This window comes from Tamandua tetradactyla, chromosome 6, assembly GCF_023851605.1.
Source record: "Tamandua tetradactyla isolate mTamTet1 chromosome 6, mTamTet1.pri, whole genome shotgun sequence".
In the NCBI taxonomy this organism is placed as follows: Eukaryota; Metazoa; Chordata; class Mammalia; order Pilosa; family Myrmecophagidae; genus Tamandua; species Tamandua tetradactyla.
The window spans coordinates 101,846,249-101,990,427 of NC_135332.1; the positions used below are offsets into that span (position 1 = coordinate 101,846,249).

The following is a 144,179-nucleotide window of genomic DNA, read 5'->3' on the forward strand; positions in this document are numbered from 1 at the left end:
GTTTGTTTTCCTTTCTTATTAGAGGCTTCCATTAATTCTTAGGGATCTTTGGGCATCTGCACATTTTTAAGTGGGCTTAAAAATTTTTAATGGGCTAAGGATGGGGATTTCAGTTGGGCAACTTCATTATAGGCTAAGTCAAGTGTCAGCACCTGTGTATTTAGACCTTTTCTCTGAATTTGCTCAGTGTCTCTAGAGAGATGTCTTTCACTCTCTTGCCTGGGTGGGGACAGGGGATGGTAATATATCTGATTGTTAGCATCTTTGAAGCCAATAGATGGATAGATACACTATTCAATATACAGATTTTCACTTAACCTTCCTTTCATACACTAGTGTAAGACTTCAATTTTCCTGAGACACAGGAGAGAGTAGGTTGCCCAGATGTGTTGCCTCGGGTGAAAAGGAGATGGGGCAAGGTTCTACTGCTTTTTATACAGACTTTCAGACAATCATTTTTCTTCCAGTTCCAATCTCAGAGATAGCTCGTGCTTCTAGCTCCTCAGATTTTAGGGGATTCAGGGACGATAATGTGCTTGCTTTTTGAGCTTCTCTACTCTTGAATTGGGTTTCAGTTTTCTCAAGCCTGCTGATTCAGGTAATTACTACTTGTACATCTGTTTTCCAAGTTCCAAATTTTTTTGTTACTGTTGTCTTCTCTTGTTGGGGGCCCATGTCTTTTACTCTCCCCCTAATGCATTTATAGTCATTTGGTATTAACTATGAATGTTAAATATGACATGACTTATAAATAGAAATTTGAACATAGTTATTCAAATAAACATACCAAGCACTGTTTATTCATTTCCTATTGCTGCTATAAAATTATCACACACCTGGTGACCTGAAACAGAGCCAATTTATCCTCTTTCAGTTCTTGAGGTTGAAGTCCAAAGTGAATTTTACAGGGCTAAAATCAAGATGTAGGCAGGGCTGGTTTATTTTGGAGGCTCCAAGGGCAAATCTGTTCCATGAGTCTTCCAATTTTAGAGGCTGCTGGCATCCCTTGGCTCATGGCCAAATCACTCTGATCTCTGTTTGCATCCTTACATCTTCTCCTACCAATTTCTGCTCCTCTCTTGTAAGGAGCCTTGTGATTTTATTTAGCCCATCTGGCTAATCCAGGATAATGTTCTTATCTCAAGATGCTTGAATTAATCACAACTGCAAATTCCCTTTTATCATGCAAGATAATATATTCACGAGTTCCAAGGATTAGGACATGGACATCTTTGGGAGGGGGGCATTATTTAGCCTATCACAACTGGTAGCTTATATTTAATAAATTAAAATTTAATAAATCCAAAACCAATCCTCTAATCTTCTCACCTCCTATATCTGTTCCTCAACAAATGTGCCACCATCTGCTGATTTGCTTCTGCCAGAAATCTGGTAGTTATCTTATATACCTTCCTCTATTTAACTCACATTCCATCCAAGACCAAACCTTATTGACTCTTTATTCTAATAGTTCCTGAATTTGTCCAGTTTTCCCCAATGACAAATTGTCACATCTGGACTACTACAATAATCTTCTAGTGGGTCTCCCCATATCCCAGATGTCCTCATGTCCAATCCATTCTCCTAGCAGTAGCCAGAGTAATCTTTGAAAAAGGCAAATTTAATCACATTATGTTTTCAGTAGCTTCAATTGCCTACTTCTCCAGTTTCATCTTAAACCATTCCCTCTCTTAGCTTTTTGTTCTGGCCCCAATACCTTTCACCTTCTGGAATGCACCAAGTTTCATTTAAACTCTTTGCCAGAGCTATTCCCTTGCCTGAAACACTTTTCCTCCCTTCGCTATTTGGCTAATTCTTACTCATCAGTTTAAAAGCCACATATTTAAGCCTCCCTTGAACTCCTAGACTAATTTTGGCTTCCGTGTAATATCTTTCCATAGTCTCCTGCACTTTTTCTTCAAGCACCCATTTCAACTGTTAGTATACATATTTTTAAATGTCTGTTTCATCAGCTAGATGGGAGGCTCCACGAAAACAAATTTTTCCTCTTATTTCCATTTGAGCTATTTTATCCTCAGACTTGTATTATTTTACCCCGGAAGACAATTCTGGCATTGAATAATTTAAATAGGCAAAAAAAAAAAAATCCTGTTTGTTAAAGGTATTATGTCACGTAGTCTATGGAATTCTCTGCTAAGTACGTTTATATACTCTTAGGTGACCTGGACCTCAGTTTCTTTGTCTGTAAAGTGGGGATGTCGTAGCTACCTTACAGATTAATGTAAGGTAAGGTACAAATAAGACCGTATACATCAAGTTCTTAGAGCTTCCAGGAGAGTTGCAAAAATCTCAAGGTGATAGTTGTATTAGGATCCGGCTATTGCTTTTGTGCCACACCAGACATGCCTTCAACAGCCAACCAACGTTCGCTCTGACATTGCCCAGAGTAATAAAAGAGAAAAAAGCAATAGAGAAACAGGACAGGAGTTGCGAAACGGCGTGGGAGGCAGCGCGGAGTTAGTGACACAGACCGCAGTGGGGAAGTCACAGGCTGGGGGAGGAGGCCCGGGACCTCGGGACTCTCTTTCTTTGAAGGCGACGTGAGGGGGGCGGGGACCCCAGCAGCGGGGCAGCTAGTGCCGCCCCCACCCCGCCCCCAATCCGGTTGCCCAGCGACCGGGTCAGCTGATGGCGGTGGCGCGCACGCGCGGACGGAAGGCGGGGGCGGCGCCGTGACGCTCCGGGCTGGCGGGTGGCTCCCCCGGCGCGCGTCGCTTTCCTGCCCTCAGGTTTCTAAGTCTTGCGAGGAGAGGGTGTCGGCGAGCGGTCCTGCGGTCCTGCGGTCCTGCGGCCCAGGTGAGCGGCTCGGGGCTCGGGGCGGTCCGGGCGCGGATACGAGAGGACTCCGGGTCCCTTGGAGAGAGCGTCCTGGGTCAGGGGCTTTCGGGGGGCGGCGGCGGCGCCCTCTGCTCTACGGGCCCTGCGCCCAGCCCGCGCCCTCCCCTCGCCTTGCCGGGCCCGGGGCGGAAGTTTGCGGCCGGGGCCCTCTGCCAGCAGGGTTCCTGCGGGTTGGGGTCCCGGTCCGGCTGGGCACAGCAGCTGGCTGTGGGACCCTCGGACCGCCCCTGGCGAGCCTTTTTGTTCCTCCGGGGTAAGATCACGGGAGAGCGGGTGCTTGCGGTCGGTCACGGGTTCCGCGTTCTCGGGGCTGTACTTAATTCCCCTCCTCGGCGGCTGGTCGGCGGGAGCGTCCCAGCTTTGCTAGGAGGAAGGAGGTGTTTGCTTAGTGGGCGAAGCCTCGACTTTCTGGAAGGGGGAGGGGGTGGGGTTGTACACTCCGCGCTTCTTTCTGGAGAAGTTGGAAATGGAGAAACATTTCCAGCAGGGTGTGTTCAGGAGGAAATATCCCTTGAGAGCTGGTGACTCAGAGCTTTCGTTTCAGGATTTCATTGGAATAGTGGGAAAGTGAAGGCACAGGGATGTGGAAAGTTTTTATTCGCATCCAGGTGGAATTACTGAACTGGGGAGTTTTCTAATGTACTGGTTTTTTGAAAGGAATTTTAGGTATATCTAGTCCGTATGGATTGTCTGCATGCACATTTTCTATCTTTGATTTGTTTATGTTTTGTATTATATAAGGACGTTACTTAGAAAGTGCCCTTGGTTTACCAGACTCCAACATTCACTTGATCCAAAGAGAAGACAGCTGATTAAAAAGAAACATTGCGTTGAGAATATGTTGCAGTTCTTGTTCATTTGATTTTCCTGAAATGTATATAAGTGATAGATTAAGACTCAAGTTTGCCTCATTCTTTCCTTTTTTAAATTTCAGGTTGAGGGCAAACAGTAAAAAAAAAAAAGTCTCAATTTCGTTACCGTCTTAGTTCTCTAAGCGTTTGAGCAGCAAATAGTGTATATATATATTATAGATCAAGTGATATGTGCCACAGAATAAAACTAAGGAAGTGGAATAACTAAGGAAGTAGTTACTCCATTGTAATCCAAATTAAACTTTTGCAGAAAAACTTTTTACGTATGTTTTGGACATTGTAAGAAAGGATATTAAAAGCCATGCCCCAAAGGGGAAAAATTTACTAATAGTTAAATATACTGTTTAGTAAAACAGTTCCCTAAAATGAGGGTGAATGACTTTTTCCCTGTCTTTGCTAAACTGAGGTACCTTTTTGGGCCAGTAAATGCCTAAATTTCCTAAAATGAAAACGACTGTCCCTAACAACCTTACAGTACTTTCTCATGTCTAGTAATAGTTATAGTAACATTTATTAATTTCTTTCCAAGTGCTGTTAACAGTTTTCGGTAACCTTATTTCATTTTTGGTAAGATAATACAGTCGTATGGGTCAAAATTTAGCAAGTAAAGAAGTCTTTAGTATGAAATTCACCCAGTCTATGCCTCCATTCAACTGTTTTCCCTTACTGTGGGCAACCAACTGTTAAAACATGTCTTAAGTATTCATTCAGGGGTATTTATACGTATACAAATATCACATAAATATTCTTTTCCCATCCTCTTATCTCAAATATAAGCTTACTGCTCTACATAGAACCTTTCGTTTTTTCGGGTACTGATGGTATTTTGGTGCTCTTTCAATGTCAGCACATAGAGAACTTCTCATTTGTTTCCATTGTTCTGCTGTTAAAATCAGTATGGCAGTGAGTAAACATCTATTTGTCACTTCCTACAGGCACAACTTTATTTGTAGCTTAACATGTAGAGGTATTGCTGGGTCAGAGAATATCTACATTTATAATTTTGGTAGATATTGCAGATTCATGAGGGTTGTATGAGTTTAGCCTCCCACTAGTATGGGAAGGGAGTGTTTCCCAAGGCTAAATTCCCAAGGCTAAATTCAAGAGTGTGTTGTCAAATTTTGGATTTTTGCCAGTCCAATCCAGTAGGTGAGAAATGGAATCTTATGGATAAGAAGAAATATTCTACAAAGAGTAGATTTCATATGGCCATATTTCTCAGTGGCTAATCATCAGAATTTCCCTGGATATCTTAAAAAATTGCTCTTTGAACATAATAGTCTCATGTACATTTCCTAAGATCAAGGCTATTCGCTTGTGATCACTGTAAGTACAGTTATATAAGTTCAAGAACTTTAACATTTATTAAGTTTCCAGTCTATGTTACATTTTTTTCACATGTCCCAGTAATGTTCTTTTGGGCCTTTTCTTCTCCATTATTAGAGCCAGTCCAGAATCATGTATTCATTTGTCATTGTCTCCTTAGTTCTTTTTTGAAAATTGTGGGAACAAAAATACAACATAAACTTTCCCATTTCAGCCACTTCCAAGCATACCATTTCACAGGTATTGTGCTACCCTCACCACCATCTAACTTTCTCATCATCCTGGACAGAAATCCTACACCCATTAACTCCTGCTCCTATTCAGTCCCTGCCCCCCCCCATACCTTATTTTCTGTCTCTATGCATTTGCATGTTCTGGTTATTTCATGTAAGTGGGATCATGTAGTGTGTTCTTTTGTGTCTAACTTACTTCACTCTATTATTTCAGGGTTCATCCATGTAGTGGCATATATCAGGACTTCATTCCTTTTTTAAAATTAAAAAAAATTTATTTTTATTTTTTATTGTGAAAAATAACATATGCAAAAAAAGCAATAAATTTCAAAGCATACTGCACCAAGTAGTTATAGAACAGATTTCAGGGTTTGATATGGATTACAGTTCCACAGGTTTAGGTTTTTTCTTCTAGCTGCTCCAAGACACTGGAGACTAAAAGAAATATATAATGATTCAACATTCTTACTCATTAAATCCTATCTTCTCTGTTATAACTCCACCTTCTGCTTTAATTGTTCTTCCATTCTTTAGGGGTGTTTGGGCTATATCCATTCTGACTTTTTCATGTTAAGGGCTTTCAATAATATGGAATAGAGGTATGGAACTAGTTGAGGTTCTGGAAAGGCTGGCCCTTCATTCCTTTTTAAGGCTGAGTAGTACTCTATTGTGTGTATATACCACATTTTGTTTATCCATGTGCTGCTTCCAATCATTTTTGAATACAGACCTGCTTTCCTTTGGCCACTTGCGAACTGTACTGAGTAAATTTTTTTTTTTTTTTTTTAAAGAGAGAGGGAGGAAGGGAAGGAAAGACAGAGAGAAGGAAGGAAGGAAGGAAGAAAGGGAAACATCTTTAAACATTTTCTTGTTTTATTGTATTTTGTTTGTTTGTTTGTTTTTTTTTTTTACATGGGCTGGGGCCGGGAATCGAACCGAGGTCCTCCGGCATGGCAGGCAAGCACTTTGCCCGCTGAGCCACCGCGGCCCGCCCTGTACTGAGTAAATTTTGATGTTATAAAAATTTGATGATATAATAGAAGGTGAAAGAAAATGGTAATGTCAAGACCATATTTTTTTTATTAGAGATAATATTTACTTATCTCTTAAGTTTGAGAGATTCCAATTTTGTATATTTTCATCTAAAAACTCATAGTCTTGAGATATTGCATATGTTATTAATTTCCTCATCATCTTCAGAATCTAGAGTGTGGCTCTTTGTCTCTGGAAATTCATTTTCTGATTTGTTTAATAAATGTCAACCTTAGTTTTCTTTTTGCTGTCATGGGTAGAAAATTAAAAATTTCAAAATTTTTACAGTTCTCATGAAAGCTAAAAAAAAAAGCTACAAAAATGGTGTCTCCAATTTGAAAGTAGGTGCAATAATTTGGGTGATGGAATGAAGGATGGTGACCTATTTCATTTTTGCATCGTTTTAGGTGATTGTATTTTTTTGTTGTTATCTTAGCCATTTTGATCATGGTTGGGAATATCATGTGAATATTGATTAAATAATTCCTGGATTTGTAAAATATCAAAAAGTTCTAAGATGTATGAAAAGTAAGCTGACCAAGATCTCATAATAATACTTAGGTTTATAAAAGCGTTCAGTGAAACCATATGGTGTTTGTAAGAAAGGATGAATTTTGTTCCATTTTTGAAGAAAAAAAGTTCTCTGTTCTTTGGGAGGCCTCTAAGTTACTAAAAGACAATGAAATAGAGCTTCTCAAAAAAGAAACGAAAAAAATTAAAATTGGGTCCAATGGGACAGTTATGGAATGAAAAGGAATAAAGGGTGAATTCCTAGACCCCGCCTGAGGCCTGCTGTTATAGTTTTTAGGACTAGGACTTAGGAATGTATTTGATTAACAAGCTTTCCAGACTGTTATGTACTTTAAAGTTGAAGAACCACTGTTTTAGAACCTTAAGATGGTTTTTACTTTGCATTCAATCCTTTTGTAACATTTTTCGTTATAGTTGAAAATGACTGGATTATCTTTAGATAAGGGAATGGTTTATTGTCCCAGCCCGCAGGGACTTTTCCAGCCCAGAGACCAAAGGAAGGATATGGAATGGACTGAGACATAAACTTTATTTTAGGAATTGACTTACAGGAGTAAAGAAGGAAACTAATCAGGAAATCAAGTTGCTCCGAAGATGCGTAGATTCAGAGCTCAGGTGCACTTATTCGGGTATCAACAGGGCCAGTTATAGGGGCCTGAGATAAAGACTCCACTGAGTATGAGAACATGGATGCAGCAGAGGGGTCTTGTGACACAAGGGTAGGATTGATTAGAGTTCATATGCACAGGGGAAGGATTATAGGTTGCTTTGTAGATAATAGTAAACATGAAAACATCACAAGGACTTCAGGAAGGAGGTAGGGTATAGATTAACATCCTACAGAGAATGGTCTGGTCTTTTACATATATTGACCATCTGCACAGTCCTCCTTCCTTAGTGAGATTAGCTAAAATACTGAATGACCCAGGTCATGCAAGAAGCTGGGTGTTTTGTGTATATGTATATAAATATGAGAATTATAGGAATTGACTTTTTCAGTTTTGGGGATTGGCAAGCCCATATTCTGTGTGGCAGACAGCAAGTTGGGAACTCTGATGAAGGTTTTGATGAATTCCCCAGGAGAAGCTGGCTGGCTGAAGTAGAGATAGAAATTATTTCACTGTTGAAGTCATCAGTTCTCCCTTTAAGAACTACAACTGATTGAATGAAACTTTTGTCATTGCTGCAGGCAGTCTCCTTTGTTGATTGTAGATGTAATTAGCCATAGATGCAATCAGCTGACTCATGATTTAAATCCAGAAAATACCGTAAGAGTAACAGGCCATTGCTTGGTTGACCAAACAACTGGACACCTGAACTTAACCATCACAGTCCACCCCTTGTCAACTTGGTAGCCATACATATCTTCTTTTTTTTTTTTTTTTTTTACCTTTTTTTAAAATGCAATTTTATTGAGATATATTCACATACCATATAATCACCCAAAATGTGCAATCTGTCATTCACAGTATCATCATGTGGTTGCACGTTTATCACCAGCAGTCAGTTTTTGAACATTTTCATTACTCCAAAAAAAAAATGAAGATAAGAATAAAAATAAACAATACCCATACACTTTTCCCCCCTATTATTTATTTTTTGTCTTTATTTTCTTACTCCTCTGTCCATACACCGGACAAAGGGATGTCAGTCACAGGTTTTCACAATCACACAGCCCTCCTGTGCAATTCATATAGTTATGCAGTCATTTTCAAGAATCAGTGGTTCAGCAGTTTCAGGTATTTCCTTCTAGCTCTTCTAAAACACTAAAAACTGAAAAGCAGTATCTGTATAGTGCATGAGAATGATTTCCAGAATGACCTTATGACTCTATTTGAAATCTCTCAGCCACTGAAACTTTATTTTGTTTCATTTTTCTTCTTCCTTTTGGTCAAGAAGACTTTCTCAGTCCCATAGTGCTGGGCCCTGGGTCATCCCTGAGATTCATGTTCCACATTGCCAGGGAGATTTATGGCCCTGGGAGTCATGTCTCATATAGAAGGAGGATAGTGAGTTTACCGGCAGAGTGGGCTTTAAGAGAGAAGCCACATCTGGGCAACAAAAAGAGGTTCTCTGGAGATGACACTTAGGCATGATTGTAAGTAGGCTTAGCTTCTCCTTTGCAGGAATAAGTTTCACAAGGGCAAGCCCCAAGATCAAAGGCTCAGCCTATTAAATTGATAGTTCCCAATGCTTGCAAGAATATCAGGAATTCCTCATGTGGGAAAGTTTAATATTTCCACCTTTTCTCTCAGTCCCTCAAGGGGACTTTGCAAAAACTTTTTTATTTTCTGCCCAGATTACTCTGTAATATATTTGGGCATCACATTAACCTGTACAAACTAACAAGATCTCATTCCCTATTCAAGGTTCCACGCCATTATGGTGTTCAAATAAACTGACTGTATTAGTTAAATTAGATAGTGTGCTATAGAAAATACAACGTCTCTGCCTTTGGTCTCACACAGAAGTTGAAGTCTTAAAGTATACTCAGTATCATCCTTTACCTTTTAAATTGATTTACCTTAGTCCTAACCAGGTCTTGTTCATTCATATCTGTAATTGAAGTCTGATCTCTTTTTCAACTTTTTGAACAGTTGCTGTAAGGGGTAATGCTGACTTGCATAGCTGCAGGACTCTAGCACTGAGTCTCAGGTGTTACAACAGATACCTGAAAGTTGGAGGGAATGACCAGGTTATACAAAAAGAGCTTATCATCTTAGAATGTAGAGATGACCATTACAACTCAGAAAGAGATGTGGCTGCTGTTAAGAGTTCACAATCTAGGAACCTTTGCAATAAGCCTTCCCCTGGTAACCTGCACTCTTGAATTCAGTTCTCTCACAGAGTTTGCACATAGTAGTTAGTTCTTATTAGTGAAGCATTATATTTGTCTTTTTGTTCTTGGCTTATTTCACTCAACATACTGTCCTCAAGGTTCACCTAGTTGCAGGCCCCACAACTTCATTCCTTTTGGAGCTGCTCAATATTCTATTGTATGTATATGCTACAGTTCTCCCTTCCATCCATCAGTCGATGTATCCTTAGGCCACCTCTATCTGTTGTGAATTATCAGTACTGCTGCCATAAGCACCAGTGTGCAAGTGTCCATTTGTGCCCGTGCTTTCAGTTCTTCCACGTGTTAAAAAGAATGCTATACCTGAAGGACAACAAACGCTTATCCAATTGTGGAGGAGAAAAGAATTTATTCACTATCTTGCAATAATGGGTGCCTAGCCAAACACAAAATGGTGGCTGGTGTGCCAAACAATAAACACCGAGACGGTTATACCTGTGCCTTACCCACAGACCCTCCCCTGTTTCTCCACTGATTGGATACTCCAGAGGTTACAGCCTATCCTGGAACTCTAACTAATTTGAACTTCCTGCTGAAGTTTCCCCCTTTAATTATATTTTACATTTTTAACAATGCTGGACAAGGATTTGGCATCAGTTCTAAGCTTGCGTCAGAGGCCCTCCTGTTTCCCCGCATGTGTCACCTTTGTGAGAGCTAAACTTAGTTTTATTCTTACTCAAGTATATACCTAATAACGGGTTTGCAGGATCATATGGCAACGCTATGCTTAGCCTCCTGTGGAATCACTTACCCTCCAGAGTGGCTGCACCATTCTGCTTCCCTAGCCACAGTGAGTAGGTATATCTCTCTACATTTTCTCCAACACGTCTTTCTGTTTATTATTTAAATGTTTTTACTCACACACCATATGATACATCCTAAGTCAGCAGTCAGTGGGGTTCCCTGTATAATCACATAGTTATGCGTTCACCACCACAATCTATATGAGGACATTTCCATTTCTTCTGCAACGAAAAGAAAAAAAAAAAAGGAAAATAAAAAAAAAAAGAAGAAACACTGCCACCACCCCAAAATTTCATACCCCACCCTCATGTTCCCCTTCTATTGATATGTAGCTTTTGTATATCAACTTTGTTATATTTAATGGAAGCATATTACAATGTTACTGTTAACCATAGACCCTAGTTTGCATTCATTGTGTTTTTGCCATATACTATCCCATTTTCAATGCCTTGTAGTGTTGATAAACATTTGTTCTCCCCCAAGTAAAAGCGTTCTTATATTTGTACAATTTAATCACCATCATTGCCCACTCTAGGATTTGCTAAGTTATACAGTCCCGGTCTTTATTTTCTATCTTTTCTTCTAGTGTTTTTCATAAGAATTGCAAAATTTTTGGTGATTATTTCCTTTATTATTCTTTCTACCCCTTTTCCCTTTTCTTCTTCTGGGACACACATAACATGTATATTTATTGTCATTCAATTCCCAGAGGCCCTGCTCATGTATTTCCATTCTTTTCCTTATCTGTTTTTTCGTGTGTAGGATTTCAGATGTTCTGTCCCTTAGTTCACTAATCCTTTCTTCTGCCTCTTCAGATCTGTTTTGTCTCTGTTGTGTGCCTTTCATTCCCATAAATTCTTCCATTTGTTTTTTCAAACTTTCGAGTTCTTTGTGGTCACCCAGTGTTGTCTTTATACTTTTATCTCTTTTGCTGTATCTTACCTCAACTCATATATTTGATTTAACATGTTTGTTTGACATATTTAACGAGTTGTTTCAACTCCAGTAGGCTGTATCTTTGTTTTTCTTAGTATGACTTGGAATTTTTTGCTGTTGTTTAGGCATCTGCTTTCCTTAATTGGTTTATTCTGGAGGTCGTTTTCACATTGGTTGACTTTGTTCTCTGTCTGGTCTTTGGCATTCGGTTTAAATTATTCTAGGTCTCTAAAATGCTTCTGTTTAACTAGTCAGAAATTTTCAGCTCTTGTTTTTTGGTTCTTACCCTGTCTATATGGAATTTTTTTTGAGGAGGATCTCCCCAGATATGACTGACTCCAATCAGATTTTCCCAGACCCCACAGGCCCAGGTCTCAGGAGGAAGGGGTGATCAGTAAATTCCCCTGAGGATAAGACCAGCAGGTTGTCAGAATTTCCCGTGAGGCCTCCAAATTGTGTGCTTTCCTATCCTGTCGAGCAGGTGGTGCGTGTCAGCCCACAGCTCCCCACTGGTGTACAGTGGTGCAGTGCTTTTAATTCTCAGCAGACCTTGGCCCTAATGAGAGCATGCTGGAGACAGAGGCCAGGGCATGATGGAGACAGACACTGAGGTAGAAGGTAAGCTTAAGCTGTTTCTGTTTATTAGTCCCTGGGGTCTGTATTCTCTGAATGAGGGCTGCCTCTTGAGCTGAGTCCAGGAAAGATAGGCCCTTTAGGGAATTATCTCCTTCACTTGACTAGCTACTTTGTCCTCAGACCTGTCTAAACCCTGCCCTTGCCTGGGTGAGTGCTGACAATTGAAAATGCCTGAGGCTTTCTCTAATGCGCTGCTTAGTATAGTTAAAAAAAAAAAATCCCTTTTCAGAGCTCCCCAAGGTTCACCAGTCAACAACTGACTCCAAAATCCTCTATTACCTGCTCCCACCTCAGCCCCAGGAGAGATCTCAGGGTTCCTTTCCTGCTTGCCCTGGGTTTATTTGTGCTTGGAGCTGGTATTTAGCAGTCTGGTTTTTAAATTAAAGCCACAGTTGGGATTGGTTGAGCTACTTTCCCTTGCTCCCAGTAGAGATTGCTTATTTTTCCCACTGGGGAGTCTCCAACACAACCTGCTCTGCCAGTGGGGAGGGGCACCAACCTCTGTAATTTGGGGGTTATACCTACAGTTCTGTGCTGTGGTCTTGTCCCTTTCACCCATTCCAGAATGGTGTATATTGTATGTCCAGTTCCTGAATAGTTGTTGCATACAGTTCCTGGCTATTTACCAGCTGCTGTAGAGGACTACCTAAATTCCACACCTCCCTATGCCACCATCTTGCCCTGCCTACCAGAGCAGTTATGCATACATATCTTCTTAAACCACACTTTATTTCTAATAAAAACAGTAGTCATGCTTTCCTCTAAGTTAATTCCACTGCTCATATACAAACTAGAAACATACTAATTCTTTCCCCAGAAGAGGATGCAAATCCTAGGGTAATATTCTTAAAATTGATGTAACTTAAATACTATGACATAATGTTAATATGAATATGATGAGGGAATAAGATAGAGAAGAAAACAAATGTATTTGCCTTATGTATATATTCAAACACATTGCAAAACAAGGAGGAAATATTCATAACGTAATAGTCTTTGTTTCTACAAGTGGTCACATGGATATAGCTCATATCTGTTACCCATTCCATATTCCCTTTTCCCTTAGCAAGCACCTAGCTGGTCTTGGTTCTTTCCTTGGTGGGATGACCCAAACCTTCATTCCTGAGGTGCCTGGGCCATTAGTAGTTCTGCCTGGATTGGGTTGTTGCAGATTTGTATTGACTTTAATCACAGGGTGTGGTAGTACTAAGAGATGCCTTAAGAGGTCTCATGTGTTTCATGCAAACTCTTCTTTACCTCCATTGTGTAGTACAATCCTATTTCCCCTTTATAATCAGGATCAGTCACCCTTGCCAGTACATTAATTCTGTTCTTTGTTTGCTGATTCAGTGTTATAAGAAGCCTAGAGTGGTCAGGTGGTAGTCTTAACTTTGAGCTCAGTGAAATCATTGTTTTATCTCCTAGTGAAAGCATTCCTCCTTTTGATACTAAGACCTGTAGTTTAAGCTTTTGGGGAAAGGAAACAAAAGTTTTTTAGTGGTTCACTACAGGCAATAGAGTGGTGACACTCCCATTTCCATCCCTTGATTCCTGGACCTGTGAATTCTGGCTATGGGAGAAAAAGCACCATAGAGCGGATGCTGATTTTTAGAGCCTGTATAGCCTCCTGGAGTACATGACTCCAGCCCTGCGAAGTGTTGCCATCCAGTGTGGCACCAACATTAGTTTTCAAAAGGCCATTCCCATTCAGTGGTAGAATTCTTAGCTTCTACACGGGAGACCCGGGTTTGATTCCCATACCATGCCCCCCCCCAAAAAAGGCCTTTCCACCATTCCGTCAGTCCAGTTGCTTCAGGATTATGGGGAACATGGTACGAACAGTTCGTTCCATGACCATTTGCCCACTCCTGCACTTCATTTGCTGTAAAATGTATGGTCCTTGATTAGAAGCAGTGCTGTGTGGAATACTGTGATGGTGCAGAAGGCATTTTGTAAGCTTATGGGTGGTAGTTTTGACAGAAGCATTGAGTGTAGGGAAGGCAAATCCACATCTGGAGTTTGTGTCTGTTCCAGTAAGAAAACTCTTCCCCTTCCATGATGAAAGTGGGCCAGTGTAATCCTGCCACCAGGTAGCAGGCTGATCACTTCAGAGAATGGTGTCATACTGGGGACTGTTGGTCACTGCTGCTGGCACATTGGACACTCTGCAGTTGTTATAGCCAGGTCAGTGTCAATGAGTATAAGGCCATGTTGCTAAACCCGTGCATAATCTCCATCCCTGCCATCCTGGCTACATTTTTTTTGGTATGCTGTGTGGTGTCATATTTCAACCACATGTGAGTATCCCGTTATTGCAGCACCATTTATTGGGTTTTCGTTTGTTTTTCTTGCTTGTTTTTTGGGGAAGTGCATGGACTGGGACTCGAACTCAGGTCTCCCACGTGGCAGGCAAGAATTCTACCACTGAACTACCCTTACACACCCTTCAATGGCTACTCTCTTCATGAGTCCATTGGACATTGGCAGGAGTGGCTGGCGAAAGATGTCAGCTGGTATCACAGAATGGGTTATTGATCATTAAACTCCTTCTCTGGTGAACAGCCACGTGGGACAGAAATATCCTTATGTTTTTTTGCCCATTCAGAAAGGTCTGTCCACATACCTCTCTCTCAGACCTCTTTGTCAGCAATTTTCCAGTCATATTTCTTCCAGGTCCCTGACTATTCAGCCAAATCATTGGCCACAGCCAATGAATTATTATACAAATGCACCTCCAGTCATTTTTCCTTCTAAGAAAAATGAACAACCAGTTGTACTTGAAGTCCTGTCCACTGGGCCCTTTGCCTATAATGCTTCAACTATCCACTTTCATGTAGTCCCTATGTATCATTTAGAGCCATCTGTAAACTAGACTTGAGTTTTCTTTTCTTCAGTTACCTGATCATAGAGCACTCTCTAAGAGGCCATAGCTATTGGGGCTGGGAAAGAGAAGGTAGTATGACAGGAGTGGAGGCTAAGGACACTGTGGCCACTTTCTTGTGTAACTTGTGCCTTTAGGGCCTACTTATTTGCCTGATTGTGTATATTCCATTTCCATTTGATGATGAAGTGCTATTGTGCACACCCAACTTTATAGTTTGGAGGGTCAGACAACATCCAGTTCATGATAGGCAACTCAGGTCTTATGGTACCATGATGGCTCATGATTAAGTGTTTGGTGTTTACTATGCCCTGGTAGCAGGTCAAAAGCTGTTTCTCCAAAGTAAAGTAGTAATCTGTAGAAAGTATCAGGGCTTTGCTTCGAAATCCTAAGGGTTTATATTGTGATGCCAAATTCTCCAAACAGCATTGCTATTTGCTGCTGAAATTTCATTGGGTATTTCTAGTATCATTGGATGCACTGGATCTTTGGACTCAAGAGATAGAGCATCTTTCACAGCTGCCTGAAACTGTTGCAGCGCCTCTTCTTCTTCTGGTCCCCACATAAAACTATTTGCCTTTTGGATCATTCAGTAAATGGGCTGGAATATGGAGTAATATGTTGCCTCCATAATTCAAAGAGGCCAACTAGGCATTATCCCTCTTTTTTTTCATGGTAGGAGGGACCTGATATAACAGCTTATCCTTCATCTTACAAGGGATATCTTGACATGTCCTATATCACTGGACACCTAGAAATTTCACTGAGGTGAAAGGCCCCTGAATTTTTTTATGAATTTCTCTCTCACTCATGGAACATGCAAATACCTTAACACTAAGTCTAGAGTAGCTACTACTTGTTGTTTACTAGATCCAGTCAGGTTAAGGGATCAATATAATGGGCTAGAATGATTTTTTGTGGAAGGGCAAGGTGATCAAGGTCCCTGCAGACTAGATTATATTATATGGCGGGAACAATTGATATACCCCCGAGTAGGATAGTGAAAATGTATTGCTGGCTTTGCCAGTTGAAAACTTTTTATGATCTTTGCTAAGAGGTAAAGAAAGAATCATTTGTCAAATCAGCAACTGCATATCCCGTACCAGGGAATGTGTTGATTTGCTCAGGCAGTGATACCTATTACACAGCAGGAGCTGCACTCAGTCACCACCTGGTTAACTTTATGGTATATCCACTGTCATCCTCCAAAAGCAGCCTGTTTTCTGCACAAGCCAGATAGAAGAGTTTAAATGGGGTGGGAATCAACACCACTGCATCCTTCAGTTCCCTGATGGTGTTACTAATCTCTGGAGAGATGCATTAATTGCTTTTGCTTTACTGTTTTGCTAGGTAGGGGCAGTTCTAGTGGCTTCCGCTTGGTCTTTCTTACCATAGTAGCCCTCACATCAAAAAGTCAAAAAACTAATGTAGGGATTCTACCAGTTGCTAAGTATGTCTCTTCTAATTACAAATTACTGAACTGGCGAAATAACCATAGAGTGGGTTCAGAGACCCAGTCTGAGAAGCAGCTGAGCTAAAACTCCATTAGTCATCTGACCTCCATAAGCTTGTTCTGACTGGTGGACCACAATGATGGTTTGGATCTTCTGAAATTAATGTCACTTCAGAGTCAGTGTCTAATAATCCCTAGAACGTTTCAATGTTTTGTTTTCCCCAGTGCACAGTCACCCTGGTAAATGATCATAGGCCACTTTGGGGAAGGCTAGGGAGAAGATTAAGAGTATAAATTTTTGGCACTGTAGCAGGGTCCTTCTCCAGGGGAACCTAGCCTTCCCTTCATTCAAGGGATTCTAGGTCTGTAAACTGACTCACGTATAGGAATTGACTGAGGGACTATGACTCTGTTTTTTAATTCAAGTTCGATTTAGTTCACTTGACCCAGAACTCTCCTGTTTATACAGATCAAGTAAGAATTTAGTAGACTGCCCATTTTTTATCACTTCTAGCCAATGCCATAGGCCTGTGAGTCCGACTGTTCTGATTACTGCTTTGACTCTGCCCTCCAGTTATAGTAGCCATGCCCACCCTGTCTTTGGCAATTAGGTAAGGTCATGTGGCTCCTTCCAACATAGGATCCAGTAATCCTCACTGTGTTTAAGGGTCCAAATTTAGTGGCAGCATTTTCCATGGTAATCTCTGACCTACAGAAAAGAGCAACCATGGAGCTCTTCAGGGATGATGGTACAGCTGTCACAAATATATGCCTCACAGTCTTGGTGAAAGGTGTGCCCTTTGGACATTACTGGGGTGGGTGAGCAGATCTTACATGATAAACCCACTCTTAACATTCCAGTCTCTCTGAGGCTTTGATCTCCTCATTTACATTATGGCAGGGCAGTTTTGGCATTTCCTCTTCAGGCAGTGTAGGCCACCTTTTGTTCCGTACTTCAGACAATCATCCAAACAAACTGTTAGAGCACTTTTTAATTTTTAAAAATTTTTTTTGGCAAATCTTCACACACATATATTCCATGGTGTAAAATCAGTGGCTCCCATATTGTTTAGTTGTGTATTCATCACCATGATCATTTTTTGGAACGTTTGCATCACTCCAGAAAAAAGAAAAAATTCGTATATACAATATCCCTTACTTCTCCCTCTCATTGATCACTAGTATTTCCATCTACCCAATTTATTTCACCCCTTATCCCCTCTGTTATTTATGTCTTTTTAACCCATATTTTTTACTTATCTGTCTATACCCAGTATAAAAGGAACATCAGACACAAGGTTTTCACAATCACACAGTCACATTGTAGAAGTTATGTCTTTATACAGTCATTTTCAAGGATCAAGTCTACCGAACACAGTGTTAGAGCACTTTCTAACCCCTCGAGTGACCACATTGAATACAGAATCTCTGTTTGGTGGACACATATCATTACATTCAGCCTGATCGAACCATTATATTCCTTCCACCTTTATCCCAGACCTTAAATTTCCATCCCTCCTTATATTCTCCTGATCTATGTCTATATAAATTGGGAAAAACATGCAGTTCTGTTTTAATGTGGTGTACCTCCTCATGGGTTGCACTTTGTACCTTACCTTTGGGGCATGTTGGAACTTCAGTCTAGTTGGACTGAAAGTAAAGAGGGGAAATGGGGATGGGTCATGAGAGGAATTAGCAGTGACTTGCAAGCCAGCTATCTCGGTATTCTGCTACACTTTCATCTGGTGAAACAAGATTACTTTTTTTTGGACAGAGGTGTTAGGGCTCTTAGGAGAGAGGCAGTAAGAGCTTTATCAGGTATAGCACAGTTAATCTCTTCAGGTAAGTCAAGATGGCTGATTCCTCAGGGCAGACCATTAAAGGTTTATCTAGCAAGAAATACTAGAATCTGAGGTTTTAATGTCCCCTCCCTCATCATTGTCATCCCATATTTCTGTATTTCAGTATTTAGGATCCTATTGTTATTTATACCTTCACTTTAACAGGAAACACTGTGCAAGTTTGAGAATTCAATTTATGTTGTAATTCAGCCACTCACACATTGAGATCCTAGATCTGGTTTTTAGAAATCTCAAGTCTATGGCTACAAGAAATAAGAATTTCTTTCAGGGTGCATGTGGAAACTTTTGTATCTCAACCTAAGCTGAGAATTTCAAGCCTTGAGCTCATGCCTTTCTTTAACAGTTGTATCCAGCATGTCAAGGAACAACGAGCCAACATAATTAAACTTTTTAACTCTACAAAGCTCTGGTGAGATATCAAATAAACTGTTGCCCATAGGCTTGCCTCTTTACAGCAATATTCAGTGGTAATATTTTGTGCCATGAGTAGCATGGCTTAGTGTCAGGACTGAAGGGAGGTGATGGGGAATTAAGAAAAAAAGACAAGAGACAAAGATATAGCTAAAGCTGGGACCAGGTGGGACTCTGCGCTCTGATGGAGACTCAAAGACCCCCAAGAGGTTTGCACTGTTTATTTTATAGGGACTAAAGAACGGGGAAGGAGGAAGCACCGCCTGAACCATCTGCTTCTCTGTGCCCTGATGAGTCAAAAGTTATACGTTTCCCTTAATCCCGCAAAGGATAGGCTAAACCAATTTAAAATTAGGCCTAAGTGTCACCCCAAGAGAACCTCTTCTGCTCAGATATGGCCTCTCTCAGCGGACACAGCAAGCAAACTCACTGCCCTCCCCCTCTCTACGTGAAACATGACTCCCAGGGGTGTGGACCTTCCTGGCAGTGTGGGACAGAAATCCCAGGGGTGTGGGCCTTCCTTCCCACTTCCTGGTAGTGTGGGACAGAAATCCTAGAATGAGCTGGAACTCAACATCAAGGGATTGAGAAAACCTTCTCGACCAAAAGGGGAAAGAGCGAAATGAGCCAAAAAAAGTGTCAATGGCTGAGAGATTCCAAACAGAGTTGAGAGGTTATCATGGAGGTTATTCTTACACATTAAATAGATATCACCAGTTTAGTTAAGGTATAATGGAGAGGCTGGAGGGAACTGCCTAAAAATGTGGAGTTATGTTCTGGTGGCCATGTTTCTTGAAGATGATTAAATGATGATATGGCTGTCGCAGTGTGACTGTGTGGTTGTGAGAGCCCTGTTTCTGATGATCCTTTTGTCTACCTTATGGACAGATAAGTAAAACATATGGATTAAAAATAAATAAATAATGGGGGAACAAATGTTAAAATAAATTTAGTAGATTGAAATGTTGGTGAACAGTGAAGGGAAGGGGTAAGGGGTACATATGAATTTTTTTCTGTTTACTTTTTGTTGCTTTTTCTGAATTAATGTAGATGTTCAGAGAAGTGATCATGATGATGAATATACAACTATATGATGATAGTGTGAGTTATTATGTAGCAAGAACGGAATGATCATATGATATGAATGTTTGTGTTTGTATGTGATTATGTGTCATAAATAAAAAATAAGTAAATTAAAAAAAAAAGTTTTACATGTTTCCCAAGGCCTTCTTCTGCCCCAGGCTCAAGGAACTTTGGAACATTTTAGTCTTTTTAGAACATCAGGTTCCTGTCCTACAGAGACAGCTTTGCTATATATCTGCAGCAAGCATATGATCTCGGCTTCATCTGCACCCGACAATTTTGCGTATCTCTATTGTCAGCTTATACCAGAGACTATCGGTGCCATCTTGATCATTTGAAGTAATCATTGGTGGCTTTTAATTCAATTAGATTAGAGAACCAATTCCAAAAACCCCAGAACCAACTCAGAAATCTCATCCTTAAGATTCTGTTTCTCAGGAACACACCTGGTCCTAAAAATCATTGTTTGTCGTGTACATGTGTATGTTTGTTACAGGAATTGGTTGATGTGACAAGTCCACATTCTGTAGGGTAGCCACATGTTGGGAACTCCAATAAGGTTTCAATGAATTCCCCAAGAGAAACTGGCAGGTTGAATTAGAATAGAAATTATTGTTTCTGACTGCTAAAATCCTGATGGGATGAGTCTTCTCATCACTGAAGGCAATCTCCTTTGCTGATTGTAGATATAATCCTTGACTAATGATTTAAAACTACAAAATACTCTAATAACAATAGATAGGCCAGTGCTTGTGTAACTAAACAGTTGGATACTGTAACCTAGCCAAGTTGGCACATGAACTTAACACTGTGTCCACTTTTTTTTTTGGCGTCATAGAACATATTTTGTTCACTTGTTATTGGTTGTTAAGGGAGCCCTGGAAAACAACTTCAGGTGGTGGCAGAATTGGGACTAGAACCCACCGTATTTTTTTTTTTAATCACTGATTCTGAAAATCAGTTTCATCACTGCAAGTTAGTTTTTTGTAACAACTCATATTAACAAACAAACATTATTTCAACTTAAACGTACTTTTTAAGGGAACCCAAAATGTATTAAGTAGTTTGAGAGATGAGGTGATGTGATGGCAACTCAGAAAATGATATCATTTCAAGTGATAAAATCTGGGCAAAATCTTTACCAGTATGTTCCCTCCTTTGTTATTTAGAGTGTTGTAGCTAAAAAACTAACAGTTGTTCCAAGATATCATACACAGTATAGGAATTGGGGAAGCCTTTGTTCTGTGTGCATATTTAATAATTTTAGGGAAATTAGCATGACATTGCCCTGAGAGGGTAGAGAGGTAGAAGGGTTAAGTGGAAAACTTGATTCTAAGGCAGACTAGTTAGGTATTTTTTACCTTTAGATGTTCTGAACAAACCCTGAAGCCACTCTAAGCATCATGATGCTTCCATGAAAACGAATGTGGAGTTTGTTTTCTAAGACCCAGGGATGCACTGAGCCCATTGCCCGTAAATAAGGCATAAAAAAAGTTGAGGTTCCAAAGGGTGTAGAGTGTGCCAGACCTGATTTGTGAGTAGATGGAGATTCCAGTTCCTCCCAGGGAATTAGACCATGAAACAGCTATTACAGTCAGGAAAGGTTGTGATCAGCCTTTGCTAGAGTACTAGATAGCAAATCTCTTGCCTGCTGATCTCAGGAGCACTGGGAGCCATACCTTATTAGTAGGCCTGGAAACAGAATTCTGTAAGTTGTTTGGGAGGTTTCAGTGAGAATAAAGTGAGAATCTTTATTGACATAATGTAACTATTTTCAGAATCCTCTAAATCTCATTATTTATTAGTCATTCTGAAGTTCCAAGCAAAATTGAAAGGATTACCTGAGAGTAGCTTAGTATTTTTCGAAATGCTTGGTATTTTTGACACTTAGCACTAGTTCAGAAATTTAAATATGACACACTAGTGAGTCAACACAGGCCTTCAGAAAAATAAATACAAGCATTTGTTATTTCCTGGAAGGGTTTTGAACAATTGTACACTTGAGAGATAGGAATGTCTTAATCTTTTCAATGAATGTTTTCAAGGTACATTGTGTACTGTATGATAAAATTGGTCAAAGCATTTAGCAAACAAGTCAGTTCTTTGAGTATAAAGCATGTGTGCTACATAAATAAGAAATTGAATGTGGGCCCTGCCCTTCAGTAGCAGAAATAAACATACTCTACGTAGCTATAACATACTGGGCGAAACTACCAAAGTGAGAGGAACAGATTATAGGATCATGGAGGCATCCTCTCAGAATAAATGCATGTGAGCTCATCCTCAAGGTTGACTAAGATTTTGATGGATGGAGAAGTCCTGGAAAGGGCATTCCAAGAAGAGGAAGCAGCTTAGCAAAGATATGGAGGCACAGAAGCCCACCACCTGGCTGGAGAGAAACTGAATAAATTAAGGCCAGGTTTGAAGTAAAGTGATTGAGGTTTTTGTGTTTTAGAAGACTGATAATAGTCAGTGAAGGTTAATGCATTTTCAACAAACCTGAAACTAAGCCTTGTTAAAAAAAAGTACTTGCATAGGAAATAAATTGGAGTGTAACTTTGTTATTTAGAAAAAAATTCCAAAAAGCCCTTTTGTTTTCAGTGGCTAGAGTTAGTAGGTACAGTAGCTTGGAATTATTTTCAGACAACGTTACTTAATTTTTGAAGAAAAAGGCCTCTGTGGAAAAAAAAAGTTATAAAACCACTGATTGGTTTTATCCAGTTCATTTTTCATGAGAAAAATGTGGTCCTGTAGTTGGCCAGTGGCTGAACTAAAAAAGAAACCAGTACTAGACTAGCAGTCTACATTCTTTCCAGTGCATTTAAAATGATTTGTTTATAAAAGCCTGGTTTACATTAGCGGAGTTTAAAGGAGCCTATCATGTTAAATTCAGAGAAAGAAAGACTGTTGCATCAATGGAATTTATGTAATTCATGTGCTTGTTAGCCATTTGTGTGTCTTTGGAAAAATGTTTGTCATATGTCCATTTTTTTTAATTGGATTGTTTGTCTTTCTGTTGCTGAGTTGGAAGAGCTCTTTTTTTGTTCTGTATAGTAAACCGTAATTGAATATATGATTTGTAACTATTTTAGCCCATTCTGTAGGTTGTATTTTTACTTTCTTGATAATGTTCTTTGATGCACAGAAACTTTTAATTTTGATGAGGGTGAACTGATCTTTGTTGCTTTTGTTGTCTCTGCTTTGGTGTCATATCTAAGAATCCGTTACCAAAACCAAGGTCATGAAGATTTGGTCTGTGTAAAGAATTTTGTGGTTTTAGCTCTTATATTTAGATCTTTGATCCATTTTGAGTTAATTTTTGCATATGTTGTGACAAGGATCAACTTGTCAAGATGTGCCTTTTATTGTACATATTGACAAGCTGATCCTAAACTTAACTTGAAAATTCAGGGAAGCAAGAGTTACCAAAACAGTCTTGAAAGGGAACAAAATTGCAGGACTCACTTCCTGATTTCGAAACTTAATACAAGACTTTGCAGTATCAGTATAAGGACAGGCACATAGATCAGTGGATTAGATTGAGAGTCCAGAAATAAACCCTTATATTTATGGTCAGTTGATGTTAAACAAGGATACAAGAACTTGTTCAGTAGGGGATAGAAGTTTTTTCGACAAATGATGCTCAGACACCTACATATCTTCACACAGAAGTATGAAGCTGAAGCCCTACCTCATACCAATACCAAAATTACACAAAATAAATAACCAGACAAAATGTAAGAGCTGAAATGATAAATGTCTTAGAAGAAAACATAGGTATAATCTTTGTGATCTCTGAGTAGTAGTTTTCAAAACGCTCTTCAAAAGTGGTTTCAGGATAGATCCCAGAGTTTGCCATGGGCTATCATACGATCCTCTCATATTTTTCCTTCCAGCTGCTTCAGGATATAGGAGGCTAAAGGACTTAAATACTTTTTTATCATCACAATCAACTTTTTTTCCTTCTTTTTTTTGTGAACAATAACTTATATACAAAAAAGCCATAAATTTCCAAGCCACAGCACCACAATTAGTTATAGAACATATTTCAGACTTTGACATGGGTTACAGTTTTACAATTTTAGGTTTTACTTCTAGCTGCTCTAAAATACTAGACTAATAATCAGTTTAATGATTCAGCATTCATATTCATTTGTTAAGTCCTATCTTCTATGTATAATTCCACCATCACCTTTGATCTTTCCCTGCCTTTCTTTGGGGTTCTTTGGGCTATGGCCATTCTAAATTTTTGATATTGTAAGGCTCTGTCACTAATATAGGGTAGGGAGACGAAACTATCTGATGTTCTGGAGAGGCTGGGCTAGGTTTCAGGATTTATCTGGACCAGCAACCCATCTGGAGATTGTAGGTTTCTGGAAAATTACTCTAGTGCTTGGAACCCTTTTCGAATCTTTTATATTGCCCTAGGTGTTCTTTAGGATTGGCTGGAATGGACCTGGTTGGGAGTTGGCAGGTTATGATAGGTAGCAAAGTCTACCTGAAGCTTGCATAAGAGCAACCTCCAGAGTAGCCTCTGGACTCTTTTTGAACTCTCTCTGCCACTAATACTTTATTAATTACACTTCTTTCTCCCCATTTGGTCAGGATGTAACTGTTGATCCCCGGTGCTAGGTCTGGATTCATCTCTGGGTGTACCTTAATTTTTAAAAGAACTCCACCAGTTAAGGTTAGACCAAGAGACAGACCATATAGTGATTTAAACAGGGAAAGTTTAACAGTGATTATTAACTGTAACTGAAACAGCTGAATGTATATATATATAATATATATATGGAAGTATATATATAGCTAATATATATGTAACAACTTGAATATGGACGGGTATAATGGGATTGGATGGTAAGGAATAAAGGAAGTTTCAAGTACATAGGAATAGCAGATTTAATAAGCATTTATAATTGCTAGGGCTGAGATAGAGTACCTAAGGAAGAGGTTGTCTTCCTCCTGGGGCTGAGATCTTGACCGTGTTTGAGAGAGCATAACCATGACCTGTAGAAGGTGGTGAAGACACTGAGAAGCTGTATGGATGGAACTTACCAGAAAGCATCCCTGTAAGATGCTGGGGAGAATCATCCATAGGAGCTGTTGCACCTTGCGCCTTGGAACTCACTGCAAAGCCACATGAAGGGGTGCAGGGAAAGCTATTCATGGGCATTGCCTTGCTGGTGGCAGTCTGTTGTGAAGCTGCTGGGATGAACTACTCGGTTGAGCTGTTCAGTTATGTTGGCTGCTGTGCATTACAGGAGCCTGGTGAGACTAGTATGCTAGACCCAGGAAGAGCAAACCCCTTCCTCCTCTTTTGTATTTCCAGTGCCCACTACTGACAGATTTTGACATCATACCAGCTGGCAAAATAAATATTTTAGACGGAGGCCGGCCAAGATGGCGGCTTAGTAAGGTGCGTGCATCTTAGTTCCTCCTCCAGAAAACTACTAAATAACCAGAAACAGTACAGAACAGCTCCCGGAGCAACAACAGAGACCGGACACACAGCGCACCCCAGTCTGTACTGGCTAGACCGACTGCGAGACTCTGCTGCAGTGAGATCCCCGAGTGATGCGCGTTTCCCTGGGCCGCGGCGGCTGGTGGCCGGAGCCCCTCCCTCCCTCCTTCCCGGGCCGGCTGAGAGTCTCAGAGAGGCAAGTTTCCCAAGCCGCGGTGGCCGGCGCCCCTCTTTCGCGGGCGGCTTCCCGGACCAGCTACAAGTCTTGGATCAGTGGGCTCCCCAAGCCGCGGCAGCCGGCAACCGGCGGCCCTCTCCTGTGGGCGGCTTCCCGGTCCAGTGGCAGGTCTCGGATCAGTAAGATCCCCAAACTGCGGCGGCCAGCGCCTCTCCCCCACAGGCGGCTACCCGGAGGGAAAGGAAAGAGTCTCCAACAGTAGCAGGGACTGAATCCAACCAAACACGAATAGTGGCATTAATAAACAAATTCTGACTACTAAAAAAAGGCCCTCAGCTCAGGCGAAACTGATCAAGGTGGAAGTCGCCTATTGGGCTAACTGAGAAAGAGGAAAGGGAGCAAAACAGAGCCTTCTGTGGCTGTTTCTATGGAGGCTTGGTGCCTCTGGGCTCAGCGTCGGGATTACACAGGTTGCAACTGCTTTCAAAACCTATGGGATGCAGCAAAGGCAGTGCTAAGAGGGAAATTTATTGCCCTAAATGCCTATATCAGAAAAGAAGAAAGGGCAAAAATTCGGGAATTAACTGTCCAGTTGGAAGAACTGGAGAAAGAACAGCAAACTAACCCCAAAGCAAGCAAAAGGAAAGAAATAACAAAGATTAGAGCAGAAATAAATGAAATTGAGAACATGAGAACAATAGAGAAAATCAACAAGACCAGAAGTTGGTTCTATGAGAAAATCAACAAGATTGATGGGCCCTTAGCAAGATTGAGAAAAAGAAGAAGAGAGAAGATGCAAATAAATAAGATCAGAAATAGAAGAGGAGACATAACCACTGACCTCACAGAAATAAAGGAGGTAATAACAGGATAATATGAACAAGTTTATGCTAATAAATACAACAATGTAGATGAAATGGACAAGTTCCTAGAAAGGCATGAACAACCAACTTTGACTCAAGAAGAAATAGACGACCTCAACAAACCAGTCACAAGTAAAGAAATTGAATCAGTCATTCAAAAGCTTCCCCAAAAGAAAAGTCCAGGACCAGACGGCTTCACATGTGAATTCTACCAAACATTCCAGAAAGAATTAGTACCAACCCTGCTCAAATTCTTCAAAAAAATTGAAGTGGAGGGAAAGCTACTTAATTCATTCTATGAAGCCAACATCACCCTCATACCAAAACCAGGCAAAGATATTACAAAAAAAGAAAACTACAGACCAATCTCCGTAATGAATATAGATGCAAAAATCCTCAACAAAATTCTAGCAAATTGAATCCAGCAATACATTGAAAGAATGATACATCATGACCAAGTAGGATTCATCCCAGGTATGCAAGGATGGTTCAACATAAGAAAATCAATTAATGTAATGCACCATATCAACAAATCAAAGCAGAAAAATCACATGATCATCTCAGTTGATGCAGAGAAGGCATTTGAGAAGATTCAACATCCTTTCCTGTTGAAAACACTTAAAAGAATAGGAATACAAGGGAACCTCCTTAAAATGATAGAGGGAATATATGAAAAACCCACAGCTAATATCATCCTCAATGGGGAAAAATGGAAAACTTTCCCCCTAAGATCAGGAACAAGACAAGGATGTCCATTATCACCACTGTTATTCAACGTCGTGTTGGAGGTTCTAGCCAGAGCAGTTAGACAAGAAACAGAAAAACAAGGCATCAAAATTGGAAAGGAAGAAGTAAAGCTATCACTGTTTGCAGATGATATGATACTATACGTCGAAAACCCTGAAAAATCCACAGCAAAACTACTAGAGCTAATAAATGAGTATAGCAAAGTAGCAGGTTACAAGATCAGCATTCAAAAATCTGTAGTGTTTCTATACACTAGTAATGAACAAACTGAGGGGGAAATCAAGAAACGAATCCCATTTAGAATTGCAACTAAAAGAATAAAATACCTAGGAATAAATTTAACTAAAGAGACAAAAGACCTATACAAAGAAAACTACAAAAAACTGTTAAAAGAAATCACAGAAGACCTAAATAGATGGAAGGGCATACCGTGTTCATGGATTGGAAGACTAAATATAGTTAAGATTTCAGTTCTACCTAAATTGATTTACAGATTCAACGCAATACCTATCAAAATCCCAACAACTTATTTTTCAGAAATAGAAAAACCAATAAACAAATTTATCTGGAAGGGCAGGGTGCCCCGAATTGCTAAAAGTATCTTGAGGAAAAAAAACGAAGCTGGAGGTCTCACGCTGCCTGACTTTAAGGCATATTATGAAGCCACAGTGGTCAAAACAGCATGGTACTGGCATAAAGATAGATATATCGACCAATGGAATCGAATAGAGTGCTCAGATATAGACCCTCTCATCTATGGACATTTGATCTTTGATAAGGCAGTCAAGCCAACTCACCTGGGACAGAACAGTCTCTTCAATAAATGGTGCCTAGAGAACTGGATATCCCTATGCAAAAGAATGAAAGAGGACCCATATCTCACACCGTATACAAAAGTTAACTCAAAATGGATCAAAGATCTAAACATTAGATCTAAGACCATAAAACAGAGGAAAATGTAGGGAGATATCTTATGAATCTTACAATTGGAGGCGGTTTTATGGACCTTAAACCTAAAGCAAAAGCACTGGAAAAAGAAATAAATAAATGGGAGCTCCTCAAAATCAAACACTTTCGTGCATCAAAGAACTTCATCAAGAAAGTAGAAAGACAGCCTACACAATGGGAGACAATATTTGGACACGACATATCAGATAAAGGTCTAGTATCCAGAATTTATGAAGAGATTGTTCAACTCAACAACAAAAAGACAGCCAATCCAATTACAAAATGGGAAAAAGACTTGAACAGACACTTCTCAGAAGTGGAAATACAAATGGCCAAAAGGCACATGAAGAGATGCTCAATGTCCCTGGCCATTAGAGAAATGCAAATCAAAACCACAATGAGATATCATCTCACACCCACCAGAATGGCCATTATCAACAAAACAGAAAATGACAAGTGCTGGAGAGGATGTGGAGAAAGAGGCACACTTATCCACTGTTGGTGGGAATGTCAAATGGTGCAACCACTGTGGAAGGCAGTTTGGCGGTTCCTCAAAAAGCTGAATATAGAATTGCCATACGACCCAGCAATACCATTGCTAGGTATCTATTCAGAGGACTTAAGGGCAAAGACACAAACGGACATTTGCACACCAATGTTTATAGCAGCATTATTTACAATTGCAAAGAAATGGAAATGGCCAAAATGTCCATCAACAGACGAGTGGCTAAACAAACTGTGGTATATACATACGATGGAATATTATGCAGCTTTAAGACAGGATAAATTTATGAAGCATGTAATAACATGGATGGACCTAGAGAACATTATGCTGAGTGAGTCTAGCCAATAACTAAAGGACAAATACTGTATGATTCCACTGATGTGAACCGACATTAGAGAATAAACTTGGAATATGTCATTGGTAACAGAGACCATCAGGAGATAGAAATAGGGTAAGATAATGGGTAATTAGAGCTGAAGGGATACAGACTGTGCAACAGGGCTGGATACTAAAACTCAGAAATGGACAGCACAATAATACCTAATTGTAATGTAATTATGTTAAAACACTGAATGAAGCTGCATCTGAGGTATAGTTTTTTTATTATTTTATTTTATTTTATTTTTTTATTTTTTCTCTCTATTATCGTTTTATTTCTTTTTCTGTTGTCTTTCTATTTCTTTTTCTGAATCGATGCAAATGTACTAAGAAATGATGAATATGCATCTATGTGATGATATTAAGAATTACTGATTGTATATGTAGAATGGAATGACTTCTAAATGTTGTATTAGTTAATTTTTTTAATTAATTAAAAAATAATAAGTAAATATTTTAAAGGGCCCAGCTACATTTTAGCAGAGTAGGCAATGAAGTGTTGATTTAGAACAAGGAGGCAATACATTGATAGCTGGCTCAAGAGCCTATGTCATGGATCCCAGCTGGCAATGTGGGACCTGAATCCTGGGATGAGCAGGGACCTGGTATCATGGGATTGAGAAAGCCTTCTTGAACAGAATAGTAAGAGAGGAGTGAGACAAAATAGTTTTTGTCTGAGAGATTTCAGACAGAGTCAAGGTTATTCTTAGGCATTATGTAGAGAGCTGTTTTTAGTTTATGGTGTTTTGGCTGAACAGAATTACCTGAAGCTGTTGAAATATATTCCAGTAGCCTTGACTTTTGAAGTTGATAGTGTATTACATAACTTTTACAACGTGACTGTGAAAACCTTTTGTGATGCTTCTTTAACCAGGATATGGACAGATGAATAAAAAGATAAGGGGAAAAATAATGGGGATAAGGTGTAAAAAAAAAAAGGGTAGATTAAAATACTAGTAGTCAATGAGAAGGAGGGGTAAGGGGTATGGGATATATGAATTTTTTCTTTTTTTCTGAAATGATGCAGATGTCCTAAAAATGATCATAGTAATGAATAGCAACTATGTAATGATACTGTGAGCCATTGTTTGTATACTGTGAATGGACTGTGTGAAGATTTTTCAATAAAACTGTTTTTTTTTAAAAAAAGAACGTATATCAAACCCTCTACCGATTTGGGATATATTTTGTTTTGTTGGATTTATTGAGAGTAATCATCATGCATTCATGTTACAATAATTAAACAAACTTTCAAAGTAAGTTTTTAACGTGTCCTTGTAATACTTCTAGAGAATTAAAAAAAATACAGAAAGCAATTCATAATATAAAACCGAATAATACAGAAGTTTTAAGTGAAAATTTCCCTCTTAACTTTTCCTTACCCAGTTGTGTCTTCTGAAGATAAAACTATTATAATGGTTGGTGTGTATTATTGTGTGTGTGTGTATCTGTGTGTGTGTATACATACATCTTTACTGATGGGATTTCCTATGTAAATACTGTACATGAGTTGCTTTTAGGTTTTTGTTTCTCAAGGGAAGTGTTTCTGTAGTGCTGAAAGCGCATTGCACTAAGAGTAGTCTTGTAATCCTGGCTAAGCACTTTTATAAGCTAAGACAGGGTACACACCTGTTCACTTTTATTTTCTAAACTTCTGAAATGAAGGGAGTTTTGCTTGAAGGGAAGTTTAAAATATATTACTGATATAGTTCAACAGTGGTAGTAGCATAGAGAGAATTTAGTAGCCCTAAAAGGTCATTTAGAACTTGGGATATGATCTGGAAGTTCCTATTTTTTCATGAGTACTACAGTATATATGTTCCTTATTGTGTTAAACATTTGCTATAACATATTAATGAATATGTTGCTGGCTACTCATATTTAAATTTCAGTGATATTTGAATCATATAATTTCTTTCTTTCTTTTTTTTTTTCCTTTAGAAAAATCCTGCAAAAATGTCTTTGTATCCATCTCTTGAAGACCTGAAAGTAGACAAAGTAATTCAGGTATGTTTAAGTATATTTTTATTATTGCTTGAATACTGTGCCATACGCTTTCATTATAGAATTGAAGTGAGAAGCTTAAATAGCAAATCTATTTGTTAATTTTTATACTCATAAACCTTTTGTTCAATTTCATTGATTACAGACTAAAATGTTATAGAAAAGCTAATAATTCTTTTCCATTTTATTGTGTGTGATCTAAGGGGCTTTATTTCTTTAAAATTAGATCTAGGCTCTGAGCTAGCTGATTTTATGACTTATTACATAAAACATATTTAAGTTGAAGTGATTTCAGGCATTTTAAATGTTCCTCGTTCTCTGTGAAATTAGTACATTTTTGTTTTGATCAGTCTTGAAAATGGTTCTTTGCCTCATCTTTGAATTGAAGTTAAACATTACAGAAATAATCAAGTATATGTTGTTTTTAGAAGTGTAGTAGTATAAAAGCACAACACAAGCATTAGTGATTTATTTCCTTTAGATATACAGTGGGCATTTTACTTATTGCTCTAAATGACTGTTAGAGATTATGGTATTTATACTTCATTTAAGTAGAAAATTTTTGTAGTTCTTCATGTAAGTGTTGCCTTTGAAGATAATTGCTTCTGCTTAAGAGGGAAGTTTGGGTTTGCTATCAGCTTTTCTTGCTCTTTTGAGAATTTTATTACTCTTTAACTGGGAATTATTTATTGTATATAATGAACTCGTCTTTTTTAGTTTACTTTCAACTGATTTCTTTAAACTCAGAATCTATTCTAGGTGTTGTTTATGGCAAGGTAAACCAAATTCCTTCTTGATATTCTTTATTAAAAAAAATTTTTTTATTTACCTTGTGTCTGATCCCCCCTTTATCTAGGGTATGAACAGATGAGTTAAAAATATGGTTAAATAAACAATAGGAGGAACAAAGATTAAAATATATTGAGTAGCTGGAAATACTAGTCGTTAATGAGAGGGAGGGTTAAGGGTATGGTGTGTATGAGTTTTTTCTTTTTATTTCTTTTTCTGGAATGATACAAATGCTCTAAAAAATGATAATGGTAATGAATACACAACTATTTGATGATATTTTGAGCCAGTGATTGTTCGCCAGGTATGGACTGTTTGCATGTTAAGAATGTTTGTGTTCATATGTTGCTTTATCAATAAAAATATTTTTAAAAGTTTTTAATGATAGATGTGATAACTTTTGTGTTGCTTAGTATTTCAGAGCTTCTAATCTTAAAGATTATTTTACTTGAGACCTTGCCCTCATTTACTGTAAAGTGAAATTTACTTCCTAATAATTGATCATTGAGCAGAAGAGTGTATATGGAATCTTAAGCAACCTCAAGAATACAGATGTTTTAGGCAAGATGTCAGCCTTACAGGGATGAGAGAAACAACCAGAAAAGTTACAGTAACATATGTTACTGTAACTTTTTATTGCTAAACCTTTTAGCAAGGGATAGACACACTCTTATATGGGGAGATTGTGAACACAGATTGTCCCTAATAGATTCAGTACAGATATTAAAATGTGGTGTGTAACGTGTCTAAAATCTGCTGTCAAGGCTTTGATGCCTTGCAGTTTTAAGTGGCCTGTTTAGTCATCAGAAGTGTTTAATATTAATTTCTTCAGCATTTTGTCCATGCTTTTCTCATGTGATTTTTATTTCCACAGCTCATCTGAATAAGTACACTTTTTTTAAAAAAAGCTTTTATCTGAATGTTTAGCTTTTCACGATAACCACTAAGCCTGACATCAATACATTAAGTGATATGGATTGATGAAAGACTAACGTTTTCTCTGTATTCATGCTTTTTTTGGCATTATGGTTTTCAGCAGAAACTTTTCTTTTTGAAAATAGAAAAAGGAAAGAGTTGATATTGACAAATGTGGGCTTGGAAAACAAAGAGGATATACTTTGCATCTACATTCAATAACCTCTTTAAGGAGAAGCAGATTAAATAGAGAAGCAAATTAAATGGATATTTCCATTAGAGTACTTTTTATGTTCAGTGCAGAAAACTGAGTGCTAGGAGATAAAACAATGAGTATTGAGAAAATGTGGTTCTTGTATTGTCACTTGTATTAGCTGGACTCAGAAAAATTCCTAGCATAATAAAATCTTGGATTGTGGTTTTTTTTTGCTTCATTTTCTAAGGTGGGTAATATTTATGATAGCTTTTGTTCTTGAGATGCCCCTGTAAAGCTACTCCAGAGGAAAATAGCATCCCATTTCTCAACTTCTGGCCTTCTACACCACACAAAGCTAAATTACAGCAGTGAAATGGCAGTTTATATTCCATAACCCGTTTTACAATAGCCATTAGGCTGTGGCTTTCAGCATTGTATAATTCTTGAATATCCAGCCATTCCAAATCCTAATAGGAGCCTTTGGTTTCTCTACCTATACCAAAGAAGTTTTTAAGAAACAATAATAATAGAGAGCTGATGTTTATCAGTTTCTTTATTTGGTGAGCAGAGTTTGACACAAGAGAGTGACTCTACAAATGTGGTTTATGCATATGCATTTATGAAAGGTGTCAACCATAGAACCTGTCTGTAACTAAGTACTTCCTTTATTTTTAGTAGTTTCAGATTTCAAAATAAGTTGGAAATAATTTTATACAGTTAATAGTTTATAGTTACATTTATATAGTTTTCAAAATTCCTTGTATAAGAACAAAATAGGAAAAAATAACTAGTGTTAAAGGATTTTTTTTCCTTAGATTATTCAAGAAGTAATCCAACTGGTCACTATTTCCTTTTAGCTAATAGCTGGTTAAAGAACTTTTCATTTGTGGGTTGTTATTTAAAATTTTGGATTTTTCTGCTCCATTTTGTTTTAATTGAGAATGAATGTCAGATTATTAAACAGTAAATATTAAAGAATGACTCTTAATAACAAACATATCAGAAAATTTATGATCCTAAAGAGTTTAGAACCATTCAAAGTGCTTGTAGGCTGTGCCTTTTTCGATTAAACTTCTGTCTCTCCAAATGCTTTTGGGACTGTGCTCGGCATGATTTTAGGGCCAAATTAAGCTATAGGTATAAAATTTTATTATTTACTTGACATTTTTCCATTTTAAAGTAATATTAGAGATTGGTCATACATCTCATTACCAAACGTGTTCCTGAATGACATTTGGCGATTTCAGAAAATCAGATCTACCCATAAAAGACAAAGGAGTTCCATCAGTGGGAGATTAAACACAACACAGGACATGATGGCAGCTCTGAGAGGAATTCCAGGCATATCTGAACATGACTGGAACTGATAAAGTATAAAATCATAATTTGCCAGTATGATTTTGGCAAGTTTAACAGTTATAGACTACTTAATAATTTATGACATCCTTTTGTATGTCAGTGATGGAAGTATGCTTTTTGCAATAATTATTTTTAGCATGGCGTAACCCCTTCCTATATTGCTAAAGTGATGATACTTTATTATCTTGGTGGTATCTGCTAAAGTGAGGAATAAATATTTGTGACTTAATCAACTTTTCCATTTTTAAGAGTTTTTCTGATATTTGACTTTATATGAATATAATATATGATGTTTTTACTTGGATCAATTAGTAAAAGAATGAAAATGTAAAATGTGTAGTTATCCTTTTTAGAATGCATTTTTAAAATGTTAATTTATTGATTTGTTTGCAGTAGCATTATTAGGTACTTGGTTATAAAATATTTAGAATTTACTGTGTTTTTATTATAGTTTCAAAAATTCAGAATATGGAATATGTTTTAATTTGCAGATTCCTTGAAAAAGGTATATAAGTGCTATAAGTGATTGAAATTAAACTTTTTTTGGATAAAATGTCAGCATTTTAGTTTCATTTATGAAGTACTGAATTTAACTTATAAATTATACAGTAATTTAAGGTGTTTATATCACAGGTTTTAGGATTTTCTTCTTTTCTTTTTCAGGCTCAGGCTGCCTTTTCTGCAAACCCTGCCAACCCAGCAGTTTTGTCAGAAGCGTCTGCTCCCATCGCTCAAGATGGAAGAAGTTTATATTTAGGTTTATTTTCCTTGAACAGAAATATTCGTTTAGGTTTATTCTTCTGAAATAGGGAATCAAGATTTTTTTTTTAATGGTTTAACCTTTTTTTTTATTACAGAAGTTGTAGGTTTATAGAAAGATTTTTCAGAAAATAGAGTTCCCATATCCTCTCTCCACACACAGAGTTTTTGCTATCATTAGTGTGGTACCTTTGTTTACAGTTGATGAAACAAAATTATAATTATGCTAACAGCTATAGCCCACAGGTTACATTAGTGTTCACTGGGTTGTACAATAAACATTTTTTACTCTAGTAATGTATATGTAACCTCAATACGGAATTCAAGATTTTTTTTTCCCCCCGACATGGCCAGGCACTGGAAATCAAACCTGGGTCTCCGGCATGGCAGGCGAGAACTCTGCCACTGAGCCCCTGTTGCCCTCTCTCAAGATTTTTTGACATAAGAACAAAAATAACCTTTTATCTAATCAAGAGAGCAAATTAATTATTGGAGATGTGTTCTGTGGTTTAATTAAAATTGTTTTCAGCCTGACCCTCTGTCCCTGACCTATGACTGATTAATTTTTGAAAAAAACCTACGTGTGAACTGCATTTGCCCCATGCTACTGTTTCTTGAACTTCCTCTTTTTTTGGCAGGGAGAGTTTTGAAATTTCTAACCAGCCTCCTTTTTTTGGGAGCTTTCCAAGTCCTGAAGTGTCTACATTTCTTATCTTTGGTCTCTTTTCCTAAAGTTTTAGAGGAATTCAGGACAGAGTGCCTATTAATATGACTTAAGATATAAAATGAGTGTTAAAATATGTTTTGTGGACTGGCATCTTATCGGCCTTATCACTATCACATTGTTTCTTTTGGAAAATCTGTTTTAAATTCTAAATAATTTATGCAAAAAAAGAACTTTTGAAAATAGTGCCTTACCAAGTCAGATACTGTTAATGTTCAAAATATAACATTTCTAAGATTTCACTGGAGTGTAGCTAATGTTCTTAAAATGATATAAACACTAAATATTTCATCAGATTTTTTTTTTTAATTGTTGTTACTTTTACTCTAGAAGAGTCGGTCCATAGCCGTGTTTATTATTATATGAATTTTAAAGGAGTTGACTTGATAGTAGACATTTTTGGTCAGTTCTCAATTGGAGAATCAGTTGTAGTCTTTTAAAAAATTTAATCAGGTTTATTTTAAGAAACCGGAAAAGCAAAATTATTTGGAAAAATTTTCTACTCTTGAGTATTTAGAAATGTGAAGTTGTTTCAGTTCAGATGTTTTTATTTTTTGACAACTTTATACCCTAAAATTTTTCTGTATTTTCCATTTCTAATTATCACAAGGATGTGAAAGGACACTTCTAAATTGCTACTTTAAATTTTGTCTTGATTTCACAACTTGAAAGTAATTTTCAACACAAGTAGGAGCACATAATAATAGTTTTCTTTTTGAGTATTCTACCAGAAATTTTTAATTCCTTCCTTCATTCATTTACATTAGGTCTCTATCCTAAACTGTATCCAGAACTCACTCAATACATGGGCCTGAGTCTAAATGAAGAAGAAATATGTGCAGATATGGCCATGGTCCCTGGAGAACCAGTGCAGGGGGTATGTATAGTGTAATTTAATTTTGAATTATACAAAATCAGATTTTAGACATAGATTTAAGCCCTCCTCTTTTTTTGAAGTCAGCTTGCAAATTTATAACTTAGCATTGACCTTTCTTCTCAGAAATTTTATACTTTTTTCTGAGTGTAACTTCTTAAGTAATAAATAGTCTAGTTCCACTGACCCTGTTGTTAGGAGTTAAAGCTATAGATGTCTTGGACGAGTCAGTTCTCTTTAGCCTTCTAAGTTTAATCAGTTAGAAAGCCTTAACATGTGCTGTATTTCTTGTGTTCATTTTATCAATTCTAGTCCTACCATAACTCTCATTCAGTGTCTTTATTTCTCACCCAGTTCATTATAGTAGTCTCTTACATTTCCTGTGGTAATTTAAAATATACTGAGCTGCTGCTAGATTAATCTTCATGAGGGACAGGCCTGTCATATCTTTTCTTTGCTCAGAAGCTTTTAACATTCTGCCTGAAATCCAAAGCTTCTTGTAATTAGACCCCAGATTGTAAGCTTAAAAATAATTTATCTGATAACTTTTTAATAATGTTTTTTTATTGTGCAATATAACATATACAAAAAAACCAATAAATTTCCAAGTACATTTTAACAAGTAGTTATAGAACAGATTTTAAAGTTTGATATGGGTTACTGTTCCACGATTTTTCATTTTTTCTCCTAACTGCTCCAAGACACTGGAGACCAACAGAAGTATCAGTATAATGATTCAGCAGTCATACTCATTTGTTAAATCCTATCTTCTCTGTTATACTCCTCCTTCTCTTTGAGTAACATATATACATAAAAGCAGTACATTTCAAAGTACATTGCAGCAGTTAGTTAGAGAACAGCTTTCAGAGTTTGATAAGGGTTACAGTTCCACAATTTTAGGTTTTTATTTGTAACTGCTGAAAGTACTGGAGACTGAAAGAATTATCAATATGTTGATTCAGCACTCATACTCATTTGTTAAACCTGACCTTTTCTGTATAATTCCACTGTTGCCTTTGATCTTTCTGTCCCACTCTTTAGAGGTATGTGGAGTATGACCATCCTAAATTTTTCATCTTGAAAGGGGCTGTTGATAATGTAGAGATGAAACTAGTTGATGTTCTGGAATGGCTGGCCCCTCTGTATTTCAGGACTTACCTGGTCCAGGGATCCATGGAGGTTATAGGTTTCTAGCAAGTTATCCTACTGTGTGGAACTTTTGCAGAATCTAATATAATGCCCTAGATATCCCTTAGGATTGTCAGGAATGGTTTTGGTTGGGGTTTGGCAAGTTATAATAGCAGTGTCTAACTGAAGCTTGCATAAGACTAACCTCCAGAGTAGCCTCTCGACTCTGAACTCTCTCAGCCACTGATAACTTATTTGTAACACTTCTTTTCCCCCCTTTTTTGTCAGGATGGTATTGTTGATCCACTGTGCCAGGGCCAGACTCATCCCTGTTATTTCTGGATTTTGAGGGGCTGTTTTATATATGTATAACCTGGTATTTAGAGACTCACTCTGTCAGGGAATCTTTCATCCCTGGATGTCATGTCCCACGTAGAGGGGAGGCCAGTGGTTTCACTTGGAGAGTTGGGCTTAGAGAGAGAGGGTCTACATCTGAGAAACAAACGAGATCCCCCAGAGGAGACTCTTAGGCATATCTGTAGGTAGCCTAAGCTTCTCCACTATGTACATAAGCTTCACAAGAACAAGCCTCAAGATCAAGAACTTGGCCTACTGATGTGGGTGTCCCCAGTGTTTAACACAGTATCCAGGGTTTCCCCAATGGTAAAGTTTAATAGTTCCATATTGTTTCTCCCATCCCTCAAGGGACTTTGCCAGTACTTTTTGATTATCTGCTTAATATAGTCTGAGATGCATCCAAGCATTACATTAAGCTATACAGGATTAAAGGCTAACATTCTTATTCTGGCCTCCTTGTGTTTGGATTGTTTTAATGATCTGTCCAGACAAGTTGAGTTAGATCATGTGCTACAGAAAATTTAGGTTCTGCACACAATAAAACTTTCTTCCTTTGGTCTCTACAAGTAGGTGAAGTTCTAAAATACAGGCAGTGTCTTCCTTATGCTTGTAGTCTGAATTACCTTAATCCCGACCCAATCAGCTTCATTCTTATCTCTAAATACCAGGTTATACATATATAAAACAGCCCCTCAAAATCCAGAAATAATAGTTGCCACTCTGGGCTAAATGTGACTGCTATAAGAGCTTACATTCTAGGCCCCACCTAACAGGTATTTTCTAAATGGGATCATACAATATTTGCTATTTTGTTTCTGCTTATTTTGCCTCAGGAAAGTCCCATAGGTTCATTCATTTCATTGCATCCTCACAGCTTCATTTCTTTTGGTAGCAGCACCATGTTCAATCATGTTTACACCATCATTCACCAGTCTACTTCTTAATCAGTATATCTTTCAGCCACCTCTATCTACTGGGCCTCATGTATTATGTCCAAATTCAACAGTCCATCACCACTCTTAATTTTAGGTAATTTCATTGTTCCCAAGAGAAAGTCAGTAAACACACCCTCACCAAATAGATACTCCAAATCTCCCCCTAATTCTGGTATTGCTGTGATACTATTGATGTTTTCCTGTTATGCATAGCCCATAGCATGCAATGGCACTTCCCCCATACCCAGAAATTATACACTTTTTGTACAAGATTCATACCTTTGAAATACTTCATGCAAGAACTTATTTATATTTGTAGTGTTAATTGGTGGGACACATGAGTCTATACAACCTCCTTCAGTCATGTTCACCTTCAATATGGTAACATTAATTATAGACTCATTAGTGAACCACCTTCACGTCTTTATCTATTCTATTTCAATTAAGTTCAACCTCATTGGCAAACTGTCCACCCATCTCAAGTTGCTGTATATCTCTAGGCCCCCTATATTCTGTATTATAAACCTCCATTTTACCTTTTACCATGGTCATAAAAGTAGAATCATACAGTATCTGTCCTTTCATGTCTGGCTTATTTTGTCCAGTATTATGTCCTCAAGCCTTATCCTTCTTGTCATGAGCTACAGGTTGTCATGTGCTTCAGGACATCATTTCATCTTACTGCTGCATAGTATCCCATTGTATGTGTATACCACATTTTGTTAATCCACTCATCTGTTGATGGGCACTTGAATTGTTTCCATCTTTTAGCAGTTGTGAATAGTGCTGCTATGAACATCAGTGTGCAAATCTCTGTTTGTTTCTCTGCTTTCAGTTCTTCTGGGTATATACCAAGTAGTGGTATTGCCAAGTCATAGGGAAACTCATTATTTAGTTTTCCGAGGAACTGCCTGACTGCCGTAATGGCTGTGTCAGTATACATTCTCACCAGCAGTGCATAAGTGTCCCAGTTTCTCCACATCCTGTCCAACATTTGTAGTTCCCTGTTTGTTTAATAGCAACCATATTTGTAGGTGTGAGGTGATAGCTCATTGTAGTCTTGAATCTGCATTTCCATTATAGCTAATGAGAATGAACATCTCTTCATGTGCTTTTTAGCCTTCTGTTATTTGTTCTTCAGAAAAATGCCTGTTCATATCTTTAGCCTCTTTATAATTGGGTTGCTTATTTTGTTGTTGAATTGTATGATTTCTTTATGTATATGGGATATATCAAACCTTTGTCCAATGTGTGATTTTCAAATATTTTCTCCTATTGAGTTGGCTGCCACTTCACCTTTTTGACAAAGTCTTTTGAGGCACAAAAACATTTGATTTTTGTAGAGTTCCCATTTATCTATTTTTTCTTTTGTTGCTTGTGCTTTGGGTGTAAAGTTTAGGAAGCTATCTCCTGTTATTAGGTCTTGAAGATATTTCCCTAAATTTTCTTCTAGGAGTTTTCTGGTACTGGTTGTTAAATTTAGGTGTTTGGTCAAATTTTAGTTGATTTTTGTTTAAGGTGTACAGTAAGTGTTCTCTTTCATTTGTCTGGCTATTGATAACTAGTTCTCCCATGCCCATTTATTGAAAAGGGTATTTTGTCCCGGTTCAGTGGTTTTGGGGGCCTTGGTGAAGATCACTTGACTGTAGATTTGGAAGTCTATTTCTGCGCTCTTGATTCAATTCCATTCATCAATACTTCTATCTCTGGGCTGGTACCATGCTGTTTTGACCACTGTGGCTTTATAATAAGTTTTAAAATCAGAAAGCATTAATCCTTCTTCTTCAGTCTTCTTTTTTAGGATGCATTTAAGTATTCAGGGTCTGTTTCCCTTCCAGATGAATTTAGTAATGAGCTTTTCTAAGTCTTCAAAGTAGGTTGTAGGAGTTTTGATTGGTACTGCCTTGAATCTTTGGTCAATTTGGGTAGAATTGACATCTTACTATATTTAACCTTCCTACCCACGAGCATGGTATGTCTTTCCACCTGTTTAGATTTTCTTTGATTTCTGTTAACAGTGTTATGTCGTTCTCGGTGTACAAGTCTTCTACATCCCTACTTAAGTTCATTCCTAGATACTTGATTCTTTTAGTTGCTGTTTTGAATGGAATTTTTTCCTTAATTAAATCCTCAGTTACATCATTGTGTGTGTATAGAAACATTGATTTTTTGCACATTAATTTTATAACCTGCCACCATGGTGAATTGGTAACTTTGTGGTAGATTTCTCAGGATTTTCCAAATATAGTATCATGTCATCTGCAAATAATGAAAGTTTTACTTCTTTCTTTCCAATTTGGGTGCCTTTTATTTGTTTTTCCTGCCTGCTTTTGCTAGGATTTCTAGTACAGTGTTGAATAATAGTGGTGACAGATGGCATCCTTGTTTCCTTACCAATCTTAGGAGTAAAGCTTTCAGCCTCTCACCATTGAGTATGAGGCTGCTATGGGTTTTTCATATATTCCTTTTATCATGTTGAGGAAGTTACCTTTGATTCCTTTTGAAATGTTTTTATCAGAAAATATTCAATTTTATCAAATCCTTTTTCAGAATATTTAGAGATGATCATATGACTTTTCCCTTTCAATTTGTTAATGGGCTGTATTACATTAACTGATTTTCTTGTGTTGAACCATCCTTGCATTCCTGTATAAACCCCACTTGGTCATGGTTTATAATTCTTTTAATGTGCTGTTGGATTTGATTTGCTAATATTTTGTTGAGAACTTTTACATCTGTCTTCATTAGAGAGATTGGTCTGTAGTTTTCCTTTCTTGTAGCATCTTCACCTGGTTTTGCTATTAAAGTGATGTTATTAACTTCATGAAATGAGTTAGGTAGTGTTCCTTCTTCCTCATTTTTCTGGAAAAGTTTGACCAGGATTTGTGTTATTTCTTTTTGGAATGTTGGATAAAATTCCCCTGTGAAGCCATCTGTCTGTTTCTGGGCTTTTTTTTTTATAGGAAGATGTTGGATGAGTGATTGAATCTCTTTACTTGTGATTGGTTTGTTGAGCTCTTCTGTTTCTTCTTGAGTCAGTGTAGGTTTTTTATGTGTTTCCAGGAATTTTTCCATTTCATCTAAGTTGTCTAGTTTGTTGGCATATAGTTGTCCATAGTATTGTCTTGTGATTTCTTTAGGGTCTGTGGTAACGTATCCCTTATTTCTGATTTTTTAAATTTGCATCCTCTCTCTTTTTCTCTGTCAGTCTTGCTAGTGGCCCATCAATTTTATTGATTTTTCTCAAAAGAACCAACTTTTGGTTTTATTGATTCTTTCTGTTGTTCTTTTTGTTCTCCCATTCATTTAACTCTGCTTTAATCCTTGTTATTTCTCTTCTTCTTGCGTTCGGGTTAGTCTGCTGTTCTTTCTCAAGTTCTTCCATGTAAACAGTTAAATCCTCAATTTTTGCTCTTTCTTATTTTTTAATATAGGCATTTAGGGCAATAAATTTCCCTTTCAGCACAGCCTTTGCCACATCCTATCAGTTTTGGTATGTTGTATTCTTATTTTCATTCATTTCCCAATAGCTACTGATTTCTTGTAGCAATTTCTTCTTTGACCCACTGTTTGTTTTTGAGTATGTTATTTAATCTCCTTATGTTTGTGGAAGTTCTCATTCTTTGGTGGTTATTGGTATCTAGCTTCATTCCATTGTGATCAGAAAAGGTGCTTCGAATAATTTCAGTGTTTCTAAATTTAGAAAGACCTGTTTTGTGTCCCATCTTAAGATCTACCCTGGAGAATGTTCCATGAGCCCTTCAGAAGAATGTATACCCAGTTGTTTGGGGGTGTAATAACCTGTATATGTCTGTTAGGTCTAATTCATTTATTAAGTTAAGTTCTCTGTTTCCTTGTTGATCATCTTTCTGGTTGTTCTAACTATAGAGGAGACTGGTGTATTGACGTCTCTGATTATTACTGTTGAAACATCTGCTGCTCCCTTCATTATTTCCAGTGTCTGTCTCATGTACTTTGGAGCTCCTTGATTGGGAGCATTTACATTTATGATTGTTATTTCTTCTTGGTGAATTGTCTCTTTTAATCTTTGTCTCTCATGATGTCTTTACGTTTAAAGTCTGTTTTATCTGATTTTAGTATAGCTACTTCCTATTTTCTTTTGGTTACAACTTGCATGGAACATCTTTTCTATCTTTTCACTTTCAATCTATTTGTATCCTTCTGTCTAAGATGAGTCTCTTACAAGCAACATACACCTAGATTATATTTCTTAATCTATTCTGCCAGTCTGTATCTTTTAATTTGTAGGTTTAGTCTGTTAACATTCAGAGTTATTACTGAAAAGGCATTTCTTGAATCCACCATCTTATCCTTTGGATTGTATTTTTCAGATCTATATTTTCTTTTCCTTCTTTTTCTTTTTATCCTTTAAGTTACCCTTTAGTTAATATTCAATGCCTTTCCCTTTCCTGATACATGTTCTACATTTCCTTTGCCTTTGACCAGCACTTCGGCTTTTTTTTTTTTTTGTGCTTATGTTTTGTGTGTGTGTGAGCCAGACTTCATTTTTGAAGCATCTACTCTTCAGGGTTTTCAGTACTCTTTGTTTCTGTTTATTTATTTATATTTTAATTAATTTGTTCTGATTTAATTTAATAGTTGTCGGAGGCTTTTGTCTTCCCATTCAGTGAATTTTTACTTCATGTATTAAATTTTTCTTCTCTAGATTTTCTTGTATTTCCTTTTTATATCTTCTGTTTCTCTCATAATGTCATTTCCTATAAATCCTTTAGTATATTGAGCATATTTATGTAGCTATTTTAAAATCCATGCCTAATGTCATGATTTCTGTCATTCTTGGATCTGTTTTCTCTTGAATGATTTTTCTCCTGATTATGGGTCAAATTTTCCTGCTTGACATGCTGCTTATTTTTTTAATCACATGATGTAAAAGGATGAAGTTTAACATTTTTAGTTTCTGAATTTTGTTAATATTTCTTTAAACTGTGTTGTCATTTCTAGGAATTAAGTTACAGGTTGGTCAGCTTGAACCTTGTTCTTATGCTTTGTTGGGGCAGATCCAAGTAACCTTTCTTATAAGGCTATTGTGGCCTCACTACCAAAGCCTGTCCCCACTGGGTCTCTACTGAATGACCTGGGCATTCAGTGAGGACTCTCTTCTTTGACTGATGTAAACTTGAATGTTCCCAGCTCTGTGTGATCTCTGGGAACTGTTCAGCTTACAGTTTTCTGAACATTGTTTATTTGCCCTGTGGAGCTTCACCTCAAATATCCTGGCTTAATGTTCAGCCACAGACTGAAGAAGACTCATACAGGTTACTGGATCTCTCTCTCTCTCTGACTCTCTGTTCTCCAGTACATTGTCCTTCAGACCTGAGCTGCCTCAGCTTTCCTGAACTCTAATCTTCTTGTCTGCTCAGTAAGACCACAGTGTTCTGCTTGGGAATCCCATCACTGCACTGCAGTACAGCAAGTGCCATAGGCATAATACCAGGTGGTGGTAGCACTCACCTCATGCCTCTCAGGGATCACTGTTCTGTGCTGCCTTTTGTCCAGTGCCTGAAAATGGTTGCTTCCTATTTCTCCAATTTTCTCATTGAATATGGTAGAAGGGTAAGTCTGGCCCCAGTTATTCCATTAAGACTGTAAGCAAAAGTCTATTTTTCTATTAACTTTACTATTGCACATGGACCAAGAGCACCTCAGAGAACCTCCTGGATTACAGACATCATCCTTTCTGTCCCCATTATGTAGCAGCAACATAGTATCCTCTTGGTCATCTGTGTTAGTTTAGTAGCTTCTTTCTTGCCTTTGTTTCAGTGCCATGTGATGTCCTAAGTGGCTAGGTGGCAGTCTTATCTTCCACTTTAAAGGAACGTAGTGTTCCCCAGTGGAAGCTCTCCTTCTCCCTTGTAAGATCTTCAAACTGCAGAGTGCACTTTGGGGGTGGGATGCATAATTTGGTGACAGAGATTTTAGGTGTAAAAGTAAGAGGAACCATTCTCATGGCCATACTTTAATTCCTAGGCCTTATATTCTGGCCTTGGAAGAAGCTGCACCATATATTGGTTGCTGATTCAAAGCATGTGTTATATATCCTGTACTGTAGAACCCTGCCTTTTCCAAGTGATATCTGCCAAATGGCACCTTAACTGAGTGGAGATGAGAGATAAGAGTTTGTGCCCCTGCTTGCCACTCTTGCGCTAGGCATGGAAGACAGAACAGTGAATCACACAGAATTCCTGCCCAGGGACTCAGATTTCAGACACACAGTAATGACTTGTGAAAAAAATGGGAGAAGGTAAAGTGGGCAGAGTGGTCAGGGCTGTGTTTTTGGCAAGTGCTTATCTAATGGCATTTGAGCACAGAACTGAATGAAACGAGGCTGCAAGCAGTGTTCTGTCTGGTGGAAGGGCCTTTTATATGCTTGGGGCAGCTATCTTAGGTCCTCAGGCAGGAGTGAATCTGAGAGACTTGAGAGACAGGAAAACCTACATGAGAAGCAGATGAAAGAAGGTAGTACATGGTCACAGAAATATTGGAGCATAGTCAGGTCAAGTAGTCTAGCCTTGTAGGCCAGGCAAGGAATTGGGATCTGACTCGGGAGAGTGGCAGAGTCCACCTTCTGTCTTTCAAGAGATTACTATATTTGCTTTGGGGAGTGGAGAATGTATTGTGGAAGCAGTGAGAGTAGCCAGCAGGTTTCTGTGGTAGTCCATGCTAGAGATGATGCCTTGCTTTGGCTGGGGAAGGGGGTGGAGGTCAGGTAGGCAGTGATAATAATAGGAAAGAATGCACATTAAGTACTTAACAAGATTACTGAAAAAAATAAAGATTTTTTTCCAAAAATAAACCTACTTTAAAACCTTGTATTGCACTTAAACTGAATAACTCATTTGCTTTCATCTCTTTCATTTATTTGCTTCTTAAGATTTTTTTTCTATCTCTTGAACTGATTTTTCTGTCTCCTATAGCTGCAATTGTTTTTTCTTTTGAACCCTTGTGGTTCTTCATATCTAATTTCTTCTCACATTGAATCCTAGTAGTTTGTGTTTACTCCTGTTAAAAATGTCAACTTTAGAGTAAGTAGGCTGTCTAAATTGTCATAAATTTGGAATGAGTAAAATTTCAGTTTGTAGTACATATATTGCTGAGGGTCTCCTTCCTCTGCCATTACTACTTTATACTATATAAAAGTATCCTCAGGCAAATGTTTGTGTAAGTTTTGAGTTCTTCAAATTCATAGGTAACTTTGAATTCAAGATAAACCAGGTACATATGAAATAAATATGAGGGAATTCAAAAGGCAGCAGACTCTATTGGAGATGATAAATATGGGAATAAATTACCTGAGGAATTAGTAAGTAAAATCCAGAGTCAGTTTTACAGAAATCACATTTTTATCTGAAGGAAATAATTTCTACTTACTTTCTGGACAGCCTGAACAGAGTATATTTAATTGTGTCTGAATATTGATAACTTTGTGTTTTTTCAGCAGTTGGTAGGAAGACCTTCCAGTGTGAACTATATGGTGGCTCCAGTAACTGGTAATGATGTTGGAATTCGAAGAGCAGAAATTAAGCAAGGAATTCGTGAAGTTATTTTGTGTAAGGATCAAGATGGAAAAATTGGTCTCAGACTTAAATCAGTAGATAATGTAAGTATTTTTCACCTCTTATTTTAATGTATCTAACTTGTAGGATAGTAAGATTAATGTTGGGATAATTTGAAATGGAAATACGATAGCTATAATGATACATCTGTAATAGAGAATATTTTAAATCTGCTGACATTTTGAGGCAGTAGAATTGGAATGTCTAACACCATTACCTGGAGTGAATTTTTTCTTTTTCTTTTTGAGTACTCTTTCTGTAATGAAGATCATTGGCCAGTATAATTTATTGCATATATTTCGCAGTAGCATTCTAGCATTGAAATAGGGCATCATCATTGGTCAGCAGTGTGTGTATTTTTAAATCAAATAACAGTTGTGAAGTGGGTTTGCAGGGCTGTTATTTCCATCCTTCAAATTTAATTTAGTAGGTCATTTTCTGAGCAGAAGCAGTTTTCTTATAAGGATAGTTGTAACTTCCCTTTTAATTACTTTCCCTCTTGCTTTACCATCCTGACAGGGTTCTCTCCAGGGAGCAACTAAGGACTGTGAAGGAAGTTCTAAGTCCTTACCCTTATGTGTAGTTTTAGCCAGAACCTTGCTGGATTATTGTTTAGTTTTAAGTCTTGTCAGCTCAGTGTGTCCAACTCTTTTCACATCATGGCTTACACAGAAAATGAAAATGCGTGTGACAAACAGCATAAATGGATGAGACTGATCTTGGCAGGAAGGCCTCAATCCTGCTGTATCCCCAGAGGGCTGAAGGCATCTGTGTCTTTTGTACTTGTAACTTACTCAGGAGACACTGATTTGTTTTGTTCGCCTGGGAAGCATTGATTTACCTGCTCTTTTCTCTTGGTCTCTGGTGATTAATTCAGAGTATACTACTACTCCTTCCATCAGGGTTTCTTCTCTGATTTCTCTTGTGTTCTAAAGAGACAAGATACTTTTCATGAGTCTTTCTTACCTGATTGTAGTTATACCTGGAGTGGATTTGTCTGTTTGGCCAAAGTGAGTTAGCCCAGTTCACAGGATGCTGCCTGGTGCCTCCCTGACCTACAGAACCGAAATCATGCCTGACCAGCTTTAAGATTTTAGGACTGTAGCCTTTGTAGGTACTTTTATATTTTACAGTCTCCACCTTTTATACTTAATCTGTTTATATATTTTGTTTAACATCTGAGATTGAGAGCTTCCATAATTAAAAAAAAATCCATGTGGATCAAATTATTAGTTAAGCATACTTGAGTTTTCCATATTTATTTCATAGTGGCTTCTTTACTATGAAGTAAAGATACCAGCTAGAGTGGTATCAAACATTTCCACGTCTTTAGGTTGTTAAATAATAAACCCTAATCTTAATTCAACTATGCATAATTTGGCAAATGGGTAAAAGGATCCTGCAGCTCAAGACAGAGTGATGGCCTTATGCTTTCACTCTTAAGCTATAAAAGAAATCTCCAAGTTTCTAACATTTGACTCACTTTCCCCCTAAATATACATTCATGTGTGATACTTACTTGGCATTCTGTCAGACTCATAGATGTTTATATTTATTACCATTGTCCTACTTTATTTTCATTAGTCTTTACCAAGATGAAAGGATCATGATTTGAGGTAAAAATCACTGAGATCTCACTTTTGCCTCATTTTCCTAGGGTTATTTCCTTGATATCTTTTTCACCTCTTTCTGGCAACTTGACACATTGTACTCATGTGATTTTTAAACATTTTTTATCCAAGGTAGAGTTGGCTCCTAATTTTCCAGCATTTTTGAAGCATATTATACCAAGGTAAATGACTAAAATTATTTTTTTATTATCTAGGGTGTATTTATCCAGCTAGTCCAAGCTAATTCTCCAGCATCTTTGGTTGGTCTGAGATTTGGTGATCAAGTACTCCAAATTAACGGTGAAAACTGTGCAGGCTGGAGCTCTGATAAAGCACACAAAGTGCTCAAACAGGCTTTTGGAGAAAAGATTACTATGACTATTCGTGACAGGTAAGGTATGATTAAGGAGTTCAAATGGAAGCTTAAGACTAGTTTTCCATTTTCCTATGTTTTCAGAATTTTGTGTATGTAGAATTTTGTGGCAGGAAATTATTAGTCTTATATTTCTACAGTTTGATTTTAAAAAATAGCATTCTGATACTTCATACGTGCATACCTTATTTCAGAGCTTATACGAATTTGTCCGCTAAGCAGGTTCTTTCCTGTTCTAATCTGTCTCATTAGAAAGCAGAAAATGTATGTTTGGGAAGTAAATAACTAGCAGGGTTCTGGCCTCACTTTCCAGCTCGTTGCTTGGTGAAGGTGTTCACACAGGTGTCAGGCTCCCTTGCAGTCAGGATAGAGCCAGTGCAGAACTCCAAGGCCCAAGTTCCCAAAACCAAATCTGGACTGTCAGGTGGTTAAGCAGCTCTTATTTGTCAAGGTTAAGAGGATACAATATTTTATTTAGCAGTTCATTTGCTTATAACTTTCAAATATATTTAGTATTTGATGCACAGGCCTCCATTTATTTTCTTACCCTGGTCCCCATCAGTACTAAGAGTGGACGTATATCACATTGTTATAATTACTTTGGGGTATCTATTTTTTTCTAAATAAAACTTCTGTTTTACTTATTTTTGATAATACATAGCATTATCAAAGTTTCTAATACATGGTGGGTATTTGATGACACGTTTTGTAGATGAACGTCATTGTTGTTTTATATCAAAGGCAGACTTCAAAGAATAATTTCAATAACCAGAAAGACAGGGTTGTTCTGAATTTTGTAATATAAGCAGGGGTTTATCATACAATCTGTTCCACTACATAGGGGCAGAATTATAGATAAGTGAGCACAGGAAAACTGATGGGCCAGCATTCAGTAATTGGCTTTTTAGAGTAGACCTCTCAGCCATTCTCCTAGAGGCCATCTTTCCAAAAAGGGTTTGAGGATCTTAAGTCTTACTGTTTTTGTAGTTCTTATTTTAAAAGTGTAGCAGAAAATCTTATAAAGTTTATGAAAAGCAATATATGACAACATATTTCAGATTTTAAATAAAGGAAACTTACCCTAAGAGCATTTATGTTCCAGGAATATGGAAGTTAATAAAAAAAAATTTCATTTTGACACACTGATTTTTAGTTCAAAGCCTATCCTGTTCTAAATGCTAAGTAAATTCCAGTGATTTCTAAGAAAGCAGGTGGATAAGCTGCATAAAGCATTGTATTCAGTTAATTCTTTGATGCTCAAAGAAAAAAATCTTTATTAGTACGCCAGTTGAGTGATTTGAAGAGATTTTTTTTAATAATCCTTTCTCTGAGGTTCTGTGAATGGTCAGTGTTAGAGCCGTAGTAAGTTGCTCTTACTAGATATACCTAAAGGTTTATTATGACAGAGTACCTGAAGTGGCAGAATGTATGGAATATGGCATCCATTAAAATATGTACCTGGGACTTAAATTTTTACTTTAACCCCATTGTATTTATAGGCCCTTTGAACGGACTATTACCATGCATAAGGATAGTACTGGACATGTTGGCTTTATCTTCAAAAATGGAAAAATTACATCCATAGTGAAGGATAGCTCTGCAGCCAGAAATGGTCTCCTCACAGAACACAACATCTGTGAAATCAACGGACAGAATGTCATTGGATTGAAGGTAATGAACAAAACTTCTGACTTGCTGCTCAAGTTTTACTTTAGCAAATACCCATTTTTTTTGTTTTGTTTTTGACTGTTTAGGTGGTACTATTTTCATATTGACCTCCAAAGTGAAGAGACTGGGGAGATGGACGATGGCATTCTAGTTCTGCCTCTTGCTGGGTGGCTAGTCACTGGAATTATATAGAATTATTGTCTGTAACGAGAGGGTTATACTTGACGATCTCTGAAGTTCCTTAAGATAAAATTCTGTGGAGACTAATGATGTTCCAAACTAATGGTTGCCTAGCTTTTATCAATCCAAAAATGTAGGAAATAATTTAATATTAATTTGTTTTTATAGTCCTCCTCTCCTCCCCCCTTCCTCAAATTCCTAAACAGAGCTCTCTCATCATAAACTTGGTTTAGAAATCACAGTTAACTGAGGGGGTTGATGGTATTGTTTCTGGGATTCAATTATTTAATCTTGAGTATAGTCAACTCAGTTGACTTAGCAATTTGTTACCAAGTGTAAAATTCACTGTGATTCTATAGAATTAAATTCGGTAAAGAACATTAGGAAAGAAACTAAAAATGCCAGCAACATTCAGGAGTTTTGACATAAAGAGCTATATATAGACTCTAATTCTTTATCAATAATAAGTTTTACATTTTTAAAATTATACTTCAGTGGAATTATTGTTCATTATGTGTTTTCTATAGGACTCTCAAATTGCAGACATACTGTCAACATCTGGGACTGTAATTACTATAACAATCATGCCTGCTTATATCTTTGAACATATTATTAAACGGTAAGTAGGCAGTTCTTTAACTTGATGTTTATGGTTGTCTGACTTGAGATAAGCATTGTGCTCTCTTTTAATTCCCAAACTTCTCATTCTTTTACCTAAGACAATACTGGTTTACCTAGAAATTTGAAAAGAATGATTTAAATCAGAGAAGTTGGTTGCTTGGGATGATCTTACAACTTTCCAAGTATGGAGTAAAATTCATCATATACTTCCAAAATTTTGACATTTCATAATGGATAAATGGTGTTTCACTTTTAGTAGAAAGGATGCATTTGCAATCTGCCTGTTGCTTCTGTCAGAAACCTAGTTGTTCACCACAGAGAATTCTTGCCTAGGGATGTCAGAAGTAACAATTATCTGTTCTTTTGATCATCTCAGGAGGCAAACAGGGACGTTTGGTGTTGTCAGTCGTTAGGAACCTAGGATTGGAAAGCTGATTGGGCAGAGTAGGAAAGGGAAAGTAAGCGTTATCTTCTTTAGGGCTTTTTAAAATCCTAGCTTCTTTCATAGCTGCTTTTATCAAGCCAGCCTGGAATTCAGCTTTCAGAAAACCTCTCTCACATATGGCAATAAGATTACAAAGACTCAAACACAATTCTTATAATGAAACTTTAAGATTACATGTTTTCATTTTGGCTTTTCCATGCCACTAACCATAACTACTTGTTTTTTTCTTTTCAATGCTAATCTTTCTATAGTTCTTTTCTTAAATTACTAATACACCCCTCACCCATAGTTTTTCCTGCAACTCATTACAGCCTTGTCTTTTTTTTCTTTTTTTAATCACCACCAGCCTTAATGTATAAGGGTTTGTTTGTATCCTAACTTTTCAAACCAAGATAGGAATAGAAGTATGTCTCTGGTATGAGGCTTTCACACCAGGTATTTGCAAACAGATAGACTACCTGAGAGCCTTAGCTCTGAGTGCATTAAAAAGATCCCCCAGTTTCACTTGCTGCACATAGGTGCTAAACTTGAATTGGTGTTGTATTGTACTAATGTGGCATCTCTTGAGGGAGGACAAAGTCTATAATAAAAACTCTCTTGTAGGATGGCACCAAGCATTATGAAAAGCCTGATGGATCACACCATTCCTGAGGTTTAAAGGTCAATTTCATAATGGAAACGTAGCTGAACTATTCCACTGCAGTTTACTTTTCAGCAACTTCTGTATTATGCACATGAAGCTATCCTGGAGCCAAGGAGCATATGCTGCATGGAGACCTTTCTATCTTACATATGGCTGGGAATCTTACTGTAAGATCTGGTATCTTGTCCAGACTTCAAGATAGTTGTAGCCTTATCCTGGTTTTACAGATGTGAAACTTTCAAAAGATATACAGACTTTCATAGAATAGTTTATCTACTGGAAACTTGATGCTTTCTACAAGCCATTATGATTAAGTTGACTGATACAGGCTCTTAGCTTTGTGTTGGAATCACCTTTATATAGTGAGTACTGATTTATTACTTTATTTCGGTGGTAAACTGCATTTTTTAGTGTGTTGCCATATTACATTTAGAATGATTGCCTTTGATAGTTTTTTTCCTAGTTCTGTTTTTGTGGGTATGTAAGATGCCAATTAAGTAACACTGGTTCATTCCATTTTAGCATTAAACAGTGTGTGTAGATTGCAAAAAAATTATGATTATCAATTACCTTCACTTAAAACTGTCGCCTTAACTATGTTAATGAAGCATCTAGAATAAAAGCCAAAATATAATTGCTGCCTTTATAAAATACAAAATGTAATTCTATACTAAACTGAAATGTACACTAACAATTTCATGGTACTTATTAAGCTGTAGCAGAGCTATTTAGTTGTATTTGAGATTTTCTAGTCATTGCATTTTGGCATTCTTAAACTAGCTGCTTTGTAACTATCTTAGAATATTGTCATTGTTCCATTTCCTGACTTTTCCCTGTAAACAAAATGGCAGTGACATTTATCCTGACTATTTTGTCTTATGTTTATTCTAATTATGTATGTATAAATAAAAGTTAAACTTCAGTCTTTGTTACTATATCATTTGGTTTGAAATTTACCTACCCTGCTATCTGGACTTGGATCTGAAGATCATTCCAAAAGTATTAGAACTATATTAGGTTTTCTATACAAGAGCAATATTGTGGTTCGTATAGGCTTAAACAAGAGAATGAAACTGCTTTCATTACAGAAAAATAACTTTTAATGTAGAAAAGATGAGTATTTAATAGCTATTATGAAATACAAACCGTTCCTATACACAGTAAACACTCATATAAGAATTACTAGTCCTTTGCCAGGCTCTTTGAATCTGGGTAGAGATTGTAGACTTGAAAACACACATCCAAAAACCCAGTTGTCAGCAGTTGGGGTAGATTAGACAGATAAAAGAGTGACTCAGTTCTTGGAAATTTCAAATTATTCAGTGCTTCCCAGTAAGTATCACTCCTTGTCACCCAAAGCTGTCCTTTGACCATCATCATGTGGGGCTGAACCTGCTTTTCCCTAACACTGCCATATCTTTATTTGCCTTACAGATGTCAACTAATGGCTTTCAATGAAGTCACCATGATTTAGAAAGTTTAAAACCACCTCTTTTCCAAGTGGTAAAACTTCTCATTACTATCATTGTACCTTCCCCAGTTAATTTAAAAGTTCGGTTTAAAAATACATTAGAGTTCAATTTCATTTCTAGGGGGGAAAAAAGGCACTTAATACTGCAATTTCCAGAACATAATTTGTCTGTCTTCCCCTCCTGTGATGATGCTGCTACACTTTTCATTCATCCATATACATGTCACAGCACCTAAGAAGAAGAGATATTTGATGAGGTAGTACGTCAGCCAAAGGCTCCTAAAGACATACTTAATCATAGTACTCACTCGCTGTGCATTAGGTGAAGAAGGGAAATAACTCCTACCTTATCTTGTCTCATAAAATCTCTATATAAACTAAAAATCACTGCTTGGTACAAAGAGCTTTTAAGAAATAAGATACATTTAAATGTGAATCAAAGCTGGAACAACTGAGAATATGGAATACAGTACAGAATACAAGTATTTTATCCTTTGACAAAATGGTGTAATAATATGACAGAAGTCAAGAGGTAAAGGTGGGGACGTGGGTAAAAAGCTTTTCTAAAGTATCCAGAATTGATAAAATAAATACTAAAAAATAAAAATTAAGTCTTCCAAATGATCAGAAAGAGGCAACTATAAGCAGACATTAGTGATTCTCAAATATACAAAGTGAAAAAAAAGAATTTTATGTTCTACATTATTTATTAAATAATTTTACATACAGACCCCTTCTTTTCTTAGTAAGAGGACACACACACACACAGGTCCTCTCAGATCCCCTGCCCCCAGGAGGCTTGAGGGAAAACTTTACAGCATGGAGGATATAAGAATTTTCCTGCCTGAGAAGAATATATTCCCTGATGGGGAAAGGAAGGGTCGAGGCCAATTTCCTAGGAAAACAGGTCAAGACAGCTGCTCACCTTTATGACCTTGTATTCTCTCACTGATTTTTGCTCCAAGGAGGTCCCAAACGAGTAGTTCACCAGTCTGGCTTCCAGATAACACTGTATTTCCATCCCAGATAAAACACCTGCATGCACAAGTAGAAATAATCATTTAACCGTGAAAGAGGAAGGCGAACTGTTGTTTACAAACTGGTCAAAGTAACCTCAGTGAAGTGACCATGAACAGGTTTGTCAAGTCTCCCCAGCTAGGAACTCTGCGCATAGATACCTCTGTGACTCTTCTGATGTCAGGGAAGAGATGAGCATCCCCGTCTGCACATCCATGACATTTAGACAGCCATCTTCCCCTGTGCTGAGAACATGACGGCTGTCTGCAACAATGCGATAACACATACAGGTTACAGCTCCACGTGTGTTCTTAAGTTATTCTGAGGTTTTATTTCTTAATCCAGTGGCTTATTCTCCATTTTCATTTTCCTTGAGCTCTTTGCTTGCACTAAATCAAAGACCTATCCTCTCCTCAAAATACTTCTGTTTCTAAATCACTGGGATGAGATGGCCCTTTACTTTGAGTTCACTTACAGTTTTTAAATTAAGTTCTCGTGTGAGTTGAAGAATTAAGAAATAGTTCCACTGCAGTTTTTCTACTAGTTATAAATGCCACTGTATTCTGGCAAAAAGCACTCTAGAATTATAGGCAGAGCATCTTCAATCAGTAAGTAGTGTTTTCTTTTTAAATGGTAGTTTTGTTTTTTTCAAAATACTATTTCCAGTTGACCTGGTTTGAACTGTATTAAAAAGGATACTGAAATACCTGGACTGAAAGCAGTATCATGTACAGTCCCTGAATGGCATGGTATCTGGTGCAATATGGTAGCTGTAGTGAGGTCCCAAATGTTAACCGTGCCTTCTTTGGTGCCTGAAGCTAGCAGCGTACTGGCGGCATTTAAACTGATTGTATCTACCTAAGGAAGAAAACACGTTGATAAATACTCCATTTAGAACTATGGTCAGTTTCCCTGGGTCTGCCTCAAATATGTGGGAATAATGATAGGTATTAAACCCCATCGTTCTTTGCACTGGTATAGTTCATGAAGATATATTTCAATACCCTCCCATTAAAATGAAATTCTTAATGTGCTAACAAATACAAGTAGAAATGAAAATTAAATATTGCTAGAATAAATGTGATATAGTCATAAACTCGAATTGACAGTGTCTGAAAAACAAATCCATACATAATAAATTGTAGATGGGTACCAAGCTGCTCTTGAATAATGATTATTTGAGGGTTCTTTAGGGGTGGGGTGGGGGTGGGAATAGGAAATCTCTGAAAGTTATTTTACTGTCCTCCCCAACCCCCTGCCCTTGTGCTGTTACTGCTTAATGCCCAACAGGATTCTACCATCTTAATTACATGCTAAATATTTCTCAACCTCAGTTGCTCTAGATTATGCCAGTTAGGTACCACTTCATGACCTTAGCGGAAAGGCAATATTATTTTTAAAAAAAACCCATAATATAAGATGCAGCAGTGAGAACACTATGAGTGACACTAACTTTTGTTCTGCCAACAAACTGCACGCACCTGGCAATCTACTGAGAGGTACAGCAACCTCATCTAGAGATGGGCCCTAACTTAAACAGGCCATCCTTTCCACCTGCCCTGGCAGAAAATACGAAAGATGATGGATCATGGCACAGCTTGTTGCTCCAAATTATATGACAGCACCCAAATACTCACTGTCACGCTCAGATAATGATCTTTTGGAAATCTATTTGGATAGTGGCTAATTATTAGGGAAATATACAAAGAAGAAATTGGAGAAAAAAGACAAAAAATCTAGACCTGGAGATCAGAGGAGTCACCCAAGAAAATTTAGATTTAGTCTACCATTAATTCAAGCAAGCAAATGAAGCAAAGGATGAGAACATACACACACACAACCAAGAAACAACCCCATCCCCACCCTGGACTTGGTCAGCTTCGTTTTCCATGTGGTTTTGTTTGACAATACTTACACTGACATCATGTTCCAGCTCAGCCAGCAAGTCAAACTGGTGTCTTTTGGTGCCTGGCATGTCTGCAGGAACACCAGACCACACCTGGGATGGAAGGAATACATTGCAGAGGGTACTACCAAACAGTTAATATAAAATCTTTTCTAACATGTTCAGGAAAAACTTTCCTGGCCAATTCCCATTTAACACATTTGGTGATAAAATGAAACTGAACGATGCTCCCAGCACCTTCTGCATCATTTTTGTCCTTTTATTCCCACCAGTTTTGTGCTAGAGTTATCATTTGATTCCGTCTGTTTTTATCAGTTGCGCTTGGTATTGTAATTATGTAATTTAAGTATTGTGTGAACTAAGGAAATAGGAGTTCAAAGTTTGTAGTGTCAAAAATGTTTTGAAAAGACTCAAGTTACCAAGCAATTACTAAAATTTCATATAGATTAAAAAAAAAAGTCTAAAACAATAGGGGGAAACACTTCTGGAAAACTGAAGAATTCTAAGAATCTTAGGTTCTTGTTTTCTTTCACATAAATGCAAATTAAAAACTGAAGGTGATGAATACTGTTACGTTTATACAAGAGAATTCCTTAGAAAAGGCCCCAAAGGTAAGTGAATGAATGTGCACTTGTATGTTTTAAGTTAAAATATTTGCATATGGAACATTTTTGATAATTCCTCACTTTAACTTGAAACTTTCTGATTAACTAATGATTACTCCCAATCATGCCAGGTGCAAGGGGCTTCTTCTGTCTACTTCTCTTCAGCTCTCCTCCATATGAATTCCAGATAATGCAACCCCCAGCTGAACACACAGAACAAAAATTGTGGTAACGTCCTCAAGTATCAAGAGGGGCATCGATTTAAAAAAGAGGCCTTCCTTTGGTATCCATATATATACTTCGTGAAAAACAGTGAAATGGCTGAACACATTAACAACAGTGGTTAGTTTATAGTATTTGTATTATCTAAACATTTTAAGTTAAAAGGTATATATGTAAACCTTCACTGTAGAGTCCCACGATGCAGAATACAACCTGTTGTCATGCCAACAGATCTTACTAACAGCATCATCATGCCCCATTAATGTGTCCTGGCGTCTTCCAAATGCTATGGAATAAAAATAGCTAAGAGAAAAGATAATGAGAACTATTAAAACAGGAGTCCAGCTTTACTTGAAGACTTTTAAGGAATGTTACATTGTTTAATTCCACATTCACTAAGGCCCACTAGAATTACAGGTTACTTGTTCTTGTGTTATTGAACAAAAATACTCAAATTCTTAATTTAAAACTAGAAATTTCTAGACTCTGATGTGTTTTCGCCTCAACTTAAAGCAGAAAAATAGATTCCAAATGGAGAAATTGTTATATTCAAATAATCATTTAAATCTGACAGGAAAAAAGTCCGTTTTCTATTCCCCTTAGAAAACACTACAGTACCCTGCCAGTGGAAGGCTCTGCCTTTTCAGCCTTGTGCTCACAAAGATAGGCAGCAGTACTGCATTTGGAAATGACACGTCACAAATACATACACATTATTATCCCACGAAGAGCTTATTACAGTGGAATCTCCTGGTAAAAGTAAACAAGATGATAAAGCCTGAAATACAAATGATTCAGCATTACTAGTTTATAATAACTAGTAAGTCAAGATGGTAAAACAATCTTACAAGTTTCAAAAAAATATGAAATAATGCTCAAATTCACTTTATGTTGGCCCTCCTCATATTTACCCAGGTTTTCTCAACTGAATAATCATAGATGCCAAATTCCCTCCCAAATGTAGGAAAGAATGTCAAATAAGTGTATCATTCATCTAGCCTAATGGTTTTCATGGGCTCTGGGTGGTCCTCAATCCCCTGAGCGGGGCAAATTCCTCTTAACGGTTCGGAATAAATCTTGCGAGGATAGGGCTAGGGAGGATCCTGAAGAATGAAAATTACAAATTTACGTGGGTTAGGAAACCTTCCAAAATTCTTTAGGGAATTTCAAAAGCTTTTGGAAGATTTATATTAAAAGTAAATTGTGTGGTTTTTTTAGAACAGGTTTTCTAGTTTTAGATATACTGCCAACTGAGATATGCATGTATTTGTTATATAAATAGTATGACAGTTCAGAACAGGAGTTACTAAGAGGAATTCTGGATAGCTTTTCAAGTTTTGTAGGCTAAAAATGAGATCACAATATTATGGGGAAGGAGAAGCAAACCGAAAATAATTGTTTTGGGAGAAATATCACTATATTATAGGTAAAACAAACTACTTCATTAATGCCTATCATAAAGCATTGCTGATCAAATTAAAGTGAACCCACCATATTCGAAAATGATATACTTCTCTGTAGCATTTTGGATTCTTTGGAAAACATCTTCAAAGTGGAATCTAAATAAACAATGAGAAAGCATACATATAAAGACTGCCTGACCATCAGAGATGGCAAATAATAGCACGGCTGCCCTTTCCATTCCTGCGGCTAACAGGCAGTACCATCCTATGGAGAACCCAGTGGGACGCTGGACTGGATCATCTAAGGCCTCAGCCACCACTACGTTTCTGTGATCTGACTTCATGACAAGGAAACCAGTTATAAACCCAGGAGAGACATGTATGCTAGTTGACATTCCAGCAGGACTGAATGCAGGGTTAAGTCTATAAGTGATATAAGCTCAAAGTTACAGAGTAAAATAGCGATTTTAATATTAACTACAACAACCTAAAGAAAAAAAAGGTCCTGGCAATTTTAAATGTGTTTGGTTTTTGCATACGCCACAATTATGGTGTAATATCATTGTGCTATTAAAAAATGTTATTTTTACTTAATAATTTTTTTGGTGCATAGGCTGGGAATTGAACCGGGGTCTCCTGCCTGGCAGGTGCGCATTCTACCATTGAACAATGCGTGCACCTTGTACTAACTTTTTAAAGAATAAAGAAGGGACTAAAAAAGTCTAAGCTTTTAGGGTGGTGCAATGGTGGCTCACCAGCAGAATTCTCAGCTACCATGCCAGAGACCCGGTTCCTTTCCCAGAGTCTGCCTATGCAAAAAAAAAAAAAACAAAAAACTCCCAAGCTTTTAATTTCTTTGCCTTTCAGAAACTTTGAAATTGTATGAAAACAATCTTATAAAAACAACAATTCACAGATTATAGTGCTCTAATATACTTCAAATATTTGGAATTTGTAACAACTATTTCCTAACTTGTAAATGTTCATCCTGACAAAATGTTGGTAGGAGCTTTAAGTAGTTTCTTTTGTGTAGGAAAACAATGTTTCAACCTTAGTTTTAGAAAAACCAACACACAAAAGTCCTCAGCATTTATAAATATGAACCTAAGAGAGACACTCTCTGGCATTACCTTGAAGACAAAAACAGAAGACTAACAATATCACCTGAACTTCTCCCCAAACTGTATCGTAGCTCTGATATCCTCACCAACTCGGCTTCTGATTTTAAAGCAGCCCTTTCCACTAGGCAAGCCTGGGCGTTCACCACCTCATCTAATTAAGCATCAATCTGGAGTGTCTTCATCATAGTACAGAAAACTGTAAGACAGCCACGAGGGTGGATGTACAGATGTGTTGCCCAAGATCAAAGATTCATTCCCTATATTAAAGACGTTAACTCCAAGACTGCTAATCTAATAGATGGTGGGTCTCTGTGAATTCCTCACACCTACAGATACTCTGAAGAAGAAATGGTAATTCTGGGGGCTGACAATCAAAATACATATAAATCAGTAATACAAATTATTAAAATTTCAAAGAGAGAGGGAATAAGAAAAAAACAAAAGCTTTCAATTAAAAAAAAAAGTCTCTCCCCTTTATTTAGAAAATCTACAAGCAACCAATATAATGCTTAATAAGCCTTAGGGTCTTGAAACATTTTTGCTCCCCAAATTCATGATTTACAAGGTTATACAAGAATAGTGAACTGAAGGATTTAATGGTGTCAGAGAAATCCAGCTAAGAACACAGCCACTGCTTAAAGATAAAACATTTTATCTTGTGTTATATATAATGTTGGAAACTCAGAAGGTTGAAATCTGTCAAAAGATGGGCTGTTTCTATTGGCACCATAATCTCTTTAACACTTGGGCCACTGGTATACATACTGCACATTAACTTCCTTTGGCTTACTGTCGAACTATTTTCTATGCTTTGTGGAAAATTCTGTTTTATGAGATCTGAGATAGTATTTGAAAAGAGAAAGGAATGATATGTTACAGATGATAAACAATGATAACAGAATCTTAGATTTTGTTTATCTGTGTTTAATTAGATAGCACCATTTCTTAATAGATGAAAAATATCATTTCCTGTGACAAGGATTAAAGCCTAAGGAGCCTCATTAGAAACAGCCAAGAATTTTTTCACATTTAATTGTCTTATAACCTAATAGGATAGCTGAGATATCCTTTTCATCTTCACACTTCCAGGGTATTTCAAATACAAGAGGGACAAGATAGATTTTAATTAATCATATATCATAATATAATTACTTCTATATCATGTAGTTATATATATATATATATTTATAACTACAAATCATACAACTAAAATATAGTTACAAATCATAGCAATTAGGTACTTCAGGGTTTTTAAAAAGTAATTTTGATAATATCTATATTAACAATGTATGAATTAAATTCTGAAATAAATTCTACACTATACATAAACAAATACTAAGTAACAAAATTGAAAAACATTTCCACCGTGAAAACACCATCCCGCCCCCGCTACAGCGGGCAGGAAAGGCCCTACCCAGCAAAGAGAAGGGAACTAGACCTATACTTTCAGGAAAGTGTATCAGCAACAGCAAAGCCTTTCATTATTGTTTTGGACAAACTACAATGAAATTTATGTAAGATACCACAAATTAGTTGCTCAAAATTTATTTTATGTGGAGGCAGCACACTCAAAAAAAAAGTCCTTGACCAGGAGTCTTGATGGGCATTGTGATTCAATTAGCAGAACATACCTTGTGATGTTGTAAAGACTGAAGACCCATTGCAAGAGACTGCTATTCCAGTAACTGCCCTGTTAAAAACAAAGAATTTTATAAACTACTATCAGCCATGTATTAGGACATATACTGTGTTTTGAAGTCTTTAATTTCACCAAGCCTCTTTTTTTTTTTTTTTATCCCAGAACATACCTGCCATTTCCAAATCATGTCCTGGCAACTTCTAATTTTATTTGGTAATACCCACTCTTAACTTACCTAACTGCCACATTCAATAGTTAACATATTTCTGACAGTTTGAAAAGTAGCGGTGAGCTTTTCTTCAATTCCACCTTATTTGCCCATGACTAAAATTACTGCAACTCCACATTTCACTGGCTTCACTACTGAATCAAATTTACCTAGCATCTGTTCAATGACGATACAATTGTCTGGTCTAGCATGTCCTCTTAAAGGTTCATTCTTGTCTTCACTGCCTTGGATTGGAAGGTCCCTTTCTACGTGCCATTTAGAGAAATTAAGAGGAGAAAAGCCACTGTTATAACAAATACGGTGGAATGGAATGACATTTATTTTTAGGAGGTTGTGCCAACTGGGAACAATTGATCTAAACTAGACTAGCACATACAGTTCCACTCAAGACCCACAGGGAGTGCACAAAGCAATGGCAGGCGTGTCATCTATGGCTGTAGATAGGACAACAGATCTAAACTCTGGGCCTGGGTTTTCTCCTCTCTGGCAGGATGGATCAGACTTAGGCCAGTGTTTCTCAAGCCTTTCTACCAGAGTACATGTGTACCCTTAAGGATAAAGAAAAGGACCACATGTACTGTCCTCTGGGTCCAACAGCAAGGGCCCAATTTCTTAGAAATATAGGTATTATCTTTAGAATTCATGTGAAACTAACCATCTACTTTATGCTTCCCTAAAATATGAGTAAATTTAATTCCTGGGTAAGATAAACCATATTTGTCTCATCATCATCAAAGATCTCAAGAGGATGTGCACCCCAGCTTGAGAGGCACAAAAGCTGAATATCTGTGGGCCTCATCTCGGGCTTTAAAATGATAGACAGCAGTTTTGGACCACCAGAGGGCCCATCTATATTGGAGAGTCAAAACGAATTATTCTGTGCTAAACTTTCACTCGCCACATCCAACTCGGGCAGCAGATCACGATAGACATTTTGCAGGGCTAAAAATAATTGCAGTAACATGGAAAAGCAACTTTCCCCCTTGAGTCAGCTTAAAACAGATTAACTGCATGCTGAGACCCTAACTTTTGCGAGGACTCAGCTTCCAAGAAGAGGCACAGTGACATTCTTACTCTTTGTGGATTTTATAGTGCTCATGTAACTGCAGTTTGGTGATGTTATTCCAGGCAAGGGTTTTGCTTTCTTCAGTCAGGTCTTCAAAAGACTCTTCACCTGGAGAGACTACATTAAATAGTTGCTAAGTGAATCAACTAAATAATGGACAAGCATCAGATACACAATATTTTCTATTTAAAATCAAACAAGCAAAAAAAAAAACAACACCTCACCAAGATAGAATTGCTTTGAAATGTATATGTTGGATAGCTCTATGTTAATCAAGGAAAAATGCTAAGGAATACAGACTAGATTAAAAAAAAATACTGTGGGGAGAAAGGAAGGAAAAAAGTACTTAGGATAAATAAGGTAGAATGGAATGACATTTCTTTTTAGAAGACTTTGAATATTACAGTTTTTACAATCAATGTTTGCAAAGTTTCACTTGGACCCTAACTTACGAACTTCAGGAAATACCAGACTGAGTACTAACTTCCTGGTCAGCAATCTTTGCAAAAACTTGACGGTTCCCTAAGAATGCTGCAGTTTTGTTTTGGTTTTGAGCGGGGAGAAGGCAGCAATGAAATCAATTACTACTCTAAGTGTCTTCTGGATTCTTTCTGCCTTGGAATCCTGTCCCACGGCCAGCTAAGGACGCCTTCGCTCCTGCTCTGAAGGCCCAGAACAACGACCCTTTCTAAAACAAGCCCCTGACTGCGGTACTGGGCCTGGTGACCAGACACAGCAGGTTGAAATGGCATCACAAGATACTCCTGTGGTCAAACCTTTGGGGGGTGTCACCTCCCGTGGGCCGTGGGAGTGTGCTCGGTGGGGGGCATCACCTCCTGTGGGCCGTGGGAGTGTGCTCGGTGGGGGGTGTCACCTCCCGTGGGCCGTGGGAGTGTGCCCGGTGGGGGGCGTCACCTCCCGCGGGTCGTGGGAGTGTGCCCGGTGGGGGGCGTCACCTCCCGTGGGCCGTGGGAGTGTGCTCGGTGGGGGGCGTCACCTCCCGTGGGCCGTGGGAGTGTGCCTGGTGGGGGGCGTCACCTCCCGCGGGCCGTGGGAGTGTGCCTGGTAGGGGGCGTCACCTCCCGCGGGCCGTGGGAGTGTGCCCGGTGGGGGGCATCACCTCCTGTGGGCCGTGGGAGTGTGCTCAGTGGCGAGTGCCTAAGAAATACAAATGCGTGAACAGAACTGAGTAGAAATGGGGATAAGAGAAGATTTTGCTCCCAAAATTCCACCTAGTGTCAAACTCCCTCTGGGAACTTGTAGATTTGAGGCTGTCTTTTGTGGAATGTGAAATGTGGATGCCTGAAGTGTTCTTTGCTTCCTTTCCAAAGACAAGATCTGAGAACAGGGTCAAGTTTGTGTTAACACCGAGCCAAATCTCACTCATTAAATTACCAGAAAATAAAAGTGATCTGACTTCCTTTAAAGTCAACAGTTAAAAACAACCATGCAGCAAACAGGACTTGATTTTCAGAAGAACAGCAGTAAGACAGGAAAACAGAATCATCTACAAGCAGCACGACAGGTCGTGTTCAGAATCTTCCGAAACATCTTGCTCACAAAAGTGAAACAAAAGGCCCTCACATTTACTCTCATTACACATTTACCTGGGGAATCTGCTAAGGAAGCATTGTTACTGGAGTGTGGAGATGCACTTTTAAACTTTGGGGTGATCCTCCGAGGGTGTGGGGTAATGAATAGCTGTTTTGGTGTTTGTCCGAATTCCAGGATTTGGGTCAGCATGGCTACCTTCTCATCAGGATCCTCGATGCTTCAGAGAATACACACAATTCCATGAGTCAGTAGATGAACATTCTTTGAAAACACGTATTTCAAACAAACCGGTCAACAGGAGGATGAACCCTCAAATGAGAGTAACCACATGCCAGGATCATATAAAGCTCACCACAGATCTTTACACAATTTTCTGAGGCTCAATCATTTACTTCGTGGTGAAAGCAAGATCTAATTCATTGTACAACTTCCATACTTTGATACTCTCAAAGAACTGTATTAGTCATTGAGACAAAGTAGTATTTGGTAACCTGAGAAGAAACTTATAAGTACCTGTTCAAGTCCACGCCTCCCTCGTAAGTCAGGGGATGAAATACTGAAGAGACAGACATAAAACACAATTGAAAGAGGTATTGTTTTGTTATAGTATACACCCTCAGAATTTAAACTCAACAATAATTTTCTATTTATGTTCAAAGAAACTAAATTTTGCTTTGCAAAGTAGACTCATATCCAACTCCAATAAATGACTATTTGAATTATTAGCTTTTGCTGGACAAAACTCAAACTGGCAAGTGAGTTGACCTGTTACCATGGTGTATTTCCCAGGCAGTATTATTTTCACCTTAGGAGAAGCGTGACTCCTAGCGTCTGTCTTATTCTACATGGTCATGTGAGATATCAGGCCTGACTTTCCGGCTCCAGCTTCTTGTTTTCAACACTGAGAAACCTGGAGGCAGGTGAGAACTGAAACTCATTTAGGGGACTTCAGACAAAGACTGGCATCCTCTTGGGATCAGAGTGAGACAGGTGTTCTTCAGGCAAAAGGATTTTCTCCTCCACCACCCAGTTTCTGATCCAGGGTCACTGAACCAGGAGGCACTTTTTTGTTTTTAAAAAGTTGATGCTGAAAAAATCAGCTTGATGGCTCTGGCCTAAGTTTCCATTTGTTTGGTTTTGGAGGTTTTCACCAAACGTGAAATGAGCTACTGTGCACGTTACATACCATTATGGGTCCCCACAGCCTCGCTCCCTCTTTGCTTGTAGCCAAAGATGAGATCAATCCACTCATGCAGATGCTCGGACACGTAATTGCTTTCCAGTGCATCTCTGCTCTTCTGGAGAAAGTCTTCAGGGCCTATCAGATCAGATCAAAGCAAAACACCATTGTGTTGCCATTTTATTTTCTGCTATTTCTTTTGTCTATCCATACTCAGGTACAGCTTCTAGGACAGGCAAGAGGTACATACTCTTAATGAATTATTTTTTCCATCATATAACATATGAGTTTGTTTGAGGAAAAAAAAAAAAAAAGGCAAGTCATTTTCACAACTGAGCTCTCAAATACATAGTGTTTTTAAACCATAGACTCATGAATACTTCTGATTTTGAATAGGACCAATATGCCCGCAATTAGATAGAGATTATACTCTTATTTTAAAACAATCGAAGCAAGAAATAATACCACTGCAACTACATTACTCAGGAAAAAAAGTACAGAACTCAATTCTTCCATGCAAGTACTTACTTGATGCCCAGCAGGGAAGTTCTACATCATCAACCATTTTCCCTCCTTGTCGCTTTCCCAGATCTAATTTCAGACTATTGACCAGAAAGCTGACATCATCACCATAGAATTCTGGAATCAACTGAAAGTTTCAGGAAAAAAAAAAGAAAAGAATGGCCACAAACCTTTTTTTTAAAGCAGTTAGACACTACAAGCTTGGCAATAATTGGTTTTATTAATTGCTTACCTCTTTAAAATCAGTTGCACCATCCAAACAGTTCTTCCAAGTTTCTGCAATACTAAGTAAGAAAAAATATATATCAGATTTTACATTCTATGCTATGGAAACAATAGCAGCGCCTCCTAACTGGGTGGTGGTCTACATCATACCTATATTAGCTTATTTAATTCTCAGCTACTATATGAGTAACCCCTTTTACAGAGGAGAGGACAGGGGTCCAGAGAGTGTAAGTAAGTCCTCTGAGATCACACAGGTAGTCAGTTTGGACCTAAGGCATAGACCCAGGTGGAGTCTGCCTCCCTTTCCCACCATATACACATTGCCTCATCGAATTTTCAAAGGAGGGCATGTTGTTGAACACTGAAAACTTAGCATACCTGTGTTATAAGACCATTGCAAAAGGAACTATAAATAAATAAATGTAGAATTTGAAAAATATGGGAAAAATGCAGACCAAAAGATTAACAATCATTTTTATTATCTCAGTGTGGTAGGATACTAAGTGAACTTGACTGTGTCTTAATATTTTCTGATTTTTTTTTTTTGAAGGCAATATGACTTGCACACAATTCACTGCATAATTATCTGGAATAATAACATGTTGAAAAATCTAAATATCTAACAATAGAGAAAAATAATTAAATTATGGCACATGTTGGAATGTGAGCCAATCATTTTTTAAAAAGCATTGTTTTGTGTTTTTTTTAAAAAAAGCACTGTTTTGAAGACATCTATTAATATGGGGAAAACATTCAAATTAATAGTAGGCTACAAAAAGTGGGACACAAAACTATGTCAAATATGTTCCAAATTTACATACACACACACCTACACACACACATAAGTATGCCTAGAAAAAGGCCTGAAAGGAAACAGAACAATTAGTGATTTTTTTTTACATTTCTTAACATTTTTCTTTATATCTCATTTTTCAAAACAAATATATTTCACATATATAACTGGAAAAAGTTTTAAAAATTATAAGTGAGGCATGTGTAGCAAACCTGTTGAACATTCTATCCGCATTATCAAATCTTCCATTCTGTAGGCAGAGCATATACTCTGGTGCTGGAGGGAAGAAAAGAAAATCAGTTAGGTCTGATCATAGAACCAGTTAAGAATCCAAGTGAAATAAAATCTAACTGGGGGTAATGATGTAGAAACTTACCTACTCTAACGAGATAAAATAGCACGTAACCTGGGGAAGAGTAATGACTTCCGTACATGAATTTTGGCTCTGGCATTTCCCGATAGCGTGTCTACAATATATGAAACCAAAAATCCTGCTAAATGTTGGCATTGAAAATAATAGCTGACTCAAGTAGAAAAAGCCTAAAAGAAATGAAAGCATGGATAAATTATATTCCTTAATTTCTCTCATAAATAAGAAAAGGAGAACGTTAAAAGGAGGGAAAGTCTGTGACTAAACATAGTATTCCTGCAGAAAGTGCTTTGCTTTTTTCTTGGCTTAATGACAACGATGATGGGGCTGGATTGAATAAAACTCATTTTATGTGTTTCTTGTGCAATTTACGTTGGAGGACTTTCCATGAAAATAAGTCAGTAAGCCACTACATCAGGCCACCTCCTACTTTCCAAACCATAGACAAAGAAACACAAATGGTGAACAGTTAAATTTATGGGGCAGGGAGAGAACAGCCTTCTGTAGACCCTTTAGTCACCCAGCATCCCTCCCCTTGGTCGTGGAGAAATGTCTGTCATTATAGAAGCACAGGAGCTGGGTGCGGAGCTGCTGGGAGACGGAGGGTTCCTAAATCCACGTACCAGCAGTCTCTCCAGCCTTTCCTTGTTTAGTGCCCCAACCGGTTTACTAAGATCCCGGAAGGATCCTGGATTTGACAGATCTGTAAAAGCAAATGAATAAATAACTTCCTGAAATGATTCACAAGTATTTTACTTATTTCTACAAATTAAACAGTTTTTAAAGAATTGAATCAGAGCCATAAGCTTTATAGTTTTTCCATTAGTTATTTATATGGATGAGAAGAAAAGGTTAGAACTCTGAGTTTTAAGTTAGCAACCTCTATCAGAGAGTAATATCCCTGGATGGGCCACGGTGGTTCAGCAGGCAGAGTTCTCGCTGCCATGCTGGAGACCCGGGTTTGAATCCCAGTGCCTGCCCATGTGGAAAAAAAAAAAGGGTAATATCCCTTTGACAATACCCTGAATACTGATTTAAAAAGAACTCCACACTTTCTGATTAAAAAAAACTATGTTCTAAGTAAGACAGCAACAAACATAAGTAAGTTTTAAAAGCTATTATTCTTAAGATTTACTTTCTAAGTTTGATATATAGAGCATATTATTATTCTATTATATTAGCATAATTTGAGAATCTGGGGACCTGAATATTATCAGAAAAATAAGTTCTCATATTCTTAGAAATCTTATTTCTTTCAAGCACAAAAGTTAAATTTAACGAACTGTCAAACAGACTTGATTGTTCACAATGTTTAATCAGATCTATCATAAAATTAAATTACAATATGATCACATTTTTATGATCACATTTTTAAAAAAATAATTAGAGGGAGACAAGCATATACGCCACAAAGTTAAAATGGTTATCACTCAGTTATTGTGTGATTATGGATGATTTTTATTTCCTTCTTTGATTATTTTCACTATTTTCCAAATGTCCTATAATGGGTAGCTATTACTTTTGCAATCACATTTTTAAAATGACATTTGCCTGCAAGTGAGAAAGGAATATTTCAAAACATGATACTCATAGGTAATAATGAACACTGGATTAAATTCATATGTGTGTCCTTACAGAAGTAGGAGAGTATTTATTTAGGTTAATTAAAAAAAAACAAAACAGAGATGGTGAAAAAAAATAGAAACACTTACATAATTTTATATCGTCCTTATTCAGCACAGTGGAATGGAAATTGTCAACATTTCCCACATCATATCATGATTCTAAAAAGTAAACTATTCTTTCCTCCAAAACAGTCAAGACGACCACTCCAAACTCAGCTTTGTCAAGAGTATGTTCGTGGCACTTACCCAATTCTGGACTGTAATAGTCACTTATGATCCAGGGAAACACGGGGTACTGGGAGAGGTCATTGCAGCTGCGGTCCGCCAGGTTGTTGAGGTGGAGGAGGTACTGGTAGTTGGAGAGCAACCCCCGCTGCCACTGCAGCATGTAGCTCTCGGCAGTGTGCTCCGCCACGTGGTGCTCTGCAAGAGAACCCAGCAGGCGCCACTGAACCGTGCCGACAGACGGCAGGTCTCAGTGAGTGCGCAAAATGTAAACGCTCCACGTGGGGAACACTCAATGCGTTCTTGAAAAATACAGTTTAAGGAAAAGATTTGTTTTCACAAATGTGATTGTTCCATTAAATATAAATCTCTCTGGGATCCAGGAGGCAAAGCTAGCAAGTACATTTAACTATCATCCAACCTCCAATATATTTGACATCAATAAACAACATGAATGTATGAAACAAGTAAATAAATAGCTCCATAATACATAATAACTGACTATATTTTATACAATCTGCAGTATATAGCTAATAAGCAATCCTTCCAAATGACTGGTTTTAATGGCTTTAAGAGACCACGGCCATTTGTCAAAGCTTATTTCTTCCATTTTTTATGAAATCAGAACAAAACAATCTTTCAGTTTTTGAGCGAGAAGAGATATACTACTGCTAATTTTTCAATGACTCAGATTATTTATGCATGAGAAGAATAAGGAAAAGAAAAAAAAAGTTAAATGACGAGATATTTGGCCAAATTTTTTCTCTAATCAGTTAGTTGTAAAGGGCTCTAACATCACATTCATTTTCCACGCTCAAAATACTTCAGAAAAATATAAGCAATCTTAAATATAAACTTAAAGAAAATTGACAGCTTTTTTAAAAGATAAATTTTTTAGATCATGGCAAGTTTTGTAACGAAATTTTAGGACTCACCACGATAGTTGAGATTTTTGTTGTAGTCTTGGTACAGTTAGAAAATAAAGTAAAATAAAATGAATTAAATCAGGAGACAGGAAATAGAAGTAAACTTGTACCAAAACTATATTTATGTGTTACGTTAAAACCTGAATAGCTTAATATGAGAAGAAAAACATGTTAACTCTCAATCTACTGTAAAACAAAATATATTCATTAGTGAAATTAAACTATTCCTCCTGAGGGAAATTTCATTTATAAGGGAGGATGTACTTCACCATATCTCCTAAGTGGTTTTACTGTATACTACAATAGCCAAAAAAATTAAGAAAATATTAATAATATCTCAACATCCATTTTTAGAAAATCATTCCACTCTAGTCATCTGGCAACTCTGTAAATTTAACTTAGTCAGGCAACTTAATATTTATGCTTATTCTTGAAAAGAAAAATAAAGATGTTCTCTTTGATAAAGATAGGAGAACTTACATTGTCCATAACAGAAGATTAAGAAAATATCATTAATCAACAAAAGCAAACTCCAGCCTCAGGGTATTATACTGAGCAAAGGTTCATATGTTTCTTCGGCTTTGTTTTTCAGCTTTGTGATTAAAACCACAATCAACTGTCACAACCATATGACTGGGTAACTCACTTTCTCCCATTAAGAAATTGAGTCTTGGGCGGGCCGCGGTGGCTCAGCGGGCAAAGTGCTTGCCTGCCGTGCCGGAGGACCCCGGTTCGATTCCCGGCCCCAGCCCATGTAAAAACCAAACAAACAAACAAAATATAATAAAAACAAGAAAATGTTTAAAAATGTTTCCCTTTCTTCCTTCCATCCTTCCTTCCTTCTCTGTCTTTCCTTCCTTTCCTCCCTCTCTCTTTAAAAAAAAAAAAAAAAAAAAAAAAAAGAAATTGAGTCTTGGTTTTTATATAGTAATATAAGACTCGACTGGGCATAAAAATGATTGAACGGATTCTCTTGAAAATCTATATATTAAATATATATTTAAATATATTTATCAAGAGTTCTTAAAACACACATCTGTATAATATACTGTTAACAAAATTAATTTATAGTTCTCTTAGTTTCTAAAAACTCATTTTGGCAACTATAGTTACTAGAAGAAATAAGTAGAACCAGAGCGAAGTGATCCTAGATGCAGCATTTTTTTCCTCTTATTTCCTACTGCGGCTACTTAGGAGTTGAACAACCTTCGCTTAAATAAATGCAGTGAAGGGTGAGCACCAAACCTAGATATGTAGCAATATAAAAATAGAGATCATCTCTATCTTGACGTTCATAGAACTTCAGGTAGATGTCAGAACACAGATCGTCTTCTGTGCAAAATACTTCTAAGCCCTGTAAATTTGGAAAGAAAAAAAAAAAAAACAACAAAACAGACAGTATTGTATTCATCTTGCAATCCCAAAATAAGCCACACAGTTACAAAACCCTTTCAAGGAAATATGTATATTTTTAATTTTTAGATATTGTTTTCCTATTTTTTGGCTACAGATTTAATTTAGTGATAAGTATATTTTAAACGTCCTAAGAACACAACATGTCTCTCAACTAAACTTGGTAAAATCCCTTTTGATGTTTAATATTTTTATTGATAGTAGCTTTTGTGAACTTCAAATTGAAATTCAAAATTAACTGAGGCCTGCGTTCACATCTCTTCAAACACAAACAATTAGTTTTCTTTTATAAATGATCATTATGTAGACCTAACAAACTGATCTTGAATGACCCATTTAACTAATAAGCCTCAATTATTATTAAGAAAACTATGAACTCTGTGCATATTGTGCTGGCAAGGCCAAGACAGGGCAAGAATGGACAAAGAGAGAATGGAGAATTGTTCAGTTCACATATAGGCTTTGGTCATTTGCTTTCATCATTTAGTAGCTAGGTAACTTAGGAAAGCTAACTCTTTGAGTCTCAATTTCTTTATAGGTAGAATAAGATATCCCCTAACTCACAGGGATCATGATAACAAATGAAATACTGTATATAAATTGCCTAGTAATAGAAGACACTTAATCAGTCTTAATTTCTTCTTTTTCTCTGACTGCATTTCTGTACCAAAAGGAAGAGATTTTTAATATCTCTGTTTCTATGATGCTTTATTAGCATTGGAAATGCAGAGCCACACTAAGACAATCAAGCAGTTAAGTTTCACAAACTTAAAACAAAAAATGAGATGCTTAAAACTCCACAATATCAAGTTAATGGTTTGATCTTCAGAATAAATAAATTCAAACTGATGTCTCATTAAAACACGGTAGAATCACACCTTATGTGGGAATGGGTTTCTAAAGTAAAGCATGTGAATTAAACACAAACATGGACTTACATGTACTCAAGGGAATGGTGGGAGGAACTGCCTATATGAGTGAAATGGTTATTTGATCCATTTTTCTCTCTCACCAAGCCCAAAGGTTGAATTAATGTAAGTTTACTGTAAACAAACTACCATTCCACTGAAAAGTTAATTTCGTCATATCTTCCAGATTTTCCTGAGCCCTTGCTATTGTGAATGGGATGCTGGCAAGCAGGACCGGGTTGGTCCTGTATACACTGATCCAGCATAAGCCCAGAAACACTGAGGTTTCAGGCGTGAGAAACTCAAAGGCATTTCACCCTTCTTGCTTTGGGGTGAAGCGGTTTTCCCAGCCGTCTTCATGCTGACAGAAAGGAGTCATTCCTTCATCGATGTCTTCCTCACCCAAAGGCAGGTGCAGCAGGAACCCCTGTGCGTGCAGCACAGCAGACCTGCACTTCTGAGACGTGCGCTGGGTGTTCACACGTCAATAAACCAGGCTAAACCGGAGACCTGATAACCACTCACAGAGAAGTGCTACTCCCCCAGAACTCACCAGAGGCATGAGGCCGTGTCGCCTTTTGTAAATGCGACGGACATCCTGGAGGGTTATCTGGACCACAGGTTTCTTTAAAAATAGAAAGACAATCTCAAACATCAACATTCTGATGCAATTAGTTGTTCTCCGGTATGAGAAAGGGGGAAAAAATGACCAAATCTTGCCTTCCCAATGTGTTACAAGTGAGCGACTGGAGAGGGGAGCTGGGACAAGGCCACTCTGGTTTTACGTGCGTTCTCCTCTGCCGTTCTTCACTCGCTTTATGCCTTGGGTAAGTGTCCCCAACCCCCCCAAGCCCCCTCACCCCCCAAACAATACTACAATCATCTATCAGGTGATGGCAAGGCTTTTGAGCTACAAGGGATATTAATGCTTAGTATAACCTCTTGGGTATTTTCCTGTTTTTATATAGACCAGTGATTTATTTAGTACTGACACACAACCTTTGGTGAATCCTGCCTTTCATCTCCTTTAAAATTTCAGTGTTACTAAGGCTCATAAATAACCTTAGTATAATGCAGGGCATCTAAACTTTCCTTTCTTTATAAGGAAGAAAAACTTCTTGCTTCCCTAGAGCCTAAGAACACAAACACTGGGGCGAGCAAGGCACTGAGATCGGCTGAGAGGGGATACCTCTAGGTCCCCACAGTGAATGAGAGAGAGGAAGCACCTGGTAGAGGGCAGGTGGGAGTCAGGGGACTTAGAGATTTGGGAGAGGGATGAACCGCTCAGACCATGGACCCCAAAGCTGTGGCTTACCCTCAGGCATTTTCCAAAAGTTCTAGACCTAAGCCATAGTAACTGGCATTGCCAAACCAATGTGTCATTCTCCTACTAAATGCCCATCCAGCAGGGAGGCCCATCTACTGGAGGAGGCTGGTGTTGGCCCCACTGGCTGGTGGACTTCATCATGATGGCATTACCTTTTACTTCTGGAGATACTGGATATTCTAGTGACATACAGCCACCAGCCTGGAGAATGTCCAGGGTGTAGCTTTCTATGGCAGAAAACATTTGTGGTTCTTTAAGCTGTTCTGCCAAACAGGTCAAGGGCACTATCCGAGTATGTTAGGGTTTCTTTCCTTCTTTCTTTCCTTTTAGTGAATCACTCTAAAAGGGGGGCAGATCTAGATAAGCTACAAATCTTTACAAGTTTTAGTGTAGAAATCTAAGTTACTCTTGACTTTCTGGCCCAGTAAATCTGAAGCTGTTGTGAAAAAGAAGCTTGTTTCTCAGGTCACTGTAGGAACTTGACTGCTGGATCAGATTTACAGAGTCTCTACACACTCCTCCGTGCTGAGGGAGGGACAGTACATCCATCGTCCTTCCTTGGGAAGGAGTCAGATCTACTGTTTTTGTTTAATTAAGGAGAAACAAGAAACACCAACATATATGTACACATAAACAAATACACATGTGCTGGTTTGAAAGGAAGTATGCCCCCTAAGAAAAGCCATGTTTTCATATAAATCCCATTTCGTAAAGGTAGAATAATCTCTATTCAATACTGTATGTTTGAAACTGTAATGAGATCATCTCCCTGGGTGATATGATTTAGTCAAGAGTGGTTGTTAAACTGGATTAGGTGACAACATGTCTCCACCCGTTTGGGTGGGTCTTGATTGGTTTATTGGAGTCCTATAAAAGAGGAAATATTTTGGAGAATTAGAGATTCAGAGAGAGCAGAACGATGTAGCCATGAGATGCAGAAAGTCCAAGAGCCAGCAAACTTTGGAGATGAAAAAGGAAAACGCCTCCTGGGGACCTTCATGAAACCGGGAGCCAGGAGAGAAAGCTAGCAGATGACACCGTGTTCACCATGTGCCCTTTCAGCTGAGAGAGAAGCCCTGACTGTGTTCTCCATGTGCCTTCTCACTTGAGAGAGAAACCCTGAACTTCATCGGCCTTCTTGAACCAAGGTATCTTCCCCTGGATGCCTTTGATTGGACATTTTTATAGACTTGTTTTAATTGGGACATTTTCTTGGCCTTAGAACTGTAAACTAGCAACTCATTAAATTCCCCTTGTTAAAAGCCATTCCATTTTGGTGTATTGCATTCCAGCAGCTAGCAAACTAGAACAACACAGAAAACCCATGTCTTACTTATTCTTAATATGTCACTGGTCTCTTCCAGAGAAAGGTAGACACCCCTATGGACCCTTCCCTCAGGTCAGGAGGTGCCAGGGTGTTTTCACAACACTGAAAGAACGTGTCCCCGGATGAGGGACAACAGCTCGGAGGTGCTGAGCCCTGATGGGTGTGCGGCAGGGTGGCTCAGGGAGCCTGTAACACACACAAGACGCTGGGGTGCTGCGGAAAGGAGGGAGATGGGCGGGGAGGGGATTCTGATTCTCTCCGAAGTGGGAGGCCATGTGGCTGTGAAGTCCAGCTCACAGGAAAGAGCTTCCAAGTGCCCACTGCAGACTCCAGGCGGTCCTGGGCACAGCACAGCGCTACTCACCGGGTACCCATTGAGTGGCTGGAAGTACAGGTTTGTGTCGGTGATGCACACGTGCCCGGGGTTGGTCACCAGTGGTGTCACCATCTCTGCTTTACATTCCATGTGCAGCTTTTCGGAAATACTTTGGAATCTGAGAAAATATTTTTCAGCAAAAGCAAGAAAAATCAGAAATCAGTGCACTTTCTAGGTTGGAATTTATTAATGGGCTGTGACTTTGTATAAGATTTTCTAAAAACCAAATTTAATAAAAGGGAAATGGTGATACAAATTGATTACTAAGAGAAAATGGAATTATTTTAAATGAAAATTTGTTTCTTTTAAAGATGAGACTATGTATTACAGAAAGTAGAGAGATTAAATAATACCAAATAATCCTTTATCTTAACTCTTATTCCTCCCAACATAAATGGGCCTTAAAATATTCTTACATTAACATAATTTTATATTTTTATGTCAAGACCTGTTTTTATAGTCATATAAACCATTCTGGTACTTCACAACTATATTTCATAAGGCTATGACTACATAATTATAATTACTTGTATGCCAGCTCCAAAGTATATATTTTGTGGATTCACTGCAATAAAAACAGTCAGAAATGATCTCTCCAATATCTACTCATGAATTATTTAAGTAATTTCAAAAATAGTTCATTCTCTCTCTGCGCTACTAATGGGAAAAAATTAGAAGAGAAAACAAGCAAATCATCGATGTTTTAAGGCAATTACTTAGTTAAATTGCTGGGTTAAAAAATAAATTTCCCTGTAACTAAATGGGTAAAACACAGTACAGGCTTCCAATTCCAGTTAGACTGAAAACAGCAAGAGACTGTCGTAGCTCTCACCCTAACAATGAAAACCAGCTGGATAAGCCACGTGATCCTCTTTATTTTTTAAACCCTTCAGAAAGCTGAGGACACAAAGAAACCTAAATGAACTTAACTGCAAAAAGGAAAAAAGACAGAGGGTGAGTGACAGGAAGAGGAGCTATCCCTCATAGAAGGGGAGAATGTCTAAGTGTGGCCTGGAGGGACAGACTAGAATTCTAAGGGGTTCAGCCACAGAGTGAGAGGGCACTACCTGTCACTCCTATCCTGGGTTTTTAACCAAGTCCATAAGCATAACGTGAAAGGTGGTGGCAGGCCAAGGGAGCAGAAATCTTTCCTAAGTCAGGTACTGCTCCCTCTTCCCACCCCCTCCAAGGACAAGGCAGCTGACTTCGGAAGATGGAGGTAGACAGGCAGGACAGGGCACCAAGGGACACTTGAGCTATGAAGTACTGGTGGTGGGAAGTGGGGTAGGAGAGCTAGAAGAAACCCATTCAAGCTTTCAGCTATTAAAGACTGGGGTCAGGGCACAAGAGCGAGGAGGCTCACAGAGTGTAACATCTGACGCATTTCAACACTTCACAAAATGGGACAGAAGAACCGTTGAAGGAGAGAATGACTGAGAAAGATGAAAAACATCAATTCACAGGCTCATGTAACTCAGAAAACCCCAAGGAGGGTAAGTAGAAAGAAAACCAAACTTATATACAGGTGAACAATATGAATCACACAATTTTTCATAACAAGAATGGATTCCAGAACACAATGGAACAAAAATCTTTAAAGCGGTGAAACAAAAACTGTCAACCTAAAATAACCAACAAAAACATTCTTCAAAAATGCAGGCGAAATAAAGACATTTTCAGACAGATAAAGATCTGGCAGATCTGTAGTACAAAAATGCTTTAAAAAGTTCTTCAGGTTGAAGAGAAATGAACTGGATGAAACAATGGATCAACAGAAAGAAGACAGAAAGAAATATTTAAATACCTGACTATGTACAAAATAACTCTTTTTTTAGTATGTTTGATTACATATATATTCATTCAAAATTCTTTAAAAAGACAGTCAATAAAATAGATACTAAAAAGTATTAGTCACCTGAAATAAGGCAGGAAAGGAAGAACTGAGAAACAAAGAACAAATGTGATGCTGAGAAACATATACTAAGATAGCAGTTTTAAAGCCCTCTATACCTATAATTACATTGAATGTAAATGGCCTAAATACTCCAATTAATGAGCAGAGATTGTCAGACTAGGTAAAAAAGCAACAGTTAACTGAATAATAAAGTATGTTTTTTTAGGAACAGAATAAAAGACAGACAAACTGAAATTAAAGTGAGAGAAACATATATACCATCAATCACTGCACATAAGAAAACTGGTATGACTATATTAACAGCAGACAAAGCAGACTTCAGGACAAAGAATATACATTATAGTTAAAGAGGGACATTTCACAATGATAAAAGAATCTTTTAGTATTTGAATTCATTAATGAGACATTACACATCTTAACTTATATGAACTTAACAATGGCTTGGTAATACATAAGGCATAAACTGACGGAAGGGGAGAAAAACAATTCTGACATTTGTCATCGACAATTTTAACATCCTTCTCAGTAACTAGAACAAGTTAACAAAAATAATATAGTACAATCACAACAGCCAACAGGATCTAACTGATATTTATACAACTATAGAGCACACATTCCTTTCACCAAGAAAGACCAGATAATGGGCATAAAACAAAGGAGTCAGCCAGGCAGGAACGTTAACACCAGGTACCAGAAGGGACATCTGCAATCAGAAGCTGACACTATAACCTGTGGACACCTCAACAATTTCTCTACAAATGGATACTAATAAAGTCGCTTCCCAGTAAGGAATGAATATTTATGGGTTTTGGTAGCAAATATATGATCCCAGATACTGTGCTGCTCCAACAGAGCCCATCATTCACAATGGAAGCCAAGGAATAGGAACAAATGGGTCATAAACCAATGATAGTGATGATCAGGCAGAATACCCCGATGAGTACTCATGGTGAGTACTAAGACAACTACTCCAGAGATTACCAATATGGAGAGGAAGGCCCTGATTAGTGGATATACAACGAGGAGCTCAATACTTAGCCCATTGTTTTTACTCAGTAAAAACCAAACTAGCTTTGAATAATTTTTATCTTGTCTTCCTCAAGCACTATTATGCTTACTGTACCTAAAAGAAACATTGTCTTACATAAATTCCTTTTTCCCTTTTCTGCCTCATGCTGAAATAAATGCCTGTTAGTGCTGTAACAGTTAAATCATACAGCCTAAACAGTAACTTGCATATGAAGTGAAAAAGAATGCTGTGAAAGGGGAGTACTCTTGTATGGACAATTCTAAAAGATCTATGCATTTTTACAAACTTCTATGTAAACTGGTAGCTTCAGACAATAGGAAGCCCTTTCCTTCTTTTATTTACAGTTTAGTACCTAGTTTCTACATGGAAGACTAAACTCGTGCTTATTGCTAAATGTGGTCTTCATCAACTAAGTCCAAGATGCAGCATTTTAGGAATTTAGATATCAATGTTTTTACAGTATTGTTTGCTAATTTTTAAAATAAAGTCATGATCAGTGTGCATTTGTGATTATATGTGCACTCATTCTCTTACTCAAGCTGGCAGGAGCTTTTCACAGTGGTGTTTCTGAAGGAGCATGTGTAAAAGTGGCCTGCAGACATTTAGGTCTGAGTGGTACCTTTGCCCTATTTGTGCCAATGCGATGATGTACAGTTGCTCTGCTTTCTCTTCACTATATTTGTTGCTGTATTTATGAGCATAAACTTATCCCACTGTATTTTTTATAAATAAATATTTTTTGAACATTCAAAACAAAAAAGAATGTCCACCTACTTTTGTAATCCAGAAAAAAAAAATTAAGGAAAACTTACCTGTTTTTGTCAAATGATGTCCTAGCCAAACGTGACTGTAAAATAGCGGTGATCTATTAAAACAGAGCCATTTAAAAAGTATAAATATAAGTACTTATAAATGAAATATCACTACAAGTTAATTCACAAAGACACAGATCTTTAAAGTTGCTTACCATGGCAGTTTGGTCCCCCAGTTTATCAAGGCAGGATGCCCTGTGGAGCTAGAACAGAACATACAAGCATTTACTTTTTCTCTTAGAAAATCAGAAGATCCTTCTTCAGAGCAATGTGCACCAGCCATCATTCTGTCACTCAGTAGCAGCTGAGCTTGCTCCTGACATATGTATGGGCTTCCTTTCCAACATGGAGTTTTCAAATTCGACACAGTCAAGCAAATCTGCTTTGTATTTAGAAGAGATTATGGTTTGGATTAAATGCATAAATTTGAAATTTTTCTTTAAAGCTTCTGCTTCAGTTTGCTTTGAACGTCTGAGTAAGGCACTGGCTTACCTGAAGCAGTGTCTCCACCACATCTTCCACTTTGTCTGAAACATCTAATTCAAAGACATACTCCATTTTGCCCTAACAGAAAGGAAAAACAAACAAACAAAAAAAAAACAAAGGAAAAGAAGAATTACACTGAACCCAATGACTGCAAGAACATTTGCAAACCACCTGCAAATTCTGCCTGCCTCGGCCTGGACTGTCTTCTCTGGGGACAGAGCCCAGGGACAGGGCCTTGGGGGTGGGGGGTGGGGGTCCATCTCATTTATTCCTTAGGGCCCTTGCCCAGATAGTGTGTGGCACTTGGTAGGAACATGATAAACAGCCACCGAATTAATGAATGAAAATTCAGCACAAAGAAGGGGACACCTGTTATACTGCAATAGTGTCTAATTGCAGACACTTAAGATTGCAAAGAATTTTACACTTTCTTCATTTCAACTCAGAGAGAGAGAGAAAATGAGAGTGACAAGTTCTAAAAATTGGAAAGTTAGATTTCCTTCCAACAAATGCCTTCACACTGCAACATAAATTAACAGTAGGTGATACCAAAATGGTTCCCCAACGTAATATTTCTTAGTATGAGATTTTTCTCTTTCCTGGGAACACAGTTATTTTTGCCGGAGTGTTGGGTTTTTTTTTCTTCCTTGAGTGCAAAACAAAGATCTCTTCCATTACATAACAGCTTTGCGCTTCAGGTATCACCAGGACCTTAACAGAGACACCTAGGCAGTGGCTCCCAACTTGGGGAGCCCTATGTACCCCAGGGGCTTTGGTCAGTGTATGGCAGCATGCTAACCACAGCGGTAAGAGTGGGGGGGGGAGGGGTTTGGGGGGGACTGACAGCACAAGGGACAGACCCACACAAAGAAAAACTGTCCTGCCCCAAATGCAACCGCACGTGCTGGGAAGCACAGATTAAAAAGAACTGCAGGGGTAACTAAATCCAGTGCTTATCACTCCTGACTAACCAGCACAGGTAAGCACTGCCTAAATATACACTCAAGCCAGCTTGTACCTCTCATAAAGCTGCTAGCTGGGACACTGTCTGCTGAGCTGCACCTGGGACTCGGTATCAGCCTGCAGGAAGATGTTTGCCAGGAGAGGGCAGCGGCTCCTAATTCACGGAGGTGTCCTTAGGAGAGCATGGCCCTGTCCCTAGGCCCTTCACAAACTCTCTGTAGGTAGGAGCTATGCTTTTACCATGTATTAAGCTGATGCATAAAAAAATTTAAATGAAGCACAGAATGGTTGAGATCTATGCTTACTGGATATGTCCTGGGAAGCAGATGTGTTTAAGTCTACTTATAGCTTCTACCAATTGAGAGTAATTAGAAATTACCAATGAGTTCTCAAATAAGGGTAATTTGTAACCTATAAATATTTCTTGGCATATTTTTAAAATTTTCAGTAATGTACTGGCAAGCAAATTCTCAGTGATATCCAGTAAAGAATCTTATAAATGAGGCATACTCTGACTTCAATTTTCTATTCTAATCATTTAAGCTTTTTAAATTTTTAATGAATTGAACTCTTTTGGAGTTAAGTCTGTGGCTCCCGCAGGTAATTATAACTGCTAGGTAACAAGCTTTTAAAATCCTGTTATTATTATATTTTATTAAGAAGTTAATAGAATCACAAAACCTTACTGCTCAAAATCACTATAAATTGCAGGGAAAAAATGAAAAGCTTTGCTTACCCTTTCTACTTTATATGGTGCAACAATGTTATGTTCTTTAATGAAATATACCTAAGAAAGACAAAGCAATACTTGTAAAACAATTAATCACAAAATTCTTTAATGTAAAGAATAATATCTATTATTAGGATACTAAGAACTGACATTTGATATCATTGTTACATAATCTCGATTTCCAAAAATACTTGCATTAAAGGTCTGATGTTTAAGATGACAAATAGTAAATTATAAACAATCACAAGGCCACAAGTTTGTGAATGCCATCACTTACACCAGGTACCAAGTAGACAGGTGAGGGAAACGAATCTAAGTTTCAATTTTCTAAGAAATGGAGTATAACAGAGGCACGATGGTGTGAAATACGTTCATTAACACAAAGAAAATTTCCCTTCCCTAGAGACAATCTGGTACATGATGTTTTGGTATTTTTTGCTGGCATTGGCCACCTGTACTTGCTCTGCATATTGAATAATGACATCTAATGAGCACCTCCACCCACCAGATCCACCTCCTCTCCCCTGTACCCACATGCTCTGCCTTCCTGTCGGGTTCGATGGAGGGTCTGTCTGCTCGCAAAGACTAGCAACACTACTTGTGCACAGAATTCGCCCTATCAGCTAGTCATAAATTCTGTTCCTATAATTATATCCTGCATCCACTTGCATTTTTAAACAAACCACAGATAAAAATCCTTCCTTGATCTCACATCCTTCTTTTGCACCCTCTGTTCCTTTTTGCGGCAAAACTCTTTGCAAGAGTTGCCTGCATAGACTCTCATCTGTGCCGTGCTATGGAAATGATGTTTGTGAAGGTCACGAAAGGTGTGCAAGACCCTACATCTGAAAGACAACAGCCATTGCTCAGGACTGACTTGACTGTGCATCTCAGAGCACATGACAAAGCTGTGTTGCACTGGACTTCCTGGACACATGCTCTCCCTGACATCACCCACCGCTCCTTTTCAGTCTTCCTTAGGGAGCCTGCTCTCTTCCCAACTCTAATGGTACAAAGACACAGTCTTAGTCCACAACTCGGTGCCCAGGAAATCTCATCCTGCCTCAGGGCATAAAAGAAAACTGCAAAGTGCTAACTCTCTGGTTTCTCTTTTAAGCTCAACTGCCTCTCTAAAACCCAAATAAATACTTCCGAATGCCTGCTTGACACCTCCCCTCCAACTCTACCAGGCTCCTCAAACCTCACATTCTAAAAAAAACCTACTCCTCCCCCAGGGCACTAGCATCCACCCAGCTGGAGCCATCCTTGACTACCCACTTTCCTTTATACCTTGTGACTAATCTACCAGCCCATCTTCTCAAGTTGAGGTTCAGAGGCTATCCAGGCATAAACCTCCGCTTGCCCTCCACTGCTACCATGCTGGTGCAAGGCGCCTGGTATCTCAAGGAGCCCCACTGGTCTCCTTGCTTCTACTCCTGCCCCCTTGCAGTCAGTTCTCTACCCAGCATGCACAGAGATTCACAAACACATGCAGATAAGATCTGCTGTCAGCTCGCAGGGGCTTTTCTCTCTTGTGCTTTAGTCTAACTCCTTACAGTGGCCTATGAGACCCTCCAGGGCGTGGTCCTGGCAAGGCTCCAACCTCATTTCTAGGACGTCCCTTCATCCCCATGAGCCTCTCACTGTCCTTTCTCCGAGCTGAGGAGGGTCTCGTCTCGGGGCCACTATCTTTGCCATTCTGTCTAGAATACCACTCCTCATGCTCCTTGCCTGATTCACCCCTTCATGCCTTTTAAGCCTGTTTTTCAACATCCTTCCCAAAGCGAGGCCATTCCGACCACTCTAACGTAGCATACGCACTCCTTGCTTTCTATGATTCTGTCTGTCCTGCTTTCATGTCCTCCAACGCACTGATCTCTATTGGGCACTGCAGAAATATTTGTTCACTATCTCCCTTGAAAAGGTAATGGAAGGGGGCTTTAAATACTTTGTTCTCCCCTGTATCTCCAGATCCTTGAATATGATACCTATTGTATGAGTTAAAACTATTATTTTTATACACATGCACACCTTTTTATCCTTGTAGGAATAGAAACTTTGGAAGCAAAACCTAAGGCACTATATTTCTGAGAGTTCTGACCTAAACACAAAAGTTGCCTGGTTGTGTTTTTTACCTAGAAGGGTTAAAACAATACTTGAAGGGGTAATATGCATCCAGCCATCCACTGGCATCTAGCAGACTTTGAGTAGCGTTTAATATGAGACCTCTTCTATAAACTATAAAAGTGGGTAGGGGAATTTTTTAATATTTTCATTTCTAAGCCTCAAATTACCAACATTTTGGTAAAATAATAAAATGTATAGTTTTATGATAGAAACCACACTTCTTCCTTTTAACACAGCGGCCCCTCTCAAATAGGGCCATTATATGGAATGACAATTCAGAAATAATGAAGCACAGGTGTGAGAATTATGAATAACAGTGTCCCTTCTACAAAGTGATAAGATATTGTTCCTGTTTTCACATATACCAGTTAAAATAATATAAAGTCTAAGACAGTCTGTGAAATTTTTCCTTAAAATTAGTAAAAGCATAAAAAAGAAATCTTTTTTTTCATTTGAAAATCACCTAATTAGAGATCTCTTAGCTTTCATGAAATAATGCTCATTACATGCTAATACATGTCTCATAAACAAAAAGGTTTAGTGATCCAAAAAGTGCTAGGAACTCTGCCTGCTCCTAACCATTCTCGTCAAGACTCACAACGCACTTCAGGGTGATAAATGCTGTGAGTCAAGTCCTGAAAGTAAAGAAATCTGTTCGGACAGCTTTTCATAAACTCATCTGGTCACAGAATGACTTTTCTCTGAGCACCTCACACCTCGAAGACTGGGGCTCTGCAGACAGTCCAAGCAACACTGAGCTCTTCGCTCCTTTCATTTTAAAGATGCAGTGAAGCCCAGAACCCAAAGAAAGTGGTGGATGAGCTCTACTCATTTCTCATTTACAATTAAAAAAAAAATCTACAGACTATATAAACAAATACGGACTAAATTTGGAATGAACAAAAGATTGTAACCCTAGGGTCATAACTGTCCGAGCGCATGTAGCCTGAGTCGCTGATGTGGCTGCACAGTGGGTGGGGTAAGGGATGGCCTCAACTCCTAAACGACCAGGAGGCTGCAGAAGTCGCCACCCTTATCCCAAAGCCGCTGCCTTGTCTGGAAAAGGTGCCCTCAAAGCACTGCCAGGGCCCCTCTAGACATAACTGCGAGCCTGCAGACACCAACACACGTCTCTACGCTGATCTGTAGCCATTTGCCAATAGGGATTACAGCTTTTAAAAAATATATCTGCTGATGATTAAATTTAAAAACACTTAAGAATCTATTCCTATGATCTTCATTTGAGACTTTCACAATTAATTTTATCATGCTAAAAAAACATATATGTTCATTTGGGTTAGGAAAAAATATTTACTGTGTGCTTCTTACCTGACTGAAAATGAGTGAAATCTCCCCAGATTTTGCCCTAAAATGCAGATAAAAGTCATTAAAAATACATACAACTTTTTTGGCTGATGGAGAATTAAACATTTAGTGATAGTGACATACTTTGCAAAATATCTATTGGCTCCATTTTCTCCATGTTTTCCTATTTTTATACAATCTCTCAAAGGAATCTGGATAAAAGTGAGCGAGAAAGATTATAAAAATAAGCAAAGGTGAAATATACACAAAAAAATAAGAATGCTCCTGCTACATTTGAAATGTGTTTACCTTAATGATGGGTTGGGATATTGTGTCCGGTTCGAAAATCACTGACTTTGAACATATTTTTAAGGACCCTCTGATTTTCCTAGGAATCAAAGTATACAGCACAAAGGATTATTTAATGAACATAACAAAGTCATCAAAGAATGCTAATACATTTTAACTAAAATGCCAACTAATAAAAGGTCAACAACAATTAAAAAGAAGGGTATACAAGATCAGACACCTGAAGGGGACACTTTAGACTGCATCCTGGGTTGAGGGAGTCCCTGTGTGGCTGAAGTGAGAGGCAGCAACCCACCATGTAGGAATGAGTCTGAAACAGCTAGACAATTGCCATGAAAGCATATGGGGACCAGTCTCAGCATTTCAGAGTTATTTGTCAAACGTTACTCTTTTTGATGGGTGGGGGAGGGCTTTGGAGGGAAGGACATTTCTAGTACATTTTCAGTGGTTTGTATGTAATCTGTTAATGACTTAGTTGTCGGAGGAAGCTCGTTGAGCTTGTTTATTTTGTAGAGGTTTTCATATACTCAATAATTTGTCAGGGAGAAAGGGTAATTCTATGATAAATACGTATCCTACTACAAAGGACTTGTATATAAATGTCCCCATGTAGCTGTTTCTCTGATACTTTTAATTTTGATTTGCAACTTCATAATACAAAATAATACAAAAACTTCTCTGGTTTACAAAATGTAAAATCTTACACAAGCCAATGGAATCTTTGATTTCCTACCTCATTGTTCACTCAACTGTTTGTCATATTGGTTTATGTATGTGCAGATGTCAAATAATCTTTTGCTGTAAAAATCTGCTTGGAAAGGTTACTTACTATTTTATGATGAAACCTAGGTGTCTCTGGAATTTAAGTATAATTTTTAAGTCACTGGTTTACATTTCTCTCCACCTATAAAAAGTTTAGTATTAAAGGGATTTATTTTAATGATAGTTTGATTATTGGCCAAGTGTAATATTTCTTAAAATATAACATTACTTTAAATAACCAGCATGTGTAATACAAGTAACTATACTACCTCATATCCACATGCTTTTCAAGTTGTAATACAGATGGACAGCGAGAGAAAATATTTTATCTTTGTCTTTTGGCCATAAGGTGGAAAGTTTTCTATACATTGCATAGCATTACACATTTCTGCCTACTTTAACTTCTAAGGAAGTTTTTTCTATGAAAATTTGTTTCCAGTTGATATTTTCTTTTGAGGCTGCCAAAGACAAATGACAGAATTTTGGACATATAATGTATACCTTTTCCTTCATGCAGAATTTTGAAAAGACTGTTTTCAGTTTGTACACTGTATATTTACATTATCATTGTTTCTTATTTTATGAATTGGCCTTCTCGATGCTTGATGATTTTTAAAAAGCTGTTATTATATAACTCAGTAAAATAACATTACCTTTAAATACGTTTTCCCCTTATTTAAATTCTATAGCTATGGCAAATAATAATTTGTTAAATTGTTGTGTCCAAAATCAATGTGGATATAATCTCCGTTCTCCATATGTAAATTTCATAACATAATTTACTATAGCTTAATGCTTAACCACTTTGCAAATAAGGAATTAAATAGATTTAATGCAACAGACAATACAGGTTGCATGTGTACACTCAGCCACATTAACAATGCGGGAAAAAAGAATCAATCAGATGGCAATGTTACAATGAATTCTCAGGTGAACCTTTTCAGTTATGAAACATTTATTTTGAATTTGTAAATATTTTAAATGTTTTATTAAAGGCATGTAATAAACTACACTTTGAAACTTGTTGGGCAAAATGAAAATTTAAAGTCATAATGGTAAAACACAGCATTATGACTATAAAATAAAGAAAAATAATAACATCAAAAAAAGAAAAGAAGGGTAAAAAAAGGTTGGAAAATGTAACAAAACATTTTCCCTTGTCTCCACTGCTTAGAGGTTGGAGAAATCTGCAGGTACTGTAACTGTGATTTCATCCATGGAGCCCTGTGCCATGAATTTCATTTGTATGACCTCATTTGAGTCTCACATCTACTCTGAAAAGGAAACTAAGGATCACAAGGGTTAAGAAACTCTGAAACTATCCTTATTCCAGTAAATTCTGCTGGCTTAAATTCCTTATGTCTAAAAGAACTATTCAGAAAGCAAAAAAGAACTATCAACAATTGATCAGGTAAACGGATTTTTTCCTATTTCTAACCATGGAAAAATAACTGAGTTTGAATTTAGTCACAAAATGCTTTTAATGGTGATTGTGTGGCATGTACAAATTCAGGGAAAAGAATGTTTCCTGATGATAAACAATTTTAAAGATTTCAAATAAATCAGTTACAGACACTACCATTTTCATCCTTCACTGGGACATTTATATGATTCTAATATGTTCTAGAAAGAAATCTGCTTGAGCATTTAGAGGCAGTTGTTAGCATTGGCCTAAATATCCATCACTTGTCTGAAACTAATAAAAATCTGTATATATTATTTTCCTCTGTTCATCGGATGACCTTTATCAACGTTGAAAGCAAGGTAGCAACAGCTTATATGAAGTCAGAATGCAGGTGAAGAGATGGTGTAATATTACCCTACAAAAAAATCAACTTAAGATACAGTTTCTAAGAGCACATTGTGTTTACAAGCAGAGCTGCTACATTTCTTTTAGGTTCTTTAAAATTCCTTGTATGATGTCTGGATGTCTCCTTAAGTCATTCCTCAGTGCTCTGGTGAGCTCTTCCTCTGCCCATTCCAGGGTCTCACAGCATGCCGAAGGTCATGATTTAGTTTGCAGTTCTTTCTCCTCAAAGGCTCTCAAAACTGTTTATTTGATATTTTTCCACGCTGTTAACTGCACTTGCTTTTATAATAACTTAACATAAAAACTTTCGTGGAATTTCTAAACGTGCACACATAGAGAGGATAGAAACCCCCCATGGACCAATCACCTAGCTCTGCAATTGTTCATGCGTGGTCATTCCTGTGTGATGTATAACCCCATCCCTACCTCCCCCGCCCTGAGGACACCGCTGGATGATCGAGAAAATTCCAGCCATCACAGCACTTTATCCACAAATGTTTCACTATGAATCTCTAAAGATTGGCCCTTTTAAACATCTAACACAATTCATTATCAATCACACGTAAAAGACTAATAATTCTTTAATGACACCAAATCCTTAATGTCATCAAAGGTACAGTGGTCAAATTTTCCTATTTCATGAATGTGTTTTAACAGTTTGTTCAAATCAAAATCCACACAAAGTCCACATGATAGTTAGTTGATGTATCTAATCTGAAAATTGTTTAATTTCAAACAATTTTTATTTTCCCACATTATGACTTTGTTGAATGCATTTCTGTGGTGTTTATCCTATACGTTTTCTTTAAATTACCATTAAGATTAATTTGTTTGTTCAATTACCATTAAGATTAAAATCTTGATCAGATGCCAGTTTGATTTTCTAACAAGAGAACTTCAGAGATTGTACATATGTACTTCCTTTGCGTCAGGAGGTGCCAGTGGGGTTAGGTGATGTCATCCTAACACATTCAGTATAAAATTTCTCAGCACGTTTCTCCTAATGATTTTGCCAATCCATTAACAAATTTTTTCTATAAGGGCCGAAGGGCAAATAATTTTTGATTTGTGAGCCATCCAGTCTCTGTCACAACTTTGTGACTCTGCTGTCATAGGAGGAAAACAACCACACACAAAACATAAATGAGCATGGCTGGATTCTAATAAAAGTTTGCTCACAAAAACAAGTGGCAGGACAGATTTGGGGTATAATCTGCAGACTCCTGGTATAGATCCATTAGCTCATTAGGGATTCTATCATTCTTTCTATTTATTAGCTAGAATTCTTCAATAAAAAGGACTTTACTTAGTGATTTGGACCCTGAAGTATAGTTTGTACTACAAAAGCAAGGAAAATGCTTGTTTTTTATTATGATTTATCAGGTTTCAGAAAAATAAGTTTGTGCCCTGGCATCATTCAAAGGTAACCAATAATTATTTTTTTAATATCAACATGAATTTATGGATCTTAACATTTCTTTTGTGTTTCAATTAATTGTAGCCATTATATTTTTTGTTGCTCAAATTGTCCCATTTTTGTCCAAGTGTTAGACTCTTGAGTTTTGCCTTTGTTTCTTTGTAATATATTTATAAATTTTGACACTCCCTTATTTGCTGGTATGACAAGATGTTCTAACCTCCACTTGCACATTTTCCATCCTAGACTTAAAATTAGCCATTTCTCAAAAAAGCTCTCATTCTTTCCAGCAGGAAATGATATTCAGAGGCCACAATCTCAAGGCTAAAGGTTCACTGTTAATTGAGTGTTTCTAGATCTTTTCAGAAGTCAGAGATAGGAAATGAATTTCTTTTTTTAAAGAGAAACATATAGGAATTCATGTAAGCATTTCCAATTCAAACGTAAGATTACAAGACTTTTACTCAAGTTCTTTAATATAAGTTTTTATTTCTTTTCTTTTATACTGAAAATTCTGTCTTGGTATTAACATAATTACTCATTTGCTTTATCCAACTATATAAGCCTATGGGCATGTGTGTACATAATAGCTTTAAAATAATAATAAAACTAATATTATAATCAACAATATTATTACTGAAACAGTTTATACCTTCATTACAATTTTTTTCAACTTAGGATATATCCCACTAGAAACAGTCAATTACTGTATTTTTTTAAATACTTCAGTTTAAAGTCAATTAAAATAATCTCTGTGGTTAAGTCATCAACTTTAGTTATAGTTAAAAATTCATCTGTTTCATTTTCTTTTTGATTTTTTTAGGAATTAGTTTCTTTTTTTTAATTTAATTCTATATTAAACTTAAAAATTTATATAGTTCCAAAAACTAAAATTATAAAATAAGATATATTTAGAGAAGTCCAGTTTCCAACCCTATATTATTCCCTTGATCCCTCCCTCTTCTGTATGAATAACCATTTCCATTAGCTTTGCATGTATGCTTCCAATTTTTGAAAATATAACACCCCCCTCCCCCTTTCTTAAATGAAAGGTATACTATATAGACAGACTGCCTCCTGTTTTGTGCACTAAATTTATGCTGGAGATCAGTCTACAGCAACAGATAGGACATCTTCATTCCTTCCTTACAGCTGCACAGCACTCCACTATGTGGGCACTGCATGGTCTATTCAATCAGTCTTCTACTAATGCACATCTGGATAGTTTCCAATCTTCAACTATTACATATAGTGCTGCAATGAAAAACCTGGTTCAGATCTTATTTTATATATTTGCTTGTATAATCTTTGAGATAGCTTGCTAGAAGTAGAATTGCTAGAGCAATAGGTTGATGCATATACAGTTTTGTTAGTGATTACCAATGTGCGTCCATGGGTTGTATGTACCATTTTGCTCTAATAATAACTTCAAAACTGCAAAACAAGTTACAGCTGGCTTCCTTGTATTTGTGTTTTAATAACAGACACATGCACATAATTTCAAGCAATGCATTTATCACATAGGATAGAGGAGTGCTGAGGGGGAAAAAAGTATGGAAAAGGGAAAAGAATAGGAGCAAAGTTCCAGAAGATGGCAAGGTGCTATTTTCAGGCAACAGTAATTGTATAATGTGAATGATAAGGAAATAGTACACCCTAAGCTACCAAAATGTCATGGGATTTTTGGGCTTGTATTTAAAAAAAATTACCTGTCTTCCTATCCTTTTGGGTTAATACCCGAAGAACACTAAAAGGGAAAATGTTTATGAAATGTCAAAGTACTTTCTAAGTAAGCAACCTCTTAAACAGAAATCATCAGCACATACATCTTTGCTGGAACAACTTTCATCTTAGTTAATTTAAAGTTGGCACTTTAAACAAAAAACCTTCATTACATACTTTTGTACAGTTTTCAAAAGGTAAGGCCAAAGAAACGGAATCAGTTTTTACAGTAATGAGTAGTAGTTATTCAAATACTGAGAAATCAGATTTTGTTTCTAGTTCAAATTACAATATTCATTTTGAAAGTGCTGATTTTTATAGCACTTTTGTGTTTGACAATCATGATTTTACAACACCATAATCCAAATAACTGAGAGCATGGAAGGCTGTTTAAGTACAAGAGGGATGCAAGAAAAGAGTGATGGAATGGATGTCTTCCTGACCATAGTTGTATTCAACTCATTTAAGGTATGCACAGATCTGGAGGAAACAGAACGCAAAGCTTCTTAAGCTCTGAAAAATATTCGAAGTTATTACAGCAACTGGTAAATCCCCTCTTCTAATTACTTCCCCAGTAAGAAAGAAGGAAAAAGGAATCTATACGCTCACACATTTAATTTTTTAAAGTTATCAGGCATCAGAAAGGTGTTAGTCCATAGAGATCCAAGTTTCTTCCTTACCTTATATTCTGATTGCCTTTGGATAGAATATGATTAGCTGTATGTTGTTCAAAGTAATACTCCTCTAAATTAAGCAGCAGCAAGGAAAATCTAAATTGGGGAGGAAAAGAAACAACAAAATGTTTTTAAGAAAGCAGTATATTTAAAACATTTGACACCAGAGCACTTTTCTATTCATTAATTTAACAAATATTTACTAAGCACATACTATATGCCAGGTACTCTTCTATCTGATGGGAGCAGGGAGAAGAGATAGACAAGACAGATCTACTCTGTGGATCTAATAACTACTGCGCCAAAGATGAAATTGCTCACTAAGTGGATTTATTATTCCCTTACAGAAACCCCCAATTCTCATTAAAATTAAATGAAATTTTAATTTTAATTTCATTCTTGCTTATACGAACGAAGCTTCCCCTCCTGCACTGAGCTGTCCCGCTGTCCCCCTCTCCCCCGATATCACGTGTTTATCTTGCTGTTCCACAAGGCCATATGTCTCCTAGAGGCTGATTTTTAGATATTCTCCTGTAATAACCAACCTAATGCTTTGTACAAAATGGATGTTTAAGAAAGAAGTAAACTGAATTGAATAGAATTGAATTATAGTTTTTTTAAGTTTTAAACTTTTATAAAACAAGACAGGGTTATAACAAAAATGATTAATTTAGTTGTCGTGCTGGTTTGATGCTATTATGTACCCTCAGAAAAGCCACGCATTAATCCTAATCCAATCTTGGGGGGCAGCCATTTCTTTTAATCCTGATTCAATACTGTAGGGCAGAAATTTTTTATTAGATTATCTCCACAGAGATGTAGGCACACCCAACTGTGGGTGTGACCTTTTGATTAGATGGAGATGTGACTCCATCCATTCAAGGTGGGTCTTGATTAGTTTACTAGAATCCTTTGAAAGAGGAAACATTTTGGAGAAAGCTCTAAGCAGATGGAGACATTTGGAAATTGAGAAAGAAATAGCCTGAGCGCTAAGCAAGGACACACATAAGTAGACAGAACCTGAAGAGAAGAAATCTCCAGCCCCGGCAGATGCTACAGCTAAGAGACAAAACCCAGACTGTTGTCCCAGAGCAGCTAAGTGAAGGCCCATGGATGCTTAGAGAGGAAACCACTGGCATCAGAGGCTGGAAGCAACGGAATCGGCAACAAGGACCAGCAGTCACCAGCCTCATGCCTTCCCAGACCAGCTTTTCTTGAGCCAAGGTATCTTCCTCTGAATGCCTTAGTTAGGACATATTTATGGCCTTAGAACTGTAAACTTGTAACTTATTAAATTCCCTTTTTAAAAGCCATTCCAGGGTGGGCCATGGTGGCTCAATGGGCAGAGTTCTCGCCTACCATGCCGGAGACCTGGGTCAGATTCCCGGTGCCTGTCCATACAAAAACAAAAACCATTCCATTTCTGGTATATTGCATTCCAGCAACTTAACAAACTAATAGGGTTGTACAGCCACAGAAATAAATACATGACAAAGAACTGAAAACATTTCTTTCACAATAAAGACCACAAAATATCAATAAAATCCAGGTAATGGCAAAAAGCTTCATGGTAAGATTTGTACTTAAGATGGATCTCAATGTTTTGGTGTGTTGGGAAGATAATTTAGATTAAACATGGTAGATTAAACATGTATTTACTTCTGCTTCATCTTGAGCTATCACTAAAATGGGCATAAAAGATGTTTTAAAAGATAAAACCTGTAAAACCAAAGCAAACTGGGGAGACATATTAGCGGACAAATATAACAACAAATTTTTTAAAAATGGAAAGCATCTGGGAAGAATTAGCTGATCAGAAATCAGAATACCAGAGACCTGCAGAGAAGATGACTGGTTAGGAGAAAAACAACTCCTTGAGTCACAGAACTCAAAAATGTTTCAGAAATTATAGTTATCAACTACCAAGGAAGGCAGAGATAAAGCCTGTGGGGGGGGGGGGGGATTCAAAGCCTGAATGAGGGGCAGTGACCCCAGCCTCCTTCCCTGTTGGTGATCCATCCTTACCCCACTATGGCAGGTGGCTTTTCTACACAGAATTCAAAGAGAGGCTCCAAACCAGACACTGGAACAGTGGAGAACAGGGAATAGGTTGTGAAAAGAGGGTAATTAAGGAAAAAAACATGAACACATGAACACTAGTATGAAGACACTGACAATTCCAGGTAGAGTGTAAAGGGTGGTTTTTGGAAAAAAATGATTCTAGAGGGAAGCTAAATTGCCAGAGCTCAGTCTAAAATGCTCATTATTAATACTTATCCTGCATTTCACTATAATCACAGAAGTCAGGATTGCTAGAACAGTCTTTTGATGCATCAGGTAATTTCCAAGAAGGTATAAATCACAGAGGAACTAATTGCCTTGCCTCCTGTTTCTGTTTTGTATCTTAATGACCTGGAACCCTTTGCTTGGGCTGAAGCTATGCAACCCTTTTTTCTTTCTCATCTCTCTACTCTTCTTCTTATACAGTGAGAAATAAAAGAAGTACTCTGCAATAAGAAGATGATATGTTTTTATTGCTATGAACCACAAGCAGACATCATAGACAACTGGTTATTCCATTTAACTATTAGAACCTAATCATACCAGCTAGTTTAGAACTAAAGTAACCATTTTGGTAATGGTAGCTTGCTTAACTTACCAATATGAACATTTTGCAAGAAATGCAAAATTTCTGCAGGATATAACCATATTATATTGTTCAAAGCTAAAGGATTAAGGAACATTCTGAGTTTATTACAACTAAATTCTATGGTGTTTAGAACAGTGGTCTTCAAGCTACATTCTATGAAGTGAAAAGTTCCGTGATTTAAAAGAAAATTAAAATCACTGGCTTACAATTTTATGATTTCACCCATTTGGATGACTCCATTTAAAACTAGGAGGAAACAGCAAAAACCATCAGCACGGTTCCTGAATCTATTTTTGTTTTCATCAGAAAACTAATATTGTATGATGGAGCAGATGAAAGAGAGGTGGTCAATAGACAGTATTTGGGTTGATTCTCTCCAAGTTGAGGACTTAGCTTTAAGATGGTGTGCTGGTTTGAAAGGATTATGTACCCTAGAAAAGCCAAGTTTAAATCATAACCCAATCTTGTGGGAGCAAATCTCTATTCAACAATGTAGGTTGGTATCTTTTGATTAGATTATCTCCATGGAGATGTGACCCCACTCATTCCAGGTGGGTCTTGATTAGTTTACTGGAATGCCTTAAAAGAGGAGAACATTCTGGAGAAAGCTTAAGAGTGACAGAGCCAGGAGACTCACAGCACCCATGCAGCCAGAGATCTTTGGAGATGAAGAAGGAATATGTTCCAAGGGGAGCTTCATGAAACAAGAAGCCTGGAGAGAAAGCCAGCAGACGTCACCATGTTCACCATATGCCTTTCCAGTAAAGAGAAACCCTGAACTTCATTGGTCTTCTTGAACCAAGGTATCTTTCCCTGGATGCCTTAGATTGGACATTTCTATAGCCTTGCTTTAATACTGGATGTTTTCATGGCCTCAGATATAAACTTGAAACTTAGTAAATTCCCCCTTTTAAAAGCTGTTCTGTTTCCAGTATATCATATTCTGGCAGCTTGCAAACTAGAATAGATGGATCCTTGAACATCCTTCATCCATCCAGGTCCAAAGTAATGAGAGATGTTGTCAGGAAAACAATGTCGGAGGAAAACACTCTATGGTGGCTGCTTGGACTTTATGTGTGTATATTGTGTGTTGAGATACGTCAAATAAAATCCACAAATATTGCATGAAAAAAGTATTATAAATTATTTCTTTAGGAGAACTGTGACATCCTGAAATTTTAAGTTTATCCACCTTTATGGAAATGGTTCTCTTTAGATAAATTTCCTCTCAATAACTATTCAACACTCCGTGGACGAACAGCATTTGCGGTGGATCCATAAAGTTTTGCCAGTCAATCATTTCTCAAAACCAGAGATGGGAGATAGACATCCCTGTGCTGAAGAGGACTGTGACACGGCTCAATGGGAGAATGCGCCATGGTGCCTTAATGACACTTCACAGTGTCAAAGGAGGGGCACGTGTGTCATGCAGTTGTCCTCTAGCGTGACTACCCCAATGTCATTCTCGGAGTAAGCAAGGCTGCACTGCTATACTCCTACCACCTGGAGACCTGGTATAACTAATTCAGGCAATGTATACATTTTTGTTAGCTTCCTAAAATAATTTTTGAAACAAGAAAGACATTAAGAAAAATGTTAAACAGATAAGGGCCAAGAATGTAGTCTTGTGACTCATTGCTAGAAATTCTTCTTCAATCATACATTAGTCAGAAATCTTGCAACAGAATCATTCAAACAAATATTATTCCATCTAAATATACTAACATTAATTAATTTTCCCTTTCTTGATTTTGCTATTAAGACATCATGAAACTAAACGTTATCCTCTGCCAAAATTCAGAGGAACTAAATCTACTGCACTTTCCTGGCCAGCACTCTGTCAAAACAGATGAGATTAGCATGGCACTACTTCATGGTGAATTCATGTTGGAGCCTGGTGACAGCAACGGCCTCTAACAGCTGTTTATAAATAGTCTGCTTGGTCTAGAATTAGCATTAAACCTAATTATGTACGCATGTCCTCTCAACACCTTTCAAAGTTCCTAGATCACCGAAACAACTGGATCCAAACGCAAATAATTCCAGGGTTTTATGCGAGGACACATAAGCACATGGGTGCCTTTGCATGTTCACCCATCTTAGGAAAGTTTGTTCTGTCTCTTTCAGTCTGATGGTGTCACCAGCTGAGTATAAAATAAGTCACTTTCTCTGTCTCAACTAAATGTTACATTTCTGGGCTGGGCCCAAGGGAACAACCTAGTACTTCTTCCTTCCAAACACAACTTTGGACAACTTTAGTAACTTAATCCATTACATTTTTTAAAAGCCTCCATTCCTTTGTGATTTTAACCTTGATACTAGTTGTGCAGGGCTCTGCCATCCTTAACCTGTCCCTGCCTACTGCTCTTGCTCTATATTTTTAAAAGAATTTTAAGGGTGTACAGGTTCAGTGGTAGAATGCTCACCTCCCATGCAGGAGACCCAGGTTCGATTCCTAGACCATGCATGCCCCACAAAAATAGATCAATAAATAAATAAAAGAATTTTAAGTACAGTGGAACACTACCTGTACAACCATTTTGTTGTTTATTTGCTTCCTGATTTTCTGTAACTCTTCACTGAAGACCATTTGGGTTGAATGTTCTGAATCCCATTTTTGACAGTGTCACAAACTTCCTGGATCAGTAGCTCTTTCAGCCTATCTCACCCCATCCCCCTTGAAGCTTTCAATATTTGCCTTGAAATCTAGGCAAATAGATATGTGTAATATCCTTCTTGATCCCCAGGACACAACAATATATAACTGGATATGACTGCTTTATCTGAAGGCTTCTGTTATTGCTACTGGGTTAATTTCTCCTTAATATTCAGCATTAAGCCAAATTCTCATGTTCTCTGCCTTTGCATTAATTAAAACTTCAACAAGGGAAACTGAGAAACTGATTATATCTCACTATACATTTCAGCAGACATGTGGCTGAGGAAGGTCTCTTATCATTTTTCTGTTTTGCCACTTCCTGTTTTCTATTCTGCATTGGTACATTTCAGTCATGCTTTCCACGCAGTTATGTGGCCTGTAACAAATGAGCACAATTATGCTATTTCTGTTCCTCTTTCTGACCTGCTGAGTTTCTTTCTGTCAGATTCATAGATTTCCCTGTAGATACAGACCTTCTTGACATTTAGAATCCACTGCCTCACCTAACAGGTCTTTCCTGTTAAATAGGTCTGTAGTTTTTCAGCACTAGATTCTGTCCTTTGAGTCCTTGTGATGGTTAGGGTTTGGTGTCAACTTGGCCAAGTGTTGATGCCCAATTGTCTGATCAGGCAAGCAATGGCCTGACCATAGCTGCAAGGATATTTCATGGCTGACTGATAAACCATAAGGCTGGTGTATTAAATTATCAGTCAGTTGACTGCATCTGTGGCTGATTACATCTGTGATCAACTAAGGTGTGCCTCGAGATAATCAGATGAAGACTTTTTAAGGTAGCAGAAAGACTTTTTCACTGCTTCTTCAGCCAATGAGCTCCTTCTGTGAATTTCGTCCAGACCCTTCATTGGAGCCCCCAGCTTCACAGCCCACTCTATGAATTTTGAATTTTGGACTTTCATTCCCACGGTTGTGTGAGACAACTTTATAAATCTCGTATTTACAGATCTCTCCTGTTGGTTCTGTTTCTCTAGAGAACCCTAGAAGTTCTATCCTACCAACTTTCAGTGCCACCTAAGATGCACATCAGTCTTTCTTTGGTAATAAAGTTCAGCTCACTTCATTCTCCAGGTTCTGCTATTGCAGAGACATCTGCGTGACTATTATCTCTAGTCCTTGTCTCCAATAGTTTTCTCATGTAAACTACTTGGCCTCCGCCTCTCCCCCCACCCACACAGCAGCATGTCATTCATGCCTGCCCTCCTCCAGGGCAACCAGTTTCGCTGTATCTTCTGGCTGTATTTTTCCCTCATGAGCATTCTCTATGTTATCATGAAGATAAAGACGCAATTATAGTCTGAGGGAACAACAACAAAAAAACCATGAATGTTTAATTACTGTTATATAGAGCAGTGCTTCTAAAACATCAATGTGCCTACAATCATCTGGGGATTTTAGGAGATTCTGATGCAGTTGGCCTGGGACAGGCCTGAGATTCTACATCTCTGCCAGCTCTCCGGCAGTGCTGATGCCACTGGTCTATAGCCCACACTTGAGTTTCAAGGTTCTAATACCTCCATAAACCAAGCTTCAATTCTTCCAGATTCATCCTAAACCCAGGGACATGGTAACAAACAGGGCCATGGGCCCACAGGCCTGACATTTAAAACAAGTACATTATGGGGGAAGAAGGGCTGGACTTGGATTAGAAATCATTTGTTGTCACCTCAGCTCAACTGCGTCCTGGCTGTTTGATCTTAGCCAAGTCACTTCACTTACTGGTCCCCATGTTCCTCATCTATAAAATGAAGGAGAGGAATAGATTCAATTACCTCAAATAATCTTTCTTAACGTCTTAACTTTATTAAGTAAATATAGACTTAAAGAAATCAGCAGGAGTTCCATTTCAGACATGAGGGCAGATTACCTGACCAGAGAAATGCTCTCAGTACACATGCTCTAAAATTGCTAGATAAATTACTAAAAAATGTTTTCAACTGCTTGACTGAGGTAATGGAAAAGTAAGGAAGATCCATAGGGGTCAGAAACAAACAAAAAGCATAAATACAGAAAAATTAACAAAAGTTGGAGCAGACGTTTCCCCTGGGGGCTTTGCCCGACCCTCTGTGTAACAGAACACTTGAATTTATTAAAAACATATAGCTGGATGGGACGGTTAAAGGCGATGTAGCACAAGCTAGGACCTCTATAGGTAACAACCTACTCTGAAGGTAAACTAGGAATAAAAAACACCCACTACTACTTTCTCCAGAGGGAAGTGGTCGGGCCTTGGCTCGCGATGGGGGCAAAATAAGTCACCCTTGAGGAACTGAAACCGTGAGTCCGCCTTGACACAGATTTGGAGCCAGAACTCACTAAAACCCAAAGCAAATTGATGTGGTTCTTCTTCTCAGCCCAGGCAGAAACAAATGCAAACACTTTCTGGAAAAATAACTTCAAACCCAGGCCTCAAAGAATTCCCAAAAATAAACTTTCAAGGAGCAAGTGATCTCAAACAAAAATCATAAAGCACATGAGGAAATAAAACGACTGTGAATGAGGTTCAGCAGAAATAGCTACTACATCAAACCTTAGGTAAGGCCTACGGATATTTTATATTCTGAATTTGATCATTCCAATAGGTATATTTAAAGAAATAAAAGATAAAAAGTACAACAGAGGAACAGACCTAAAAAAAAAAATTACGAGGCAGTTAAGAAAATGAACCAAATAGAATTAGAAATGAGAAATATAATAATTTAAATTAAAAAGTGAACAAAATGGGTTAAATAGAAAATTAGGCAACTGGAAAGAAAAATGAGTATATTATATAAGATAGCTTTAAATAACTCACAGTGCGGCAGAAAAATTAAGATGAGAAATACTAGAAAGTGGTTCTGAGATATGAAACAGTGGGTGAGTAGCAATAGTCCATGAGTTAAAGGCTTGGCTCCAAATTTTCCAAAATTGGTTCAGATTTAGGAAGTCTAAGCACAGCAGATAAATAAAATAAAAGGAAATCAAAATCTAGACCAACAGCAAAACACCACAAAGAGGAGCTCTTAAAAGCAGCCAAAGAAAAGAGATTACTTACAAAGAACAGCTAGACTAACTACTGGCTTCTGAGTAGCTACACTAGAAATCAGAAGGGAAGGGAACCATATTGTTGAAAGGTAAATATTACCTGGAACATATTGATTTATTGCGGGGCCGTCTCCCAGAGAAGAAGCTGGCCTCCTACAAAGCTCCAAGGAAACCTGTTACGGCTTTGTTCTGAAGGCAATCAGTCCTGGTCAACCACAGGACTTGGACCTCAGTGCCCTCAACCTGCCAGAGAAAGAGCTGTTGCTCTCTAAATCCTCCCCGTACTCTGACACATCATGAACACTCGAGTGTAAGGCTGAGCCCCCAGTAAGCCAGGGAGGGGGCTAGGGCAACCCTTAACCACAAATGCTGAGCAGGACAGAGTGGAGCCAAGGTTCCATCCATGACAGCCCTTCCATGTCCTGGTCCCTGGTCACCCCATGGGATCCGAAGTCTGGCCCCAACAGACAGCTAAGTGCTGGGCTGGGGGGAATGGCACACCTACTTCTGGCGTTTCTCTTGAGTTTTCTCCACTGAATACTGCTCTAGCAAGCTTGGTGCATATTCCCTGGCTATTTGCCATATTTGCACAATAATCTTCAAAATGCTGAGACAATTTTACATATACCAAAATATTTTTCACAGAAAGGACAAAATAAGGTCATCTCCAGAAAAGCAAACAAAGACAGTTTGTTGTATCAGATCTTCATCAAAGTAACTTCTAAAGGATATTCTTCAGGAAGAAAATATTTCCATAAGGAAGATATGACATGCAAGTGGGAATGCTGAGCAAACAGTAAATATGTATGCAAAACCATACTCTACAAATATAATGTCTAATTTGTGAGTTTAAAATACAGATTAAAAATATTAGACAATAATAGACTTTAGAATGGAATGACAGGACTTAAGCAATCCAAGGTCCTTATATTGTTAGGGGGGAGGGTAAAGAGAATGATTAACCTCAGACATTAAGTTAAAAATAACTGTTAACATTTCAAGGATAAGCATTAGAAAAATAAAAGTAGGATATATAATTTTCATACCTAAAGAGGGACAAATGTAAGGTGAAAGGGGAGATCTTGGTTAATCTAAATGAAGGGAAATACAAAGACAAAATGGAAACACAAAATGAGAAGGCAGAAATGAAGCCAAATATATCTGTAATCATAATAAATGCAAATGGACTAATATGTTAAGATGAAAAATGATCAGACTGATCGTAACTGAGAAATTAAGAATTGACAAATACTTAATATGCCTGAAGACACCTTTTTCTTACTTTCTAGTATACTGTAGAATAACCAAAAGGAAAAGTAAATATCTGAAATTAAAGAAACCCACTGACTGAACTGTAACCCAGATGCCTTGGTCTTTGTTAATGATTGTATAACTACATAACCTTTATATTGTGATTGTAAAAACCTCATGACTGGCCCCACTTGTACCCCCTTATCCTGTTTTACAAATTTAGAGTCTGATGATCACCAAGACAACCCCCTAATGTTTATTAATGAAGGAACTTGAACCAGCCCAGAACTAACCCACCCCAATTCCTAAACTATCTTACTAGATAAAGCTGGATGTAACCAAAATTGGTCCACCTGGCATGCACAATAGCACAAACTTTATTCTATAAGTGACCTATACCTCATTATAATACTAAAAATCACACCTGTCAAACACCATTTTCTTACATATATTCTGTGACTAAGCATGTAATTAATCTATGCATAGTCAATAACTGGATGGATCATCCCTAACTTGGTTATTTCAAGATATTGTACTCATTATCCTAAAACTTGGTCCTCTTTTGACACTATAAAACTATCAGAGTTCCTGCAGTTTGAGGGGACAGATTTTAGGTCAATAGGCCTCTGTTCTCCTTGCTTTGTGTGGCAGTAAACTTTTCTTCCTTTTGAAGCCCCAGTGTCACAGATTGGCTGTTAAGCGCATTAGGCAGAGAATCCTGTGTTTGATCAATATCAGTGAGGTGATTACAAAGGGACATAAGGAATAGAGTCCAACCACCCAAAGATCTGGAGCCCCAGCAGGTCTGGTCAGAAGGGTAAAAGGGCCTTTTGTGGCCACCTAGACTCTGTTAGTCTAGACGCTCAGCAACTGCATTTTTCCTACCCTTCTGGTGTCCCAGGCTAATCAGCACCTTGAAACTTCAAAGGGAGAAACAGTTCCAGAATTCCAGGTCAGACATCGGACTGGGTGAGTAGGTCATCGAGGGAGGAGTAAATCAGGATGTTAGTATAGGGGTTCCAGGCCCCAGAACCAGGAATTGAGGCCCTAGGTCCCACTTTTTATATGATCCCCTTTGCTTTGATCTCTAACAATATTTAATGAAACAAAGTGTTTAGCATCTGCTTGTTAACAGGTGAGTTACTTAGATATACAATGTGTTGTGTCTGTTTAAACTGCTAAGTCATTTGTATTGTTCAAGTGTTCCTAATTAGTTACTGATTACTGAAATTCTTCAAAATGGAAAATTCTAAGTCTAATAGCATTCCTGAACGTAGTCCCTTGGGTAGTATTTTGAAAAGGGAGAAAGATTTTAGTTAAAAACCTATAAAAAAGCAAAAGATGGTTTATTCCTCTAACATGATCTGGCCTCAATATGATTTAGAATCAAGAGAGGAATAGTCGTAGAATGGTATGATCTCTAAATGTTGGGTTAATTTCTTTTTTTCCGTTAATTAAAAAAAAAAAGAGAGAAGGGATAATTGGAGCTGAAGGGATACAGACTGTACAACGGGACTGGATATAAAAACTCAGAAATGGACAGCACAATACTACCCAATTGTAATGCAATTATGTTAAAACACTGAATGAAGCTGCATGTGAGGTATAGGTTTTTTGTTTTTGTTTGTTTTGTTTTTTTTCTTTCTATTATTGTTTTAATTCTTATTCTGTTGTCTTTTTATTTCTTTTTCTAAATCGATGCAAATGTACTAAGAAATGATGAACATGCAACTATGTGATGTTATTAAGAAGTACTGATTGTACATGTAGATCGGAATGATTTCTAATTGGTTTGTTAATTCTTTTTTTAATTAATAAAAAAAATAAATAAATAAAATAAAAATAAAAAAAAGAGGAATAGTCTGAGAATGGTTCTGCAGAAAAGAACACTGTGTAACTGTGAGAATGTTCTGCAAAGGAGAACAGAAATGAGATGAGATGATGTATATTCAATCTTTTATTTCTCTCTCAGAAGTCAATGCTAATGAGAAAATATATAATTTCACCAGTAAAGGCTAGTGGAGAAAAGAAAAATGTCCTCCTTAATTCAAGTCTGGAGGATCCAACAGTGCCTTTAACTCCTTCTTTGTAAGCCCCTTTACTGGAGATAAAAGAGCCTAAGATGGAAATGGTCTCCCCCTCCCATACGCAATTCAGCCAGGGCTGCTCTCTAAGACCAGTAGCTGAGCCACTGGCAAAACTTCTATCCCTCCAGCAAGTGCCTACAAGAGTAGGCAAATAGGGAGACCCAAGAAGATTTATGTATGTAAATGCGCCATTCCCCACATCAAATTTATATTACTGGGAAAATAACAATCCACACTATCGAGAAGCACCCCACCTCCTGCCCCAAAGAGAAAGCTTAGTTGCTTTGATATTAGTAATCTATTACCCAAACTAGGCTCCAATTCAGGCCTTAATCAATACCTTAATAACAGAAGAAGAATGAAGAATAGTAATAGAAAAAGCAAAGAAGGAAAAAGATTAAAAATGAAGAGAAAATCCTGGCAATGCAGTGCATGTTAAAGCAAATTTAGCAGTAAGAGTACGGTATCTTGAGCCAAATTAGAGCATTATAAAAAGTATACTATTGCAAGTCTGAAAAAAGGTGTCCCTAAGCCTATAAATTTATAAAAACTAATAAATAATACAAGAACCAAGGAAAGACCCTCAGCTTTCCTTGAAAGAATTTATACTATTACCAGCAAGACACTAATATAGATCCAAAAGTTTCAGAGAATGCCAACATTTTAAATATAACTTTTATTACTCATAGTGTTCCTGATATAAGGAGAGAGCTATAGAAAACAGACAGAAGACTAAAATTACCTATCTCCAAGTTGGTTAAAATTGTCTTTAGAATTTCTCACAACAAGGACCAGGTTTTAAAGATGGTACTTCAAAAGACAAACAGCACTTCTTGGAGCTCTACTAAAGAGACTGCACTTCTCTCAGTCTCCCACCAGGAGCCTCAGGTGACAATACAGGAGGAAAAGCAATTAATTTACTTTCTTATTAAGGCAAGAGATTAAATAAAAATCTAATGTAATTTCCAACCAATCAGCTACCATAACAGGAGTGCTCAATAAAAATGTCAAAACGCCCACTTACATTTCTGTAGCCACTAGACTGCCTAACTAAAACCAAATTTTTAAAGCATAACTTCTTACATGTATATAAAATGTCCAATTCCCTTGTTAGGGAAAAGTCTGTTAACCAAGTTAAATATCCAAATAGCTCTTTCTCCAATAATTATCAAGAGAAGTGCCTCCAGGAAAACATGTACATTGCAAGCAACACTTCTATTCCCTAACAAAGATAAATCACCTCTATCCCAGAGGAAATCTTAAAAGCTATAAAACCAGAGACACAAGCTGAAGAAAACCCAAACATGCTAAATAATAAAACCAATTCATGTGAAATTCCAACAACCAGGTACGTCACACTAAACAATAGCCACTTAAACTAAAATCCACAGAAGGAAACCATTAATACAGTATGTGGATAATATCTTAATTACAAGTCATGCCCGAAAACAAATTCATAGTTCAAATAAGTGAGTTTTATATTTTGGTACTTTTGTTTTTCTGTGTCTAACTTTCTACTTGTGCCTGTCTGTTTGAGCATATATATTTTCCTACCTCCGAACGGTAATACCAAAGAAACACACACACAAAAAGCTTAACCGCTTTATTCAAATTGGTTAAAGATAAATAAGTGCTTATATATACATAAATTATGACTTCTGCAGTCCCAGAAATTAAAACTGAGCTTCTAGTGCTCTACAAATTCCTCCTGCTTTCCCCCTCTGTGTCCTGGCTTAACCTAACCCCCAAATCCCACTGAAGACTCAGTAGATTTTAAAATAATTCAAGCTTGTCATTGAGACCTATAAGTCTGAAAACTCAGAACTTTTCACTCTAAGCCAGGAAGGTTCGGGAGGCAGTAGAAGTTTTTAAGAGCATAGGCTTTGAAATTCAAAGCCCAGTTCTGCAAGGACTGCTAGTGAAGGTCATAATAGAAATCTAAATAGACAAAACTATTTAAAGGAAAAGCTAAGAAAAAGAAATCCTCCACATTCTATATCACCTATCCTGGCCTCCAGGTTTTCCTGAAACTTGATTAAATTGGAGCAAAAATAATAAGAATTAAACCAGACCACGCAGCTATGGGGTAAGGACTAGGTACAGAAAAGATGGGGAATGTAGGTTTGGCTTAAAAATTATTTCTATTGGGCTTACAGATTAAAAGCAATAAGGACAGAAAGAATATTACAGAAGATTAGGCAATGTTTTGCATAGTTTGTCCTATAATTCCCCTATTTAGAACTGTTTTTTTTTCCCAACAATACCTTTGCAACAATAGCTACAGAAGGCATCTCATTATTAAAACATATTTATAGCCTTGGAATAGGGTAAATTAAAGAAATCCAACTACCAAATTTAAAAGCTCCCATAGGTAAAGGAAAATGTCATTAAGAGCTATGAAAATAATTTCCTAAATTATGCTTGGAACAAATTAAACACTTATATCTTCCAAAGCCTGATAATCAGTATGTTTTTGAAGTTGTTCATAATTTTGGAATTTTATGAAAATAACTAGTTGTTGGGAGGAGAAAAAACACTTTTTTTTGTATTACTAGATACTATACTACTATCAAGAGAGCAGTTTCAGAAATTATACATATCATATTTCACTAAAATACTGATAAGATAGTAAACTAAAAAAAGTAATATTTCTAGAACCATCCCCTATGAACTATGATTGTTAAGTACAATACAAGCATACAATTTTATTCTATTAGATATGCTCTCCCTAAATTTATACAAGCACACGGATAAAATAAACTAGTACTATATCTATTAACTCTTAAGATAATGAAAAATATGTTATGTTTAACAAAATTAAGTGATTATTTTGATAAACTTTAAGAATAATCATATTTTGGAAGATGTTAAAGACGGTTCCAAAAATCTTTTTAATAACAAAGTATGTAGATACATAAAGTATGCAAGAAGTGCTTTTTTAAAAAGGCAAAACTACATTTTTTTCCAAAACTATGTTTCCTATTCCTAAAGTAGAATAACCAGTTTTCACAAAACAAGAAGCAGGAATACATAAGACAAGATCTGAATAAACATAAAAAGTTGGAGAAGGTTTATAAAAGTGAATTTCGATTATTGTCATCAATGCCGAACTAAAATTTAATAAGCTTATTTGAAGATGTGCTTTTGTCCTAAGGCAAAATAACTGGTTTTCACAGAATGTAGAGCAGAAATGTGTAGCCCCAAATCTAAACAACTATAAAAGGCTATAGAAAGTTTATGGAAACAAAATATGTCTGTTGTGTTCAATACTAAGATTTTATGAACTTTTTTTTACAAAATAGTATACTAATGTAAAACTAAAATTTAGTTCTCTCTGTTAAAGTAACAATATTTTCTTAAATGTTAGACTGTTGTTAGTGAAAAGTTATAAAAATCTTTTTCAACTACTTAAGTATTCTATCTAAAAAACAAATACTCTATGTGAACATTCTAAATCAAACCCACAAAGAGATCTTTTTATTTCCAACTGTTACAACGGGTTTGTTCTTTCAGCCTGTAAAAAGTGAAATTAGTTTCATTTAACATATTATAAGTTGCACAGTGTTTGGGAAGTATTATGAAATTAAAAGGGACTGTCTAACTTTCTGTTGCTTAAATCTATATAGATGAAATGTTATTCATATATTTAGAAATTGTACAAGATTCTTAAAGACTTAATGTTCTCAGCTGGGCCATAGTGGCTCAGCAGACAGAGTTCTCGCCTGCCATGCTGGAGACCCGGGTTCAGTTCCCAGTGCATATCCATCACATACAAGGGAAGCCCAATAAGACTATGCGTAGATTTCTCAGCAGAAACCATGAAGGTGAGAAGACAATAGGATGATATATTTAAATTACTAAAAGAGAAAAACTGCCAGCCAAGAATTCTATATCCAGCAAAACTGTCTTTCAAAAATGAGGGAGAAATTAAAACATTTTCAGACAAAAAAATCACTGAGAGAATTTGTGACCAAGAAACTGGCTCTGCAAGAAATACTAAAAGGAGCATTTAAGGCAGATACGAAAAGACAGGAGAGAGGGGTGTGAAGAAGAGTACAGAAAGGAAGACTATCAGCAAAGGTAAAAAGAAGAAAAATTAGATATGACATATAAAATCCAAAAGGCAAAATGGTAGAAGAAAGTACTACCCCTACAGTAATAACACTAAATGTTAATGGATTGAATTCCCCAATCAAAAGACACAGACTGGCAGAATGGATTAAAAAACAGGACCCATCTATATGCTATCTATAGGAAACACATCTTAGACCCAAAGATAAACATAGGCTGAAAGTAAAAGGTTGGGAAAAGACATTTCATGCAAATAACAATTAGAAAAGAGCAGGATTAGCTATACTAATATCCAACAAATTAGATGTCAAATGTAAAATAGTGAAAAGAGACAAAGAAGGGCATTATGTATTAATAAAAGGAACTATTCAACAAGAAGACATAACAATCATAAATATTGATGCACTGAGCCAGAATGCTCCAAAATACATGAGGCAAACACTGAAAAGAGAAATAGACACATCTACCATAATAGTTAATAGCTGGAGACTTCAATTTCCCATTCTCATCAATGGACAGAACATCTAGACAGAGGATCAATAAAGAAACAGAAAATTTGAATAATACAATAAATGAGCTAGACTTAACAGGCATTTATAGAACATTACACCCCACAACAGCAGGATACACCTTTTTCTCAAGTGCTCATGGATCATTCTCAAGGATAGACCATATGCTGGGTCACAAAGAAAGTCTCCACAAATTTAAAATTGAAATCACTCAAAACACTTTCTCAGATCATAAAGGAATGAAGTTGGAAATCAATAATAGGCAGAGTGCCAGAAAATTCACAAACATGTGGAGGCTCAACAACACATTCTTAAACAACCAATGGGTCAAGGATGAAATGACAAGAGAAATCAGTAAATATCTTGAGGCAAATGAAAATGAAAACACAACATATCAAAACTTATGGGATATAGGAAAGGCAGTGCTAAGAGGGAAATTTACTGCCCTAAAAGCCTATATTAAAAAACAAGAAAGGGCAAAAATCGAGGAATTAACTGTCCACTTGGAAGAAGTAGAGAAAGAACAGCAAACTAACCCCAAAGCAAGCAAAAGGAAAGAAATAATGAAGATTAGAGCAGGAATACATGAAATTGAGAACATGAAAACAACTGAGAAAAATCAACAAAACCAGAAGCCGATTCTATGAGAAAATCAGTAAGACTGATGGACCCTTAGCAAGATTGACAAAAAGAAGAGAGAAGATGGAAATAAATAAGATCAGCAATGGAAGAGGAGACATAACCACTGACCGCACAGAAATAAAGGAAGTAATGACAGGATACCATGAACAACTTTATGCTAAAAAATACAACAATGTAGATGAAATGGACAACTTTCTAGAAAGGCATGAACAACCAACTTTGACTTGAGAAGAAATAGATGACCTCAACAAACCAATCACAAGTAAAGAAACTGAATCAGTCATTAAGAAGCTCCCCAAAAAGAAAAGTCCAGGACCAGATGGCTTCACATGTGAATTCTACCAAACATTCTGGAAAGAATTAGTATCAATCCTGCTCAAACTCTTCAAAAAAATTGAAGAGGAGGGAAAGCTACTTAACTCATTCTATGGAGCCAACATCACCCTCATACCAAAGCTAGACAAAGATATTACAAAAAAAGAAAACTACAGACCAATCTCTCTAATGAATATAGATGCCAATATCCTCAACAAAATTCTAGCAAATCGAATCCTGCAACACATTAAAAGAATTATATACATCATGACCAAGTAGGATTCATCCCAGCTATGCAAGGATGGTTCAACATAAGAAAATCAATTAATGTAATACACCATATCAACAAATCAAAGCAGAAAAACCACATGATCATCTCAATTGATGCAAAAAAGGCATTTGACAAAATTCAACATCCTTTCCTGTTGAAAACACTTCCAAGGATAGGAATAAAACGGAACGTTCTCAACATTATAGAGGTAATATATGAAAAACCCACAGCTAACATCATCCTCAATGGGGAAAAACTGAAAACGTTCCCCCTAAGATCAGGAACAAGACAAGGATGTCCACTATCACCACTATTATTCAACATTGTATTGGAAGTTCTAGCCAGAGCAATTAGACAAGAAAAATAAATAGAAGGCATCAAAATTAGAAAGGAAGAAGTAAAACTCTCACTGTGTGCAGATGATCTGATACTACATGTCGAAAACCCCCAAAAATCCATAGCAAAACTACTAGAGCTAATAAATGAGTACAGTAAAGTGACAGGTTACAAGATCAACACTCAAAAATCTGTAGTGCTTTTATACACTAGTAATGAACAATCTGAGGGGAAATCAAGAAAAGAATTCCATTTACAATTGTAACCAAAAGAATAAAACATTTAAGAATAAATTCAACTAAATAGACAAAAGACCTATACAAAGAAAACTACAAAAAACTGTTAAAAGAAATCACAGAAGACCTAAATAGATGCAAGGGCATACCGTATTCATGGATTGGAAGACTAAATATAGTTAAGATGTCAATTCTACCTAAAATGATCTACAGATTTAATGCAACAACAATTAAAATCCCAAAAACTTACTTTTCAGAAATAGAAAAAACAATAAGCAAATTTATCTGGAAGGGCAGGGTACCCCGAATAGCTAAAAGTATCTTGAGAAAAAAAAGTGAGGTTGGATGTCTCATGCTACCTGACTTTAAGGCATATTATGAAGCTACAGTGGTCAAAACAGCATGGTACTGGCATAAAGATAGATATACTGACCAATGGAATAGAACAGAGTGTTCAGATATAGACCCTTTCATCTATGGACAACTGATCTTTGATAAGGCAGTCAAGGCAATTCACCTGGGACAGAACAGTCTCTTCAATAAATGGTGCCTAGAGAACTGAATATCCCTATGCAAAAGAATGAAAGAGGACCCATATCTCACATCCTATACAAAAATTAACTCAAAATGGATCAAAGACCTAAATATTAGATCTAAGACCATAAAACCGTTAGAAGAAAATGTAGGGAAATATCTTATAAATCTTACACTAGGAGGCGTTTTCCTAGACCTTACACCCAAAGCAAGAGCACGGAAGAAAGAAAGAAAGAAATGGGAACTCATCAAAATTAAATACTTTTGCGCATCAAAGAACTTCGTCAAGAAAGTAAAAAGACAGCCTACACAATAGAAGACAATATTCGGAAACAATATATCTCATAAAGGTCTAGTATCCAGAATATATAAAGAGATTGTTCAACTCAACAACAAAAAGACAGCCAACCTAATTACAAAATGGGTAAAAGACTTGAACAGACACTTCTCAGAAGAGGAAACACAAATGGCCAAAAGGCACATGAAGAGATGCTTAATTTCCGTGGCTATTAGGGAAATGCAAATCAAAACCATGATGAGATATCATCTCACACCCATCAGAATGGCCATTATCAACAAAACAGAAAATGACAAGTGCTGGAGAGGATATGGAGAAAGAGGCACACTTATCCACTGTTGGTGGGAATGTCAAATGGTACAACCACTGTGGAAGGCAGTTTGATGGTTCCTCAAAAAGCTAAATATAGAATTGCCATATGACCCAGCAATACCATTGCTAGGTATCTACTCAGAGGACATGAGGGCAAGGACACAAACAGACATGTGCACACCAATGTTTATAGCAGCATTATTTACAATTGTGAAGAGATGAAAACAGCCAAAATGTCCATCAACAGACGAGTGGCTAAACAAACTATGGTATATACATATGATGGAATATTATGCAGCTGTAAGACAGAATAAAGTTATGAAGTATGTAACAACATGGATGGACCTTAAGGACATTATGCTGAGTGAGATTAGCTGAAACAAAAGGACAAATATTGTATGGCCTCACTGATATGAAATAACATTAGTGAATAAACTTGGAGAATTTCATTGGTAACGGAGACCACCACAAGATAGAAATAGGGTAAAATATTGGGTAATTGGAGCTGAAGGAATACAGATTGTACAACAGGACTGAATGTAAAAACTCAGAAATGGACAGTACAATACTACCTAACTGCAATACAATTATGTTAAAACACTGAATGAAACTGAATGTGAGAATGATAGAGAGAGGAGGGCTGGGGGCACAAATGAAATCAGAAAGAAAGACAGATGATAAAGACTGAGATGGTACAGTCTAGGAATGCCTAGAGTGTATAATGATAGTGACTAAATGTACAAATTTTAAAAAATGTTTTTGCATGAGGAAGAATAAAGGAATGTCATTACTGCAGGGTGCTGAAAATAGATGGTGATTAATATTTTAAAATTTTACCTTATGTGTGAGACTAAAGCAAAAAATGTTTATTTGGTACAAAATTCATATTTTGACTAGTACATTCCTTAATATAACTTATGTAGACAGTTTAATTGAACACCATAAGTACATGGAACCTTGAGTAGGATATGAGATTCTGTTGGTTTGTCCAGAGTGATGCCCCGATGAATCCCAGAGTGATTTGAACAGTGAATAAAAAAGTATTTGCAAAGTCCCCTTTGGGGAATGCTGAGAAAGGGGGAAAATTCAACTTTCCCAAGTTGAATTTTTGATATTCTCATAGAAGTGTGGACAACCAAAGCTATAGGCTGAGCCCCCAAACTTGGAGGTTGTTCATATGAAACTTAACCCCACAAAGGATACGTCAAGCCTACTTAAAATTAGGCCTAAGAGTCACTCCCAAGAGAACCTCTTTTGTTGCTCAGATGTGGTCTATCTCTCCAGCCAACACAACAAGCAAACTCACCACTCTCCCCGTCTGCGTGGAACATGACTCCCAGGGGTGTGGACTTCCCTGGCAATGGGAACAGATATCCTGGAATGAGCTGGGACTCAGCATCAAGGGATTGAGAAAACCTTCTCGACCAAAAGGGGAAAGATGAAATGAGACAAACTAAAGTGTCAATGGCTGAGAGATTCCAAACAGAATCGAGAGGTTATCCTGGAGATTATTCTTTCGCACTAAATAGATATCACCTTGTTAGTCAAGATGTAATGGAGAGGCTGGAGGGAACTGCCTGAAAATGTAGAGCTGTGTTCCAGTAGCCATGTTTCTTGAAGATGATTGTACAATGATACAGCTTTCACAATGTGACTGTGTGATTGTGAAAACCTTGTGTCTGATGCTCCTTTTATCTACTTTATCAACAGATGAGTAAAACATATGGAATAAAGATGAATAATAGGGGGAACAAATGTTAAAATAAATTTAGAGTGAAATGCTGGTGATCGGTGAGGGGGAAGGGTGGGGGTATGGTATGTATGAATTTTTTTCTGTTTTCTTTTTCTGAATAGATGTAAATGTTCCAAGAAATGATCATGATGATGAATATGCAACTATGTGATGATACTGTGAATTACTGATTATATATGTAGAACGGAATGATCAAAAGTTACGCATGTTTGCGTGCATTTGGTGTTTTTCAGTATTTTTTTAAAAAATTAAAAAATAATTTAAAAAATTGTTGGGTGGGATTTTTTTGATTAAATTGTTTTCATGGAGATGTGAGTCACCCACTGGTGGATGGGGCCTTTTGATTAGGTAGTGTCCATGGAGCTATGTCTCCACCCATTCAAGGTGTGTTGCTTACTGGAGTCCTTTAAGAGGGAACCATTTTGGAAAAAGCTTCAAAGCTGACATAGACAGAGATCTTTAGAGATATAGAAAGAAAATGTCCCTGGGGGAATGTGTTTTGAAACCAGGAGCCAAAGGACCAGCAGATGCCAGCCACATGCCTTCCAAGCTGACAAGAGGTGTGTCTCCTTAGACCTTTCTTGAATCAAGGTATCTTTTTCTGGATGTCTAGTTTGGACATTTTAATGACCTTAGAACTGTGAATGTGTAACTTAACAAGTTCCCTTTATAACAGCCAACCTACTTCTGGTACATTGCATTCCAGCAGTGTTTAACAAACCAAAACAGTATTCATTAGCATAACCCTGGTAAGTGTGAGGATAAAACAGAACAACACTTCAACTGTAGTCTGTAACTAATGGCCTCAAAATAAGCTTTCAACTGCTTTTCTTTATTCCCTGAATTTAGGGCCTAGATTCAACGTTCTTGCAGCAATCACATTTGTTCCTAAGCTTAAAGTATTATGTCTAAATTATGAGATTCTATGCTCTGTGCATTTAACCTAATAGCTCCCTGGAACTTCAGGTGTCTGTGTGACACCTGAGACTCAAAGTTAAGATTCTCCAGCTCTAAAGGTGCTTAAGAAGCAGCATTAATTCTAAAAAGACAACGCCAAACAACTACTACTAAACAAGTTAACAAAGAATCAAATTTCAATTGAAGAGGTAAATGGGGCTAATCTAATAATAGGCTAAGGTAAATCAGAATAGGAGGTAAAAGTAATATTATCTATATTTTAAAACTTTAATTTCTATGAGGGACCAAAAAGGAGAAATTAACTTAATCAATTTTAAAAAAATTTTCTATAGCATATTTATTTAACCTGTCTAGTTGGTTCATTTAAACAAACTGACTCAGCTTTATTTAAAGTAGAAACCAGGATAGAGAAAAAGATCTTAATATTCTGTATTATATTAAGTTAATGTAATATTCTGATACATTTCAGAGTGTTTTAGACATAAAGTAAAAAGTATTTGCAAGATCCCTTGAGGGACTGGAGAAGGAGTGCATGAAGCTGCTAAACCTCCCCACCAAGTGGGATTCGGGCTATTCTCTCAAGCAATAAGGAGCTCCCAATTTACTAAACTGTAAAAAGGAATGTTGTAAGGTCTAAATCTAAAGTCCACTCCTTTTTGGAATACATAAATTATTCCCATTTAAGCCTAAAACAGAGAGACCTATGAAAATAAACTCTAGACTAAATGAGCCTACCTCATAAAATGGAAATATGCTAATAAGCCAAGTCCTCAATCTTGAGACTTACACTTATAAAACTTATTTCTGTGATAACGTAATGGCTGAATATTACCCTCTGAAAACCTCTTTGTTACTCAAATACAGCTTCTCTGTAAGTGAAACTGCAAATGAACTCACTATCTTCCCTCCTATAGAAGCCATAACTCCCAGTGGTAACCTCTCTGGCACCAAGGGATTAACAATGTTTTCTTGATCAAAAGGGAGAAAAGAAATAAAACGAAAGTTTCAACGGCTAAGAGATTTCAAGAGTTGGGAGGCTTTGTAGAGGTTACCTTCATGCAGTTATCAACCAGATATTGTCAACATTGATCCTGAAAACCCTAATGAGCACCCTGGGTTCTATCTAAAAATCTCTAAAACGTTATTTCCCCATTGTGACATAGTTCTATATCACCTAATCATAATCCTTATGCTCCTTTTATTTAAACCTACAATTTTCAGTTTACTGTTTGTTTTTCAGAGACTTAAGGCCTCCAGATTGTTCCTATGCTAGTTAAAACCTGAAACCCAGAGCTACCAGTCTCTCCAGGAACAACAACCAGTTTCATTCCTCTGCCCCATAAAGGTTGCATGCCTTTTCAGCATGAAGAATTCAGAGCAGTCATCACCCAGATATCCCTCAAGGTTGACGAATAAACAAAACAAAAGGATGGAACTGTAATCGAGAAATTAAGAACTGACAAATAATTTTCATTGAACCATTATCCAGATGCTTTTTTACAATCACAAAGAAAACCTTCTAATGTTTTATAAATGAAGGAACCTGAGTCAGCCCAGAACCAACCCACCCCAATTTCTAAACAATCTTACTAGATGAAGCTAGATGTAACCAAAATTGGCCCACCTGATATACACAATAGCTTAAACTTTAATCTGTAAGTGACTTATACTACATCATAATACTAAACATTATACCCATTATCATATTAAGGCCACCATTTTCTTACATACATTCTGTGACTAAGCATGTAGTCAATCTGTGCATGCTCAATAATTAGATCATCTCTAACTTCATCATCTTGAATTATACTCATTATTTTAAAACTTGGCCATCTTTTGATACTATAAAAGTATCAGAGTTACTGTAATTCAGGGAGACAGATTTTAGGCCTATAGGCCATCTTTTTCCCTTGCTTCATGTAGCAGTAAACTCCTTCCCCTCTTTGAAACCCAGTGTCAAAGATGGGTTGTTATGCAGATTGGACAGAGAATCCCACATTTGATCAGTAACAGAACTATTAAAAAGTACATCTATATGCTATTTACAAGAAGCATACCTAAAACCTGAGGACACAGAAAAAGCTGAAAGTAAAAGGATGGAAAATACTATGTCATACAAATAACCAAGAGAAAGCTGGTATAACTATATTAATAGCAGACAAATAGACTAAAACAGCAAAAATTATTAAGAGTAAAGAGGACTTTATATATTGATAAAAGATTCAATTTGCGAAGTATATAGCAATTCTAAACTTGTAAACACTAATAACATAGCTTCAAAATCAGTACAGCAAAATGTGATAGAAATACAAGGCAAAGTTTACAAATCCACCATCATGGGAGGTGATCATGAATTATCTCTGGTAGATCAATCAGTAAAAATTAAACAGAAAATCTAAGCACAATTAAGCTTACTGTAATGTGTGTGTGTGTGTGTGTGTGTGTGTGTGTGTGTGTGTGTGTGTATACATAAAGAGAGAGAGAGAGAATACTGTACCACCATCAAACAGATTGGCCACTCATTAAACCATAATATAGAATTTCAAAGAATCACTATTATACAGACCACATTCACTGGACACAAGTTAAAAATAAACAATAAAAAGAAAAAAATAAAATCTATGAATTGAAGATATAGACAGATGAATGGATGGATGGATGGACAGATGGATGGATGGACGGACAGATGGATGGATAGAATGATACAGCAAATATGGCAAATATTAATAGTTGGTGAATTTGGGTATCTGGGTAGGGGCTATGTGGAGTTCTCTGTATGGATTTCATATTATTTTTGCAACTGCCCTGTAAGTTTGGAATTATTTCAAAGTTAAAAATGTTTAAAAAAATCTGAGTTGGAAACGTTAAGACATAATTCTAAATATCTGATGGTTGAAAGATGAACTCACAATGGTATTTGGAATAATCCAAGGACTTAATTCCTTAAATAGTCTCTTCTATTTTATATCACTTCTTAATTTTAATGAAAATCATATGGCATTTTATAATATGAAATATATAAAATGTAATATCAAACATATAAACTCATAATTATTTACCCATAGATTCTTGTACTCTCTCAAAGACAGACATTTTGGAAGAAGTTACTTTGAGACAGCAATAAGAGCACAGGCTGGTAATGCAATTTGGGTAAGGCCAGCATAACTTCTAAGTTAATAAAAGATACGTGCAACATTTATTTCCTTTCCCACTGCGTTTTTTATTACATGAGAAAGGTGCATTCTATTTCTTTATGTCATGGTTAGCTAGATTATCCATTTCTTACAAGCCCAACACCACTGCTGACTTCCAGGTGGCTCTGCAGCTTGTCTCCCTTTTCAACATCTGGCATGCTCAGCAAAGAGATATTAAAAGCCTGGAATCATCCACCTTAGATATAAAAGATTAAAGAGGAGTAGGAAAAATCCTTTCACTCTCTCAACAAAAAGTTTTCAGTGAAGTGATACAGAATCAATTGATTAAACATTTTGAGTAAAAGAATTTCAATATCAGCATAGCCAAGGGAATTATACACACAATGAATACTTGAAGTAAAGTTGAAGTCTAAGCAATTTTTAAAAAAGTATTAATATGTAGACACCCAATATAGAATTCAGGATCCCTAATATTTTATCCTGGATAATAGCTTAAAAGTAACTAGTATGTATGAAAAATAAAATAAAATAATTAAAAATAAATAAAAGTAACTAGTATGATAATAAATGCATAGCTATATGATGATATTGTGAACCACTGATTGTACACTTTGGATGATCACATGGTATGTGAATATATAATATATATCAGTAAAAAAAAAAGGAACCACTAAATAATCTATTCTATGATATTATACATAACTCTTCTTCAGAAAGAATATACTTTATCTTAATTTCTGTATTATCCAAGGTGAAAATAGCTAATCACAAAAACCACTACTAGAACATGAAGAGCAAAATATATTTAACAATCAGCTAGTCCTAAATCTTAAAATAGGCATATCTTAAATAACAGTACTTTGTATAAGATTCTTATTCACTAATCCACTGTATATATCTGTCATTCCCAAAAATTCCAAGGAAGTTATGTGATCAGTCTTTTTTATTCTGCTTTTTCCAATTATTTTCATCAACACTTGTGTGACACTTTTAAAAACAAGTCAAATCAATATGTTTCCTGCCATCTAAATCTTAACCAGAGTACTGGCGTACTTAATTTGAATGTCCAAGATTTACTGTTTTTCTAAACCTGAAAATTATCAATGTAATTCTTTATCAATGTCACCAATAAATGGTACCACTGTACACTTACTTGTTCGAGTCAGAAACCTGGGAGTAGGACTGCTATACTTAGCAAATAGAAATACAGGCTGCTCAGGTAAATTTGAAGCATCTCTCAGTAACTGATAGGTCAATTAGAAAAAAACTTCTTCCATTAAGGAAATAGAAGATCTAAGCACAGTTAACAACCTTAATGTAATGGATATATATCAAGTAGTTTTTAGTATAAGTATGTCCTAAATATTGCATGGGACACACACGACTTCTGTCATTTACTTGGAAACCCTACCTAGGAATCACCCCTGACTTCCTCTATCACCACCTACATGAAATCCACCATACCTTCCAATTTTGCCTACTAAAAATATCTAGAATCCACTCACTCCTTTCCATTTGTTCTGCCACCACCTCAGTCTAAGCCACCAATGCAAGAATCCCCCAACCAATCTCTGCTTACACTTTTGTAAAAAATCACTTATTCTAAACCCAGCAGCATCAACTTAACACTAAGAGAAATAAAAGCTAACTTCAAGTTTCTCCTTTTCTGGGGCCAATAAATGGTGTTCACAGAAACCTCAAATCTCTAAATCAGCATCAGAGGAGCCAATGAAGTCACAACTTTGAAGGATGAGACCTTTCACCAATAACCTCTGAAATAGTCCACCCTTCAATTTCCCCAACAAAAAAGTTCTAAAAAAGAAAAAAAAACAGTTCTATTGGGTGTTTCCAAACCCGTGACCCTATACCAATCATTTGCTGATGTGTTTATCGCCATAAAGGGATAAAGGGATGAGCCAGTAAAAACCTGGGACTCAAAAAATTGGTTTAAAATACCCTTGCCTTTCAGAATGAATTTTAAGAGCCATAAAGAAACAGCGTGGTGCTGGTCCACGTCTGATTGTGAGACAGATTTCTGTACTTCAAGTCGACATCCGATGGCACCACATCCTAGTTAGGGTCTGTCCATGGATCAGGGTTGTAGAGCCAGAAGGCAGAGCTTTAAAGAAATTGGGCAGTCAGCAAGTAGGATTCCAATAAATAAAACAACACATGACTTTTGCAGATTCCTGATGCTCAGTTAACAGCTGATGCCTCTTGATTGATGAATAAACGAGAGGGGCTGGTAAGAGCTTTTGCAGGTTGAATCACCTCCCTCCACCAAGAAGACTAGCTGAGATCAGCTCTCCTGACACTACTGGTAGAGGTATATAAATTAATCGAATTAAACCCAAATTACAGGCAATGATAAAGAAAATAGGTTTTCCTGTAAATCAAAAAATTCAAAGAATTGTTACAGATGCTACTTAGATCATAGAACATGATAGTAATTCAAGTATTTCAAAGTTTTGACAACATAAATCTAAGTATCCATCTATCTAATACACAATACCAACAAGACTTGCTGTTGGTACTGAACAAAGAAATGCTACTCAAGCTCTTTCCATCTTTACAATTGCAGTCAAGCCCCTCCACAAATGAGTTTAGTTTCAGCTCAGTTATTATTTAATAAACAGGTCTCTCTGTGGTGGAAGCCTCACCACACTAACGAATTTCTCAGAGGTAATAGCCAAGAAGTGTTTTCTGTACAACTCCTCTACAGTAAGGGGAATGAAATTTCAGACTGTGGATATCCCGTCTAGACTAACATTAAAGATTAGAGAAGGAGATGCAAGTTTGCATCAAGGGCACCAACAGCTACAAAATGCCTGCAGACAAGCTGCAAAATCCCACACACCTCCAAGTCTGCATTTGTATATCCATGTATAACATGCTTGATGGTATCCATTGATCAGACAAGGTGACAGGCTAGAAGCCCTCTCAGAAAACCACTGTGCTCACAACCAAAATAAACATGTGCAAAATTATTTCCCATCCCTTTTGGCACGTGGGACCTGAGGCATCAGCCAGTTGTTTCGGTTATCAGAAATGCATCGGGAAGTACACTCAGACCAAAAGTGAGGCTTCTTTAGGGAGCCTTCCCTTGGAGGCTGAAGACAAGGCAGCCCATGGGGCCCAGAAACTCCTAAAGCACACTACCCTGAGACTCGGCATCCTTTCAGCCTCAGCCGGGGGACCAAAAGTCGCTTACCGGGATGCCGGTGACAGCACATGGCTGCAGAGCCTTCAAGTACAGCAAAAAGAGCCCATTGCTTGGGAGCACCAACGTCTACGGGGAGGGCGCTGGCTCTCTTCGGACCACCCAAGCCCCACAGGGCAGGGGGCCAGCCACGCCCGGGCTTTAGATTTGGAGGAGCCGGCAGCGAGCAGGGAGGGCGAGGTGAGGCGTAAAGTCCACCTCGACCCCCTCCCCGGGAGGCCGGATGGTTGTCGTCCTCCCAGGTTCCCCCTACGTGCTCCGGCCCCACGCCGGGTTCCAGGGACTGGGGGTTCTGACACGCCGCGGCCTCCCCCGGCCCTACTAACACGGGGAAGGGCGAGCGGCGCCCGCATGCTCCGGGTCCGGTGCCCCCGGGGCCTCGCTTCCGGGTGGGAGGGCCGGCCGCGCTCCGCCCGCCCTCGGCCCGCGCACCCGACCCGGGTCTCGGGCGCTCTCGGGACCCCAGTCAGGCCTACGCCCTGGGTCTCTGACCCACGGACTCCGCGCCCCCGGCGCGGCCTGGTGGCCCTCGGGCCGCGCGCCGGGCGCTCACCTCTGCTTGGAGTAGAGCTGCAGCTGCTGCTCCCGCTGCTTCTTCCGGATGAACGCCATGGAGGGGCGGGCGCCGGCGAAGTCTGGGCGCCCTGCTCGGCCCGCCGCGCCGGGGAGGCCCGCGGGGAGGCGGAGCGCGACGAGAGGGCCTGGAGGTCTGCGGACCGCGCGGCTGCCCGCGTGAGCGCCGCTCCGCGGCCGAGAGCCCGACGCCGCCCAGCCGGCCGGCTCAGCGCGGCATCTCCGCGTGGGGACTCGGCGGCGCCGTGACTCAGGCGGGGAGGGCGGCCCGGGCGCGGTGACCCAGGCACCGCGCCACTCAGGCCGCCCCCGAGTTCCCGTGAGGACCCAGAGGCCAGGCCACCGACCAGGCTCGCTTACACACGGAACGTTTGGCCAGCTTGACTTTACCAACCCCTGCATTGCTGTATTTCAGATATTTTACGCACAGCGACGAATGCTTGCCCTTGAACTGTATCCCTTTTTTTGTTCTAGGGACTTGACATAACGTTTGGGGCCCTCAGTCTCTTGGTTGTTGCAAGTATTGGTCGTGTGACTGTTTTTTTTTTTTTTAAATAACAGCTTTATTGAGATATAATTCATATATCATGCAATTCACCCGATGTTTTATTCTACATGCACAGATATGTGCAGTCATCACCACAATTTTAGAATATTCTCGTAATCTCAACAAGAAATGCCCTTTAGCTGTCACCCCTTATCCCTCCATATAACCCCCCAATCCCTGAGCAACCACTTATCTACTTTATGTCTCTGTAGATTTGCCTATTCTGGACATTTTATAGAAATTGAGTAATAGAACTGTGGTCTTTTGTGACTGGCTTCTTTCACTTAAAATATTTGCAAGGTTCATCCAGGTGGTAGCATATATCAATATTTCATCTTTATATTGCTGAATAATATTCCATTGTATGGATGTACCACATTTTGTTTATCCATTCATGAGTTGATGGACATTTGGGTTATTTCCACTTTTTTACTATTGTGACTAGTGTTTCTACGCAGAAGGGTGTGCTGGTTTGAAATTTGTGTACCCCAGAATAGCCATGCTCTTTATCCTAATCCAGTCTTTTGGGGGCAGACCAATTGGGTGGGATCTTTTTTTTTTTCTGGGTTCTTTGTCATCTATGCATTTTTATGTTGTGAAATATATATACAAAAAAGCAATACATTTTGAAGAACATTATAACAAGCAGTTATAGAACAGATTTCAAAGTTTGGTGTGGGCTACAGTTTCACAATTTCAGGCTTTTTCTTCTAGCTGCTCCAAGACACTGGAAACGAAAAGAAATATCAATATAATGATTAAGGAGTCATACTCGTTTGTTAAATCCTATCTTCTCTGTTATAACTCTTCCTCCTCCTTTGATCCTTCTCCCAATCTTTAGGAGTATTGTGACCCATTCTAACTTTTTCATGTTGGGAAAGGGTGTCGACAGTATGGGACAGGGGGATGGAACTAGTTGATGTTATTGGAGAGGCTGACCCCTCTGGGTTTCAGAGCTTATCTATCTGGCCTAGGAACCTACCTAGACTTTGTAGGTTTATGCAAAGTAATCTTAGTATGTGAAACTTTTATAGGATCTCAGAAAGTGCCCTAGGTGTTCTTGAGGGTTAACAAGAATCATTTTGGTTGGGGGTTGGCAAACCATGGTAATTAGCATTATCTGGCTGAAGCTTGCATAAGGAGTACCCTCCAGAATAGCTTCTTGACTCTTATTTGGACTCTCATAGCCACTGATACCTTATTTTGTTACATTTCTTTCCCCCGTTTTTGTCAGGAAGGTGGTGTCCCTCCCATAGTGCCAGGGTCAGGGGCATCCTAGGAGTCCTGAACCATACTGCCAGGGAGACCTTTGTCCCTGGATGTCATATCCCATTTAGGGGGGAGGGTAATTATTTTACTTCCAGAGTTGGGCTTAAAGAGAAAGAGGTCACATCTGACCAACCAAAGAAATTTTTTGTAAGTAACTTTTAGGCATAATTATGTGGAGGCTTACCTTCTCTGCTACAGAAATAAGCTTCAAAAGAACAAGCATGAAGATCAAGGGCTTATGACTAGGCAAGTGAACTTACTGCACTCTCCTCTACATGGGGCATGACTCCCAGGGGTGTAAACCTCCCTGGAAACGTGGGAGAGAAATCCTGGGATAAGCTGGGTCTCAGAAGGGATTGAGAAAACCTTCTCAACCAAAAGGGGGAAGAGAGAAATGAGGCAAAACAAAATGTCAGTGACTGAGAGATTTCAAACAGAGTTGAGGGGTGTTCTAGTTTGCTAGCTGCCAGAATGCAACATACCAGAGACGATTGGCTTTTAATAAAAGGGGATTTATTTTGTTAGTTCTTCAGAGGAAAGGCAGCTAACTTTCATCTGAGGTTCTTTCTTATGTGGGAAGGCTCAGGGTAATTTCTGCTGGCCTTCTCTCTAGGCCTCCGGGTTCCAACAACTTTCCCTGGGGTGATTCCTTTCATTGAACAATACTCAACTGTCTTGCATCTCCAAAGGCCTGGGCTGAGCTTACTAGTGCTGAGTTGAGGTATGCTGAGCTGCGTGGGCTGTGCTATGGTGCTGTGCTATGGTGTGCTCTCTCATTTAAGCACCAGCCAATTAAGTCAAACATCATTCATTGCAGCAGGCACGCCTCCTAGCTGACTGCAGATGTAATCAGCAACAGATGAGGTTCACATACTATTGGCTCATGTTCACAGCAACAGAACCAGGTGCCTTCACCTGGCCAAGTTGACGACTGAATCTAACTACCACAGGAGGTTATCCTGGAGGTTATTCTTATGCATTATATAGATATCCCATTTTTAGTTTATGATGTATTAGAGTGGCTATAGGGAAGTACCTGAAACCTTAGAGCTGTGTTTCAATACCCATGTTTCTTGAAGATGATTGTATAATGATAATAGCTTCCGCAGTGTGACTGTGTGATTGTGAAAACCTTGTGTCTGATGCTCCTTTTATCTATGGTATTGACAGAGGAGTAAAAAATATGGCTAAAAAATAAATAATAGGGGGAACAAAGGTTAAAAGAAATTGAGTAGATTTAAATACTAGTGGTCAATAAGAGGAAGGGGTAAAGGGTATGACATATATGAGTTTTTTCTTTTTTTTTCCTTTCTTTTGCTGAAGGGATGCAAGTGTTCAAAAAAATGATCATGGTGATGAATACACAACTATGTCATGATATTGTGAGCCACTGATTGTATACCGTGTACAGAATATTTGTATATCAAGAATGTCTGTATGTTTGTTATTTACAATAAAAATTAAAAAAAAAAAAAAAGATCAGGGACTTGGCCTATTGACTTGGGAGTCCCTAATATTTGAGACGGTATCAGGGATTTCCCCAGTGGTAAAGTTTGATAGTTATATATTTTTTCTCCAGTCCCTCAAGAGATTTTGCCAATACTTTTTAATTATCTGCCCAACTGGTATGTATCCAGGTATTACATTAAACTATACCGAATTACAAGCCCTCATTCCCATTCTGGGCTTCATGTGTTTGGGTTATTTAAATGAGCTCTCCAGACAGGTTGAGTTAGATTATGTACAACAGAAAATTTAGGTTTTGAACAAAATAAAACTCACTTCCTTTGGTCTCATACAATAGGTGAAGTTCTAAAATATAGACAATGTCATCCTTTATCCTGAATGCTGATTTACCTTAGTCTGATAGGATTTTTTATTAGTTTTTTTCCATGAAGATGTGACCCACCCAGTTGTGGGTGGGACTTTTTGATTAGGTAATTTTCATGGAGAAATGTCTGCCCATTTAAGGTGGGTCTTAATCCACTTATTAGAGTCCTTTAAGGGGAAACCATTATTGCAAAAGCTCAGAACCAATGCAGAGACATTTAGAAATACAGAGAGAAAATGCCCTCAGGGAAGCTGTTTGAAACCAGAAACCAAAGGATCAGCAGACACCAGCCATGTCCCTTCTCTGTTGACAGAGGTGTTGCAGATGCCATCAGCCTTTCTTGAATCAAGGTATCTTTCTCAGGATGCCTTAGTTTAGACATTTTTATGGCCTTAGAACTATAAACTTGCAACTCAATAAATTCCCTTTGTAAAATCTAACTTATTTCTGGTATATTGCATTCCAGCAGCATTAGCAAACTAAAACAGATTTTGGTACTAGAGAAGTGGGGTGCTGCAGTTTGCAAATACCAAACACGTTGGAACAGCTTTTTCAATGGATAAGAGGAAGGTTCTGGAGGAATTGTGATATACTTGATAGAGAAGTCCTCAATTACTTTGAAGAAATTGTTGGTAGAAACGTGGACTCTAAAGATACCTCAAACCAGGCTTCAGACAGAAATGAGGAATGTGTTATTGCAAACTGGAAGGAGGATGACCCTTGTTTTAAAGTAAGAGAGAATTTTGCAAAATTAAGTGCTGGTGTTGGATGAAAGGCAGAATTTGAGAGTGATGAATTTGAATATTTAGCAGAAGAGATTTCCAAACTAAATGTGGAAAATGCAGCCCAGCTTCTCCTTGGAGCTTATAGTAAATTTTGACAAGAAAGAGATAACCTGAAAACTGAACTCTTGGGTACAAAGGAACCATAAACTGATGGTCTGGAAAATTCTCAGCTTCCAGGAAAGGAGACCCCAGAGAATAATGCCCCATATGAGTACTTAATCAAACATGGAGCCAGTCTACCATTTCAGAAAAGGCCAGAATTAGAAATGAAATTATCCAGAAAGGATTTATGGAAGGTCCTATTATCTGATGGGTATGATCTATGTATACTGCAAGGAAAACTGGCAAGTTTCTTATGAGGCCTGTATAAACAGAACCACTAACAGTCTAGACTAAAGGCACAGAAAAGGGACATATTGAAAGGAAAATTACTTCATAGGCAGAACCATGGAAGCTAAGGTCTGAAGCCAAAAAAATATTGGGCCAGGAGAGCAGATCCACCCATGCACTTGGAGTAGGAGAGTTTGCCCTGAAGGCAGAGGGTATGCCTTCTGCCTCAGTGTTCAGGGAGCGCTTTACTGTCCCAGGCCTCACAGAGGGTGGAGCATGTTCTTTGGGAATTCAGGAGGGCCTTGCTGCCATTCCACTGTGCTGTGGGCGTTGAGCATGTGCCTCAGAGATGGAAGAGAGCCAGGGTGCTGCCCACATACTTTGGAGAAAGTAGAGCTGAGAAAAAGATAGTCTTCCTGAAGCTCCCCAAGTTTGCAACCTTCATTCCAGTGTTTGGAGGGAAGAGGGCCAATGCATAATCCCTTGGAAAGGGTGGAACTGCTGCTTTCCAAGTGTCAGGGATAATAAATGACTCTTAGACTTTGAAATCTAATGGACTTTGCCCTGCAGGTTTCTGGAATTGTTTGGGTCCAGTGACCCATGTGTTCCTTCCAATTTCTCCCAATGGAAATGGAAACATGTATCCTATGACTGCACCTCCTTTGTATATTGGCAGCAGATAATTTATTGTAAGTTCATAGGTCCATGGCCAGATGAGAATTTTTTGCCTTAGGATAGACCATGCCTATAACTGAATTTGATGAGTTTTTTTTTACTACTTTTGAATTTGTATTGTATTTGTACTGTAGTTGAAAAGGTTTAAGGCTTTTGTGATATTGCGATAGAATGAATGTATTTTGTATATGGAAAGAATATGTATTGTTTTGGGGGATGGGGTCCAGATGTGGAATGTGCTGGTTTGAAACTGTCATGTACCCCAGAAAAACCATGTCATTATTCTAATCCAGTCTGGTGGGGCAGACCTATTGTTGTGTGGGATCTTTTTGATCAAGTTGTTTTCATGGAGATGTGACTCATCCAATTGTGGGTGGGACATTTTGATTAGATGATTTCCATGAAGATGTGTCTCTGCCCATTCAAGGTGGTCTTAATCCACTTACTAGAGTCCTTTAAGGGGTAACCCTTTTGGAAAAAGCTCAGAGCTGACACAGACAGAGACATTTGGAAATGCAGAAAGAAAATATTTCCAGGAAAGCTGTTTGAAACCAGAAGCCAAAGGACCAACAGATGCCAGCCATGTGCCTTCCCAGCTGGCAGAGGTGTTCCAGATACCATCAACCTTTCTTGAGTTAAGGTATCTTTCTCAGGATGACTTAGTTTGGACATTTTTATGGCCTTAGAACTGTGAGCTTGTAACTTAGTAAATTCCTTTTTAAAAAGCTAACCCATTTCTGGTATATTGCATTCCAACAGCATTAGCAAAGTAAAACAATGGGCGTATGAGTTTTCATGTGAACATATGTTTTAATTTCTCTTGGTTATCTGCCTGGGAGTGGAATATGTTAACTCTATGTTTAATCATTTGAAGAACTGCAGTACTGTTATATGAGTGGCATCACCATTTCACACTCCTATCTAGCAATGTGTGAGGGTTCCAATCTCTCTCCATCCTCACCAGGACTTTTTATTGGCTGTGTGTTTTTATTATAGCTATTCTAGTGGGAGTGAAGTGGTATCTCACAGTGGTTATGACTTCCTGAGAATGAGCCTGTGACAGTTTACTTTGAAGTGATTATAGACTAACAAACTTCCAAATTATATATATCCTGAAACTCATCCCATAGTCTTTTACAAACCAGATTCTGTAGGGTTATATATTTAAAAGCTTCAAGATGAATGTAATTCTTGTTCCCCTCTGGTATGACAAGATACGGAGAGGAAGGGGAACCCAAGAATAAAAGCTGAATCTGAGTCCTGATGATTTTAATCCCCAGGAGCTTTGGAAAAAATGGGTACCTACTAAAACTTCTTGAGACAAATGCAGGTGCATGAGTACCCTGAAGCTGTAACTGGTAAAAAAGATTTAGAGACATTAGCCACAAAGTTCCTGGAGAAAATTTTTATCTAGTTGGGTAGCCAAGACATAAACACATGACAAGGTATACAATGAAATAAGATAATAAAATTTTCCAGGAGGCATGGCATGATGAATCTATAAATGAGAAAAACTACAATAAATGCTATAAGCTCGGAAGAAAGAAATCTTTTTGGCTGGAGTGAGACAGGAAAAGAGAATACAAGTCAAGTCATCTTTGTTTAGTTAAACCTTAGAGGATGCTATGATCCTGATAATTGGAGACGAGTGGAAGAAAAACATCCAAAATAATTTTCTTTAGCAATAGTTCAGAGGAGAAAGCATCTGTTATGGCAGAGTTTGTGTTTGGGGAGAATGTAAATAGAACTATTACACAGAAAACAACAAAACATCGCTTAAAGAAATCAAAGCAGACCTAAATAAATGGAAGGGCATTCTGTGATCATGGATAGGTAGACTAAATATTAAGTTGTGACTCCTACCCAAAGCCATATATAGATTCAACACAATCCCAATCAGTATTCCAACAAACTTCTTTGCAGAAATGGAAAAGCCAATAATCAAATTTACATGGAAGGATAAGGGCCTGAATTGCAAAAGCCATCTTGAAAAAAGAAGAAGAAAATTGGAGCACTTGCACTTCCTGAGCTTAAAATGTATTACAAAGCCAAGTAAATAAAACAGCATGGTATTAGCACAAAGAAAGACATATATACCAATGTAATCAAATTGAGAGTATAGAAATCAATTCATACATTTATGGCCATCTGATTTTGACAAGGGAGCAAAGACCACTCAATTGGATAAGAATAGTCTCTTCAACAAATGGTGCTGGGAAAACTCAATCTCCATTTGCAAATAAAAAGGAGAAACCTACCTCACACCATATACAAACAATAACTTAAAATGGATCAAAGACCTAAATATAAGAGTCAAAACTATCAAAGTACTGGAAGAAAACATAGGGAAGCATCTTTAGGATCTTATGTTAGACACTGGTTTCTTAGACTTTACATCCAAAGCACAAGCAACAAATGAAAAAATTAATAAATGGGAACTCATCAAAATTAAAAACTTTTGCGCCTCGAAAGACTTTATCATGAAAGAAAAATGACAACGGTCACAATGGAAGAAAATATTTGAGAACCACATATCTGCTAAAGGTTTAATATTCACAATATATGAAAAATCCTTCAACTTAACAGCAAAAGCCAACCCAATTAATAAATGGTTAAAAGTCTTGAATAGACATTTTTTCAAACAAGCTATACAAATGGCCAGAAAGCACATGAAAACATGCTCAACATCATTAGCCATCAGGGAAATGCAAATCAAAACCACAACGAGATACCATTTCACATCCATCAGAATGGCTGGTATTAAAAAAAACAACAACAATAACAATAAATAACAAGTGTTGATGAGGATGTGGAGAAAAAATACACTCATTCATTTTTGTTGGCAATGTAATATGGTGTAGCTACTGTGGAAGACAGTTTGGTGGTTCTTCAGAAAGCAAAATATAGAACTACCGTATGATCCACAATCTTGCTGCTAGGTATATACCCAAAATAATTGAAAGCAGGGACTCAAACAGATATTTTCACACTGATGTTCATAGCAGCATTATTCATAATTGCCAAAAAATGGAAGCAACCCAAGCGTCTCAACTGATGAATGCATAAGCAAGATGTAATATATACATACAATGGGATATTATTCAGCTGCAAAAGGAATGAAATCTTGATGCATGTGTCAACATGGATGAACCTTGAGGAAATCATGTTAAGTGAAATAAGCGAGGCACAAAAGGACAAATAGTATATAATTTCACTGATTTGAAATAATTAGAATAGGCAAACTCATAGAGTCAGAATCTAGAATATATTTTACCAGGGCACAGGGTGGGGTTAGAGCATAGTATGTTAAAGCTTAAATGTACAGGGTTCCTATTTGGAATGTTGGAAATATTTTGGTAACGGATGGTGGTGATGGTTACACAGCATTGTGAATTTAGTTAACAGCACCAAAATATATATCTAAGTGTGATTAAAAGGGAAAATGTTTGGTTGTATATATAGTAAAAGAATAAAACCTAAAAATTAGATCCATGGAACTATACTACACAGAGAACACTAAGTTAAACCATGGGCTATGCGACACAGCAAGTGAACTCACTGCCCTCCTCCTCTCTACGTGGGAAATGACTCACAGGGGTGTAAACCTCCCTGGCAACATGGGACAGAAATCACAGAATGAGACTGGACCCAGCATCAAGGGATTGAGAAAGTCTTCTTGACCAAAAGGGGAAAGAGAGAAATGAGATAAATTAAAGTGTCATAGCTGAGAAATTTCAAACAGACTCGAGAGGTTATCCTGGAAGTTATTCTTGCATATTATATAGATATCCCCTTTATAGTTTATGGTGTATTAGAGCCAAAGGGGAATTTTGATTCAGGACAGATCATACCTGTAACTGATTTTGATGAAACTTTGTATTTAATATTGTTACCGAAATGATTTAAGGCTTTGCAATATGGTGATGGAATTATTGTATTTTGCATATGGAAATAACATGGAGTGTGATGGTTTGAATTTTTATGGACCCCAATAGATCATTTTCTTAAAGGTAATCCATTCCGGTGGGTGTAGAACTATTGTGTGTGGAGCCTTTTGATTAGGTTCAGCTGAGGTATGCCCCTGCTGGATCTACTCTTCTTACTGGTGTCCTTTATAAGAGGATGAAATTCAGAGAAAGAAACAGAGGGGAGGACACCAAAGCTGAGAGAGAAGGACACAGAAGTGGAGAGAGGAAGGTACAGAAAGAAAGAGGATACCACTGAAGCCAGATGCTGGAAGCTACACAACTCAGAAGAGAAGGGAGAGAACAGTAGGCATTGCCACATGTCTTTCCATCTGACAGAGGAGTCTGTTTTGATAATGCCTTGATTAGGACATTTTCACAGTCTCAGAACTGTAAGCTTGTAAGTTAATAAATCTCCATTGTTAAAAGCGAAAACAAACAGACAAACAGACAAAAACATGGGCTATGGTTTATAGTAGACATAAAAATATATAGTATATATAAAAACATATAATATATATAAAATTTATAGTATATGTAAAAATGTATAGTATGTATAAAAATATACTATTATCAATTGTAACAAATGTTCCACAACAATATAAGGTGTTAATAATAGGGTGGTATGTGGAAATCATATTTTATGCATGATTATTCTGGAAACCTACAACTTTTCTAATAAAAAAAAAGGAAAAAAGAGAATTGAGATCAGAACTCTTTCATCCTCCTACTCACTCCCAAATTATCCAGCCCACTAACATTCACTTAAGCTTTGTTTTCATTCCTGTTCTTAGGACGTGTTTGGTCCTATCAAAGGCCAACTTCCCTTCTCAGCGACTTAGCCTTTATGATTAGCTTCTCCCTCTTTCTCTCTCCTGCCTTATCTATTTCTCCTATCTGAAGATATTCTTCAAAAAAATTTCCCTTTACCCCATTATCTCCAGTTCCCTGTTCTCAGCAAAACTGGAAACACCTACCTACACATGCTGCCTCATTTTCTCACCTCACATTCTCTTCGACCCATTCTAATTGGGTTTTCATATCCACCACTCTACTGTAACGGTTCTTGTCAAATCATCTAATCCATTGGCTGCTTTTCTAACTTCATCTTTTCTGGGCTCTCAGCAGAATTCAACATAGTGGAAAATGGCATTCAATGGCATCTTTCTGGCAGCATTCCCGCTCCAACCCCCCACCCCAACCCCTCATTGTCCCATTACTTCCCAAATCCCACTGTTTCCTTGGTTCTCTCCTAGCTCACAATCACTCCTCAGTTTCCTTAGTTGGTTTCTCTCCTACATAACTTCTTAATGTTAAATCTCTGTACTCACTGCCCAGATCATTTCAACCAATGCTGAAGAGTTGCTGAAGGACTCTTAAGGGAATTAATTTCTGATAGTCCATCTTAAGTTGTTCGTATTGCCTCAGGGTAAACCTTCCATCAACCTCAATTCCAAACCATAGGTAAACTCTTCTGTTTTGGGGAAATTGTATATGTATATGTGTGTGTGTGTGTGTGTGTGTGTGTGAGAGAGAGAGAGAGAGAGAGAGAGAGAGAGAGGAGGTGGGGGGGATTAAATTTAGTAACTACCTTCCAAGATTTTATCATATGGGTACCTACTACAGAGATGAGGAATATTATCAGGATATAGAGTTATGTAAAAAACAAATCAGAGGCGATGAGTGAGATGTGAACTTCAAATTTATGCCCTTCAGGAAATAGTAGACAATTTGGACAGAATGTTACACTTTCAGTGGGGCTGAATAAAAGATTTAAATCTGTCTTACCTGGATCTTTAGTTGCTGACAAGTATAATTTGAGTTAATATTATTTCCAAATGAAGGTGATTGGACATCCCAGGAGATGTGGTGAGCTTGGGAGGGGCCTCATTTCCTCACCCCCTGGTTCATTCTCATTCTTAGAAAACTTGAAGTTTTGCTCTCTCAAAGCAAGGACCATGTAGAGACACTTGAAGTAAAAAAAACAACACCTTTGAGCTCTCAGGGATGTCTTTATCTTAACTTCATGGATAAGCTCTAAAAGTTGTGAAGAGGTCTGTACACATTATCAGCCTTTTTAAAGTGCATTTGTTTGTGTTAGAGACTCCCAAGTGAAGAGGTCAAGCCCTTGATCTTGAGGTTTGCTTTCGTGAAGCTTATTTCTGTAGCAGAGAACCTAAGACTATGTATAGTTATACCTGTTACTTCCAGAAAACCTCTTTTGTTGCTCAGATGTGGCCTCTCTCTCACTCTCTAAGCCCAACTCTGCAAGGAAAATCATTACCCTCCCTCCTACGTGAGACATGGCATCCAGGGGTGAAAGTCTCCCTGACAACAAAGGGACATGACTCCCAGAGATGAGCCTGATCCTGGCACTGCGGTCAACAACGCCTTCCTGACCAAAAGAAGGGAAAGAAATGTAACAAGATAAGGTATCAATGGCCAAAAGAATTCAAACAGAGTCAAGAAGATATTCTGGAGGCTACTTTTACACACACTTCAGCTAGATAATGCTAATTAGCACGGTTTGCCAAATCCAAACCAAAACGATTCCTGTTAACTCTAAAGAACACCTAGGACTTTAGCTGAGATTCTACAAAAGTTTCACACATGAAGATTAATTTTCAGAAAACTACAACCCCCAGATGGGTTTCTAGGACAGATAAATCCTGAAACCCAGAGGGGCCAGCCTCTCCAAGAACACCAACTAGTTCCATCCCCCATCCTATATTATCAACACCCTTTTCCAAAATGAAAAAGTTCTCAGAAAACCACTTGCATTTTCTGATTTTGGTGATGTGTGTACTTGCATCTTTTTCTACTTTCCTACTTGTCCAGGCTTTGAGGGGAGTTTTGAAATTACTGGAGGAATAAGGTCTCATATTCTTTTGTACAATGCCTGTTAGCTAGATACTTACATTTGGAATGATTATTTTCCATGCAGTTAATATCATTTGTGAAGTTCTGATAATATTCATGTGCAGTTGTGAAAGGTCATGTCCAGTTGCAAAAGGGACTAGGAATAGAGTGTGCCACAGGAACTGCACATACCATATTGGCATGAAGGTGCCTGTTATGTGTCGAACCTGGTTTGATTCCCAGTGCCTGCCCATGCAAAAAAAAAAAAAAAAAGAGAGGTGTGCTGGTTTGAAAGGGTGTATGGACCCTAGAAAAGCCATATTTTAATCAAAATCCCATTTTGTAAAGGCAGAATAATCCCTATTCAATACTGTATGTTTGAATCTGTAATTAGGTCATCTCCCTGGAGATGTAACCTAATCAAGAGTGGTTGTTAAGCTGGATTAGGGGAGATGTGTCTCTGTCCATTTGGGTGGGTCTTGATTGGGCCTTGATTGGTTTACTGGAGTCCTATAAAGGGGGAAACATTTTGGAGAATGAGAGATTCAGAGAGAGCAGAGAATGCTGTAGCACCACGAAGCAGAGTCCACTAGTCAGTGCTAGTTCATAGTAGTTATCTCTGAATAGAGAGATTATGGATAATAGTTTTATTCTTTATATGTGTAATATATTTTGTGCTGATTTTAAGCTGCTATGTACCCCAGAAAAGCCATGTTTTAATCTTGATCCATTCTTATATGGGCAGCTATTTCTTTTAATTCTGATTCAATACCTTAGGGTGGAGATTTCTGAGTAGATTATCTCTACAGAGATGTGGTGTGCCCAGTTGTGGGTGAGGTCCTTTGGTTAGATGGAGGTGTGACACCACCAGTTCAGGGTAGGTGTCTTGATTAGCTTACTGGAGTCCTTTAAAAAAGGAAATGTTTAGGAGAAAGCTCAAGCAGATGCAGAAGTTGGAAGACAGTTGCTTCAGAGCTGACAGAACCAACATGAGATCCAGATGTTTGGAGCTGCAGGGCCCAATGGACATCACCATACGCCTTCCCATGAGATGCTAAGCAAGCCAGAACCCAGAGTTGTATCCTGGAGGAGCTCAGTGATGGTCCACAGATGCCAGGTGAAGAACCCCCACAGGAAACAGAGGCAGAAAGCAACGAAGCTTTCTTCCCAGCTGAGAGAGGTGTTCTAAGCAGCATCTGCCTTTCTTGAGTGAAGGTAACTGTGGTAGTTAGGTTCAGGTGTCTAACTTGGCTAGGTGAAGGTGTCTAGTTCTATTGCTGTGGACATGAGACAATGGGATGTGAATCTCATCTGTCACTGATTACATCTGCAGTCGGCTAGGAGGCGTGCCTGCTGCAATGAATAATGTTTGACTTAATTGGCTGGTAATTAAATGAGAGTGCACAACCACAGCCCAAGCAGCTCAGCATACCTCATCTCAGCACTCGTAGCTCAGCCCAGGCCTTTGTGGATGCATGACAGTTGAGTATTGTTAAGTGAAAGGAATCACCTCTGGGAAAGCTGTTGAAACCCAGAGGCCTAGAGAGAAGGCCAGCAGAGATCACCCTGTGCCTTTCCATGTAAGAAAGAACCTCAGTTGAAAGTTAGCTGCTTTTCCTCTGAAGAATTGTACATTTTTTTTTAAAGGTGTTTTTCTAAAAGTGTGAAACAGTGCCACTCTTTTTACTTATTTTTTTGTTTTGGAAAATGTAGTTATTTTTCATAAAAATGTTTATGTTAACATATAATGGGTTTGTGTTTTAGACAAATATTTTTAAATTTTCTAAGTTTTAATATCTAATACAGTAAATATCAACAGGTATAACTGACATAAGCAAAAACTCTGGGTCCTCAGTAATTTTTAAAGATATAAAAAACTAAATGCAACATGAGATTCTGCAGTGAGACTTGAAATAGGAAAAGCATATTAGAGGAAGAACTGGTGAAATCCATATAAAGTCTGTTAGTTTATTTAATAGTTTAGTTAATAGTATTGTGCCAATGTTATTTTCTTAGTTTAGATAAAGGTATCATGGTTATATAGGATGTTAATATTAAAGGAAGCTGGATGAAAGGTACATTGGAACTCTCTGTACATTCTTTCTAACTCTTCCGTAAATATAAAGTTACTTCAAATTAGAAGGTTTTGGTTCTTGTTTTTTGAAGACCCAAAATATGGCCTACCACATCCCAAGCCTTGCGTTAGGATCTGGAATACAAAAATAAGTGCATGCCAGCTGGGTGCAGATTTACAGGGTATAGCAGCTAGATTTAAATCATGTCTTACAGTCCTACAAACTGATCAAGTTTCCCTCCTCTCCTTGATGACTAGGAAGCTCAGAGTCAAATTTGGCCTTATTTCTGGCAACAGAATGTTGTAGAACGTTTTATGTTCTAACTCATTACTGGTTTTACCCAATTTCCTACTTATATTTTCCCTTAGCACTTATTTCTGTATTTTACTACATAAATGATGTACTACCATTTACACTTCCGTAAGCCACATCAAATCCTGTTTGAAACAAGACAGGACACAAGGAAGAATACTTAGGGTGAAAGCTCAAAGATTTCAAATATATATATTTTTTTTATTAATTAACGGAAAAAAAGAAATTAACCCAACATTTAGAAATCATACCATTCTACATATGCAATCAGTAATTCTTAACATCATCACATAGATGCATGATCATTGTTTCTTAGTACATTTGCATCGGTTTAGAAGAACTAGCAACACAACAGAAAAAGATATAGAATGTTAATATAGAGAAAAAAATAAAAGTAATAATAATAGTAAAAAAAAACAAACCTATAGCTCAGATGCAGCTTCATTCACTGTTTTAACATGATTACTTTACAATTAGGTATTATTGTGCTGTCCAGTTTTGAGTTTTTGTATCTAGTCCTGTTGCACAGTCTGTATCCCTTCAGCTCCAATTACCCATTATCTTACCCTGTTTCTAACTCCTGCTGGACTCTGTTACCAATGACATATTTCAAGTTTATTCTCGAATGTCGGGTCACATCAGTGGGACCATACAGTATCTGTCTTTTAGTTTTGGCTAGACCCACTCAGCATAATGTTCTCTAGGTCCATCCATGTTACTACATGCTTCATAAGTTTATCCTGTCTTAAAGCTGCATAATATTCCATCGTATGTATATACCACAGTTTGTTTAGTCACTCATCTGTTGATGGACATTTTAGCTGTTTCCATCTCTTTGCAATTGTAAATAACGCTGCTATAAACATTGGTGTGCAAATGTCCGTTTGTGTCTTTGCCCTGAAGTCCTTTGAGACTTAAGTATGGCAATTCTATATTCAGCTTTTTGAGGAACCGCCAAACTGCCTTCCACAGTGGTTGCACCATTTGACATTCCCACCAACAGTGGATAAGTGTGCCTCTTTCTCCGCATCCTCTCCAGCACTTGTCATTTTCTGTTTTGTTGATAATGGCCATTCTGGTGGGTGTGAGATGATATCTCATTGTGGTTTTGATTTGCATTTCTCTAATGGCCAGGGACATTGAGCATCTCTTCATGTGCCTTTTGGCCATTTGTATTTCCTCTTCTGATAGGTGTCTGTTCAAGTCTTTTTCCCATTTTGTAATTGGGTTGGCTGTCTTTTTGTTGAGTTGAACAATCTCTTTATAAATTCTGGATACTAGACCTTTATCTGATATGTCATTTGCAAATATTGTCTCCCATTGTGTAGGCTGTCTTTCTACTTTCTTGATGAAGTTCTTTGATGCACAAAAGTGTTTAATTTTGAGGAGCTCCCATTTATTTATTTCCTTCTTCAGTGCTCTTGCTTTAGGTTTAAGGTCCATAAAACCGCCTCCAATTGTAAGTTTCATAAGATATCTCCCTACATTTTCCTCTAACTGTTTTATGGTCTTAGACCTAATGTTTAGATCTTTGATCCATTTTGAGTTAACTTTTGTATAGGGTGTGAGATATGGGTCCTCTTTCATTCTTTTGCATATGGATATCCAGTTCTCTAGGCACCATTTATTGAAGAGACTGTTCTGTCCCAGGTGAGTTGGCTTGACTGCCTTATCAAAGATCAAATGTCCATAGATGAGAGGGTCTATATCTGAGCACTCTATTTGATTCCATTGGTCGATATATCTATCTTTATGCCAATACCATGCTGTTTTGACCACTGTGGCTTCATAATATGCCTTAAAGTCAGGTAGCGCGAGACCTCCAGCTTCGTTTTTTTTCCTCAAGATGTTTTTAGCAATTCGGGGCACCCTGCCCCTCCAGATAAATTTGTTTATTGGTTTTTCTATTTCTGAAAAATAAGTTGTTGGGATTTTGATTGGTATTGCATTGAATCTGTAAATCAATTTAGGTAGGATTGACATCTTAACTATATTTAGTCTTCCAATCCATGAACACAGTATGCCCTTCCATCTATTTAGGTCTTCTGTGATTTCTTTTAACAGTTTTTTGTAGTTATCTTTATATAGGTTTTCTGTCTCTTTAGTTAAATTTATTCCTAGGTATTTTATTCTTTTAGTTGCAATTGTAAATGGGATTCGTTTCTTGATTTCCCCCTCAGTTTGTTCATTACTAGTGTATAGAAATGCTACAGATTTTTGAACGTTGATCTTGTAACCTGCTACTTTGCTGTACTCATTTATTAGCTCTAGTAGTTTTGTTGTGGATTTTTCCGGGTTTTCGACGTATAGTATCATATCGTCTGCAAACAGTGATAGTTTTACTTCTTCCTTTCCAATTTTGATGCCTTGTATTTCTTTTTCTTGTCTAATTGCTCTGGCTAGAACCTCCAACACAATGTTGAATAATAGTGGTGATAGTGGACATCCTTGTCTTGTTCCTGATCTTAGGGGGAAAGTTTTCAATTTTTCCCCATTGAGGATGATATTAGCTGTGGGTTTTTCATATATTCCCTCTATCATTTTAAGGAAGTTCCCTTGTATTCCTATCCTTTGAAGTGTTTTCAACAGGAAAGGATGTTGAATCTTGTCAAATGCCTTCTCTGCATCAATTGAGATGATCATGTGATTTTTCTGCTTTGATTTGTTGATATGGTGTATTACATTAATTGATTTTCTTATGTTGAACCATCCTTGCATACCTGGGATGAATCCTACTTGGTCATGATGTATCATTCTTTTAATGTGTTGTTGGATACGATTTGCTAGAATTTTTTTTTTTTTTTTATATATACATGGGCAGGCACCGGGAATCGAACCCAGGTCCTCGGGCATGGCAGGCAAGCACTCTTACCTGCTGAGCCACCGTGGCCCGCCCACGATTTGCTAGAATTTTATTGAGGATTTTTGCATCTATATTCATTAGAGAGATTGGTCTGTAGTTTTCTTTTTTTGTAATATCTTTGCCTGGTTTTGGTATGAGGGTGATGTTGGCTTCATAGAATGAATTAGGTAGTTTTCCTTCCACTTCGATTTTTTTGAAGAGTTTGAGGAGAGTTGGTACTAATTCTTTCTGGAATGTTTGGTAGAATTCACATGTGAAGCCGTCTGGTCCTGGACTTTTCTTTTTAGGAAGCTTTTGAATGACTAATTCAATTTCTTTACTTGTGATTGGTTTGTTGAGGTCATCTATTTCTTCTTGAGTCAAAGTTGGTTGTTCATGTCTTTCCAGGAACCTGTCCATTTCATCTACATTGTTGTATTTATTAGCGTGAAGTTGTTCATAGTATCCTGTTATTGCCTCCTTTATTTCTGTGAGGTCAGTAGTTATGTCTCCTCTTCCATTTCTGATCTTATTTATTTGCATCCTCTCTCTTCTTCTTTTTGTCAATCTTGCTAAGGGCCCATCAATCTTATTGATTTTCTCATAGAACCAACTTCTGGTCTTAATTGATTTTCTCTGTTGTTTTCATGTTTTCAATTTCATTTATTTCTGCTCTAATCTTTGTTATTTCTTTCCTTTTGCTTGCTTTGGGATTAGTTTGCTGTTCTTTCTCCAGTTCTTCCAAGTGGACAGTTAATTTCTGCATTTTTGCCTTTTCTTCTTTTCTGATATAGGCATTTAGGGCAATAAATTTCCCTCTTAGCACTGCCTTTGCTGCGTCCCATAAGTTTTGATATGTTGTGTTTTCATTTTCATTTGCCTCAAGGTATTTACTAATTTCTCTTGCAATTTCTTCCTTGACCCACTCATTGTTTAAGAGTGTGTTGTTGAGCCTCCACGTATTTGTGAATTTTCTGGCACTCCACCTATTATTGATTTCCAACTTCATTCCTTTATGATCCGAGAAAGTGTTGTGTATGATTTCAATCTTTTTAAATTTGTTAAGACTTGCTTTGTGACCCAGCATATGGTCTATCTTTGAGAATGATCCATGAGCACTTGAGAAAAAGGTGTATCCTGCTGTTGTGGGATGTAATGTCCTATAAATGTTTGTTAAGTCTAGCTCATTTATAGTAATATTCAGATTCTCTATTTCTTTATTGATCCTCTGTCTAGATGTTCTGTCCATTGATGAGAGTGGTGAATTGAAGTCTCCAACTATTATGGTAGATGTGTCTATGTCCCTTTTCAGTGTTTGCAGTGTATTCCTTAAGTATTTTGGGGCATTCTGGTTCAGTGCGTAAATATTTATGATTGTTATGTCTTCTTGTTTAATTGTTCCTTTTATTAGTATATAGTGTCCTTCTTTGTCTCTTTTAACTGTTTTACATTTGAAGTCTAATTTGTTGGATATTAGTATAGCCACTCCTGTTCTTTTCTGGTTGTTATTTGCATGAAATATCTTTTCCCAACCTTTCACTTTCAACCTATGTTTATCTTTGGGTCTAAGATGTGTTTCCTGTAGACAGCATATAGAAGGATCTTGTTTTTTAATCCGTTCTGCCAGTCTATGTCTTTTGATTGGGGAGTTCAGTCCATTAACATTTAGTGTTATTACTGTTTGGATAATATTTTCCTCTACCGTTTTGCCTTTTGTATTATATATATCATATCTGACTTTCCTTCTTTCTACACTCTTCTCCATACCTCTCTCTTCTGTCTTTTCATATCTGACTCTAGTGCTCCCTTTAGTATTTCTTGCAGAGCTGGTCTCTTGGTCACAAATTCTCTCAGTGACTTTTTGTCTATAAATGTTTTAATTTCTCCCTCATTTTTGAAGGACAATTTTGCTGGATATAGGAGTCTTGGTTGGCAGTTTTTCTCTTTTAGTAATTTACATATATCATCCCACTGTCTTCTAGCTTCCATGGTTTCTGCTGAGAAATCTACACATAGTCTTATTGGGTTTCCCTTGTATGTGATGGATTGTTTTTCTCTTGCTGCTTTCAAGATCCTCTCTTTCTCTTTGACCTCTGACATTCTAACTAGTAAGTGCCTTGGAGAACGCCTATTTGGGTCTAATCTCTTTGGGGTGCGCTGCACTTCTTGGATCTGTAATTTTAGGTCTTTCATAAGAGTTGGGAAATTTTCAGCGATAATTTCTTCCATTAGTTTTTCTCCTCCTTTTCCCTTCTCTTCTCCTTCTGGGACACCCACAACACGTATATTTGTGCGGTTCATATTGTCCTTGAGTTCCCTGATACCCTGTTCAAATTTTTCCATTCTTTTCCCGATAGTTTCTGTTTCTTTTTGGAATTCAGATGTTCCATCCTCCAAATCACTAATTCTATCTTCTGTCTCTTTAAATCTATCATTGTAGGTATCCATTGTTTTTTCCATCTTTTCTACTTTATCCTTCACTTCCATAAGTTCTGTGATTTGTTTTTTCAGTTTTTCTATTTCTTCTTTATGTTCAGCCCATGTCCTTTTCATGTCCTCCCTCAATTTATCGATTTCATTTTTGAAGAGGTTTTCCATTTCTGTTCGTATATTCAGCATTAGTTATCTCAGCTCTTGTATCTCATTTGAACTATTGGTTTGTTCCTTTGACTGGGCCATATTCTCAATCTTCTGAGTGTGGACAGTTATCTTCTGCTGCTGGCGTCTGGGCATTTAGTCAGATTTCCCTGGGTGTCGGACCCAACAAGGTTGTAAGATTTTTCTGTGAAATCTCTGGGTTCTGTTTTTCTTATCCTGCCCAGCAGGTGGCGCTCGTGGCAGACGTTTGTCTGTGGGTCCCACCAGTAAAAGGTGCTGTGGGTCCTTTAACTTTGGAAAACTCTCCCCGTGGGGGAGGTTCGCCAGCCGAAGCGGCTTGGAAGAGTGCCAGCCGGCCCGGGGGTCCGAAAGCGGGGAGGGTCGCCGGCCGCCGCAGCCTGGGAGAGTGCCCATCAGAATTTCCTCGTCGACCCGGGGCACCAAGCATTGCGGGAGGGTGCCAGTCGCCGCGGCCCGGGAGAGTGCACCGTTCCCAGCCGGACCGGGGAGTCACGTGTTTGGAAGGGACCCCCCCCGGTCACCGTTCTCCGCGGCCTGGGGATTTCCAATCCAATTCTCTCAGTTGGTCTGGGGGGCCACGCGTGGTGGGGACGCCAGCCACCGCGGCTTGAGGGGACCGCCTGCCCAATTCTGCCAGCTGGCCCGGGAAGGAGGAAGGGAGGGACTCCAGCCGCTTGCTGCCCCGCCTGGGGAAGCCCGCACCCCTCGGCGATCTCACCGGAGCAGGTTCTCTCAGCCAGTCAGCCGTTCCAGGATGGGGTACGCTGTCTTTTTGATCTCTGTTGTGGCTCCGCGAGCTGTTCTGTATTGTTTTCCGGCATGCCGGCTGCGGTGGTGGGCGTGAGGGACAGTCAGTGACCAGCAGTGGGCGGCGAGCTTCTGTCGGCACTAAGAGGGCTGAGGTGGCAATGGTAGACTGTGCTTGACAGACCCCGGCAAGAGACTGGCCCAGCTGAACAGGAGGTTTTTGATAATTGATTGAATATCTTTACTTGTGATTGGTTTGTTGAGGTCTTGAGGACATAATGCTGTCACACCAACAAGTGGCCATCACCAGAGATCAAATTTTCCCTTTTTTCTTTCCATCCTATTTCTACTATGATGTTTTTCACTGTCTCCAAGCTTGTATTTCTTAAAGACTACCCGGATGGGGCCGCGCGCTGGAGGAACAAGAATTGTACATTAACTAAATAAATCCCCTTTTATTGAAAGCTAATCTGGCTGTGGTGTGTTGCATTCCGGCAGCTAGCAAACTAGAACAGTAACTTCTTGGTGGTGACATAATTTGGACATTTCCTCAGCCTTAGAACTGTAAACTTACAGCCTAAGAAATTTCCTTTTTTAAAAGACTCTCCATTTCTGGTATATTGCATTCTGTCAGCATTAGGAGATTAATACAGTATGTTACCTTTGTATTTAGAAAAACAGCATTTACTACTCATTTTTTATGCAGAAAGTACATATAAACAGTGTTTTGGGGGTATTCCCTGATGCGTCGTCTTTTTCCATTTTTTCACTGGTTATTTTCTGGACTTGGAAATTATTAAACATGCACTGCTTTAAATTTTGTTTCTCCTCAATATTCCAGGTGAAAGACAGTCAAAGAACGACATTTGGCCTTTTTTTAGTACTCAGGACGAGCGTTATTCCCCCAGCCCAGGCTTGCATCTTAGCTATCCGATTTCTCTTTGCTACGGTTTTGGAAATTATGCTTGGTTTCCTTTCTTTCTTTCTTCTTTCTTAAAACTTGGCCACACCAGAAAGCAAAACTTTCAGTTCTTTTCTTACATTATTTTCCCCATAGACACTGGCATCTGTTCTTTTTTCCTTTCAAGTTCTGTTTTCTTACAGTACCAGACCAGGCCACTACTGCTAATACCACCACAACCACTAGGTATCATTTATTAAGTGCTAAAACCTATGTGCTTTAAGTGTATGATCTCACTTTGTCTGCATAACAGTTCTATGAGGCAGATACTGTTATCCCCACTTTATTGACAAGGAAACTGAAGCATAAGGTTACACGTCTAATAAGTGGAGGTGTTGGGATTTGAATCTATGCAGTTTGGACCCAAAGCTCTGTCACTTAACCTCTAGATTATATTGCCTCCTAAGATTAGTAAGTGAAGCCAAGTGGGCTTTCACTTTTCTGCTTTTATTTTCTTGAGGAAAAGAATTATAAAACTTTCCCTCATACTTCTTCTGATTCTTTGTTGGTAGGATTATGGATAATCTTCTTTCTTCCTCCCTCCCTCCTTCCCTTCCTAGTTTCTCAATAATGAACACATCTGACTTGCATAATAAAAAATACTTAGCAAAACATGGGGGTGGGCAACAGGAGAAAATCTGCATCATAGGTCATCCCCAGAACCAGGACACAGGAGAAAGTTTTCCAATATGTAGGACATTCTATTTCTAAGTGCTTTGAGATTGCAATCTCTGGAAACATACATACAGAGCTTTCAAGAAAAAAACTAGAATTTTCAAAAACACTTATCCACTGTTATGAGCTTCAGCTTCCCAATAATTAAAAGAACATTTTGATGAGACTAGTGGTAATATTAGCAAGTATGATTTTTTACATTGTTATAACAATATTTGCCAATATTTGTAGCAAGACATACTGATGGATTTTAATATAACAGGGTAAAGGCAGTTCACTGAAAGGGTTTCAATTTCCACATTGCAACCATCTTTTAAGAAATTACCACTTTCATACCAAAGAGTATCCAATTAGCTGGAAAGGCTATTAAATATTCCTTCCCTTTCTAAGTGCATATCCTATGTGAGGTCGAATTTTCTTCATATACAGCCACCAAAATGACATACCACAGTAGACTGACTGTAGGAACGTTTTATGAGAGCCCAGCTTTCTTCAATTAATCCTGACACACATTGAAGAAAGAGTAAAAATATCAATGTCATTCTCCTCACTAGTTCATTTCATTCTAGCAACAATTTTTTTCATGCAAGTATGTTATTTATTTTAACAGGTAATGGGGTTATTACTATCATGTTTAAATGACTTTGTGTTTGTAAAGCTTTTCTATAAAATCAACAGATACAATCTACAGGAGTAAAAGTTTTAAGAGTGTCATGGCATTCCTGAGACAAAAAAGTTTAAAAACTGTTGCTCTAAGGAAACAATACTATCAGGAATTTCTAGAATTCAGCAACTTCTGACAAAGAAACTGCAAAAAAATCTTAGCTGGAGATGTTTTATTTGTTTGACATACCTGTCATTTCTGGAAGGGTTAGAAATATCACAGCTATAAAAACAGTTCCAGTTATTCACATGCCTGGTAGGAGTTCTGATTTTCATAATAAACTGAATTCTAAATGCACTGCCTTAATATAAAAGAGATTTTCTTATCCTGCAAAGAATAAAGTGTGCGAAAGAATGAAAGACATTTTGGTCCTCTGTTGCAAGAGAAAAAGAAATTTTAATAAAATTAGGGAGAAGAAAAATGAATGGAAATTGATAAAAGAAGGCAAGAGTTTTGGGACCATATTAGAGGGAATAGCTACTGAAAAACTTGGTGATAAACAACATTATAGACCATGAAGAGACTGGAATTCCTAACTTAGCCAAAGGTCTATTTGAAGTAAGAAGAGTAATGTGCCAACTAAAATAGAAATTCAAAGTTAAGAAACATTCTTTATTCCTGCCATTTTAAAAAAGTATACAGTTAATGCAAATGGCCAGAGAAAACTTTTTTTATTGATTTAATTTTTCAATTGCCCTATCACAAAAT

At 37.7% G+C, this 144,179-nt stretch overlaps 2 protein-coding genes across 8 annotated transcripts; one reads left to right on the top strand and one right to left on the bottom strand.

Moving 5' to 3' along the window:
- Positions 1 to 2,683: 2,683 nt before the first annotated feature.
- On the top strand, positions 2,684 to 52,896 carry SDCBP (syndecan binding protein). 2 transcript variants are annotated; one of them, XM_077166830.1, is made up of 9 exons: positions 2,684 to 2,817; positions 30,741 to 30,806; positions 34,726 to 34,819; positions 36,313 to 36,422; positions 46,317 to 46,478; positions 48,260 to 48,435; positions 49,917 to 50,088; positions 50,793 to 50,884; positions 51,935 to 52,896. In XM_077166830.1, exons 2-9 carry the CDS (start codon positions 30,756 to 30,758, stop codon positions 51,987 to 51,989), a joined length of 912 nt encoding a protein of 303 aa, XP_077022945.1. In that variant the 5' UTR covers positions 2,684 to 2,817; positions 30,741 to 30,755; the 3' UTR covers positions 51,990 to 52,896. The 2 variants fall into 2 exon arrangements, with proteins under 2 accessions (XP_077022945.1, XP_077022946.1); XM_077166831.1 differs by lacking the exon at positions 2,684 to 2,817 and adding an exon at positions 18,611 to 18,631.
- A 155-nt stretch (positions 52,897 to 53,051) lies between these two features.
- On the bottom strand, positions 53,052 to 120,408 carry NSMAF (neutral sphingomyelinase activation associated factor). 6 transcript variants are annotated; one of them, XM_077166823.1, is made up of 32 exons: positions 120,296 to 120,408; positions 91,493 to 91,582; positions 85,102 to 85,180; positions 84,937 to 85,004; positions 84,817 to 84,853; positions 81,367 to 81,417; positions 79,674 to 79,745; positions 79,337 to 79,384; positions 79,182 to 79,234; positions 75,413 to 75,542; positions 72,948 to 73,019; positions 71,319 to 71,427; positions 70,083 to 70,109; positions 69,169 to 69,345; positions 67,921 to 68,000; positions 67,304 to 67,394; positions 67,140 to 67,203; positions 66,142 to 66,193; positions 65,916 to 66,036; positions 65,394 to 65,525; positions 64,721 to 64,763; positions 64,261 to 64,424; positions 62,662 to 62,770; positions 61,351 to 61,409; positions 58,687 to 58,754; positions 57,906 to 57,973; positions 57,375 to 57,498; positions 56,378 to 56,461; positions 55,170 to 55,320; positions 54,624 to 54,726; positions 54,371 to 54,480; positions 53,052 to 53,677 (listed from the first exon to the last, which is right to left on the bottom strand). In XM_077166823.1, exons 1-32 carry the CDS (start codon positions 120,352 to 120,354, stop codon positions 53,583 to 53,585), a joined length of 2,790 nt encoding a protein of 929 aa, XP_077022938.1. In that variant the 5' UTR covers positions 120,355 to 120,408; the 3' UTR covers positions 53,052 to 53,582. The 6 variants fall into 6 exon arrangements, with proteins under 6 accessions (XP_077022938.1, XP_077022942.1, XP_077022939.1 ...); XM_077166827.1 differs by lacking the exon at positions 120,296 to 120,408 and adding an exon at positions 119,734 to 119,752; XM_077166824.1 differs by lacking the exon at positions 70,083 to 70,109.
- Positions 120,409 to 144,179: the final 23,771 nt, after the last annotated feature.

Coding starts and splice junctions, on each gene's coding strand:
- SDCBP (XM_077166830.1), top strand. CDS start 30,756: ATGTCTTTGTATCCATCTCTTGAAGACCTGAAAGTAGACAAAGTAATT. Junction 46,479..48,259: donor GACTTAAATCAGTAGATAAT/GTAAGTATTTTT, acceptor TTTATTATCTAG/GGTGTATTTATCCAGCTAGT. Junction 50,089..50,792: donor AGAATGTCATTGGATTGAAG/GTAATGAACAAA, acceptor TGTTTTCTATAG/GACTCTCAAATTGCAGACAT.
- NSMAF (XM_077166823.1), bottom strand. CDS start 120,354: ATGGCGTTCATCCGGAAGAAGCAGCGGGAGCAGCAGCTGCAGCTCTAC. Junction 62,771..64,260: donor TTCCTTAGCAGATTCCCCAG/GTAAATGTGTAA, acceptor TATTTAATGTAG/TCTCTCCAGGTGAAGAGTCT. Junction 54,727..55,169: donor TGATACTGCTTTCAGTCCAG/GTATTTCAGTAT, acceptor GCATTGTTGCAG/ACAGCCGTCATGTTCTCAGC.